General features: G+C 32.8%; 10 protein-coding genes and 1 pseudogene across 16 annotated transcripts; 5 read left to right on the top strand and 6 right to left on the bottom strand.

Annotated features, from left to right (window-relative positions):
* Positions 1-13,915: 13,915 nt before the first annotated feature.
* Positions 13,916-15,329, bottom strand: LOC125423688 (expansin-B15). The gene is made up of 4 exons (XM_048478546.2): positions 15,263-15,329; positions 15,066-15,178; positions 14,535-14,722; positions 13,916-14,252 (listed from the first exon to the last, which is right to left on the bottom strand). Exons 1-4 carry the CDS (start codon positions 15,327-15,329, stop codon positions 13,916-13,918), a joined length of 705 nt encoding a protein of 234 aa, XP_048334503.2.
* A 12,400-nt stretch (positions 15,330-27,729) lies between these two features.
* LOC125418246 (putative expansin-B2) lies at positions 27,730-29,418 on the bottom strand (annotated as a pseudogene).
* Positions 29,419-38,769: 9,351 nt separating this feature from the next.
* Positions 38,770-40,425, bottom strand: LOC125423879 (putative expansin-B2). The gene is made up of 4 exons (XM_048479619.2): positions 40,165-40,425; positions 39,905-40,017; positions 39,602-39,795; positions 38,770-39,235 (listed from the first exon to the last, which is right to left on the bottom strand). The coding sequence occupies exons 1-4, from the start codon at positions 40,349-40,351 to the stop codon at positions 38,902-38,904; spliced, it is 828 nt and encodes a 275-aa protein (XP_048335576.2). The 5' UTR covers positions 40,352-40,425; the 3' UTR covers positions 38,770-38,901.
* A 7,706-nt stretch (positions 40,426-48,131) lies between these two features.
* LOC107424218 (cyclin-U2-1) lies at positions 48,132-49,366 on the bottom strand. The gene is made up of 2 exons (XM_016033956.4): positions 48,727-49,366; positions 48,132-48,603 (listed from the first exon to the last, which is right to left on the bottom strand). The coding sequence occupies exons 1-2, from the start codon at positions 49,146-49,148 to the stop codon at positions 48,336-48,338; spliced, it is 690 nt and encodes a 229-aa protein (XP_015889442.3). The 5' UTR covers positions 49,149-49,366; the 3' UTR covers positions 48,132-48,335.
* A 14,478-nt stretch (positions 49,367-63,844) lies between these two features.
* On the bottom strand, positions 63,845-68,336 carry LOC107424194 (transcription factor UNE10). Its single transcript, XM_048480003.2, has 6 exons — positions 68,044-68,336; positions 67,155-67,893; positions 66,726-66,827; positions 66,148-66,213; positions 64,393-64,773; positions 63,845-64,221 (listed from the first exon to the last, which is right to left on the bottom strand). The coding sequence occupies exons 1-6, from the start codon at positions 68,151-68,153 to the stop codon at positions 64,135-64,137; spliced, it is 1,485 nt and encodes a 494-aa protein (XP_048335960.1). The 5' UTR covers positions 68,154-68,336; the 3' UTR covers positions 63,845-64,134.
* Positions 68,337-72,523: 4,187 nt separating this feature from the next.
* LOC107424206 (F-box protein At5g51370) lies at positions 72,524-76,059 on the top strand. The gene is made up of 2 exons (XM_016033942.4): positions 72,524-73,961; positions 75,280-76,059. The coding sequence occupies exons 1-2, from the start codon at positions 72,742-72,744 to the stop codon at positions 75,551-75,553; spliced, it is 1,494 nt and encodes a 497-aa protein (XP_015889428.2). The 5' UTR covers positions 72,524-72,741; the 3' UTR covers positions 75,554-76,059.
* A 2,551-nt stretch (positions 76,060-78,610) lies between these two features.
* Positions 78,611-80,590, top strand: LOC107424220 (protein transport protein Sec61 subunit beta). Its single transcript, XM_016033960.4, has 2 exons — positions 78,611-78,769; positions 80,039-80,590. Exon 2 carries the CDS (start codon positions 80,040-80,042, stop codon positions 80,286-80,288), a length of 249 nt encoding a protein of 82 aa, XP_015889446.1. The 5' UTR covers positions 78,611-78,769; position 80,039; the 3' UTR covers positions 80,289-80,590.
* A 15-nt stretch (positions 80,591-80,605) lies between these two features.
* On the top strand, positions 80,606-83,546 carry LOC107424195 (uncharacterized protein At3g61260). Of its 2 annotated transcripts, XM_025076638.3 has the most exons (7): positions 80,606-80,684; positions 80,773-80,800; positions 81,265-81,799; positions 82,110-82,221; positions 82,287-82,578; positions 82,655-82,736; positions 83,196-83,546. In XM_025076638.3, the coding sequence occupies exons 3-7, from the start codon at positions 81,449-81,451 to the stop codon at positions 83,391-83,393; spliced, it is 1,035 nt and encodes a 344-aa protein (XP_024932406.2). In that variant the 5' UTR covers positions 80,606-80,684; positions 80,773-80,800; positions 81,265-81,448; the 3' UTR covers positions 83,394-83,546. The 2 variants fall into 2 exon arrangements, with proteins under 2 accessions (XP_024932406.2, XP_048335363.1); XM_048479406.2 differs by lacking the exons at positions 80,606-80,684; positions 80,773-80,800; positions 81,265-81,799 and having other exon boundaries at positions 81,812-82,221.
* A 141-nt stretch (positions 83,547-83,687) lies between these two features.
* On the bottom strand, positions 83,688-100,753 carry LOC107424219 (uncharacterized). Of its 3 annotated transcripts, none has more exons than XM_016033959.4 (51): positions 100,444-100,747; positions 99,467-99,764; positions 99,147-99,375; positions 98,687-99,026; positions 98,459-98,572; positions 98,212-98,340; positions 97,935-98,126; positions 97,647-97,841; positions 97,363-97,500; positions 97,110-97,232; positions 96,783-97,033; positions 96,177-96,280; positions 95,882-95,976; positions 95,557-95,796; positions 94,652-94,843; positions 94,465-94,546; positions 94,324-94,391; positions 93,722-93,867; positions 93,442-93,550; positions 93,208-93,354; positions 93,059-93,106; positions 92,847-92,975; positions 92,496-92,735; positions 92,232-92,372; positions 92,037-92,122; positions 91,853-91,958; positions 91,584-91,679; positions 91,319-91,471; positions 90,837-91,019; positions 90,523-90,746; positions 90,237-90,372; positions 90,024-90,149; positions 89,412-89,453; positions 89,100-89,177; positions 88,800-88,916; positions 88,325-88,451; positions 88,137-88,237; positions 87,917-88,054; positions 87,660-87,743; positions 87,343-87,489; positions 87,134-87,265; positions 87,005-87,034; positions 86,771-86,917; positions 86,613-86,674; positions 85,890-86,043; positions 85,588-85,779; positions 85,399-85,503; positions 85,029-85,163; positions 84,270-84,503; positions 84,064-84,165; positions 83,688-83,980 (listed from the first exon to the last, which is right to left on the bottom strand). In XM_016033959.4, exons 1-51 carry the CDS (start codon positions 100,540-100,542, stop codon positions 83,831-83,833), a joined length of 7,236 nt encoding a protein of 2,411 aa, XP_015889445.2. In that variant the 5' UTR covers positions 100,543-100,747; the 3' UTR covers positions 83,688-83,830. The 3 variants fall into 3 exon arrangements, with proteins under 3 accessions (XP_015889445.2, XP_015889443.2, XP_060675025.1); XM_016033957.4 differs by having other exon boundaries at positions 88,800-88,919; XM_060819042.1 differs by lacking the exons at positions 83,688-83,980; positions 84,064-84,165; positions 84,270-84,503 and having other exon boundaries at positions 85,077-85,187; positions 88,800-88,919; positions 100,444-100,753.
* Positions 100,754-101,322: 569 nt separating this feature from the next.
* Positions 101,323-104,691, top strand: LOC107424212 (RGS1-HXK1-interacting protein 1). Of its 4 annotated transcripts, none has more exons than XR_007242662.2 (9): positions 101,325-101,744; positions 102,113-102,179; positions 102,285-102,362; positions 102,699-102,751; positions 103,442-103,525; positions 103,991-104,043; positions 104,107-104,184; positions 104,287-104,345; positions 104,468-104,548. XR_007242662.2 is itself a non-coding variant. In XM_016033948.4 (9 exons), the coding sequence occupies exons 1-9, from the start codon at positions 101,502-101,504 to the stop codon at positions 104,555-104,557; spliced, it is 792 nt and encodes a 263-aa protein (XP_015889434.2). In that variant the 5' UTR covers positions 101,327-101,501; the 3' UTR covers positions 104,558-104,691. The 4 variants fall into 4 exon arrangements, 2 of the variants coding, with proteins under 2 accessions (XP_048335733.1, XP_015889434.2); XM_016033948.4 differs by having other exon boundaries at positions 101,327-101,744; positions 104,120-104,184; positions 104,468-104,691; XM_048479776.2 differs by lacking the exon at positions 104,287-104,345 and having other exon boundaries at positions 101,323-101,744; positions 104,120-104,231; positions 104,468-104,691.
* A 7,541-nt stretch (positions 104,692-112,232) lies between these two features.
* Positions 112,233-112,957, top strand: LOC107424197 (uncharacterized). The gene is made up of 3 exons (XM_016033935.3): positions 112,233-112,420; positions 112,515-112,597; positions 112,800-112,957. The coding sequence occupies exons 1-3, from the start codon at positions 112,233-112,235 to the stop codon at positions 112,955-112,957; spliced, it is 429 nt and encodes a 142-aa protein (XP_015889421.3).
* Positions 112,958-114,368: the final 1,411 nt, after the last annotated feature.

Consider the following 114,368-nt stretch of genomic DNA (forward strand, 5'->3'; position numbering starts at 1 on the left):
CGGTATATCATTTGTAAATTTTGATTGTCGTTTGTGTTCGTTCTCCCGGGTACCCGTTTGTGAATTACCCGATTAAAATATTAATATATTTGATTTTATGTGACATTGATATTTTAGGTGCATGTGTGGGTAGTGGATTTAATCTTGTGGAGGATCTTGATTGATATGTGTGCGCGAGGTGAGTGACCCACCTTCAAAATTATTTTGGGTGATTAATTATATATTTTGTGTTAATTGATTATTTGGAAAATATGTTTAATGTGTTAGTGATTTAATAAAATTACTCTTTAATTTTGTATTGTTAATTTATGATAATTTTAATGTGTGTTTTGGTGCCAAAAATATATTTGTGAATTAAAGGAATTGTGGTTTTAATTCCTTTAATTTATTGTTATGTTTATTATTAGATTTATTGTGCATAATTGTATGATTTTAATACTTTATGAATTTATGTGATTTAATATTACTTTGGTATGGATTGATTGTATGGATTTGAAGGAAATTATTTATTTTAAATTTATTATATATTGAGGAATTGTGGAATTTAATTATTTATGAAGTTTATGTGGGTTTAAAGAATATGTTGATTTAAATTAATTTTTGAGAATTTGAGAAAGATATGGGTTTGAATTATTATGTTTAAAAATATTTATACATTGGAATATTAAAGATTTGACTTTATGCCATTAGGAAAATTCGTATATTTGAATTGATGGAATTGAGAGTTGATGGATTTGACATTTATGGAATTTATGCTATGGATTTATGATGATGATTTTAAAAAGAAATGTGAAAAATTTATGGGTTTAAATGGATAAAATAAATCAGGTGGTATTTTATACAAATATTGATTTTATAATTTACGAGTTTTTAGATACACCACACACGCACTGGTGTTCTGTATATGTGGATATGATTAGTGCGCACATGGATATGATTAGCGCACAGGTGGGTGTGAGTAGCGCGCAGGTGATTTATGGGTTGTCCTGTGGTTGCCATCGGACCAAGGTCGGCAAGTTGATATCGGCCATAGCCACCCTCCGCCATGGCCAGGACGCCTGTTTGCAGTGGCGTGGTGGAACGCCACTCGACCGTATGCCGGTTTCTCTCTTTAACCTCCTGTCTGGCGATGCTGGGGACGCTAGATACCGTTGGCGCCACTGGTATATAGTGTGTGTGTCAAGACCCGTCTAAAATTCCTCACCAGAATCCTAGACAAGCCCTGATCCCAGAAAAACCCTACCGGACCCTCCAATGGAAAATCCGGCAGAACCTCCCCTAAGGGTTGGACTTATTCCTCCCACCTTACTACAATATATTTCCACAGATTTGCAGCACTCCAAGTAAATGACAGGGAATCAATATATGTCCAATCAGTATACAGAGCATTATACAAATAATTATGAAATTAATACAATGACACAAATAATTATGAAATTAATACAATGACAGATGAAGCAATACAAGATGGAGAGGAAAAAAGGAGGAAATGCTTCTTGGACTTTCGGCAATGAACTGAGACATCGAGCTCGCCCCGGACGATCAACGTCTCCCAACCTAGGCCTAAGGGAACGAAATTTAAAAATACGATATGCTAATCATCTCAATGAGTGATCCTATCTACTATACAATTATAATATTAATAATATAATAATAAAAGAAATTTAATTAATCATGCCAAACAATTAAATAAATAATTATAATAAATATTTGAAATAATGTTTTCTCTCAAAAATCCTTACAGTTCACTCAGTTGGAAAAGTTCCCCTTTTAAAACATTTTCACAAAACCCAATAATTGTACTCCAAACATCAAGGAATAATTAATTAAATAAATAATTAAATAATCCAAATACGAATAAAATATAATGAAATATAATAAATTAATTTAGAATACTTGCATTAAAGAAATATAAAAGAGAAATTCAATATATAATTCGTAAAATTTGATTTAATAAAATAAAATAAACAGTTTCAAAAATATAATTTAAATAATTACAAACAATCATGTAAAATAAGTGGTAAAATATTATAATATTCATTTTAAAATATTCAACCAATCTATATAATATTTTTATGGCAAGATGCATTTTAAAAACATTAATTTAAAATAAGTGACATAAAATATGAATAAATACATTTTAGAAAATACTAATTGGAAATAGGTGATAAAAGAATTTAAATACATTTAATTTAAATGCGGCTTTAAAACTTTAGTATTTGAAATTTATATCAGAAAAATAATACTTGACGCATCACACTATATACCAATGATGTCCTACGATACCCAGTGTCCCGAGCACCGTCAGGTGGGAGGTTAAAAAGAGAAACTTGCATACGGTTGCTTCGGCGTCCCGACAGTGCTGCTGCTTAAACCGTCAACCCGACCATGGAGGGGGGCGGCTTATGGCCAATATCAAACTTGTTTGCCCTCGGTCCGATGGCAACTCACATGAGACATTATAACTTGCTCGCTCATCCACATACACAGTACAGAACACCAATACTGTTTGAGTGCGTCTAAAATAAATAACCATATTATTTTTAAAAATAACCATTTTTCCAAAACTCACCGTGGGAATCATACTATTTTTCAAATTCCCCATCCCACATTTTTTCTTTAGTCCTCATCATAAATCCATCACTTTAAAATCCATCAATTTCACCATAAATAAATCAATTCCATAATATTTAAATATATAAAAATATTTTTGAAGCATAATACTTTTAAAACAAATATTTTTCTTCAATCCTTAAAATCAAGCTGCACCAAAAATGATATTAAAAACTATATCAAATCCGAATGCAATTGAATTCATATAAATCACCATCATAACACCAACATTAAACTTAACAATAATTTAAATCAAACTTTACACCATAAATCTTAAGTCCCAAAATATATTTTTGCACCAAAACACATTAAAAAAAAATTATTATAAATTGGCAATGTAATTCTACATAGAAATTCTCTTAATATCAAATACATAAAACCTATTTCTCAAATATTTAATTATGAAATACTCCAACAATGAAATTTAATAATAATTAACAAAATCCCAAATGCATATAATCCTTAAAACCAAAATATTTTATAATGCACAAATATTCAATTCCAGTCAATTTTGGCACCAAAATTCCAAATATAAATTTACTAAATATTCAACACATAAAACATATTATTCAAATAACCAATTAACACAAAATATATATACTTTAACATCCCAAAATAATTTTGAAGGTGGGTCACTCACCTCGAGTATGCAATTAACCCAAGATCCTCCATGGGATTAATTCCACGACGCACACGTGCTCCTAGAACAAAAATATTACACAACTTAAATAAATTAATATTTTATTCAGGTAAATAACACCCGGTACCCGAGGGATTTAACATAAACGTTAACCAAAATTTATGAGTAATATACCGAAACGAAGCTTATGGAACGAGGATTACAAATCTGGTCTTACTTCTCGGAGATTGAACCCGAGGTGGCCGGAATCTCGCCGGAAAGCTTTCGGATTTCAAGTCCTCTATTCTCTCAATCCGTCGTGAATTGGAGGAAAATGGCCTTGGATTTGGGTTTAGGGAGGTCGAATTAGTGGGGAAGGATAGGTGGGGTGATCTGAAACTCACCGGGAATTGGGTTTTCCCAGTGAGCCGCCGTGGTCACCGGAATCCGCCACCGCCGGTGGCGCGTCCAGTGGCCACTGGTCGTGATTTTTGGTGGGAAGGTAGATCGGGGAATGGGTGACTCAAAAGAACTGGCGGTGAGGCAAACGGAGGTTGGAATGGAGAGAAATCTATTTTTGAAGTAATCAGCACGCCACCGAAAAAAGTCCCAATCCGGGCGCGTCGGCTTCGGTTGGCCCTGATTTTTGGCTGGCCGGTCTGCTTTCAGGTGGGCTTCAAGCTAGGGTGGCGCGTGTACTATTCTGGTGGCCAGAAATGGGTGAACAAAGGTTGGCCGGTTGGGTTTCTCTCTCTAGCTTTCTCTCTCTCTCTCTCTTTCTCTCTCTCTCTTCCTTCTCCTTCTCTCTCCTCCCTCCCCTTCTCAGCCAGTCAAAACGACCGTGGGTGCCACTGTGCACTCATGGGTGGGTCCACTTTTTTGACACATGGCACCACTGTTCACACACATACAGATCCATGAATAGTAAATGCTGTCTCGGAAAAACTTCACAGGTCCGCAACTTTCAAACCACATGTCCAAATCGGACGTGCCGCTTGTCTATAAACTCGTATCGATGAGTACTTCACAACCATGCATGAGTCAAAGCTCAATTTGCATGAACAAAAAGTCAACTCAAGCACCCCTTGGACAGTTTGGACCTCAACTTGTTTTGCTCATAACTTTCAAACCATAGCTCTGTTTTCAACGTGCTACTAGTCGCTAAACCCAACAATAAGTCGCTAAATGTAAAGAGACTTGCAACACTAAACATAGAGCAATCCGCGACTCTAACTCTCTACGTTGCTAATTTTTACATCTATGCTGCGTTGCTGTTTTATGTAAATTCATACGTCGCTAATATGTGTCGCTAAATTGTAGAATTTTTAGCGAGTTGTGTAGTTATACATTGTTGTTTACTTACAACTACATGTCACTAATTTCATATATGTTTAACCTTTAGCGACTCGTTGTTTTGCATTGCTATATATTTAAATAAAAGCGTCACTAAAAACAGGGATGCAAGTCTAGAGCATCGCTAAAGGTCGAAAATGGCGACCATGTTGTTATTATGCGTCGCTAAAGGTCGAAAATGGCGACCATGTTGTTATTATACATCGCTAAAGGTCAATAATGGCGACAATGTTGTTATTATGCGTCGCTACAGGTCTTTTTAGCGTCAATTTTCTTTTTGTACGTCACCATTGCTTTTTTTTAATTGTTAAATTTTATTAAAAAATAATAAATACAAAAAAAATTAAAATTAGCTTCATTCAAAATAATTAGAATACAAAAATTGAAAGTAAACATTTTCATAATAAAATAATTATCAAATAAATTAAATAGTATCTCATGAAATATTTTTACAATTCAGTAAACTATTGTATATGCAAAAGCAAAAGCAATATTAACTAAATCTCCATGAATTGCATATTCATTGAGATGGAAGTTGCCATCCCCTTGTTGACGATATTACACACCCTCATATTGCATATGAAAAAATTAATAAATTTATAAACACTTATGCAAAATAAATATATATTAATTATTAAAAGGTAATAATTTAGTAGATGAAAATTTAAAGAATATTATCGTTGTTCTTATGTAAGTGAGTAAAAAAAATAATTACATGGAGAATAATAAATGTCATAAATATTACTTAAAACATATAAATAAATCTATGTACCAATTTATTTAGAAGGTATTGTTATCCATATCCCCTCACAATCGTTACGAACATAGTCACTCTCACATTCATCTTCATTATCATTTTCATCAACACTTGGCAACTGCATGACAAATGGGTTGTAAGCCATTGTAGTATCATCGAGAATATCTTCTTCAAGGAAAGTACGATATTGTGGTGGAGTTAAAACAACAGACCATCTCGAAGATCTTCAACATAAAATACTTGTTGAACTTAACAAAACAATATCAAGCAATATCACAAACAAAATATCTACAAAAGCAAGATTAAGAACACCCAACAAACCTAACCTACGATTAAAATGAAGGAAAAAAAAAAAAAAAACCCAACCCACCACATGTCACCGCCAACTACAAAGAAAAAAGAAACTCACCTAAATGATGGAGACGAAGAAACAAGAAACCCAGCTAACCACGAGGGCGAAACAAAGAAACCCAGCTTCCCGACGGAAACGTAGGCAAATGAAAAATCAAATCCGTAATGTCCCTCTCTTCATGTCTCTCTTAGATTGCTTCCAAATATAACATCTATTAGGTAGTGTACTCGATGTAGTATTAGAAAAGAAAAGGGAATCAAAGGAACACATAAAAATTTTAAAACGCATCAAAAATTTTAAGAACAGGTGCGTAAAATTTTAAAACCCTTTTTAAGATTCTCTTTTTCTTTTTAAAATTAAGAGAACAGGTGATGCATTTACATCTTAAAGCGTCACTTGTTCCATCAATGTCATTATTTTTTTATGTTTTTTAATTAGTTTTTATTCTTCATCTAAAAATAAATACTGAAAATATTTCTTATATATGTGAAACAAAATTACCAAAGTGGTAGTTTAATTATTTTGTTTTCCAAGTACAGTTTATTTACTTTAAAATCCTGTTCTAAGTTTTATTTTTTGTTCCTTAATTTGATAGAACAGTCGATGCATAAAAAGCAAAAAGAGTCACCAGATACTTTTTATTTTATTCGTTTCTTAATAGTTATTAATTTGCTTTTAAAGTATAGTTTATTTACTTCTAAAAGTTGCAAGTAAAAAAATATTTTTTTTTGAATTAAGAGAACAAGCGACGCATTTACAATTAAAAGCGATACATTTTCTCTCAATTTCATTCTTTTTCTTTGGTTTTTTTTATTTTTCATCTACAAATAAACATTGAAAATAATTAAAGAATAAAAGTATTAAAAAAATAGTTAAAGAATAAAGGTCAGAAAAAAAATAAAACAGGCAATGCATTCATAAAACATTGCGTCTCCTGTTCTCTTTTTTAAATAACAAAAATAATATTTAAAATACTTGAAAATTTAATGAGAAAATAATCTGTACTTGAAAAACAAAAAAAAATTAAAAAAAATAATTAATATACTTAATTCATATTTTATTATATTTGATTCATATTTTTATTAACTCTCCATTAAAATTTTCAAAATAATTAAATTTATCACAATATTTTTATTTCCTATATATTAAATATGTATTAACTATTTATAAAATTATTAATTTTAAAATAATAAAATTATTATATGTGTTAATATTTCATTTATTTGATATATTAGATTCTGATACCAATAATTATTTAAATTTTATTGTCTATAAATTATTTTGTATGAATTTATCAATCAGATAATCCTAACTTGACAAAACTAAAAAGTAACTTTCAAATTGAAAAAAAACATGTCGCTAAAGGCTGAAATAGGCGACGCTTTTATGAGGTTAGAATTTACAGATTCGTCGTTAAATGTAGGAATAAGCGATGCATTTTGAAAAAAGAGTCACTAAACGCAACGCGTTGTTAAAAAAAGCTTCTAATTAGTTTTTAAACATAAAAAAAGTTTTTTAAATAATTTTTCATTACCTTTTAAACATAAAAAACTTTTTAAATAATTTTTGAAGTCTTGAATCACATAATTATTGAGAAGAAATCTCTTAAAAATAATTTTTATTTACAAGATTATTTTTATAAGCATAAATAATTGACATTTTATTAATTTATACAGTATTTTATAGAATTATAACAAGTAACTTATCACAGAAACACAAATAAATTAAAGGAATTGCTTAATAATTTTGCCTCATATTTCTATCTATTAAAATTTTCAAAATAATTATATTTATTGTATTTTTATTTCCTATATATTAAATATGTATTAACTATTTATGAAATTATTAATTTTAAAATAATAAAATTATGATATGAGTTAATATTTCATTTATTTGAATTTTATTGTCTATAAATTATTTTTTATGAATTTATCTATCAAATAATCCTAATTTGAAAAAACTAAAAATTAGCTTTCAAATTGAAAAAATAAAAAACGTCTCTAAAGGATGGAATACCTGACGCTTTTATGAGGTTATAATTTCCAGATTCGTCGCTAAATGTAAGAATAGGCGACGTATTTTGAAAGAGCCATTAAATGTGATAACAGGCGACGCATTGTTAAAAAAAGTCTCTTATTAGTTTTTAAACATAAAAAAAGTTTTTTAAATAATTTTTCATTACCTTTTTAACATAAAAAAGCTTTTTAAATAATTTTTGAAGTCTTGAATGACATAATTATTGAGAAGAAATCTCGTAAAAATAATTTTTATTTATAAAATTATTTTTATACGCATAAATAATTGATATATTATTAATTTATACATTATGTTATAGAAGAATAACAAGTAATTTATCATAGAAACACAAATAAATTAAAAAAATTGCCTAATAATTTTGCCTCATATTTCTATCTACTAAAATTTTCAAAATAATTAAATTTATTACATTTTTATTTGCTATCTATTAAATATGTATTAACTATTCATGAAATTATTAATTTTAAAATAATAAATTATTATATGAGTTAATATTTTATTTATTTGAAATATTAGACTCTTATGCCAATATTTATCTGAATTTTATTGTCTATATATTATTTTTTATGAATTTATCGATCAAATAATCCTAATTTGACAAAACTAAAAAGTAACTTTCAAATTGAAAAAAAAAATGTTGCTAGAGGATGGAATAGACGACGTTTTTCTAAGGTTATAGTTTCCAGATTCATCGCTAAATGTAGGAATACGCGACGCATTTTAAAAAAAGTCCCTAATGTGATAAAAGGCGACGCATGCATTGTTAAAAAAAGTTTCTTATTACTTGTTAAACATAAAAAAAGATTTTTAAATAATTTTTCATTACCTTTTTAACAAAAAAGCATTTTAAATAATTTTTTTAAGTCTTGAGTGACGTAATTATTAACAAGAAATCACTTAAAAATAATTTTTTTTATAAATTATTTTTATAAGCATAAATAATTGATATATTATTAATTTATACATTATGTTATAGAAGTATAACGAGTAACTTATCATAGAAACACAAATAAATTTAAAGAATTGCTTAATAATTTTGCCTCATATTTCTATCTATTAAAATTTTAAAAATAATTAAATTTATTCCATTAATTATTAATTTTAAAATAATAAATTATTATATGTTTTAATATTTCGTTTATTTGAAATATTAGATTCTTATGCCAATATTTATTTGAATTTTATCGTCTATAAATTATTTTGTATGAATTTATCGATCAAATAATGCTAATTTGATAAAACTAAAAAATAACTTTCAAATTGAAAAAAAAAATGTTGCTAGAAGCTTGAATAGCCGATGTTTTTCTGAGGTTATAATTTCCAGATTCATTCTAAAATATAGGAATAGGCGATGCATTTTGAAAAAAGAATCGCTAAATGCGATAAAAGAGGACGCATTGTTAAAAAAAGTTTCTTATTAGTTTTCAAACGTAAAAAAAGTTTTTTAATTAATTGTTCATTACCTTTTTAACAAAAAAAGCTTTTTAAATAATTTTTTGAAGTCTTGAATGACATAATTATTGAGAAGAAATCCCTTAAAAATAATTTTTATTTATAAAATTATTTTTATGAGCATAAATAATTGATATATTATGTTATGTAAGTATAACAAGTAACTTATCACATAAATACAAATAAATTAAAAGAATTGCTCAATAATTTTGTCTTATATTTCTATCTATTAAAATTTACAAAATAATTAAATTTATTGCGTTTTTATTTCCTATCTATTAAATATGTAGTAACTATTTAAGAAATTATTAATTTTAAAATAATAAAATTATTATATGTGTTAATATTTCATTTATTTGACATATTAGATTCTTATGCAAATATTTATTTGAATTTTATTGTCTATAAATTATTTTGTATAACTTTATCTATCAAATAAGCCTAATTTGATAAAACTAAAAAATAACTTTCAAACTGAAAAAAAAAAAAAAAAAAAAAAAAAAAAAAAAAAACATCGCTAAAGGTTGGAATTGGCAATGTTTTTTTGATATTATAATTTACAGATTCGTCGCTAAATGTACGAATAGACGATGCATTTTGAAAAGAGAATCGTTAAATGCAATAAAATGCGACACATTGTTAAAAAAAGTTTCTTATTAATTTTTAAACATAAAAAAAGTTTTTTAAATAATTTTTCATTACCTTTTTAACATAAAAAAGCTTTTAAAATAATTTTTGAAGTCTTGAATGACATAATTATTGAAAGGAAATCTCTTAAAAATATTTTTTATTTGTAAACTTATTTTTATGAGCATAAATAATTGATTTATTATTAATTTCTACATTTTGTTATATAAGTATAACAAGTAAATTATCATAAAAACACAAATAAATTAAAGAAATTGCTTAATAATTTTGCCTCATATTTCTATCTATTAAAATTTTCAAAATAATTAAATTTATTACATTTTTATTTCCTATCTATTAAATATGTATTAACTATTTATGAAATTATTAATTTTAAAATAATAAAATTATTATATGAGTTAAAATTTTATTTATTTGAAATATTAGATTCTTATGCCAATATTTATTTGAATTTTAATTTCTATAAATTATTTTGTATGAATTTATCTATCAAATAATCCTTATTTGACAAAACTAAAAAGTAACTTTCAAACTGAAGAAAAAAAAAAAAAAAAACATTGCTAAAGGCTGGAATAGGCGATGCTTTTCTGAGATTATAATTTCCATATTCATAACTAAATATAGGAATAGGCATGCATTTTGAAAAAAGAGTCACTAAATGCATTAAAAGGCGACACATTGTTAAAAAAAGTCTCTTATTAGTTTTTAAACATAAAAAAAGTTTTTTAAATAATTTTTCATTACCCTTTTAACATAAAAAAAGCTTTTTAAATAATTTTTGAAGTTTTGAATGACATAATTATTGAGAAGAAATCTCTTAAAATTAATATTTATTTATAAAATTATTTTTATAAGCATATATAATTGATATATTATTAATTTATACATTATGTCATAGAAGTATAACAACTAACTTATCATAGAAACACAAATAAATTAAAGGAATTGCTTAATAATTTTACCTCATATTTCTATCTATTAAAAATTTTAAAATAATTAAATTTATCACATTTTTATTTTCTATCTATTAAATATGTATTAACTATTTTTGAAATTATTAATTTTAAAATAATAAAATTATTATATGAGGAAATAGGAGACACAATCAAGGGGAATTGCGTCGCCTGTTCCAATTTTTTTTTAATTTGTTCCCCCTTTTTTTAAAAAAAAAAATACAATTTAAATAGAAAATAAACTGTACTTGAGAAAAACAAATTAGAAAACAACAATAAAAATAATCATATAAGGCAATAGGCGATGCAATCCGGCAGAATTGCATCGCCTGTTCCAAAAAAAAATTCTTAATTTGTTCCCCTTTTTTTATAAAAAAATAAAATTTAAAAAATTCAAATTTAAACAGAAAATAAAATGTACTTGAGAAACAAAATAATTAGAGAACAAAAATAAAAATAATCATGAAAGTTAATAGGGGATCCGATGAATGGGAATTACGTTGCCTATTCCAATTTTTTTTTAATTTGTTTCCTTTTAAAAAAAAAGTACAATTTAAAGACTTGCAAATTTACATAAAAAATAAACTTTACTGGGAAAACAATAAAATTAGAAAGCGACAATAAAAATAATTATAAAAGGGAACAGGCAATGCAATCAAGGGGAATTGCGCCACCTGTTCCATTTTTTTTTTTAGTTTGTTCCCCCTTTTTTTAAAAAAATAAAAATGCAATTTAAAGACTTGCAAATTTAAACAAAAAATAAACTGGACTTGAGAAACAAAATAATTAGAGAACAACAATAAAAATAATCATATCAGGCAACAGGCGACGCAATCAGGGGGAATTGCGTTGCCTGTTCCATTTTTTTTTAATTTGTTCCCTTTTTTTTAAAAAAAAAAAAAGAAAAATACAATTTAAAGACTTGCAAATTTAAATAGAAAATAAATTGTACTTGAGAAACAAAATAATTTAAAAAAAATAATAAAAATAATCATATCAGGCAACAGGCGAAGCAATCAAGGGGAATTGCGTCGCCTGTTCCATTTTTTTTTAATTTGTTCTTCTTTTTTTAAAAAAACAAAAATACAATTTAAATATTTGCAAATTTAAATAAAAAATAAAATATACTTGAGAAACAAAATAATTAGAGAGTAACAATAAAAATAATCATAAAATGCAATAGGCGACGCAATCAATGGAAATTGCGTTGCCTGTTCCAATTTTTTTTTAATTTGTTTCCTTTTTTTAAAAAAAACAAAAATACAATTTAAAGACTTGCAAATTTACACAGAAAATAAACTTTACTTGGGAAACAAAAAAATTAGAAAGCGACAATAAAAATAATTATAAAAGGGAACAGGCGAAGCAATCAGGGGTAATTGCGTCGCCTCGCCTGTTCCTTTTTTTTTATTTTTTCTCTTTTTTTTTTTAAAAAAATACAATTTAAAGACTTGCAAATTTAAAAAGAAAATAAATTGTACTTGAGAAACAAAATAATTAGAGAACAACAATAAAAATAATCATAGAAGTCAACCAGCGATGCAATCAAGGGGAATTGCATCGCCGATTCCCTTTTTTTTTTTAATTTGTTCCCCTTTCTTTGAAAAAACAAAAATACAATTTAAAGACTTGCAAATTATTTAAGAAAAAATAATATTCCTTCACATATTAAGAAATATTTTCAGTATTTATTTGTAGATAAATTAAATATATAAAATAATTAAAGGAGAAATGGAAATGATGTAACAAGCAACACTGTTTTGATTAAATGCGTCGTCGTTAACAATAAATGTTTATGAGATTGGCAATGTAAAGTAAGGATATGGCGACTCTTTTTCGGTAAATGCATCACCTAAAATATCTGGCGATTCTTAATGCTATTAATGTGTCATCTGTTCCCTCAAAATAAAGGTTAGGATTGCAACTTGCAATATCAAATAAACTATCATTGAAACATAATCAAACTAATAAAATAAAATAAAAACAAGGAATAAAACAACAAAAGCCGAAGCTGTTGAATCATATATTCAGCAACGCTGAAAATCATGGTCGTTTATTTTTGTTTTTAGTGACCTTAAATTCATTTTGTTTCTTAGCATCGCTAATTTTATGTCGCCAGATCTCAATTTTCTTCTATTTAGCGACATCGTGAAAAGTGCATCGCTTTTTGTCTTATTAAATGACGTTTTATCGCGCATTTTTTTATTATGTCGCAAACTTAATGTCGCTAAATCGCTATTTTCACGTAGTGAATATAATTAAAACAAAAATATAATTATTTGTTTTTTCATAATTTTTAATTTATTTTGGTTGATTACTTCCTAACAAAACCAAGAAATTTATATATATTTTTTAGAGTAATTTGAAATGAATTTTGGTGACTATCCTAATTAGCTACCCTATGATATATATATATATATATATATATATAAAGCATTTTTGTGTATTTTTATACATATAGCATACACAAGGATGCCGGCCTCACTGTGGATGCAATAATACAAACGATCAAATCCATGATCAAACGATCAAAAATAGTATGTCTTTGAGGTGAAGTGACATGTCCATAGGCTTGTTCTTTTATAATTTTCATCAACTGAACTACAAACACACACAATCTTCCTTTTTTAAAGGAAACTGAATTTTCATTGGTTAAAAATATAAAATGGATCCAATTAGGTTCATTTGAAGCCAAAAGCCAATATGCTTTCATAAACGATCATCGTTTTAATTGTCCGCTAATCGTGATACTTATTCGGTATAGAAATTGATTAAAATTAACATTATATGTGTCTTTTTGATGGATATCTGGATCACCCAACTCACTATTTGAACCCTAAACATATTCATAAAGCCCAAGCACTCATACATGTCCTATTGTAGGGAAAGAGCAATGACAGTGAATGACAAATTTGTATTGCTTTAATTAAGCCTTCAACTTCTACTTATAACATTATAGGGAAACTTGTGGCGATGAAATGTAAAAAAAGAGCGAGAAAAAATAAAAATAGAAATAGAAAAAAGAAAGAAAAAATGAAACACATTTTTCCAAATTTGGTCTCAAATAGCAACTTTATTTTTGTGCATTATTTTATTTATATGGCAGTAAATCACATGTAACATTAAATGAGTCAGGTTTTAAAATTAACCCAAGATCGGTAAGTTTGGCCGGGCTGGCAATTGAAGGGAATGACATTGTGAGCCACAAGAGTGTGATGCAATGTGAGTGTGGTTAAGCGGATGGAGAAGGGAGGCTGTAACTGTGAGCCTAAGTTGAGCATCCAAGTTGCACCCCAACTATGCTGCATGGGATGCCATAACTCCCGATCACCACCGCTCTGTTTGAGTTCAACAGCACCCAGATCACCGTCACCGTCCTCGTATTCGCTTACCATAGCAAAATAGAAGGGGTTGGATCCAGCATCAACATGGAACGCTATTGTCACACCAGGATATTTGCATTTAACTCTGCCATATGCATCATTACCTCTTCTATATTAGGCCACTTAATTTTAGATATATATTATTTCGTTTATTAAAAAAAAAAGTCAAAATTTGATCGCCTAAAAAAGGAAAGGAAATTAAGAAAATGCTCTTGATACTAAAATTAAATAAACTTTGCATTAAATGGAAGATATATGTATGTATTATATTTATATATATATATATATATATATATGTAAGGTTTGTCATGAAATTAGAAACAATTAATGTTGTGTGACTTAAGTAATTAAATGAAAGGAAAAGTACCTTCTAAACAGTAGTTGCAGGACTCCAGCATTGCGCAAATTATCAGCTTGACCAGGCTTAGCCAGGGCTCCAAAAGCAGTACCGCTTAGATCAAAATGAAATGGCTCGGCGACACACCCAGGGCATTCGTCTGTTATAGTTATAGTCACGGGTCTCCTGGAGCATGCTTGGTTATCTGTGCATTTCACCTGAAATAATTTGTTATTACTTTATAATATTATCAATTTAATTTTATCTAAGAACATATTGATATGGAATTAATTTTTGGACTTTCATGACCAAATAAAACTCTAATTTTTACTAAGGTTTTTAACAATATAAATAAAATAAGCAAGTAATCAATAAAAAGGACAATAAAAACGCATTAATCTCACATGAACCATATAAAAAAGAAGAAAATTGTAAGAATCACACAGAATATTATATGTAATTGGTGAAAATTATGGTACGATCTTATAACAACAATCGAAGAGATGTGGCTCAATGTTGATTTATCTGGTGCCGTGAGTTATATATATATATATCACATACCCGATAACAAGCTCCACAACCATTGCCGTTATTGTATAAAGAAGGGCCTCCTGCTGATACCATTTTGTAGAAAGGGGGATTCTCTACGGCATAATTAAACCCACAAGCTCCTCCTACACAACATTTATAAAATTAATAATATATACTTTCAGATTTATTAAAAAAAGAAAAAAGAAAGAAAAAAAATAGTTAATTACCATCACTCCCTCCACCACTTGGGCTTCCATACCACGTAGCTCCGCCCTGCAACCACTGCCTAAACATTTGATCAGCATTTGAGATATTAAGAAGCTTGGGATTGAAGCCTTTGCATGATCGAAAGAAAAAATAAATGTTGCAAAAATAATAAAAGAGAATGGAGATTGAAGAAGACGAGCCATATGCCGACCACAGTCCTCAAAATATCGATAATTAATTAATTACTTGTGGAATATATGTGTGCTAGTACTGTGTGATATTTATAGAGTGAGAGATATGGCAGTTTGTACTGCTGATTAATTGGTTTCAAGAATGGCATTTTTCATTAGATATTTTGAGATTGATTTTAATGAGGAAACCAACCTATATTTCTGGAATTTTCAATTCGATAATTAAAATTAACCCAAAATAATATGAGAGAAACATTCTCAATTATATATATATATATATATATAGAGAGAGAGAGAGAGAGAGAGAAGCTTTGACAAAATGCATCACATTTAAGACTTACAATGCATAGGTATAAAGGAAATGTATTCAATGCGAAGTTTAAAGAATTCAAAAGAAATTTTAGATCTTAGAATAATTTATGAATCTTTATAAAATTCCATAGGTTTTATATTGTATGTGTGAATATCTAATGAAATCTATTATATATTTCTAAGATTTTTTCAAAGAATATAAGAATTTTTTTTTTATTTTAACAAATATCTAAGATTTTTTTTCTTTTTAGCATGGTTACAATATATTTTAATTTAACAAGGACAATATCGTACCAAAATCTTGTAACGGTCCAATCCACCCGCATGAGATATTGTCTGTTTTGGGCCCAGTCCGTACAGTTTCAAAAGGCCTCTCAGTGGTTTAAGGGTCCCATCCCTTCACCTGCTAGTCCCACTGGTCCGGGCCTCCCAGGCTGCTTTCGAATCTAGGTGGTGAGTTTAATCCTACCCCTCGCAGTTTTACATTCCCCGTCAGGAATGCCTCTTTGGGCTCCTTTGGAGAAGGCCTCTCAAGGGAAAGGTATCCACACCCTCTTATAAGGCATACTTCGTTCCCCTTCCAAAGGATTTGGGATCTCACAATCCACCCCCTTGGGGTCCAGCGTCCTTGCTGGCACACCGATTCGGGTCTGGCTCTGATACCAACTGTAACAACTCAGTCTACCTGCATGAGATATTATCCGCTTTGGGCCCAGCCAGCATGGTTTTAAAAGGCCTCTCAGTAGTTTAGGGGTCCTACCACTTCACCTGCAAGTCCTACTGGCCCAGGCCTCCCAGGCCCAACCGAGATATTGTCTACTTTGAAAGCTAGGTAGTGAGCCCAATCCTACTCCTCACGATTTTACGGTCCCTGTCAGTAAGGCCTCTCTGGGCTCTTTTGGGGAAGGCCTCTCAAGGGAAAGGTATCCACACCCTCTCATAAGGCATGTGTAACATCCCATCCTGAAGTACATTGGAAATTTCTAAAATTTGACAAAGGTTGACCGGGTTTGACCATCATTGACCTAGAATTGGTCAAATGTTGACTTTTTATTCCTGATGGAATTTCACATTGACCAAGGTACCATTAAAACGTACACGTTGTCACGAGTTGATAGACTAGTAGCATGTCGAAAACGGAGCTATGGTTTGAAAGTTATGAGCAAAACAAGTTGAGGTCCAAACTATCCAAGGGGTGCTGGAGTTGACTTTTTGTTCATGCAAAGTTGAGCTTTAACTCATGCATGGTTGTGAAGTACTCATCGATACAAGTTCATAGACTAGCGGCACACTTAAATTGGACATCTGGTTAAAAAGTTATGGACATGCAAAGTTTTTCGAATACCGTAATATTTTAATATATTTTGACTTGAGTGAACAGTATTTGCCACGTGTCATATTTTCAGCCAATCCCATGAGTGAACAGTGTCACCCACGGGTGGCTTTAATTTTGGCCAAAACACATGAGCCAGCGAAAGAGAGAGAAAGAGGGGAGGAGAGAGTGAGAGAGAGCTAGAGAGAGAAACCCAACCGGCCAATCGCTGTTCACCCACTTCCGGCCACCAAAACAGTACACGCACTACCCTAGCTTGAATCCCACCTGAAAATCGGCCGGCCAGCCAAAAATCACGGCCAACCGACAGCCGATGCACCCAGATCGAGACTTTTTTCCACAGCGGCGCCGATTACTTCAAACCCAGATTTCTCTCCATTCCAACCTCTATTTGCCTCACCGCCGGTCCTGTTGAGTCACCAATTCCCTGATCTACCTTCCCACCAAAAATCACTGCCAGTAGCCACCGGACGCGCCACCAGAGGTGGCGGATTCCGGTGACCACCCAGCTTTTCGGGAAATCGACTTTTCGGCGAGTTTTCAGTTGCACCGCCCCTCCTTTCCCACTAATTCCGACCCTCTGAGAGCTTTCCGGCAAAATTCCGGCCACCTCGGGTCCGATCTCCGGGAAGTAAGACCAAATTCATAATCCTCGTTTCACAAGTTTCGATTCGGTATATTACTCATAAATTTTTGTTAACGTTTGTGTTAAAACCCCCCAGGTACTGGGTATTATTTTTCCGAATAAAATATTAATTTATTTGAGTTGTGCAATATTGTTGTTCTAGGAGCACGTGTGCGTCGTGGAATTTATCCCATGGAGGATCTTGGGTTAATTGTATGCTCGAGACGAGTAACCCACCTTCAAACTTAATTTCGGGTGTTAAATTATATTTATTTTATGATAATTAAATATTTGGATTTAATATTTATGTGTTAAATATTTAGCAAAATTATATTTGAAATTTTGATGGCACAATTTGAATAAATTGAAATGTATATGTGCATTAAATCATATATGATTTTTGACAAATTATGGAAATTTAGATTTTATGGAAATTTGATATTTAAAGGAATTGTGATTTTAATATTAATTGACTTATTGTGGAAATTATTTGTGAGTTTATTTTGATTAATAAAAATGCATTTACATGGATTTATGAATTTTCAAAATTTTATGGGATTTTAATGAAATTATGCCTATCTTGAATTTTAAGGATTTAAGAATATTATTTTAAAAATTATGCTTACGCATTTTAATATTGTGGATTGGGAAATTGATGGATTTGAAATTGATGGAAATTGTGTGATGGATTATGACGATGATTTATAAAGGAATTGTGGAAAATTTACAGGTTTAATTGGATGGATAAACCCAGTGACATTTATGAGATTTTGAAATTTGAAAATAAATATATTAATTTTATTATTTTTAGATGCACCATACACGTACTGGTGTTCTTTATATATGGATATGATTAGCGCGCAGGTGGATATGATGAGTGCGCAGGTAGGTGGGAATCGCGCACAGGTGATTATGGGGTTGTCCTGTGGTTGCCATCGGATGAGGGTAGGCCACCCCTCCATGGCCGGGATGCCTGTTTGCAGCGGCGCAGTGGGACGCTACGCGTGCAACACCCCTTCCCGAAGTACACCGGAAATTTCTCAAATTTGACCAAGGTTGACCAGATTTGACCGTCGTTGACCGATAAGGGGTCAAATGTTGGCTTTTTACTTCTGATGGAATTTCAGGTTAACCGAGGTACCATTACGAAGTACACGTTGTCATGAGTTCATAGACTAGTAGCACGTTGAAAACGGAGCTACAGTTTGAAGGTTATGAGCAAAACAAGTTGAGGTCCAAACTGTCCAAGGGGTACCGGAGTTGACTTTTTATTCATGCAAAGTTGAGCTTTGACTCATGCATGGTTGTGAAGTACTCGTTGATACGAGTCCGTAGACTAGTGGCACATCTGATTTGGATATGTGGTTTGAAAGTTACGGACCTGTAAAATTTTTTAAATACAGTATTATTTTAATATTATTTTTAAATATGTGAACAGTGTGCCATGTGTGACTTAATAAAGGATGCCATGTGTCACAATGGTGGGATGCCACATGTCAACTATGGTTAAATACCATATTATTTTATTATTATTTTATATCATAATATTATTTTATTATTATTTAATTATTTTCTTTTCTTTACTTTTTATTTCTTTTTCTCTTTTTTTCTTTTTTTTCTTTTTTTTCCTTTTCCCCACGTGGGAAAACACCGTTCTTTTCTTTTCCTTTCTTTCCCTTCTCCTTCCCTGAGCCCGTCAAGCACCAGCAAGGATTTTTTTTTCTCTCTCTCTCTCTCCTTTCACTCTCTCCCCCTCTCTCTTTGACCGATCGTTTTGGCTGGATTTCAGTGGTCGGAAGGCCACATGCGCCGATCACCGGTGAAGCCCAGTTCCCGGCGACCTCGACCTCCAAATTTCCCAGCCAGAGCCGCTGGACGCGCCCAGATCGGACCGGTGAATTCGGCGGCGACGGGTTAAGTTTTTCCGGCCAGCCCAATCCGAATTGCCACCCCTTTCCCCCTATTTTGCTCTGAGTTCAAATATGGTCTCCAATTTTTTAAATTCGAAGTGGTTCGTGAGTTATGAGAAGGTGAAGTTCGGCCGGCACTTTCTGGGCAAATTCCGGCCACCACCGACGGAATTGAGGTCAATGGAGGCCGGTAATGCGATCCTCGTTCCACAGGCTTCGATTCGGTATATTACTCGTCAATTTTGGTTAACGTTTGTGTTAAACTCCCCGGATACCGGGTATTATTTATCCGAATAAAATATTAATTTATTTGAAATGTGTAATATTGTTGTTCTAGAAGCATGTGTACGTCGTGGAATTGATCCCATAGAGGATCTTGGATTAATTGCGTGCTCGAAGTGAGTGACCCACCTTCAAAATTATTTTGGGATGTTAAAATATATATATTTTGTGTAAATTGGTTGTTTGAAAATTATGTTTGATGTGTTGAATATTTAATAAATTTATATTTGGAATTTTGGTGCCAAAATTGAATGGAATTAAATGTTTGTGCATTATAAAATATTTTGGTTTTAAGGAATTTGAGATTTTGGTAATTATTATCAAATTTCATTGTTGGAATATTTCATAATTAAATATTTGATAAATATGTTTTATGTATTTGATATTAAGAGAATTTCCATATAAATTCTATTGTTAAATTATAATGTTTTAATATATGTTTTGGTGCCAAAAGAATATATTTGGGAATTGAAAGAAATTGTGGTTTGATTTATTTTAATTATTGCTATGGTTATTATTCAATTATTGTGCACAATTATATGAATTAATTATATATGAAATTTATGTGGTTTTAAGGATTTGTTGATTTAAATGGATTTTGAGGATTGGAGAAATATATTTAATGTTGTTTTTATTATCTATTTCAAATGAAGGTTTTAATTTGATTAATTTTTCCTTTGCTTAATTATTCAATAAATTGATTTATTTTAATTATTTAATTATTTCATGAATTGTCTTAATGTAAGTTTCATTAATATTTTTGTATTATTTGTTTATGACATTTATTAATCATTTAGTAATTGTTACGAAATTATTTTTATTTCTATTTCTATTTTATTTTCATTATAAATTTTAGATGCTTGATTTATTATATTTTATTTGATATTTAGTTGATTAATTGTTTTCCTTGGTTTTCGGGGCATACAAATAGCAGGTTTTGGAAAATATTTTAAAAGGGGAACTTTTCCAACGGAGTGAATGGTGAGGATTTTGAGAGAAAATATTATTTTCAATTAATTATTATTTATTTACTTATTTATTCTTAATTAACCAAATGTACTATAATTACCGTTGCTTTATAAGTGTACAGTAGATAGGGTCACTCACTGAGATGATTAGCATCTCATATTTTTAAATTCCGTTCCCCTAGGTCCAGGTTGGAAGACGTTGATCGTCCGGGGCGAACTTGACGTCTCAGTTCATCGCCGAAAGTCCGAGAAGCATTTCTTTCCTTTTTCCTCTCCATCTTGTATTGCTTCCTTATCTGACATTGAATAAATTTCATATTTATTTGTATAATGCTCTGTATATTGTATTGGACACATTTTATTAAATACTGTATTAATTCCTGGTTATTATTTTGGAGTGCTATAAATTTGTGGAAACAAATTGTAGTAATGTGGGAGGAATAAGGGGATGTTTATAGAAGTGTGTTTTCAGTGCAGGAAAATTGTGGTAAGTCCAACCCTTAGGGGAGGTTCAGCCGGATTTTCCATTGGAGGATCCGGTGGAGTTTTCCTAGGATCAGGGCTTGTCTAGGGTTCCGGTGAGGAATTTTGGACGGGTCCTGACAATGCGACCGTACACCGGTTTCTCTCTTTAACCTCCTGTCTGGTGGTACCTTGGGACGCTGGGTATCGTTGGCGCCACTGGTATATAGTGGGTGCATCAAATGGTTTTCAGAACATGGATTTCAAAATAAATATTTTGAAATTGTATTTAAATTAAGAATATATTTAATGTTGTTTTTTATTAATTATTTAAAATGGAGATTTTAATTTGATTTAATTTTTCCTTTGCTTAATTGTTCAATAAATTAATTTATTTTAATTACTTAATTATTCCATGAATTATTTAATGTGAGTTTTATTAATATTTCGATATTAATTTTTATAACATGCATTAACTATTTAGTAATCGTTACAAGTTATTTTTATTTCTATTTGTTTCATTATAAATTTTCGATCCTTGAATTTTCGTGTTTTATTGGAAAATTATTGACTAATTGTTTTCCTTGGTTTTCGGAACATAAAATATTGGGTTTTGTAAAACGTTTTAAAAAGGAAACTTTTCCAACTAAATGAATGGTGAGGGTTTTGAGAAAAAATATTATTTCCAACTAATTATTAATTATTTATTTATTTATCCTTAATTAATCACGTATACTATAATTATTATTACTATTATAATTGTATATTAGATTGGGTTACTTATTGAAATGATTAGCATCTTATATTTTTAAATTGCGTTCCCTTAGGTCCAGGTTAGTCGACGTTAATTGTCTGGGGGCGAACTCGACGTCTCAATTCTTTGCCGAAAGTCCAAGAAGCATTTCCTCCATTTTTCCTCTCCATCTTATATTGCTTCATCTATCATTGTATTAATTTCACAATCATTTGTATAATGCTCTGTATACTGATTGGACACATATTTATTGAATTATATATGTATTTCCTGTTATTATTTTGGAGTGCTATAAATTTGTAGAATTAAATTGTAGTAATGTGAGAGAAATAAGGGGATGTATATAGAAGTGTGTTTTCAGTGCAGAACATTTGTGGTAAGTCCAACCCTTAGGAGACGTTCTGCCGGATTTTCCATTGGATGGTCCGGTAGGGTTTCCCTGGGATCAGGGCTTGTCTAGGGTTCCGGTGAGGAATTTTAGATGGGTCCTGACAGTTGGTATCAGAGCCAGTACCCGGATCGGTGTGCCAACGAGGACGCTGGACCCCAAGATTGGATAATTGTGAAGTCTCACATCGGTTGGAAAGGGGAACGAAACACTCCATATAAGTTGGTGTGGATACCTTTCCCTTGCGAAGCCTTTTAAAACCTGTCAGGACCCGTCCAGAATTCCTCCCCGGAACCCTAGACAAGCCCTGATCCCAGGGAAATACCACCGAACCTTCCAACGGAAAATCCGGCAGCACCTCCCCTAAGGGTAGGGCTTACCAAAAATTACCTGCACTGAAAATACACTTCTATATTCACCCCCTTATTCTTCCTGCAAAACTACAAGTTGTTCCACAATTTACAGCACTTCACAACAATAACAGCAGCTCAGTGCATAAATAAAACATAAGTGTCCAAATAGTATACAGAGCTTTATGAAGTGCTAATCAATAGAAATACAACAAAGATGAAAGAAATAATACAACTGAAATGAATGAGTACAAAGGTACTTCTCGAAACACGATAGCAGCGGAGAATTGGTTCGCTCTGGAAGAACGTCTACCATCCCTTGCACCTAAGGGAACGGAACTTATAAACGTGAGATGCTAATCATCTCAATGAGTGACCCTAACTACTGAACACTTTTAATAATAATAATAATAATAATATAACAAATAAGGGAATTGAATTAATACCAACAATTAATAAACAAATAATAACAGTTGGAAATGATAATTTTCCCTCAAAACTCTCACCAATCACTCCGTTGGAAATGTTCTCTTTTTAAAACGATTTCACAAAACCCGATATTCGTACTTCCCGAAAACCAAGGGATCAAACATTTGATAAACAATAAATAAATAAATACCCCAATATATAATTAAAATGTAATAAATTATAATAAATAATTTTTGAACACCTTTGGGGTTTGAAACTTTATCTGAAAATTACACTTGACGCACCACACCATATACCAGTGATGCCCTCCGATACCCAGCGTCCCGAGCACCGACTGGCGGGGAGATTAAAGAGAGAAACTTGCAAACGGCACTTCAGCGTCCCAACAGTACCGCTGCTGAAACCGTCATCCCGGCCAAGGGAGGGGCGGCTGTGGCCAATATCAAACTTGCCTGCCCACGGTCCAATGGCAACCACGGGAGACATAATACTTGCGTGCTAAACCACATAATACTTGCGCGCTAAACCACATGTACATACACCAGAACACCAATACTGTATGAGTGCGTCTAAAATAATTATTAAACCAACCGTACCGTTTTCCAAAATTACCGTGGGAAATATATTAAATTTTTCACACTTACCATCCCACATATTTTTATTTAACAACCGGTATGAAAACATCGATAACAAATAAACCATAATTTTCTCGTAATACGAGGTTCAACAGATAAAATACCGTGGGCATAATTATAAAATTAAACCACCAATTTGAACGAATATTTTCATAAAATATTTAAACCAATTATGCCCAAAATTAATACTTAAAATCACGTACGATTATTACCGAAATATACTTTGCTCATGCATAATAAATAAATTAAATCACAATAAAACCATAATTAAATTGTACCACATGAGCATAATTTGAATACCAATTAAACACCAATTAAACATAATTAATTGCCCAAAATATTTTTAAAAGTGGGTCACTCACTTGGAGCACGCAATTAAACCATGATCCACCATGGGATCAATTCCACGACTCACCCGTGCTCCTAGAACACAGTTCACACACAGTCAAATAAATTAATATTTTATTTGAGTAAATAATACCCGGTACCCGGGGGGTTAAACACAAACGTTAACCAAAATAGTCGAATAGTATACCAAATCGAAGCTCGTGGAACGAGGATCACGGATTCGGTCTTACTTTCCGGTGATTGGACCCGAGGCGGCCGGAATCTCGCCGGAAAGCTTTCGGAATTCAACTCTTCGATTCTCCCAAACCGTCGCAAATTGGCGGAAAAGGATGCCGGATTTGGATTCAGGAGGTCGGAAACAGGGCAAATGGCAGTGGAGGGAAAAATCGCCGCCGAACTTCGCCGCCTCGATCCGGGAGCGTCCGGCGACCAACGGCCGTGAAATTTTGGGGTTTGGCCGGAAATGGGGAGAGGCTTCCGTCTGGGCGGCACATGTAACGAGAATCGGCCGGAAAATTTGAAGATTCCGGCGGCCGGTCGGTTTCTCTCTCTCTCTCTCTCTCCTCTCTCTCTTTCTCTCTCTTCCCCGAGACTTTTGTCAAATAAAAGCCACCGTGGTGACACTGTTCATCCACGTAGACCAATCAGGTGACGACACGTGGCATTTCACTGTTCATCAACTCAAAAATATTAAAATATTACGGTATCTTGCAAACTTCACGCGTCCATAACTTTTTAACCGGATGTCCGTTTTAAGCGTACCGCTAGTCTGTGAACTCGTATCGACGAGCACTTCACAACCATGCATGAGTCGAAGCTCATTTCCCCATAAATAAAAAGTCAACTCCGGCACCCCTTGGACAGTTTGGACCTCAACTTGTTTTGCTCATAACTTTCAAACCGTAGCTCCGTTTTCAACGTGCTACTAGTCTACGAACTCGTACCAACGTGTACTTCGTAACGGTACCTCAATCAACCTAGAATTCCATCCGGATCAAAAAGTCAACTTTTGACCCCTTAGGTCAACGGTCAAAGTCAACAGTCAACCTCGGTCAACGTGCAAAAATTCCGACATGGTTCGGGACGGGGTGTTACAGCTGGGTTGTTAGAGGATTCTCCAGGTCCAAAGAGGATAATATTGCATGCAGGTGGTCTGGGCTGTTACACATGTTTCGTTTCCCTTTCCAAAGGATGTGGGATCTCACAATCTAATCCAACCAAAGATGTTGAGAATAGTTGGTGATGTATTATTGGTGGTTTTACAACTAAATCAAGCCAATGAATGCATCAAAGTATCTAAGATTTGATGAAAATAAATAAATTTTTATAACCTATCTTATTGTATACAAACATATTGTGCATAAAATCAATAATTATTCCTATATGTTATTTTTATATATGAATGGTTTCATAATCATGTATAGGTGTCCAATTATGCTGCAATGACGAAGCAAATATCAAACATAATAAATTATGATTTATTTGTTCACAATCAAAAATTTATATATTGATTTGTAAAAGTGATTCCACGCAATATTCCAACCGATTTTATTTGGAAATGCTATATTTGAACTATAAATGCTGATATCAACTGTAGTACGAAACTTTCAGTTTATATCAATATGTGAACCACAATTTCATCCTAGCTAGAGTTAGCAGTTAGCAGGAAATTCACAATTCCTATATATATAGTAAAAACATAGGTAGCAATGGATAAGCTTATAGACATGTTTAAAAACAATGCACAAATTTATTCAGTTAAAAAAGGAGCATGTAAAATTAATTAATAGACAGCTTCTATTAGAGAAAAGTAAAAGTCTCAACTCTCAAGTACTGAACAGAACTCTTTATATGTCCAATTCTCACCTGCAATAGAAAAATTATGCATATGTGCTTTTCTCCAGCTGGAGTATACAACTAGACTTCCACTTCACGTATGTCCCATATATATTTATTATCATCGTCCATTTTTAGTTAATATTAGTAATAAATTCAACTGGAATATTGCTTTGTATTAATTAATTAATGTAAGCACAACAGCATACTTATAATCCCATAGCCATATTCATAGTCATAATACATGCTCCTTTTTTTCTACTTTTTTGGCTGAGGAACATTGTATATAATTGCATACAATTAGACCTTGGTAAATACTTTGCTCATTCACGGCAAACGTACAATAGTAAGTTGATAGTGCCACGCAGAGTTTAACTTTGGCCACACTAGTAATTTTTGCCATTTTAAGTATTTTTTTTAATGGACAACCACATCACAGTCCTTCCTCAAACTCGGATCCATGTAACTCAAAGCTTTTTGCTGTGAAAAGGGCTTCTACTTTTGGCAGAGACGTGAGTTTCTATGAACGCCAATATATCAGCTTTTCATTTCATGAAGCTAATGCTTTAAGCTGGTTTTGGGTTTTGACATTTCAGGATAAATGCATCGATGAATAAGAAATGGATAGAGAAGAAAGTGAGGGCTAAGGGCAAAATTGAAATTGCAATGCTTAATAGCCGTGGCAAAATTGAAACTCTGCGTGGCAACAACGCTATTTACGGTATATTTTCATATTCGATCGGGGCCTACATGCTCAGTTCCATTGGGTCCATTTGCATAGCCGCATGTGTGTTATATGACTATATCCATTTGCGTGGACATCATATTCTCGAAATTAAAATAAGGTTTTGGAATGTTTAATTGGCGAGGTAAAATAAAAAATAAAAAAATTAATGAGCAAAATTGTCTAGAATTTTATTCTTTTTAATCTAATTAGGAATTTAGGAGTAGTGAGAGAGATTTTAAAATAAGTATTAAAACTTTATTAGATAAAGAATAATTTATTTATTTCTCAATTTCATTATTATGATATTATGTCATTTAATAATTGTAGTTAATTTGAATTTGTCTTCTAATATCTCATTTAGTCCATGTTACGTGTTTTAACAATTTTCCCAAATTAATAAATAATGATTAGATGATGTACGAAGGGAAGAAAAAAAGAGGCAGCTCACCAAAAACTCCACAAAGGAAAAAGCCCTACTTTTTATTTATGTTTAATATCATATTGCGTGAAGACAAATCCAAGTCATGCTAACAATTTGACTTTTTTAAAGTTAACCATGAAGAGCATACTGTAATTACCTACAAATATATATAGCAGAACGACGTAATTTATGTAGCAAAGTTGATAAATGTATTACATAATCCAGTGGGGGAATATCTAAGCAACGCTAATGCGTGATCCGCTGCAATTAGAACAGGCTACATTTTATTTAATTTTTTAATTTATTTATTTGTTGTTATTTACATTTGATGATTTATATATATATATATATATATATATGTGTGTGTGCTTTAACAAATATTTATGCTCTCTTTGAAGTAAATTTTTCCAACATAACCCTTAAGAGCATACTGTAATTACCTACAAATATGTGTGTGTGTGTGTGTGTGTGTGTGTGTATATATATATATATATATGTAAAATAGAGAGACATAATTTAGGTAGCAAAGGTGACATCAAATGTATTAGTTTCACCAGGCTTCCAACCATCGGGAATCACGTTGTTGGCCACAATGGTGTTGCCGGAGTCTAACCCCGTAAGGCGAATCGAGAAGGGGGCCTGTAAAGCGACACCAGCGTCAAGTTTCCAAACTGCACCCCATGACTGTTGCAAGGGAAGCCATGAGTCTGAGTCACCGGCTTGTTTCAGCTCCACTGAACACCATCTCCGTCTACATATTTTATTAAAGCAGCAAAGTAGTATGGGTTAGACCCTGCGTCCGCTTGAAAGGTTATCTTCTTATCGGGATCGCTGCATTTTGCACTGGACATATTTATATATATACGTGTATTGTTAGACACACCATAAATTTTAATTTTTAATTGGGCAAAATGAGATAGAAAATTCTGAAGATGTAAAAATCAAATGAATAACTCTTTGTTGGAGAATGAAACAGTGAAAAAATCAAAATTAAGCATAATAATAATAATAATAATATGCATGCATTCCAATAAAAAAAATGACAATTGGCATATTAAGGTTGAAATATTTGATAATAGGGTACAGTAATTACATGGGCTCGCTCTGATAAACGCCCCGTGTATGTGAAACATCTTCTTGTTAATAAGTGTTAATTAATCATTAAAAAAAAGTCATTTTTTCATCTCCCTATCTACAAACAAAAAAATACTTGCATATAATGGTGGCGTTATGTTATCCCTTACCATTTGTATTAATCACGTGCATACCAAATTAACTTAATTATCTATAATCATAAGTAAAATATAATAATAAAATGAAACAAATAAACTATATAATATATTTATTAAATATCCATTTATAAATAGTGTGTTATACCACATCATTTACATAATATGATAATTATATATAAATTTTTGCCCAATGTATAAATTACCTTTGGTACTGAATCTCCAGGACTCCAGCATTGCGTAGTTGATCAGCCTGGCCAGGAAGCGCCATGGCTCCAAAGGCAGTACCGCTTAAATCAAAATGAACAGACTCCGAAACGCAACCAGGACTCGTCTGTTATAACCACTGTCACCGGTTGCTCCGAGCATGCTGCGTTAACACTTTCTGTACATTTCACCTGAAATTCGGGCCCCACACCCATATATATATATATATATATAACACCAAGTTAATTACTCTTGCCTTTTCTCATTTGAAACTAACAGAGTTTATGTTACAAATTAATGAAGTATGGCACCTGATAACAAGCTCCACATTCTTTGCCAGATTTGAACAACGATGGACCTCCAGCCGTTGTGAATGAAGAGAATGGTGCTTGCTCTACAGCATCTCCATATCCACAAGCACCCTCTATTTACAAATAATTAATAATATATACAAATAATTAATAATTTAATTAATTAAAAAGTATAGTAGAACAAGTATATATAGGCATGTATATATATTTATATGAGCCTGGTTAACAGTTGAAGAATATGGATAAGTATATTTTGTGTCCATTATGGAATTACCGTTACTTCCAGCACCGTTGGCGCTTTCATACCAGGTTGCCCCGGCTGGGGACCAAGTGGATTGACACTCATTTAAGACATTATAAAAGAGCTTGCGTTTGAAGCAAGAACCAGGGTTTATAAGAAGAAAAGACAAAGCTAGTAGCGTAAGGATAGACCACGAATGTGAACGCGCAAGAGCCATAACAAGTCAATCACTAGTGCTAATTCGGAGACAACTGTAACTGGAGCCTGTGGCAATTGTCTTGCTGCAGGCTATTTTTGTTGATGAACTTGTGGATAAACAGGTCGGTATTTATAGAAGGGAGAACGTGAGACTTCATTACAATGCCTCCAATCATTTAAAGCCACGTGCCCTTTTCCACATCTCAAGCCAATCGATATTTAGGTCTTTTTTTGTATTATTATAATATTGAAAAGAGAATTTTAGTTTCAATTTCCAATTATAAGCATTCCCTTTAAAGGATTTTAATATCTTAGCTGAATCTATGGTAAATCTGCAGATATTCTTTCCTTATGTTCATTAAATTCCCTCACTAATCGTGCCTTATAGATTCACATTTTTAAAATCAATAAGGCTAGATTGATTAAACTGTGAACCAAATTTATTTAAACAAATAATATAGTAATATTTAATTTTTTATATGTTTTAATTAATTTATCTATTTAAAAGTTTATTTATTAATGCTTAAATTATATTAAAACGTGTCATTTAATAAATATTTTTGTTAAATATTATGATATTAGGAGCATTACTATCTCAACATTAGCTAAGGCCGAGGGTTAAATATGTGGACCTATAGTAAAATACATTCATTGACATTAGATAGGCAGTCCTAGATCTCTTTTTTATTTTTAAGGAAAAATCATATGTATAATATCATGCATATTACTTTTTTATCTTTTAAAATAAATTTGTGACCCCTTTTAGGTTGTAAATTCCTTATACAGTTTTCTCCATTTTTGACTTTATTTTATCATTTATATAGGTTGTGGTTTCCTTTTAGATTAAAAATTGTTGTAATTAAAAAAAAAAAAAAACTTAAGTGATTCTTATCCAATCCAATAGCCCAAATAATCTCTACTAAAAATGGCATAATTATTTTTATCATTGATTGGTAAACTTTCCTACTTTAATAGAACTTTATTTTTTGTTTAAATTTTCACTTCTATATTTGTATTTTGAATTAAAATTGTCGTTAATAAATAACAGTTAACTAAAATCTTAAATTTTAAAATGTTTTAGTTGAATAAGAAAAGAATTATTAATAGCTTTTACATGTCAGGACCCGTCCAAGATTCCTCCCCGAACCCTAAACAAGCCCTAATCCCAGGGAAATACCTCCGAACCTTCCAACGAAAAATCCGGCAGGACCTCCCCTAAGGGTAGGACTAACCAAAAATTACCTGCACTGAAAACACACTTCTATAATCATCCCCTTATTCCTCCCACAATACTACAAATTGATTCCACAAATTTCAGCACTTCAAAAGATAACAGCAACTCAGTGCAATAATAACAACTACACGTCCAATACAGTATACAGAGCATTATACAATAAATGTGGAATTAATACCATGACAGATAAAAAGCAATACAAGATAGAGAGGAAAAAGGGAAGAAATACTTCTTGAACTTTCGGCAACGAACTGAGACGTTGGGCTCGCCCCGGACAATCAACGTCTCCAACCTAGACCTAAGGGAACGAAATTTAAGAGCGTGAGATGCTAATCATCTCAGTGAGTGACCCTATCTACTGAACACCTTTAATATTTATAATATAACAAAGAAAGGACTTTAATTAATACCAACAATTAAATAAATAAATAATAAACAATTGAGGTAACAATTTCTCTCAAAACCCTCACTATTCACTCCGTTGGAAATGTTCCCATTTTTAAAACATTTTCACAAAACCCGATATTCGTACTTCCCGAAAACCAAGGGACCAAATAATTTAATAAACAACAAATAAATAAATACCCCAATATGTAATTAAAATGTAATAAATTATAATAAATAATTTTTGAACACCTTTGGGGTTTGAAACTTTATCTGAAAATTACACTTGACGCATCACACCATATACCAGTGATGCCCTCTGATACCCAGCGTCCCGAGCACCGACTGGCGGGGAGATTAAAGAGAGAAACTTGCAAACGGCACTTCGGCGTCCCGACAGTACCGCTGCTGAAACCATCATCCCCGCCAAGGGAGGGGCGGCTGTGGCCAATAACAAACTTGCCTACCCACGGTCCAATGGCAACCACGGGAGACATAATACTTGCGCGCTACCACGTGTCCATACACCAGAACACCAATACTGTATGAGTGCGTCTAAAACAATTATTATTAACCAACCGTACCGTTTTCCAAAATTACCATGGGAAATATATCAAAATTTCACACTTACCATCCCACATATTTTTATTTAACAAACCGGTACGAAAACATCGATAACAAATAAACCATAATTTTCTCGTAATACGAGGTTCAACAGATAAAATACCGTGGGCATAATTATAAAATTAAACCACCAATTTAACAAATATTTTCATAAAATATTTAAACCAATCATGCCCAAAATAATACTTAAAACCACGCACGACTATTACCGAAATATACTTTGCTCATGCATAATAAATAAATTAAATCACAATAAAACCATAACTAAATTGTACCACATGAGCATAATTTAAATACCAATTAAACATAATTAATTGCCCAAAAATGATATAAAATCCAGACACAATTAATTACTGAAAATACTTGCTCATGTGTAACAAATACCATTTAATCACAATAAAATAATAATCGGGAATTTCTTAATAACCCCCAAATTTCCGTTTAGCACCAATGGGTAAATATATATAAAATAATATTTTTCCAAATTATATTTAAAATACGTCACATGAGCACAAATTACAGATATCGATTCAACACCATATAAATATAATTAATTGCCCAAAAATAGTTTTCAAGGTGGGTCACTCACCTGGAGCACGCAATTAAACCATGATCCACCATGGGATCAATTCCATGACTCACCCGTGCTCCTAGAACAAAATTTACACACAGTCAAATAAATTAATATTTTAATCGGGTAAATAATACCCCGTACCCAGGGGGTCAAACACAAACATTATCCAAAATAGTCGAATAATATACCGAATTGAAGCTTGAGCGATGAGGATTACAAACCCGGTCTCCATCGACCCCAATTCCGCCGGAGGTGGCCGGAATTTGGCCGGAAAGCTTCGGCCAGTTTTCAATTCCTCGTATCTCGCAAACCGCTTTGAATTTTTGAGATTGGAGGCCATTTTTGAACTCAGAGGATTCAAAATAGGGGGAGAAGAGGTTTAATTTGGACTGAGCTGGCCGGAAAACACAAGAAAAGAGGAGAGAGAAATTTTTTCGATCGGCGGCTTCTCCGGCCCGATCGGGGCTTGTCGGGCAGCCGGTGACCGTGAAAATTGGCGGCCGAGCTCGCCTCCTCCCTCCGCTCATCACTGGCCGGCGCGTGTAGCTTATGGGTGGCCGGAATTTGAAAAATACGGTGAGGCCGAGAGGGAGAAAGGAAAGGAAAGGAAGAAGAAAAGAAAAAGAACGGGCTGGGTCCCCTTTTTTCCCACGTGGGGGAAAAGAAAAGAAAAAGAAAAAAATAAAATAAAATAAAATAATAAAAATAATTAAATAATTAAACAATAATATTATTATTTAAAATAATAATAAAATAATATGATATTACACATGGTTGACATATGGCTTCTCAACATGGTGACACATGGTCACCTTCATTAAGTCACACATGCCACATCGTTACACGTTAAAAAAATAATATTAAAATAATACAGTATTTAAAAAAAACTCTACAGGTCCATAACTTTCAAACCACATGTCTAAATCGGACGTGCCGCTAGTCTACGGACTCGTATCGATGAACACTTTACAACCATGCATGAGTCAAAGCTCAACTTTGCATGAATAAAAAGTCAACTCCGGCACCCTTTGGACAGTTTGGACCTCAACTTGTTTTACTCATAACTTTCAAACCGTAGTTCCGTTTTCATCGTGCTACTAGTCTACGAAATTTTTGTAAGGGGGGAAGGCTGTAACACCCCGTCCCGAATCGCACCGGAATCCGTGCACGTTGACCGAGGTTGACCGTTGACCGAAGGGGTCAAAGTTGACTTTTTGACTCGGTGGGAATTTCGAGTTGACCAGGATACCGTGGCGAAGTGCATGACGCCCTGAGTTCGTAGACTAGTAGCACGTCGAAAACGGAGCTACGGTTTGAAAGTTATGGGCAAAACAAGTTGAAGTGTAAACTGTCTAAAAGGTGCCGGGAGTTGACTTTTTCTTGTGATGTAATTGTGAGTTGACTCTTGTATGGTTGTAAAGTACTCGTCGATACGAGTTCATAGACTAGCGGCACGCTTAAATCGGACATCCGGTTAAAAAGTTATGGACGTTTGAAGTTTACCGGATACCGTATTATTTTAATGTTTTTGGGTCGTGAACAGTGAAATGCCACGTGTCAGCTTCTGAGTGGTCCACGTGGCATGAACAGTGTCACGCAGGGTTTTAATTTTGAAAAACTCTCGGGGAAGAGAGAGAAAGAGAGAGAAGAGAGAGAAAGAGAGAGAGGAGAGAGAAAGAGGACCCGCCGGCCGCCGGTCATTTTCACGTTTTTCCGGCCTAGTTACTGTACACGCGCCGGCCAGCCAGATTGCCCACCTCATTTCCGGCAAAACCTCCAAATTTCACGGCGAACGGCCGCCGGACGCGCCCGGATCGGACGTCCGAAGTTTGGCGGCGATTTTTCCCCTCCACCGCCGGCCACCGCGAATCGGCACTGTTCCGGCCATTTTCCGGCCACACGCGCCTGACAGCCTTGATCCTCTCCTCAAGTCCGGCCTACCCACCAAAAATCACGGCCATCGGACCACCGACGCGCCGGGATCGGAGCGTTTTCCGGCGAGGGGTCGAAAATCTTCAAACGGTGATTTCTCCGCCGTCCGACCTCCGTTTTGCTCACCGTCGGTCCCGTTGGATTGCTCTCCTCACGATCTACAAATCTGCAAAATTTCACAGCAAACGGCCACCGCCGGAAATTACTGTTCCGGTGAGTACCCCGAAAATTTCGGCCAGCTCCAGTCCGCAGTGTTCGACCTCCTGAACCCAAATCCGACTTCCGTTTCCACCAATTCGCGACGGTTTGGGAGAATTGCGGAGCCGAAACCCGAAAAGCTTCCCGATAAAATTCCGACCCCGTCGGGTACGATCATCGGAAATTAAGACCGGATCTGTGATTAGCATCACTCGAGCTTCGATTCGGTATATAATTCGTAAATTTTAGTTATCGTTTGGTGTTCGCTCCTCGGGTACCCATTTGGGGATTACCCGAATAAAATATTAATATTTGTGGTTTTGGTACTGTGGATGTTTTAGGTGCACGTGCAAGTAGCGAAGTCGATCCTGCGGAGGATCTTGATTGAGATACGTGCACAAGGTGAGTGACCCACCTTCAATTTAATTTTGGGAAATTTAATTGGTGAATATATTATGTGTGATTTAAATATTTGGAATTTAATTTTTATGTGCCAAATATTTATTTGATTTATGGTGGAATTATTTGTGAATTTATCGGATTTAAAAAAAAAAATGTGTATTTCACCAATTTATGCCATGTGAAATTAATTTATGGTTTTGAGGATTTTGAAATTGGTGTGGTTTTAATGTTAAATTGGGCACGATTTGAATTTCAAATATTTCAAGGAAAATATTTGGTTATGTTGGTGATTTCAATTTTTATGAAATATGCCCATAAAATATTATGGGATTTGATTATGATATTTCGAGAAATTATTTATGCTTGGAAAAAATGTGGATATTTGAATTGATGGATTTGGGAGTTGGTGGATTTGAAAATCATGGAATTTACGGTATGGATTATAAGGAAATTATGGAGAATTTCCCGGTTCAAGCGGATGGATTATGCCCGCTATGCTTATGAAAAATGTGAAATTTGTTTTATGATTTAAATTTATGGATTTTATAATTTTTAGATGCACCGTGCATGTACTGGTGTTCTGATTATGTGATATGGTATATGTGATATGGTTAGTGTGCACACGGTTGTGATTAGCGCGCAGGTGGGTGTGAGTAGCGCGCGGTTGATATTATGAGGGTGTCCTGTGGATGCCATCGGAGAGGGCGGCCACCCCCCTTTGGCCGGGACACCAGGTTAGCAGCGGCGCTGTGGGACGCCACGCGACCGTATGCCGGTTTCTTTCTATAACCTCATGTCTGGCGGTACCTTGGGACGCTGGGTACTGTTGGCGCCACTGGTATATAGTGGGTGCATCAAATGATTTTCAGAACTGTGTTTTAAAAATAAAATGTTTGGAAACTGAATTAGAATTAAAAATATAATTGTTACCGCTTCTGGTATTTAATTGATGTCTTGGTTTTCGGGAAATATGAATAAAGGGTTTTGTGAAAATGTTTTAAAAGGGGAACCTTTCCAACTGAGAGAATTGTAAGGGTTTTGAGAGAAATTATTATTTCCAAATAATTATTATTTATATACCTATTACCGTGGTATGATAGTGTAGAGTAGTAGGGTCGCTCACTGAGATGATTAGCATCTCACACTCTTAAATTCCGTTCCTCTAGGTACCAGGTTGTCGGTGTTCACTCGGAGCGGACTTGATCTTCCTCGCTGTATTTGTTCGCGCAGTACCTTGTTCTTCTTTTACTGCAGTTGTAATATTTCTTTCACTTTTGCTGTATTCTATATTTTGTAGTACTTCATAAAGCTCTGTATACTGTATGGGACACTTATGTATTTGTATTGCACTGGATTACTGTATTTTTATTTTGGAGTGCTGAAATTTGTGGAACCAGTTCGTCGTACTGTGGGAGGAATAAGGGAACAATTATAGAAGTGTGTTTTCAGTGCAGGAAATTTTGTGGTAAGTCCATCCCTTAGGGGAGGTTCTGCCGGATCTTCCACAGAAGGGTCCGGTAGGGTTTCCCTGGGATCAAGGCTTGTCTAGGGTTCCGGTGGGGAACTTTGGACGGGTCCTGACATTCCGACATGGTTCGGGACGGGGTGTTACATTACATGTCATGTAAGTAGTTAGAATTTGTGTCTATCATTTGTATGTAATGGTTCCCCTCTTGATATATTTTCTAGATCTATAATTAATTAGTACATATTATTTCCTTATGTTTAGGAAAATATTTTAGGAATGTAAATTAGGTTAGATTTAAATAATTTACAACAGACCATGTGAGTGTCCACAACATAAGGAAAGAATATGGACATAAGGAAAGAATATATACTGATTTATGCAAATGAATTAGTACATAAGGACACTCACATGGACATGTTCATTTAAGTCAAATGTGGTTTGTTGTATATGAACTAATCTAAATCTAACATGATCTATAACATGATCTATTATAGATTTAAGAACATGGACACGAGAAAAGAATATACTAACAAATCTATTATAGATTTAAGAATACAGACATGAGAAAAGAATATGTACTGATTTGTTATATTTAAATCAGTACATATGACAATAGAATAAACTGTCTAATAAATTCAAAAGCTGTGATAACTCTTTAGTTAAGTTATATTATGCACAGCCTATCAATGGAAATATGCTTGTTTTTTAGAAGATCTCTACTCTTAACACCGTTGACGTATTCTTCACCAAGGTGTAACAGACGAGTATAATTATGTGTGGTACAATAACATTTTTTTTTTCAAAAAGAAAAAGAAAGAAAAAATTAGTTCAATACTTAACCAAATTTCTGAAATGTTTTAAATTCATAAAACAGCTAAAGAAAGAAAAAATTAGTTCAATACTTAACCAAATTTCTGAAATGTTTTAAATTCATAAAACAGCTAAAGAAAGAAAAAATTAGTTCAATACTTAACCAAATTTCTGGAATGTTTTAAATAAAATAAAACAGCTTTTTAATATATACGGCGAAATTTAAAGAGCTCAAATTACAAAGGTTATTTTTCATATAAACTGAAATTGCACAAAATACTCGATGGTAGCGTGGCATGCTATGTATATATCAGGTTAGATATTGTAACAGCCTAGCCCAGACCATTCGCATGCAGATATTGTCCTCTTTGAGCCTGGAAAATCCTCTTACAACTCAGCCCTTAAGATTTTGTCAAAACGCATCTGCAAAGGAAAGGTATCCACACTCTTATAAGCCATGCTTCATTCCCCTTTCCAACCGATGTGGGACTTCACAATCCTCCCCCCTTGGGATCCAAAGTCCTCGCTGGCACAACGATCCGGATCCAGCTCTGATACCATCTGCAACAGCCCAACCCAGACCACTCGCATGTAGATATTGTCCTCTTTGGGCCTGAAAAATTCTCTTACAATCCAGCCCTCAAGGTTTTGTCAAAACGCATCTGCAAAGCAAAAGTATCCACACGCTTATAAGTCATGCTTCGTTCTCTTTTCTAACCGATGTGGGACTTCACAGATATTGTGAAAATTTTATAGAGATAAACTGCGAATGAAATTTTATAAAAATAAACTGTGAATGATTATTAATATTCTCTTTGATAGTTCCTCTTTATAAATTGTTATTATATTAAAAATGTACAATAGATGCATACATACATATATATATATATATATATATTATTTGGTCGCTTCCACAAACTATATGCTGTGTTAGTGTGTTAGGTTACATTTAGGGCAGATAGTTAACATTGGGTCCAATCGTAGGCCATATGTGTTAATACCCTTTTATTTAGTTATCATATTCTAGAAATTAAAAATAAGGTTTTAGAATGTTTCATTGGCAAAGTAAAAATCAATAAATGATAAAAAAAATTAAAAAAAAGTAAAAATTAATAAGCAAACTTACAATTTCTTTTTTTGTTGAAATAAGCTTACACTCTTATTGGTAATATATTTGTATTCTTTATTTTTCTTTTTTCTTTTTCTTTTTTCCTTACATACTTAATTCATGAACAAGAATTTTAATTTAAATAATGACTGATTTGTCATTCTTTAGCTTAATCTAATAGTAAAAATCATTAATAATACATTTTCAAATCCAAAACGTAAACTTTAAATTATAGAAAAATAATAATAAAATGGACATTGTCATTAAATTGATCCTGCAAAGATAATAGTGAGAGATTCAAATTAAAAATTATTTGATTGTAATACTTTATTACGTGAAGTGAAGAATTTATTTATTTAAAGGTTTCTTTTTTATCTTTTTTTGCTAAAATTATTTAAAGTTTTCATTATTATGATATTACCTCATTTAATATTTCGTGTTAATTTCAATTGGTCATACAATATCTCATTTGGTCCATGTTACACGTTACTAATGTTGCCAAAATAAATAAATATATATATATATATATATATATATATATATTTATATATGTATATATATATATTATGATTATATAATGTACGAACGGTAGAAAAAAAAAAAAAGGAAGAATAAAAGAGGCAATGCACACATATCTTTCCACAAAGGAGAGCCCTACTTTTTATTTATATGTAATTTTATATTGCATGAAGACAAACCGCAAGTCATGCTAATAAGTTGACTTTTGTAATTAAGAATAGCCTTCAAGAGCATAATTCCATATAGAGTTTAGGTAGCAAAATTGACAACAGATCTATAAGTTTGACCAGGCGTCCAACCAGCCGGGATCACATTGTTTGCTACGATGGTGTTGCTGGACTCTAACGCCGTCAGGCGAATCGAGAAGGGGGCATGTAAGGTAGAACCAGCGTCAAGTTTCCAGACCGCACCCCATGACTGCTGCATGGGAAGCCATGAGTCCGAGTCAACTGCTTGTTTCAGGTCCACTGAAGCAAGGTCACCATCTCCGTCTTCGTATTCGATTAGAGTTGCAAAGTAGTTCGGATTAGACCCTGCGTCCACCTTGAAGGTTATCGTCTTACCAGGGTAGTTGCATTTTGCTCTGCATATGTTTATACAAGACAAAATCAATATTAAACAAAAACTATTTTTAGTCTGATGGTAATTAATATATGCTAATTAATAATAAAATTATTATTAATTATAGCATGGTTAATAATAATTAATTATTATTAATTTTACCATGTGTCAAAATATCTGAAAATAGAGTAATAATTACATGTACTCCTTCTGATAAAACCACAGGCATGGGAACATAAATTATGAAAAAATCTCATGACTCTCTAGTTAATGGGTATTAATCATGCTTATTGAAATTTGAGGGGGAAAAAAAAGAAAAAAAAAAAAAAGCTTGACTTTTCTGTGCTCCTTTTTTTTTTTCACTTTCCGGATAGTGAAGATTAAGTACCTTTGATATTGAACCTGCAGGACTCCAGCATTGCGTAGTTTATCAGCTTGGCCAGGAAGCGCCATGGATCCGAAAGCGGTGCCGCTTAAATCAAAATGAACAGACTCCGAAACACAACCAGGGCACTCATCGGTTAAAATCACAGTCACCGGGTTCCCCGAGCACGCTGCGTTAGCACTCGCTGTGCATTTTACCTAAAATTCAGGCCCACATTTACAAATAACACCCACCAAGTTAATTGTTTGTGCGATTTACTCTTCTGAAACTAACAAAGTTTAATTTATGCTACATAATGAACTGCACCTGATAACAAGCTCCACATTCTTTGCCAGATTTGTACAACGACGGACCCCCAGCCGTGATCATTGAAGAGAATGGTGCTTGCTCTACAGCATTTCCATATCCACAAGCACCCCCTATATATATATACACAAACAACAATTTAATTAATTAAAAATCTTAATATAACAATAGTGTATACATATATATATATATATATATATGTTAGTGTGACATTTGAACAATATTGATAGATATATTTTCAGTGTCCATTATGGCATTACCGTCGCTTCCGGCGCCGCTGGGGCTTCCATACCAGGTTGCACCGGCTGGGGACCAATTAGAATCGGATTCATATTTTGAGACATTGTAAAAGAGCTTGGGTTTGAAACAAGAACCTGGGTTTATAAGAAGACAAGACAAAACTAGTAGAGTAAAGGTAGACCACGAATGTGGACGAACAAAAGCCATAACTAGTCACTAATGCTTAGAAGACAACCGCAACTGGAATCTGTGGCAGTTGCCTTTGCTGGAGGGCTATTTTGTGTTGTTGATGAATTTGTCGATAAAGCAGTCGTTATTTATAGAGGGAGAACGAGAGGGCTTGCATTCTAATGCGTCCAATTGTTTAAAGCCACGTGCCATTTTCCCTATCCCTTGCCAATCGATATTTATTTAGGTCTTTTTGCATTATTATAATATAGAAATATGAGAATTTTAGTTTGGGTTTCCAATTATAAGTACTTTCCTTGACGTAGTCTTCAGCAAGGTGCGATGGACGGGTACAATTTTATAATTTGGTTTTCAAACTTACGAGTTAAGAAGAAATGGGCTATTTCTTGTAATTATTGATCTCCATGACGTCATCAACACATATAATAGAAAATGGTAGTAGGCCCAACATATTGTTAATGTCATGTTAGATCTAATTCTAGTTTGATTACTTGAAGTTTACTCTGTATTATATATTGTCCGGAAATGAAAACGAATTATAGTTTGATTCCTCTTGTATTACAAGATTTTTTTTATATAAAAAAATAATACTAATTGAGAAAAAAATTAATCCAATCCTTAAACAATTTTCCGGTTTTTAAATTCGTAAAAGAATTTGTTAATGTGTATGACCAAATTAAGGAGCTCAAATTAGAAAATTCTACTTTTCATATAAAATTTGTTGTAGCGAGGAATTGGCGGAATGTGGAAATCTTTTAGAAGTTCCCCCCACCATCAGTGCATGTACAGAAAAATAGATTTGGGGATCATTCAATATATGTTTATAGGTTTGAAGATTAGCCGTAGTCTAGGCCTCCAAGGTCATCTCATTTTCCCTTTTCTTAATAATTAATATTATATTTTTTTTCAAAAGAGAAGGAAAAAAAAAAAAAAAAAAAAAAAAAAAGAAGAGTCTCGGATCACAGAGACGTGATAATTATGCTTTTACTGGAAAAGCAGACAATTTGCTGCTGATGCAATTGTCTCGTGAAGACTAAAATGTTGTGCAAATTCTTTGCCATATGTGGCGATGGAACTTAGAGATGGAGACCGTGACCGACGTAGAAAAAAATTTCAGGGGCACCACTATGAAATAGCATAAATTATGTTTTTAATTTTTGTTTTCGAGCAATATAAATATATAGTGAAACGAGATATTGTTTGTTATATCACAATTAAACTAATTATAAAATAATGTAAATTGTTTTCAATTTTTGTTTTGAGCAATACAAATATATAATAAAACGAAACATTGTTTATTATATCGTAATCAAACTAATTAGAATTTTGACTAAAGAAGTAGGCTAAAAAGTACTTTTTTTCTTTTTATGTCAAAAATAAAAAAATATATATATATATAATTCAAATGCTTTGGCAATCATAAATTGATTAAATTTTAATAAAAAAAATTAAACATTCTCCTCGAAGCAAAAGAAGGAGGAAAAAAATTATTAAAAATTAATTAACCAAAGTAATTTGAAACTTAGAAAAAAGAACAAAAACATAAATATATATAATAATCAGCTTTTTTTTTCAGTTACAAATAATTTAAGCTAAAAAAGTATTATATTAAAAAACACTAATAGATAAATATTTTAATTATATTAAGCAGTTAATATTGAAGAAAAGTAAGAGATAAAAAGTAGATAATTGAAACAAAATATTTTTAAAATATATATATATATATATATATAAACTAGCTAGGAAATAAAATGATGGGGGGATTTTAGAGAAAATTGAAAAATGACAAAGAAAACTAAAAAACATAAAAATTTAAAATTTAAAAATTTAAAAATTTAAAAATTTAAAAATTTAAAAATATAAAATAAAAAAAATAAAAAAAAATAAAAATAAAGAAAAATTGAAGGGGGTACCCTATGTGGGAAAAAATTCAATTGGTTCTTGAACCATCTAATTTTACATAATCTTTCAACAAATTGTTGACACATGGTTGATATGACTTAAAATTTTGATGTTTTTTATTATATTTTTGTTAAGCTTCAAAAAATTTGTTAAAAAACCATATAAAAATATTTACTCTATTTGGGTTGGTCCCTGAACAGAAAGAGAAAAATCGCTAACTTAATAATATGTTAAAATGAAGGAAGACGGATATCTATATAACATTTTTATAATGTTCTTTGATATACGTAACCTGACCTTATCAGTTGCTAAATTCGCCATTTTTTTTTTTTTTTATTTTAGTATTGGCCTGATCTTCATTTGTTTGAATTATTAATTTGAAAGGATCAGAAAGGCTTGGCGGCATAGATTCTTGTTCCATCCTTAACATGCTACCACTTGACCCCTTAATATGAAAGCAATTATTTTGCCGCGCCTTTATATATTATTATCATAAACTTTTTGGGTAATTAAGAAAGATTCAAATATAAAATCGATATTGGTCTTATTTTCCTGCTCTACATTTTGAATCAATTAAGTAAAGCTTCATTTGGTATATGCTTCTTTTGAATTATAGAAAATTAATAACAATTTTGAGCCAAGAAATGGTCACAAGTCTTTCTAAACTTCTCTTTTTTCTTAAATTCAATTATATCTATATATATTATACGTATTAAATAAACCATAGGGAACAATATTATTTTTTATACATATATATATATATATATATTAAAAAAAAATATTTCTTGGCTCTGGGTCAGACGAAGATTTTTGGTCCCACAAGAGAATTTAAGTATTTTGGCGTGTAAAGTAGTCATTGAGCTATAGACCCCCCATTTCAGGAGATACGTAATGAGCTCCCACACAAGATTTGCAGTTTTTTCAGTTGTTTTATTTCATTTATCAACGAAAGCGAAATACGATCGACAATGTTGCCGTTAATGGTGGTTGTTGACAGTTTGAATCAAACCTGATCCATAAGCCTAAGGTAGATCGAACGGTCGGAATGAAAACCCACGACCACGTGAGTGTCCACATCATTCAAGAACAACGGCACGTAATATTTGGCGAAAATTGAGTAATTATGATGATCCACACCTCATTTTTCACGGTGATGATGTTATGTGATTGTGAAACTTTTTGATCTGATGGGATTTTGTCTTCTTAGAGAAAATTAAAGAGTTTAAACATTGGTTTATTGGTTAATCCTCTGACTCTTATGGCTCAGTCGGCTCTTCACGTGGTTTTCACTATCACGCTAATAAAAAATAATAATAATAATAATAACATAGAAAGTTTTCTATAACTTTACAGAGTCCAGTGGAAGGAAAATAAAAACTCCCAAATTGGACAAATTGGATCAAAATTTAGTAGGTGAAATGAAACGGAGTAAATGAAGCTCCTAATTTGTACCTATAATCAAAGAGCTTATTGTTAGTATTTTTCATTATTGCTGTTATTTGTACACTTTGTATAATTATATGACAAGTAGAAATGTAAATACATTAAGTCCAAAACATATTTGTATAAAAAGTCAGCCAGAAATATACTGCTTTTATTTTAACATTAGTATCTTACAGAAATATCAAAAAATATATGCCAATTGTACAAAATAATTATTAATTGAAATCATACAAATTAAGAAAACGGAGTGGATCCAATTTTTGGCCTGTAATTTTTTGTTGGTGTCAATTTGCAAAGCATATTATTTCTTAATTTAAGAGAGGGTCAAAAAAATTGAAGGCCATGATTTAAAGGCGATAAGGCATCCATACGGCCCGTCCAAAGGAGAAAAAGAGTCTTTGTGGCCCATCTCATATCTTCACAACTTCTACCAAAGCCTAATGGTCATTGGGTTGTTAGATTTTAGACTGGGCCCTTTTGGACCTTTCATCATCTATTATTTGGATTTGTTGCAGAAATCCAAATTACAAACGCATCTAAATTCCAAGCTGCTCACATGACCTCAAAATAGATCATTTTTATTTAATTGATTTGTTAAAAAGATTTTTTTCTTTTTTTGACAAATTAGACTCCATAATTCATGTAGGGATTAAATAATTTAGTTCTGTAGTGAAGAAGCCATTTTAGAACAAGTGGTAAAATATTATCCATCCCCACAAATTGTTATTATTGCCATTATTATTTTCATTTTTGGTTGGAATTCAATATATATATATATATATATAAATATGAGAGGGACAGACTGGACAGTCATAAATCCTTTACCATATATATATATATATATATATAAATGTATTTATGTATGTTGAGAGAGAATAGCAATGACACTGAGTTGAAGTAATAGCTGAATATAATTTTGAATTTATCTTCTTCGAAGAAACATCCACAGCATTTTGGCACTCTGGTCGCCCATGATTTATCCAGTACCTCTAGGCTGTTAACATCTTAACCAGACAAAAATCAGCTCAATTTTCTTTGTTTCAGAAAATAAGTGGACCGACTAATTAAATTAATATAAGGTAAAAGGTAGGTATAATGGTCATGGACCTGGAAGCATATACTGGATCACATATGATCACATGTCTCTTTAACTAAATACAACTTGTCCAGTTAACATATAATAACCTTATTTATTTTGTCCGTAAATGTTGTTCCTTTAGTTTGAAGAATATGAACTTGCTAACCCCCTATCATTACGAAATTTCGTTTTTTCTATTTTTTAAATCGTAATATTAAAGAAGGGATACCCCTATCATTGCCTCTATATTGTACATTTTTTTATACTTTAAAAGGAAGGCGCTGAAAGCCTGTTGTAGAATTATATTATTAAATTTTCTCTACCGTTTTGTATTATATCGCATGCTCTTCGATAGCATGGAGAAATACAAAGAATATGTTCACTCAGCGCGCGAGAACAAAGAAATTCAGACCAAAACTATCACATTATCAAATTAGATATTGTTTGTATCCCAATAATTGAGCTCAAATATGACTCTCTCCTGGCAAAATCAAAAATTTCTACAATCAAGAATTAATCACAAATTATCATTCAAAACATACAATCAGAAATGCGCTATTTGGTAGATATGATGTTTGTTGCCTTTTGTTTGTGTTATTATTATTCTTTATTTTATTCCTCCTGGAAAATGTGTTATTAATTATGCGACAGAAGTTTGCTGAAATGGAAAAGTACAATTCAAGGAGGTAGCGAGGTAAATCCTGCTTCTTCAAGAAAAATATACCAAAAGCCTCCAAAGCATGTTTCAGATCAGATTCTCAGAACGTACCAATTGAAGCCTAAATCTTAGCATAAAACCATTTAATTCAGATTCCAAGCATAATGTGTCCCAATATTATCTGCATGGTAGCAATTGTACATATATAGTATGAGATTAATTGTTGGATTGGGAAGAGAATAATAACAGTTGTTTAATGGAATTAGGTTTCTTTATTGATCAGAAAGTGGTCATACCCAACTATAAAGATAATCATGTTATAGGCAAATGCTCCTTTCTTTTTCTTATGTCGCATTTTCCCATCCCTAGCTACTAAAATTCTTTCTTTTCTTTTAATTCTTTTTCTTCTGCTGGGATTATCATTTTGGCTTTAGTTAGTTTTCAGTCAGAAATATAAAATTATTATGGGTTTGGCTTTGTATGGACGGGAACCATATAAAATTCCATAAATAAATTGTAAAAAGATGAATTTTTTGGACTCCTATATATATGCAGTCATATATCATTTCACTGGTCAACCAAAAAAAAAGTCATATTATTCCACTAGCTAGCAAGAGATAAGCGATTGCGGCGGGGAAAAAAAATAATTATAATAATAATAATAAAGAAAAAAGAAAAAGAAAAAAAGAAGGTTCATAATTCATTGGGATTATAGGGCCCATTTTCATGACATTTTATTTAATTTTTATCCAGGCATACCCCTACAAACATCAACCTTACCAACAAATGTTAAATAATATTATTCCTTTTTACTTCTGCAGCATCTTTAATAACCATAAAATGTGGGCTTTATATTTTGGCCAAAATTTAATATACTATTTGTGAGTTCTTTACAGTCAGTTTTTAAAAATGTTAAATGTTAGTCTTCTTCTTACTTTCCTAGACCATGTAATTTTTTAGCAACATGGGCTAATTTTTTGGATTGTTTTGGTATCATCAGTTGCTTTTACTACTTCAGTTTAGGTGTGTTGCAAGAAGGGCCCCCAGTGGACCCCAAAGCCCTCTCATTTTTCAAAGCAAAAAAAAAAAAAAAAGAAAAAAAAATCTTTAAATAATATATATTTATATATATGCACACACATTAAAATATGACTTCCATGATATGCGTACGGAAGTTGGAGGAGTTTTGCAAACAGTACATCCATTTCTTTTGTAGAAGAAATAAATAAATAGGTACAAATGGTGCTACCAATGTGGCATAAGAGGAGTGGCGGAAAAGAGGTTGGAGTCAAATTAAACCCTTGTGGTGGTTATGAGTAGCTACTTGATCATCCATGCCAACAAACTCACAGCTCAATCTCTAATTATTACCAGAATTTATAAACAAAGATATATATATATATATATATATAAGAAAAAGAATAAACAAAGTATATGATGTTGGTCAGTCATCCTTTACCTAACAGTAATGTCCAATTAAGTCATGCATCACATATTATATCATCAATCACTTCCCTTAAATTAAGTTTTAGGTACCTCTCCAAAAGGACAGCATGTTGGTCTTCCACTTCTAAATTTTGATTATCAAAATCAACCACTTTAATTGTTTTTCCCAAAAATTAACTAGAAAATACCCTGTAGTTTCCTACCTCCTTTCTCTCTTTTCTCCTTTTGTGAATTTGTCGTTTGGTGATAATACAGGATATATGATGTACATTCTAACCAACTTTAGATGTGTTAATTATGACTATCAATGACATAAAATGTTCCCCACAGGAATCATCATCAAAAGAGAAGGTCAATTTTTGCTTTAATTATTAGATGCTTTGCAAGTGGCTCTCCTTAGTCCTTCTTAATCTTTTGAACATAAATTATGCTTGTTATTGTTAGTAATATATGTAATATTTAATATATGTAATATTCGTATTAAAATTCTGACGCAGGCTTTTACTTTGGCTTTATGGTAACCAATAAGTTATTCGATGAAATCAAAGGCTATGGACTATAGTTCACATTCATTCAGTACAAAGAAAATGAGTATCGGAAATATCCCCACCATTGCAAAGAAATGTGTCATTTTCTAATAAAACGGTCATCTTCAACCTGGTTATTCCATTAAGCCGGCAAAATATTAAGCTGATTTTATATCTTTGAGATAGAGACTAAAAACCAGACCTTCGACAGTTGAATTTCTTGAAACGAAACACGTATCCAGCAGGAAGAACATCTTATTTAGTTTTATTTAAAAGATTGGACTGGAGAAATGGCATACATTTTAAGTTTAAATGTATCTCAAGCAAAAAGAAGAAAGAGACATCAAACCGATTTGTAAAAGGTTATGAATCTTTGATATAATAAGCAGTAATTTCTGACCAAATATGTAAAAGTTTTTAGCCTGTCACATTCTCTTAGGCTTAATTCCCTTGCACGGGACTGATTTGCTTTTGACATTAGTCACAAGTGTATATTATTGAGATTTTGTAGCATACCTTTGTGGCCAAAAGTGCCAAAAATAAAGAAAAGGAAAAAGAAATAATAAAGGTTATATAGCAAATAAATCTAGACCATAACGTGTTTTCCTTCTCAAAGTGGTGCTATGTGAAAATTCCTTATATATGAGATTATATTAAAGGAGTTGAATCCAGAGAAGTAATCCTAATATTTTATGAAGCAATTCAATTTGACTGAGACAGTAGTATTTTTCATAAATCTTGAAATTTCGAGCAAAAAGTCATGGCATTCCATTTGATGTCATAAACAAAAAAAAGCCACAACATTTTCACATCACTCTGTTTTTGCCTTTTAAGCATACTATACATTGATTTGTACACAAGAATTGCCATACCACCCATTTCATGGCAAGCAATCATACTAAAAATTAAAAATTAAAAAAAAAATAGAAAAACAAAAACTCAAAAAGTCTACAACATAACACGAGCTATTTGCATATTATATCTTCTTTCTTCATTCCGCTTTGATTTGATTTCCTCTGCACATCTTAATGTCCTCTCTATATGGTAACCTCCTCCAATACTAACTTCTCTTTCTAAATGACAGCAATAGCTCTCAAACACACTTACATTCACGTGCAATTTGAATCCCATCAAGAACAAAAACTCGAGCTCCAAATTGTTCAAATCGTCCGTCGTTAATCCCCCAACTCTTGCAAAGTAAGAATTTCGATAATTCCTGCATAAACAACAAAAATCCAAATTAATTAAGCAAAATCAGACAAAATGTGTCTTTAAAAAGAACAGAATGTTAAAAAAAAAATTAAAAAAAATAAAAAATAAAAAAAATAAAGAAACTTACATGTCCTCGACATACTTGGAAGCGACCATGATAGTAGTAATGAGAAGCCTATGAACATTTCGAATATTTATCCGAAACGCAGGATTGGTTTGGCAAAACCGATCGATATAGACATAAGCAACCACATAAACCGAAGGCCCTGCTTTAGTGTATCTGAAAATTCTTTCCAAATAGCTCTGAATCGTCATGTCCGGGGTTTCATGGCAATCGAAAATCCGAGTCCTTAAGTCTCTGGACAAATACAATGAGCTACAATTCTTGGCGATCCTCTGGTTTCTGGCCATGCTTCTCTCAATAAGAGAAGCAAGGACATTAACCACTAATGGGGTGTTCGAATCTTCTTGACCGTAAGCATATGAGTACAAATCAGATCGAAGCTTTCTGGGTGAGATCGCTAGGGAAGTGGATGTGGAAGTTGTCATGTTTTCAGCACTGGCAAAGGATAAGAGAGTGAGAAGGAAAATGGGGAGTGAAAGGAAGTTAGGGCTGTAATTAAAGAGGTTAGATGAGGGAAAGGTTTATATAAGGGAGGGAAAGAAATAGTGGGGAGAGAAAGACATTGGTTTTGGGACATTTGGAAGGAGCGTGGAAGTGGGAAGTAAAAGAAATCAGAGTGTAGAGATATGTTTGCCTCCTGCTTGTAAAGACCAAGTACAGACAAACAGCTCATCGTTTTTATTGAATAATAATAAAATTAAATAAAAATAATCTTTATTTAGCTCTCTCTCTCTCTCTCGCCGACAGTGGGGAGAGGAAGGGCAATAAAGGGAATAGTGTGGAAGGAGATGGTGGTTGTTTAAACTTGGACCCATATAGATTGAAGAAACAAGACGACGGCATTTAAAGATTGACCCTTTGGGCCTCGAGATTTGTAAAACATGTACACAATATCCAAATTCCTAAGCGACACTTTGTACTAGTACTGGCTTCTTCTTCTTCATATACTCCTACCAGTAGAAGTAGTAGCTAGGTCTATTCACGTGCAAATGGGGCTTAATTTTGACTTATCACCATCATCATATCCTGGTTTTGCTATTTTCAACCACGTGCAGTCTTTCTTCTTCAGATTCAGTTGTACCACCTGCCTCTGCTACTTCTCCATCTTGCCTACTATTATTCTCTTTCTCTTCAAGTTTCAACTCCTTCGATCATTCCTACTTTCTTTGGTAATTAATATTTACACATCTTCGTTTAAAACCAGATTATGAGTCTAGATTCTGAGGGTTTTTTTTTTTTTTTTTTTTTTTGGGGGGGGGGGGGGGGGGGGGGGGGCAATATATAATCTGTAGCTGTATATATTTATCTACTAAGATTGAATCCCTTGCTTTATTGAGATGATATTTTGATCCCTAACATAATCATGCATATCATCTACACAAAAGATATTCTATAAAAAGAAATATGTACAATTAATCATTTCTTATAAAAATAAGATTATTAATTAAGGCAATGTTCCCGCTAACGAAATATCCACGTCATTTTGAGCCGCTACAAATATTGCTTACAATAATTGAGATTCTGATATTTTTTATTTTAGTTTTTTCTTCCTTTTGGGGGTGAGATATCAGATAGGATATTAGCAACCGACACTTTTAAATTGAGATTTGTGCGATTTTAGCATCGGGAAAAAAAAGCTTGAGAGGTAAAAGAATCCAGATCTACGTTTGACAGTCACACGTTCCTCGAATTGGGCTAATTGTGGGGAAACATCAGATTCACCTGGGGCATGTTCAAAATTGGGCCCAGAAAATACTTCTGGTCAACAAAATCAACATGCTCTTCCATGGATCTGACCCACTATTCTTCTTTCTTTCTTTCTTTCTTTCTTTCTTTCTTTTTTTTAATTAATATTGAAGAATAAAAAAAATACCACCCATCGAATAAAATTATAATCTTTCCATGAAACGCCTTTTTTCTTTTTTTTCTTTTTTTTCTCTGGTAGAAACATGAAATGCTTCCGTGTGTCAAACTTCGTCTCCTGTTTTTGTCCAGTGTCTTAAAATATTTCAATTTTTTTTATTTTTTGTGATTCTCAATTTATATAAATACGGTGTTAAATATATATATATATATATATATACGGCGGAAACAGAAACCAATTATATATATATATATATATGTATACTCGGCAGTTCACTTATACTTGTCATCATTGGAAAAATATATTTTAGCGTCATTACTATAATATTTTTTTAAACTGAAAACAAAAAAAAATATGTAATTTTTTTTTTATACAAATTATCTAATTTAAATCCCTATGATTCGAATTTGTGTTCTTAAGCACAAATAAAAATGTTCAACCATTATAGTTATTCGTTTCGTTCAAAAAAAAAAAAAAAAAGATAGATGTAACTTGAATACATATTTTTAAAAGTGTAGATATAAAAAGTTACAAGCAAAAAATACTGAATATCCATTTAACATAAATATTAAATAGATATTGCAGTTTTCATCCTTCAGAAGATTATTATGAGATTTGGGGAAGGTAGTTGTTAATGCATTTCATCTCGTCCTCTATCAATGTGTAGAAACGAGTTTATGTTAGAATATAATTTTATTTTTTTTCATTTTCTTGCTAACCCAAAAAAAAAAAAAAAGGAGGAGGAACGTGAGTTTTTAATATGGGCTTCAAGCTGGAAGTTTTGGGGCCAACTGAGACAACTATCTTTCAAATTGAGAAAATATCTTCGATATATCCATTTAGATAGCAGCAATGAACTTCTACAACAGCGTTCACCATTAATAAATATGTACACCTCTTCATGGCATATATGTTTACTCAATAAGTTTTTGATAAAAATAAAAGTTTTAGAGAAATGAAAAAAAAAAATCTGAAAATTTCACTTAAACAAAAAAGAAAGGGAAATTTTTTTTTTTTAATTTTTATATTTAGACTTTGTATAATTCCTGATAAAATTGCTAATTCATGTCATTTTCCTTTGCCCGTTGGACTCCACTGAGCTCATAAGCCAATTTATGTCAATTAACATTACCAATTCCACCCAGAAAGATTTGATGATATGAGGTACCAAAAGGAGAATGAGGAACTTTAAACGGATATGAAAACAAATTTATTGTCTTTCTTTTGTGAAAAAAAATTATTGTTTATATAATACGCCAAGGAAAATTAAAAACAATTTATACACCGTATTGGAATAAACATTGTTTTTTACACAATATTGGAATAAACAATATAACATTTTTTTATTCAAAAAATTAGCTCTTTGGTTTATGTACTCTATTTCAAAAAATTTGGAAATATAAAACTGAGATTAAAACAAATTTTGTTTTTTTTCTTTTATCATAGAAATCAGAACTTTTTGGAAGAAAAATCTTTAACAACCAAACCCGTGTGCCCTTATAAAAAACGAAAAGCCTCAAGGAATCTCCCTCATTTGCAACATGGGATACCTTTAAGCCCAAAATCGGCTTCCATACAATTCAATCTATTTGAGCCCACGAAAATGACCATCTTCTTATCCCTCAATAAATGGTCCTAAAAAAGGGTGTTTGGTACGCAGGATAGGTCTAGATTGGACGGATCGGACAGGATAGGTTTGGATCGGACAGGATCGAATAGTACAGTACTGTATTTGGCATAGTTCTAGACTGAATGGTGGACTAGTTGTCCCATGTTTGGTGCAGGATCGGACTGGATTGGACTATTTTGTAATTATAGTTTTTATTTTGTTAAATATGAAAAGATTTAAAATTATATTTATATTTACAAAAAAATTAAATATTATATTTAATTAAAGTTTTATTATTAATCATATTTAATATTTTTTGTATAGATATTTATAATACATTTGTATTTTTTTTTTAACACCCATAACCTACTTAAAATATTGTTTTCAAAACTAATTAAAATAAAATTACTAATCATGAATAACAATTAAATACAAATAAAAAAAAATTGACATAATATTTAATTAAGAACTTGTTGATAGCATAAAAATATCCATCTTCAATTCATACATATAGATATATAAATATATAAATAAATGTCACATGTAGTTGCACTTTTAACAAGTATGGCATCCATATATATATATTGGATTTTATAAGGATAATCTAATTATATAAGAAATAAGTAAATAAACTCATTGATAGTAAGCCAAATAAACAACCTAATACAAAACCATTACCTCACTCGTTGTGAAATTGAGCACGTGTATGTACGGTGGTGGTATTTTGTATTGGATTTGCTTCATTACGATTCCTCATTGTTTGTTCTACAAACTCAACATATGCAATTTCAGCTTCTTCAATTGTATTATAGACTTGATATAAATTATTCGTAAATCCTTGTACTTGTTGATGACATTCAGACCAAGAATTATATATCCCTGGTTGTTTACCTTTAAACACAACATAAACCCTTCTCTTTGCCATTCAATATTCATGCATATAATAATAAATGATAATATAATATAATAATATTATTAAACAAACCAAATCAATATAGTGCATGTTAATATTCTAAAACATAACACATAATAATAAAATTATCTGTACATGCATAATTAGAAACCAACATCCAATACGTTACAATATATGTCCATAAGTTTCAATTCCAATTGTTCATTGTTGTCATTCTCTCATACATATCCATAAATATATAATCCACAACAATACTAATTTAGTTATCCAAAAATCCACAAGCAAATTCAATCTTCTGCGCATCGGTTTTAATAATCTTGAAAACCTCAACGTTCGATAGATCCGATCTCATTGCCTTAGAGATTTTGAGATTGTCAGTAATAGGGAATCCTAACCTGTCAAGCTACATAGCTAAGTATTGTGGATAGTTGATATCAGACTTCTCCAACTTGTCTAACTGTGTAGCCAATTTATCAATAAACTTATCTGCTACATTGTTTAACCCGCTAACGATGTCAACATCTTTCGATTTAGCTTTCCTCTTACCTCTTAATTGGGATTGTGTGGGCAGTTGACTATTTGTTTGATTCATAGACATTGGAGAACACACATCATCAAATTGGTCATTGTCAGGCTCCATATTTATATCATTAACTAAATCAATTGAAGTTTGTGCTCCATGTCCTGTTGCTCGATCCTTCCCAAAATTATTAGCAAGCCTCTCATATCAACTTTTTGCACTTGGATTACTCTAAAATAAAAAAGCCATCATTTAGTAAAAACAATATAGATTTAAGATAAGAAGCACAAAATTCAATAAAAGTATTTTTCCTAACAAATTCAAAACCTGCACATATGCTTTCCAAGCATCGTCACTGTCAACCTCCACACATTTAAAAGTGTCATTCCATCCAAATCCACTTTTGTTCAGCATGTCGTCTATGATACCATAGTGCTTCTTCCACTTTTTCAGCTTCGATTCAATATGTGGAGTTGCTCGCAATCCCGAGTTAGGACACATTTCAGCCAGTTGCCGCTCATCATATTAAGTGTACCAGGTTTAAATGCTCCCGTGTCACAACGTTACCCACTAGCTACAGCTTCATCTAAAAGAACCAGCAAAGCTTCTTCCTCACCTCTACTCCATACGCCTAGATTCACCCCCCTATTATCGTTACTGCTACCTCCAGCTTCCATTGCTATTCAAGTAAACATTTCATGATTCTAACATTATCAAAACAAGATGCAAAAAAAAATAACAATAAATCTCAAATGTTGCACTTAATATAATATAAGTTTGTCTTAATACATATTATCCAAAAGATTTAACAAACATTATTAAATAAGCAATTAGAGCATAATTTTTTACATAACCATCAACTAGTAATCATGATGACCTCTCCACTCACCAAATATTAGCTTAGCTAACTCATCTCTCCAATTCGTCCATTGATCCGAGGAAGCAATTGATCCTATAATGTCCTCCTCTTCATTAATGTCCACATTTTCCATCCTATCATATTCAACTTCTCCAAGACCAAGTGTCATTTCTCTTCTAATCAGATTATGTATCAGACAACATGCAGTAATGGTTTTGATTTGTGTTGCAATTGGGTAGAAAGATGGACTTCTTAAAATTGCCCATCGCATTTTAAGAACCTCAAAGCATCTTTCTATGATATTCCTAGCTGATGCATGCTTCATGTTGAAATACTCTTGATGATTTATGGGTGCACAACCATCTCTCCATTCGAAAAGGTGATATCTTGTTCCCCTATATGATGCAAGAAATCCTTCACCGTTGGTGTAACCAGCATCCACTAAGTAATAACAACCTAACACAGAAAAATATCTCTTATTAGTTTATGCAATGTTAATCCACTTGATAAAATAATTAAGGATTGGTCTTATCGGTTGGTACTTTTAATTCATTTGGCCTATTTATTGCATCTCGAAGTACTTTGGAATCTGAAGCGGAGCCTTCCCAACCCGGTAATATAAATATGAATTCCATATTCGGGTTACATACACCTAAGGCATTTGTTGCTATCTCACCCTTTCGTGTTCGATATCTTAGCTTATCGATTTCAGGTACTTTCACCATAATATAAGTTCCATCTAATGCTCCCAAACAATTCTACGACATAAACAATTTTACTAACGTCAGATAATGCTACAAGTCATCTAACTACAAAATTAATAACCAAACTAGTCCACAAATGTACCTTAAATATTTTCCATCTATCATCCGAGCAATTATCCGACACAGGTTCAGGATACCTCAACAAAATGGAATGTAAGCGCAACACCCCATTCAATACTGAATTGAAATATCTACTAATTGTCTCTCCTGATCTATAGAATCGACTGATAATTGTATGGTTTTTTATATGATGAGCAATTATGTGCAAAAATATGCACACTTGCTCTTCCAATGTAACAGTACCATCTCTTTTTACATATCCATCCTGCCGTAATAACCGACATAAAATAACAAATGTTCTCCTATCCATCCTCAATTGACTAATATAAGTTACATCATTGTCCAACAAACTATTTATAAAAGATGTACGCAATTCGGTATTTCTAGTTATTCTATTCCTAACACCTCTCTCATTTCTCCTTTGCCATGCTACATACATGTACATAAAGAAGATAAACATAAAGCCCCAACAAAAAGATTGAATTACAACTAATTTTCTTCCATCCATCTCTACAAAAAGAAAAAAAAAACAAATAAAAAAAATTATAAGAAACACAATAAATTGAGCTGCTATTGCCAATACAATTGAATATACACAGCAAACAAAAATCTTCCATAAATAATAGATTTATATATTAGCATTCATAATAAACATTATATATATTTGGAAGGTCAAAGTTAAAGGTGGATTTAATTGTTTTTTTAAACTCTTCAAACTCAATATATATATATATATATATATATCATCAAAATTTTTTTATTATTATTAATGATGGAGCCGAATGAATAATTGTATCCTTAAAATATATTAGTTATGGATTTTTTGGTCATGGATTTAAAACCAGCACATATACTGTGATTAATTTTTTCATGAATATTTTTTGGTCTCATGTAAAGAATATTTTTATGTTACAAATGATTATATCATAAATCAATGTATTTGTGTTTCTCTCTTCTTTCCTTTCTCCGTCTTCAAAAACGTGCATTTACTTCAAAATGTGAAACGGTATTGTGAAACATTTATTACCCCAAAATATTTGCATCTGGTACCAGAATTACATAATAATCTACTTTAGGTAATGAAATGTTTAAAAAGCATAGTTCTTTTTTTGAGTCTTTTTAGTTCAAATCATCCCATAACATAAACAAAAATAAATCAATAAATTGTTAAGTAACATAATTTGTAGTTGATGCATTATTCACCCTCAACATTTGGTCTCTTCAAAATCTTATAGGACTCATCTCAAACATCAAAGGAAAGATGACAACATTTTCGTAATCATCATTAACTAAAAAAAAAAATATATATATATATATATATATATCAAAACTAAATAAAAAAAATCATTTTCTCGGATGTCAATAATCTTCTAATTGAACAAAGAAATCACATATATTATGGCTTTATAGATGGACAGCCACATTAACAGAATTATATAACTAGAATGTATATATATATATTATAATTATCCAACTAAAACATTATGATTTTATATAAAGTCAAAATATAATATGAAAAACTCAACATTAATGTTAACACTCAGACCATAATATGATAAAGCAAAAGATCAAACATTAATAATTAGAAGAATATATATATATATATATATATATTTTGGCAATAGTTTCTAGTTTAAATTCCCAAACTCTTAGTATGATTATAAATATTAGTAATTACTCTTTTAGTATGGCTTAATGACAAAACGCACTTGGATAGACCAAGTCCATGGGATAAGAAAAATGGTGTTTCCAATTTCTCATTACAGGGATAGTTATTATCATCCCTCACAACAAGCCTACAAAATTCTCAACTATCTGGTACCTGATAAAAATTCCACAATGACATCATAACAACAACCCCGAAATTAGTCTAGCCCTACCAAAATCAGAACTTCAACCCCCCCCCCCCCCCCCCCAAAAAAAAAAAAAAACCTGCAAGCCCATCTAAGCTGCAATTCATATATATGCATCTAAATAATGAAAGCATAAATAATCAAACTAAGGTGCAAGCATGACAACCAGAAGAAGCTAAAAAGTATAGATGGTATGGTGGCTCTGTAGCATATATTCCAAAACAGCTTATGATCAGTTATTTATTGTGTCATTTAGATCGAAGAATATCAAACTTTCTACATGGTCTGTACATATATTGTGGTGGTGAAGAATAGCTATGTTAAAGGGCAAAGAAAATTGAGTAAAAACTATGTTAAAGGGCAAATGCTTTTGATATTATGCTTTAAATTCCCAAACTGAAGGAAGATTATTATCCACCAATCACCATCTATATGCAAAACTTTTGAAAATTGTTGAGGAAATATTAATCATACGATGATACTGGGACAAAAAAAAAAATTGGTTTTTTAAAAGGGATGAAATAAGAGTACAAGTTCAATAAGACAAAGGATGAAAACTTTGATAAAAGAATAGCAGCTAAACAAAGTCTCTTCTGGGAAGCAAGATAAGGCAAGTGCCGTCCCATATGATATTAAAACGTGCTAAACATCTTTTCCATTTTCACCATTTTCTCTGCTTTTTTTTTTTTTTTTTTTTGTGGTCTGTTTCTTCATATAAGTGCTACTAAAAACAAAAAACCAGTATCTAGTTGCAATGTACCTAAGTTTTGGCATATTCTGATGATTGCAAGGGGAATCAAAACAACCGAGCAACATATTTCTATGTAGTTCAAACTAACAGTATATAAGCTTTTTTTTTATTTGAACAAAAACTAAACAACTCTCATAAATATGACTAATTTATTAAAGAAGAAGAGGCAACATATTACAACCGAGCAACATATTTCTATGTAGTTCAAACTAACAATATATAAGCTTTTTTTTATTTGAACAAAAACTAAACAAGTCTCATACATACGGGTAATTTTCCACATTCCATCATATACACAACAACCGCAAGAAACACCTAAAACAAAAACCACCAGAAATGCCTAATGGCAAAACTTGACAATCTTTACCGTTCAAATTCGTAGAAGAGCACTGTAGACGTAGGTAGATCCCAATTTTAAGCCTTTTTCTCACAAATCCAAGCCCTAATTTTGCAAATCTTTGGCCTAATTGGTGCAGAATGGAAGCCTTAAAATGTTGTGAACCAAATCCCTAAACAAATCAAACGGAGAAGAAGAAGCAGAGGAAAACGAAGAAGAAGCAGAGATTAAATCAACGAAGAAGAAGAAGAAGTAAACTAACCAGATCAAAGATGAAGAACACAAAAATGAACAGAGCAAAGAAGAAGACTCACCGAGGGTTTCAAACCGAAAAGAAGCGGCCAATGATCCGGCGAGATCTTGAACAGAGGCGGTGAACGGTCTGGCAGAAGCAACTTTGTGTGAGAGGACGAGAGGTTATTCACGAGAGGGCAGGACAAAAGTGACCCAGGTGTTTTGGTGGGTCAACTTTGTCCCCTTCGAAGTAGATAAATTGGTTAACGGGATAAGTGTGTCCCGTCCTCCATTTTGCTTCCCAAACACCAGATTGGGACTATAACCTATCCGGTCCTGGCCAGTTCCATGTAACAAACACCCCCAAAATGTATTTTCCATCACTACTCAATGTGGTCCCACCTTTACCCCATTTTATTTATATATTTATTATTATTATTTATTTTCCTTATTTACTTCCATTGTAATACTCTCATAGCTATAAGTAAGCCCAATATTTGAAATTATAAGAACATTATTGTCTTGCTACTATATATATTCTCATTGTAATTTGACAATTGACATAATTATTTTAATACAAAAGCTTATCACAAAATGAACAATCATATTATATATCGAAATTATATGGTAGTTCTGATGATTAGAAGCACCAACATTCCAATTTAAGAAAAACTAGATTCGAATATCATCAGCAAACAAAAAAAAAAAAAAAAGATCATATTATATATCAATCATCATGATGAGTGATAATAATTTTTTGTCCAACAGGGGGGAAATATTTTTTTTAAGTAATGTCAAATTATACTGCGGTTATTATTACCACATAAAAGCCAATGTCTAAAGTCAGGCGTGCGTGCAGTTGGATGAAATAGTTGCATCGGGGAAAAAAAAAAAGAAAAAGAAAAAAGAAAAAGGAAAAACCATTTTGAAGTCCCTGCCCCAAAAATTCTACCAAACATAACTAAATATAAAAAATTTTAAAAAAATTATATATATATATATATATATATATCTAAATAAATAAAATAAAAATAAAAATAAAAAAAAAGCCTGTGCCCAAAAAGGTTGTAATTAAATGACAACAACTAGTCAATCATGAAATGTCAATTGCTCTAAGATTTTGTTGATCACAATCATGATCGTGCTCTTATGCAGGTGCACAGATATTAACTTTCGTGATCATTGATAGATTTAAAAAAAAAAAAAAAGTATATTTTGTTTCTGTTCTCTTCTACGTTTAAAGTAATATAGTTATACATATGTATGTGTATATAAATATATATTTCCTGTGTTTGTTTGTCATGAAAGTGCTGTCAGCGATGAGATGAGTGTGACGAGTCGAATGGCTTTTCATAGATAAAGTCAATCATTGAGATCGACATGTTCACTATACATGTAGATTGGCTTTTAATAAGTGCCCAAAATTGATAAACACTGAAAACAATTAAACAATCCGATATATATTCCAAGCAATAATCAAATTTTGATACACTTTTTTTTTTTTTTTAAATTTTCAAAAGTATTACCGAATAAAACTATTGTGCTAGACAGTCCATTCACTCGGATTTTATCTTTAAAACAATTTTTTTCTTTTTCTTTTTTTCTTTTTTTTGTTTCCTTTAATTTGTCGAATATTTTCAACTTTCCACACAATTAGTACTATCAAAGTGAGTAGTGGTGGCACAATTGTGACGTAAACGTTTCTTTATTACACTACATTCTGATGTATAACATATAATACTTATCCTCACCACTCCCATGCTTGTTGCAAAAAAAAGTGCAGCTCTTTTCTCCTTTCTTTTTGCACTTGCTTCCAACTAAAAATTGAAAAAAGAAAAAGTAATGCCTCATCTCCTACTTTTCCCTTTTTTATTTTAGTTAGGTATCGCACCTGCCCTACATGACTTTAGTATATACAGATATGTAGTCTTCTTTACTTTTTACCATCCTTCTTTTGTCTGTATGTCAATGCAAACTATAGTAATTAAAGGTTTAATGAACTCTCCATTTAATTATTAGCAGCATTGGCTCGTTGATTAATTCATATTATATATATATATATATAACATACTCGACTGTAAAAGTGAAAATATACCTGGCAATTCGGGTTGGTGGGTCGTGTTCGTGTCAACCTGTTTAATAATCGTGTCAAAAATGCCTAACCCGAACACGACCCATTTATTAATCGTGTCAGGTACCTAAAACACTAACCTGACCTGTTTATAAACAGGTCAACACGACACGACCCGTTTAACACGATTATTTTAACGGATCATGTTGACCTATTAACCCGTTAACCTTAAATTGACCTATTAACCCGAAAACTAACCTATTAACCCGTTAACTCGAAAATTAACCTATTAATCCGAAAATTTTTTTATTTTTTTTTTATTTTTATGTTTTTGTTTTATTAAAGATGTATTTTTTGTTTTTAAAAAATTAGTAATAGAAAATTATTTTTAAAAATTTTTAATTTATAATATTTTTTAGTTATTAAATATTATATTATTGATAAAATATTAATTTAAAATTAAATTTAAATGGGTTGTAATAGGTATATAATCGTATCGGGTTGAAACTGACACGTTTAATAAATGGGTCATAACGGGTCAATTTCGAGTTAAACAGGTCAACCCGAAAATGACACGATTAATAATCGTGTTAAACGGGTTGATCCGATTATGATCCGAACCCATTTATAATAAACCCAAACCCATTTATTCCGTGTCGTTTTCGAATCGTGTCGCCGTGTCATGATCCAAATTGGCACGTCTAAGTGAAAAACACAAAAAAGTAGGTGTTGGCCATTTTGCAACAGTAGTGATTTCAATTGTCTAGTCGAGACCAAATTATTAAACAATAGGGCTATATAATTATTTATTTTTCCAAATGATGCCAAAGGACACGATTTCCCGGGAGCCAAAAAACCTAGATTTTCAACATATTTATTATTAGATAATGCGTGTGGTGATCTCATTGTCCAAGCGTATTCTTTTCTCTCCAATCATTTACGATTCTTATCTCCTATATTTTATTAATTTATATATCATAAATTAAAGAAAATGTATAGGGAAGGGAAAAAAAAAGAAAAAAGAAAAAAAGAAAGAAAATCACACAAGTGGCTCCCATCATATTCACATCAAATCCAAACTCAAAGTTGATTTATCCTTCAACTACTTGCGATGTTTGATGGAACTCAGGTCCCCTCGAATGCAAAATCTATCACATTCAATGAAGAAAAGTTGAAACTCAATTATTTATGTTAATAACCGTGCATCAGTAATATTACTAGTAGCAAATTAATATCAGGTCTCTCGTAGTTCTATAGCTTTAGAATATAAATATAGTGAGAGAGAGAGAGAGAGAGAGAGAGAGAGGGAGCCAAACCTAATTTATATAAAGTACATATCTCTTTTTAAGTGAATATATATAGATATGCTTTATCTTATTTCTTCTCACCTTTTAGGTAGATGGAACACAAGTCTGTGTATATGCAGAGTTAGGACAAGAACTAATTGATTTTTCATTTGTATTTTCTCTATCTTCTCTCTTTTTCTTTCATATGAAATTATATGTGCTTGCATTCCATCCCCCAGTGATTAATTGATATTTGATCTAAAAAGTTAACATATAAAAGTTAATGCAAATTGTAACAATAATGGTCCAATTTACAAACTCTATAGAAGATGTGATAATAAGCCAAATAACAAATTATCTAAAGATTTTTCCAATTTAGTTTGATTTCTTATAATTAAACAACTTAAGAAAATTTGGCTCGAACGAACATCGATCAATCTAGTTAGGTAAGACAGAGTATATGTATAATTACCAATTGCATTTATTAATGCATGCCTAAAATGGGATTAGAAATCAATCATCAAGGCATTTCTCGCCAAAGAACCCCGTGAAGAAGGAAGTGTTAGCCACTTCATTTATATATAGGAGTAATAATTCCTTGCATTCAGAGAAAAGGGGGGGGAAAAAACAGGGACTACTTTTGTAAAAGACAATTTCACCAAAAAAAAAAAAAGGTTAAAGAATAATGTGTCTAAGAGTTCGCATAAAGGTCAAAGTCATTCATGATACAGTATTTATTAGTGATAATTGAATATATTTATATGTAAATAGGAGTGGGAAGCTTTTGACAAATATATGTGGTCAGTGCTTAATTCAAGTTGACGGGTAAGCAACCAATCATATATATGTTCCCCTTTTTGTTGGCTCAGCATGTTGGATGTTACCCTTTTGTCACTCACTGTCATCACCCTTCATATACTTCTTGTAATTTACATTTTATATATCTTTTATTATTTTCTTATATAGCAGACCAAAACTACCATATTCACCCAAAAAAAAAAAAAAAAAAAAAAAAAAACTACCACATAAACTGTTACCTCAGTCTGCATATCTGATCTCTCTGTGTTAACAGAAGTATTTCCAAGAAATAAAACAAAAAAAAAAAAAAAAAGGGAAACGTGGTTATGCGTTGTTTTCTTTTAATGAAACAATTCACATATACGTATGTGTTTATACTTGATCGATCAAGGAAAATTGCTTCTCAAATCCTCAACCATATCGATACTTTTAGCTAGGTCTTTACTTTAATAAATCAAGCCAATATGCAACATATAAGACGCTGATCAAATTCATTATTCGAACCAATTAAATTTATAAAGACAACATGAATCCTTATTTTCCCCCAAATAAATCAAATTCATCAAATTAGGTACGTGTGACAGCTGACCCTGCTTATTTTATTTTTGAACAAAAATTTAAAATTAAAAAATTAAAAAGAAAAAAGAAAAAAAAGACTGTTGACTCTACAGAAGGTATTAACAATCTATATGTGGATTCGCTTATAGAATAAGGGTCAGGTGCAACTCTTTATACATATGGATATATATACATACATATATATATATATATATATAATAATAATCCACACCCATAAAAATATAATACATGAAAGAAAAAATTATGGGAATTCTTCCGAACTAATTATAATATATACATGTAACAAAACTAATTAACGTGCCATATGATAACATATTTGATTTTTCCCTTTTGTTTTAGTTTTTTTCTACTAAATTATGTATAGTTTGTTTATTTTGGTTATTTATTAATGATAGTTGGACATTAAAAGATGAAAAGAAATATAAACACCAAATGAAACACAATTTAAAATTGTGCTATATAGCTTTGACTTTTTTTCTTTTTTTTCATTCTTTTACATTTGTAGTTAATCAATATATCTAATATACTCCAAATTATTTTTAACACTAACAAACAATGAAAATAAACAAATTAAATATAATTTAATAAAAAAATACTAAAACAAAATACAAAAATCAAATACGTTAACAAACATAACCTAAATAATTAATTGGAAACTTAAAATTGTACACATGAATGTATCAACATCGACCTCATCCATAAAATAATTAACATTGGTTCGCTTCTTCGAGCTAAAAGCTCATTAATTATATTCCCCCACCAAAACTACCATTCACATCCACGTTCTCATGGATTTCACATCTCATGCTGCTATGTATTCTAGCTTCCTTACCACAATACATGCCCGAGAATAGGAATATCTATGACCAATCTTTAGCATTTTATATGCAAATGGACCTAGTTCAATACTCGATTAGCTCTTGGAACTTGAAGCTGGAGGGACTTGATGAAGCTGCTGATACATTGCAGCCATCCTACTATAAGCATCCATGGTCATGGGCTGCATATCAAATATTTACCATGCATCAAATAAAAATATATTTATTTTCTATAGCCATATATACTTAACATTAGAGAGTTTGAATCATAATTTTATAAATACATATGTATACAAGTTTTTGACGCGTTTTATACTAAAATTATATATATATATATATATATATAAAGCTACCTGTGATTGGCATGCAAGGAATGCAGACATGGGGTCAGGAGGAATTACTGGTGCCACAGTGCCTTGAAGCCGGTCACTGGGGCCATCCCATGAAGTAGTCATAGGCATGAATGCTGCAGCTGCAGGATGAAGAACCGGAGAGATGCCGGCGGGGATGTTTGTCCTGCCAATTGAGTTCATGTCCATGCCCATACCCATTCCCATGCCCATGCCCATCCCCATCCCCATCCCCATAGGATTCATCATGGACATCTGAAGTTGTTGTTGCACGGCCATTGGCATCATCACAGCCGGCATGTTAATTCTACTCATCATTTGTACTTGAGCTTGCAGTTGTTTAAGGTATTCGATTACTTCATCCAGCATTGAAGCTTTATCCGTCTGTAATATAATATTAATTCAAAGAAAAAAAAAATGCAGATGAGATATTACTTGGGTGCGTGAAAGAAAAGAAAAATGAAGCCTCAGCATTTATTTTTTTCTCTTTTATTTTCTATTGTTAACTCTTTTGCATATCAAAATCTTGCCAGCTTTGACCGGATACAGACAGTAGAATTTAATATGATACAGAATAAGTACGAACATACAGATTTTAGAAGAAAACACTATGGGTTTTTAGGCCCTACCATGTTGAAGGGATTTATGGGGAAGCAGGCGATTGTCTCCGCACCTAGCAAAACTCTCATTGTTCACCCAAAATATCAAAAAAAAAAAAAAAAAAAAACCTTTCTTGTCAAATTGACCCCTACAACCTAGCTATCAAATATGGATTTGTGTGGAGTATATCATTTGCTTCATTAATCCCAAATATGAACACCAAATATTTTGTTTCTTAAAATAAAAAATAAAAAAAATAAATAATAAAAAAAAGAAAAAGACACCGAATATTTTAGAAAAAGAAAAAGAAAAAAAAAAAAAAAAGGTTTGGACCACACATCCGACTGTTGTCTGCTAATGAGTTAAATCATTCAGACTTTCTTTGGAATCTTATAAGACGTCAAATCAGGGCTCCCTATGTATATAGGTGAATACCAAATGGTTTCCTCTCTCTATATATATGGATCAATAACAAATGGTTTTCAATCCACTTATTTATTTATGTTTGGTATCTAAAAACTACAACAAGCAAACAATTAAGCTAATTAATGATCATCAACCAGAACCAAATAGTGCGGCAATCGATATTCTTCCTGGCTTTCTATTTGTTATCAAATGTTACAAGGATAAGATTTCAAAAAGTTGAAGTGGGCTTTGAGAGCCAATCATTGATTAGTATTTCTACAGATACGGTCCATATTCAAGCAATCTGCAAGGGAAAGGTCGTAGGTGTAAACAAAAGTAACTAGTTTGCCGGTGTTCTTGTCTTTCTACACTATATATATATATATATATATATATATATGTGTTGTAAGGATATTGTCTTTCTATTTTTGTTTCTCTTTGAAATATATATATGTGGTAATTTTACAAGTATGGAAAGACTAATTATTGAGAATATGAAATAAAGTATTAAAGAACACATCTTCACTACTATGTGCTTCTTCTAAATGTACAAATTAGAGCCACCGATTTATCAAATATTAAAAGAGTAAAATTTAAATCGTAAGAGGGGGAAAAAAAAATAAAGAACTATATAGGAGGCTAGGATTTCTTGGGCCAAAATAAGAAAGAACATAAAAAGCACAAGTACAATATTTTTACAAATGAAAAAGGTAGTATATAAAAAGACTACAGAAGGAAAATTCCAATTCATACCTTGCTGGAATTTGGTACTAACTTCTGCAATGTTTTCATCCTTTGATTGATCTTGTCTCTCCTTTTCTATGAAAATAGAAAGAAAAAAATTATCAAAACACTAACAATAAAGATAATAATAAAAATAAATAAATAAAAACAGCATGAATTATTAACAGTTTCGCTGTTAATAATTATTTGCAGTATGATTAATTAATTTTCTCCCCCTTTGCAAAACTTTAGAAAGTCAAAAAGTTAATATCAAGAACCATAGTTTATTATTAAATATTTTATATTTTACTGTTTATAATATATTCTTTTACTATATTAATTAGTGTTTAGCCTTGAGAATATTATACTTCCAGTAAGTTTTTTTTTTTTTTTTTTTTTTTCCTGAAGGAAAAAGAATAACTTATCCGAACCAATCATTTGTTCATCATCTATCATTTTTTCCCCCTTTTTAATGTTCTCTCTTAATTATTTCACTCATTCAATACCATTCCCACGTATCATTTCTCAATTTTTATGTGGCTACTCCTCAGGGAATTATTAGACAGTATTCTTAAAAATAAATGAGAGGGGGAGAGAGAGAGTAGTACTCGTTCAGATTGATTATGTATCGCAGCAGCCCTACTCCTTTTAGTGGAAGCTGAGGATTTTCCAGTCCCTTTCTTTTTGTCCTCTTCATCACCTGCCTCCCTCTATACAATATTAACCAATAAATAAATAAATAACAACAAACCAAATAATTAAGCATCCGGCCAAAATAATATTATATAGTTAACGAATAAAATAATATATATATATATATTAAAAAGCGGTTCAAATAAATTAAATGACGACTTTGGATCTCCTCCTTGACAAGGAGATATTCATTAGATTAAAGATTGTTTGGTATAGTTTTACTTTTAGGAAGCGTTTTTGGCAAACAAAAATACAGTTAGTGAAGAATAACTTTTGAAAAAACAAAATAAAAGCAAAAGTTATGTCAAACGGTCTAAGCTAAAATATAAGAGAGCTTAATTTACCGGTGCTATGCTATGGCAAACGGAGTGGTGGTCATCAGCGGTGGTTGCCTTTGTACAAGGCACGCCGGAGCTGGTGTTTTCCGGCGATCCATGTGAAGTAGAAGTGAAATCCACACCCACATCTCTCTCACAGGTATCCACCGTATCCCTCCCAAAGGTACCGCTCACACTGATACTCACACTTGGATCAGTCCGGCTACTCCACTCGGGCGCCACGGCCACACGCGCCACCCTAGCGCGTTTCTCCGGAATGACTGCATTCTCATCCTGGGTGGCGGCGCCACCACGTGACCTAACACCAGTGGAGGACCCCACCACGCACGTGCCAAGTCCTCCCGGCCCGGTGTCGATAGTGGCGGCAGCAGCATGATCGACGCTGTTGTTTTTGTTGTTGTTGTTGTTATTGTTGTTGGTTCCTTTGGCGCAAGGGACCATAGCGTCGGCTGCAGCACCAGCAGCGGCAGCGGCACGATATTGGTCAAACCAAGGGACTAGTTCGTCAGTAGCGGCGCCGCCGCCAGTGTCGTGGAAAGGGGGCTTTGGGAGGGGCAATCTGGTGGCCTGATTGACTATGGCCTCGAGGGTGCCACCGGGGGGTGGCTTCTCCCAGCTGTACTTGGAAGCCGAAGAGTTGGTTGTCACCGTCGACAAATGTTTGACGGGCACTCGCGGTGGACCTAAGCCGTGCATAGCTATCTGCCCGTTTTCCCATGTTAGCTCTGCTACCTCGTAGTCCAACCTGCAATCAAATTAAATCCTCTTGCGACCTTAACAAACACTAGTTTTTGATTTATTTGATTATATATATATATATATATATTATATACAGAGAGAGAGAGAGAGAGAGAGAGAATATATTGGAAAAACTAGTGCGAGATAATTTAATTACATTGGAACATCTGGAGCTGTAGTGGAATTGGATTGGGAACGGAAAGAGAGCCTAGCTGCTGCTGAGGGACTATGATCATCCACATCCCAACTTGGAACGCACTGGCTCATTTTCAGAATGAAGCTCTTGAGTCTGACTTGGTATTGGTGTGGAATATGAAGAAAAAAATGGTGGAAGACGTACTATCTTCTTGTTCTACAATCACACTTTTATTTGTTTCTGCACGCTACACATATATGTAAAATTATTTGGAGAGAGAGAGAGAGAGAGAGAGAGTATATAAAAATATATATATATATATAAAAATATATAGATATGTGAAAGAGAAGAGAAGAAAATAAGATGGAGAGTGGGGTAGTAATCATTTTTTATGTCCTATTATATAGTCTATGTGTACAGAGGAAAAAATTGCGTCCCTCCTCCTACAGGACCTATAGACTTTATAGTTCAGATAAGAATGAAAATATTGGATATTTGAAAAGAGATTCTACACTACCATTAAGTGGCTATGACAAAGAATAAGTATCTATACAAGTTATAAAATAATGCTCAGTGAGCATCAATGCAGAGCATGTTAGTACAATATGAATATCTCTGGTTTTTGTACAATTAATATATCCAATCTTGATGATATTTGGTAATGTTATTCAAGATCAAGGACGCATATATATATATATATATATTTCCCCAAAAAAAATGTTGATATATATATATATATATGTATAACTCATTCTATAACTCACCATAAACGACCAAAAATGCAAGATATTAGGTCTCCTCCAGCCCAGACCAGACACTTACTATATATATATATATATATATAGATAGATAGATACTTCTATAAATTAATATAAAACAATAATTTTTATATATATGGATATGGTATATGAACTATGAAGCAGTATTTTTATTTTATTTTTTTGGAACGTAGACATTTAAAATATAAAATGGAAACGTGAAAGCCGAAATTTATGTGGCGGACAGAGAGAGAAGCTGGGACTCAAGAAGAGAAAGCAGTGAATGCATTTAATAATATCAGAGTAAGTTGTGGCGTGGGATCAACCATCATAAAGTTTTTTATTTTTTATTTTATTCATTAATTTTCGGTGATGAAAATTGAAAGCTTGAAAAAAAGAGTTAATAATTGGATATGGGACCCTTTCCCGAGAGATTGCTCGCTATAAGGGCTCGATTGAGTGCACTGCCTTAAGACTGCGTGTGGGGAACTTAAATACTGGACTCTGGTGGCTGACGTGGGCGCTATATGCGTGTAGTGTTATCATGTTAGATAGCAGGTATCCACACCACACGTCATTGCCACGCGCTCCCTTCACAGTTAGTCAAATATATGCTCTACTTTTGTTTGACTGCATTTCCTCCTTTGAAGTGAAATATTAATAAAAAATAAATTAAAAAAAAAAAAAAAACTTATGAGAGATATACAAACAAATTCTCTTGTAAAGTATTCATAACATTCCCAGGTTAGAGGCTTAACGCTGTTTAATCATGCACTATTTTTTTTTCTTCTTAATTTTAATATTAAAATATCATTCCACAACTGAATAACTATTTGTTTCTTTTTTTTCTTCTAAATAACAATAACAATAAACAATGATCCGTTGATAGTCAAACAGGCCATTAGCTTTTCAGTTATAAGTAATAATATGATAGTTGCACCAAAGTGTTTTTTTTTTTATTATTGTTAAATAGTTGAACCCATTGAAAAAAGATATCTTAGAAACTGCTTTTGACAACATAAAAAACACTATTGCTACTTTTTAAGTTGTACTTGGGCTCCAATTTCACCCAAAAAAAAAAAAAAAAAAAAAACACTATGCATGCAAGCTCCAAGACTAGTGAACTTTTGAATACAAGTTTGTTGAGATTACAAGTTAATAATATTGATATTTAAAAAGTATAAATGTCTAGTATAATGTTAATAAATTACAAATAAGTAATTAATTAATTATATGATTTATTATTTTATAAAAAATATATTGTTAATAAATAATTTGAATTTTGAAAAAATTCATAATGTCTAATGTAACATGAAACAAAAGCTAGTTGGTGTCCGGCTGACTCACCATCCAAATTAATATCTCCATGTTAAGTTTGAAAAGTACTAATCCATCATAAAAAGTTAGCAATGACGACGGTGGACGAGATGGGACTACTTTACTTTTACTAATTAAAATTGAAAGCTGACCAATTAAATTCTAAATTAAATTCGCAAATCTACAAAAAATTAACAATAATAAAAAGCAAACCAATAATTGTCTTAAAACAATTTTATATTAAGTTTAGAATTTGATAATTAGTGAAAATGGATAGTTTTTAACTTATCTTAAACTATCAAAAATGGAACAAAATAAATTAAAAACAAGCCAAAAAAAAGAAGAAGAAAAAAAAAGTTGGTGGAGAAGAAAAAACCTAAAATAAAATTTTCCAAGGCTGCTTTTTAGTAGCCAGAGTCAAATTCAAAAGCCTCTCCTATAAGGATCTCGCAAGTTGTGATGTCGTTGTGTAAAGGCAATCAAATGAGTTGAGTCACAGTAAAGCTGATTTATATATATATATATATATTTTGCTAAGAAGTGGTTTGGATATTGATGGAATCTCCTGTGAGAAAATAATATAAATATATACATCAACCAAAAAATAATTCCATTAATGACATTTTTGAAATGGCAATTTTGGCTGCATGCATTTATAAGAACAAGCCGTCTCCTGAATTAGTCTAAAGGGATTTAGAAATTGGACCGTTAAAATGTTATTCCTCGGCTATGGGAAGTGTCTCAAAAACGTTAATTTCATGAGAATATCATGTCAATATTGTATAAATTTTCATCTAAAAAAAAAAAAAAAAAAGTAGAGAGAGAGAAGAAATGACAACGAAGTAAAATTAGTTTAGTTTCCATTGATAGCTTAGCCCAAATTTATTTTAGAGAGCCCACTGCTTTCATACATGCTGCTAACAGGCTCCATTTGATGCCTGGGCCTCACTACAAAAGGCTCAAGTCTATGTTTAATGTTCAATCACAAAAATGATCCATATAGAAATGGCCCATCCTATGGGCAATTTAGCTCCTGGCCCACGTTGTTTCAAAACCTAATCGTTCAATCATAACGTCCATAAGAATATAGATGTGGATGATGAGGAGGAAGCGGCATAAGTTATATTTTATTATTGAAAAATAACATATAATATTATATGTATTAAAAAATTTGTGCTAAAATAATATCTATTTATTTATTCATATAATTTAAATATAAAAAATTAATTAATTAATTAAATGATGTCAAATTATTTAGTAAATAAATTTGATAAATATTTTAATAAGTAAAAATAAATATATTTTATTTATTGAGATATTAGTTATCGAGGAATAATAATAATGATAAGTATAAGCTATATTTTATTACTTTGCTAAAAAATAAATATATTTATTAACTTTTTGTTGCTCTACTGTTATCCAATTTCCTTTTAGCTTGCATATGTTCCCTTCTCTGGATGCTTAACGGTTAGGTCTTAGATGGAGATCCAATGAAGTAGGTAGAGTTAATTTATGAAGAAACTAACATGTTTCAACTACATTCTTATGATAGAATCAAATATTAATTCTGAATAATCAATGAAGTATCAATTTTAAAACAATTAAATGGGTTTAAAATATGCAATAAAATTCATGTTCAAAAAAAAAAAAATCCAATAAGATTCAGTAGTTAAAACAGCATGCAATTTTTGTTCTAAATTAGGATTTAAATTTTATTAAAAGAAGATAATTTATAATCTCTAAAATCAAATTGTAGTTAAAAGGCGAATCAAAGTAGCTTAAGCAAACAATAAATATAATGATTTCTAAGTAGTTCAAAGAAGATCTAGAGTCACAATATGAATATGGGCAACAATGATGAAAATTGAATAGAATATCACAAATCCAAAAAAATAAATATATATATATATATATATTATTTTTAATAACAACATGGATAAAAAGAGGGACAAGGAAAAAGAGTTAAAAACCTTATCCGCAAGGAAAAAACATAAAAGTTTTGGAGGTCCGCTCTCTTTTTGTGAATATCGAAGGGCGTTAAGCTGTACGTTCCAAAGGCAGCCAAAAATTTGTTACAGCCTTTCACGTGAGACAAATCTAGCATTTTCTTTAATCATTTTGCATTATTAACCAATCCAAAACTTTAAAATCTTTAGCATCAAAAAAATAAAAGGAAAAAAAAAAAAAAAAACAAACTTAAAAAAAAAACTCATCAAATCCACTTCTAGATTTCAGCCACATCATCAAAAGTAATCCGTTCCACCTACGTGGCTCGATTTAATTGAACTGTATCTCAACAGACGAGTTTGCTTCCGCACTGGATTACAAAATCACTTATCCCCCTTGTACAGCGTCCTCTGGTTAATCAACCCAGAAATTAATTTTCTCTGTTACCCAGAAATCTAGAGAGAGAGAGAAACAAAACTACAAAAAAAGTACAAAAAAGTCTCCGGAGAGAAACAAAAAAAGAAAAAAACAATATTTAATTGTTTTAGAAATTTGGTTTCCAGTGGAAAAATTTACGGTGGGAGGAGGAGGTAAAGTGAGAAAAACCTAACCCTAACCCAAATTCAACTTTGATTATCTATATTTAATAATAAAATATCAGAGTGAAAAAGAAAAAAAGAAAAAGAAAAAAAGAAAAATGTCACATTCACCAGGAAGAAGCTCAAACGCAAATACAACAACACAAGCGCAGCAATTGAAGAGGCCAAGGCCGCTGAGCCTGCCTGATATCTTGTACAAAGAGCAAGCGCTCAAGCATGCTATCTACAAGATGCAGGTTCAGTCCCTCTCTGCTACGCCCTCTACCACCTCTCCTTCCTCTGAGGCTGACCTCTCTTCCTTCCAATCTTTTCCCTCGACGCCCAAACCCGATCTCGTCTCTCTCCTCTCCGATGAACTTCTTCTTGTGATTCTATCTAAGCTTCCTCTCTCTCAGTATGTCCATAACTCCCTCGTCTGCAAGCGTTGGTTGTATCTCCATGGCCGTTTGGTGCGGTCGTTGAAGATTTTGGATTGGGGGTTTTTGGATTCGGGTCGGGTTTTCGACCGGTTTCCTAACCTTACCGAAGTTGATCTAGTCCATGCGTGTATACGGTCGCCGAGAAACTCGGGGATTTTGGTGACCCGGAAAATGCTGTCGATTCACATCGATTCCCTTTTCACCTCCAGGGGTTTCATTGAAGAAGGAGATGTGTTGAGGCCGAGTGTGGTTGATGATGGGCTTAAATTGCTCGCCGAGTGGTATCCGAATATGCGGAGAATCGTGGCAATTGGGGCGAGCGAGAATGGGTTGCTGAGTGTTGCTCGGGATTGTCAGACATTGCAGGAATTGGAGCTGCATTGTTGTGGAGACATGGTGTTGAAGGGGATTTCGGCTTGCAGGAATTTGCAGATTGTGAAATTGATTGGCTGCGTTGATGGGTTTTATAGTTCGGTGATTTCGGATATAGGATTGACGATATTAGCACAAGGGTGTGGGAGGTTAGTGAAGCTTGAGCTAAGTGGGTGTGAAGGAAGCTATGATGGGATGAAGGCAATTGGACAATGTTGCCAAATGCTTGAGGAATTGACTCTTTGTGATCATCGAATGGATGGTGGTTGGTTGGCAGCGCTGTCATACTGTGGGAATTTGAAGACTTTAAGGTTTCGGTCGTGCAAGAGCATTGATTCGAGCCCTGGTCCGGATGAGCATCTGGGATCTTGTCCTACTATTGAGGAGTTGCATTTGCAGCAGTGTCAAGTGCGGGATCAGCAGGGCATGAGAGCATTGTTTTTAGTGTGTGAGGCTGTTAGGGAGATAGTTCTACAGGATTGTTGGGGATTGGCTGATGATATATTTAGCATCGGCATTGTCTGTAGGTATGGTTTTTCGTTCTCACGTTTAGCTTTTTTACGTTACCTTGGCATATTAGGATAAAGGATTTTAATTTTCTACTACCGTTTTTGTTAGTGATGCATATGCAAGGCAATGCCTAAGACATTTATCATTAGGCATCTGACATTTATCATTAGGACGATGCCTATGAGCTGGGCTGCATATATGCAAGGCAATCTTTGGTAGACTTCTCATGTTAGGAGTTATTTTTTCACTTATCTTCGAGTTATAAACATGGTATTAAATTGGTATGAGCCTTGGTGGAAAAATCAAATTACAATAAATCCAATTTAGCAAAATTTATAACCACACAAAGAGTTCAAGTTAAACAAATGTTAATATAAGAAATTGGTTGCTATTACCTGTACTGATGTGGTCCATTTGTAAAGTTAATCAATAAGATACTTCAGCACATTCACACAAAATGTAATTCGGATCATCTCTATTGTCAAATGCACATTATAGAACTGTGTCAGTCTCTTTGAACTATTTTTCTTAGCTTATTTGTCTGGTTTTCTCCCCTTAAACTAATGATGTCGGGACTTAATATGCTTCTTCAATAAAAACATTGATGTTGTGGTAAATGTGACGTTGCAAAGATTTCGTGTCTATTTGTTTTGTTAGAAAAGGAGAAGGGAAAAGTAGTGGTTGAAAGTTGCTGTCAGCAAATTTGTTTTGCAGTTGAAAGTGATATAGGAAATCTTTAGGGATTTTAACTGTCATTCTCAAATTTACTAGAAACTTGTTTTGTATTCCTCTCTGCCAAGTATGTTCAAATTATAATTGTGTCGGTCCTTGTTTTATGATTTGCTTTTATATGTTTAATCTGCATAAATGGAGAAGTTACTTAGTTGTTGTTCCAGAGAAATTATATATCTTGTAGCAATTCTGGCATTTTTTTATGTTTCCCAATGTTACTTACGTTGGTTATTGATACAAAAATTGAAAATATTATTGTTTTTTTGTAGAAATAGGTCTAAATTGTCTTGTGAGCTAATCTAGAATATTGCATCTCCTATCAAACTTTGAAGATTTCTTAGTTTGGGGCCATAACTGAATCCCATGTGAGCTCATAAATAGTTGACATGCATTATTGCATCTTTTTGCTCTGGTTGCCAGTTTATGCTTCTTATGTTTAAGCTATGTGTATTTAGCAATGGCTTGTAGTTTTTACTTGACAGTTATATGATGTCTAGCATTTATAATGCATCTGAATTCTGTAAATAAGATATGTTAGTTGATTCTAAAAGTTTGAAATTTTTTTTTGTGTTTTAATCTTTTATACTTTTGTTTCATGTATAGGAGGGTGAAACTGATTTCTTTAGAAGGATGCTCGCTGCTGACAACAGGAGGGTTAGAGACAGTAGTCCTTTCCTGGAAAGAGCTTCAAAGGCTTAGAGTAGTATCTTGTAACAACATAAAAGACAGTGAAGTTAGTCCTGCACTCTCGACCTTGTTTTCAGTTCTTAAAGAGTTAAAATGGAGACCGGATTCCAGATCTCTGTTGACTTCAAATCTTGAGGGGACTGGTATCGGAAAGAAAGGTGGTAGGTTTTTCAAAAGATTAAAGCCTTGATATTGGATGCTGCTTCTGCTTCTTGATCTTGATGGAATCACAGTGTTACAGATAATTTACACGGTAGCTGCCAAATGTTTTGGTGATAACACACATATGACATAGATAGATTCACATTTCATTTCCTCTTTTTTGTTCCTCACTTTGTTGTATGTGGGGAGCCATTTTTCCATGTAATTTAATTCCTAGCATTGTCTAAAGGTAGATATGCTAATATATATGTTTATGAGGTAGCTGTACGGACTTGCTAGGAGTAAGAAAATAAAGCAAAAACATTAGTAATGGAAGGTGAACTTGTACTAAGAATTACTTTACCACTTTAGACAGATTATCAGCGAATGTTTATTTTGGGGGGGGTAAAAAAATTCCTGTATATGTTGATGCAGAGCCGGGTAAAGGGGGAGGCCACTTGAGGCATTTTTTCTAGCGCCCAATTATGGCATATTGCAAAATAATATGAGATTACTTGTTGGATTTGGAAGAAAATATTGGTAGTTTTTAATGAATGAAGTTTTTAGATTTCAAAACCCAAGCTGAAATTGCTTCTTTGGCGGCAAGGGCCGAGACTACTCTTTACGTTGCGGGTCATCTAGTTCTTTCTCGCACATCGGCTCTCAATATCCGATGCTCTTCTTTCTCGCAAACCAATTGTCAATATAAACATGGATGGAGCCCGCGTGAGGGCTATATGGTTTGTTGGTCCGATTCTGGTTTTCCAAATTCCTGTTGGATATGTAATATATATATATATTAGATTTGTTTTGTAAATATATCCACACTTTTCACTTTTGCGTTCTATAACTTTTCTTTTTTGCCCTTATTTTTAAATACTTGTCAATTTTCTTTTTTTAAGTTTCCAATACCTTTTTAATTTAAAAACTTTACAATTCTATGATTGGTTTCTTCTTTATCTAATCCATTCACTTTTCATTGTTTTCCCCATCTTTGACCCAAAAAAAAAAAAAAAGAAAATTCTTTGTTTGTAAAAATAAATATTTTTTTTTATATCATATTCATTTAACCCATTAAACATAAACATATAAGAATGTCTTAATGGTTTCATATCAATCAAAACTTTTTATCATTAGTTCTCAGATTACTTTAAAAACTGACATTTAGAAATATTTTTGTGGATTATATGAGATTTGTGAGTACTAATGGATTAGATTGCTTTATATCTAAGATTAGCAACCTTAAATTAGGTCTAATTTGATTCGATTTGATTTAAAATAGTTCAATCTCATCTAGTTTAGTTTAATACAAAAATGGTTTATAAGACAGCAAAGTTAACTATATTACTTATTTAAACCCCAAACATATTTTTAAAGCAATTAAGAGCTAATTCTCCATAGGAAAGTTCCTATATATTTATAAAGCTTTCTTGTTCCACCTAAAAATATTTGATGTTTTATATTGAATATTTATTTTATTTGTTCAAAATTAAAATTCAAAATTCAAAATTTTTATTATCAAAATAATATTTTGCAAAATTTCTCTCTATTATTATACACAATTTGTTTTCTTTAATGTAGCTTTTTTTTTTTTTTAAAGTACACTATTTTTTTTAACAAATTAAAACTATATAGCTAACTATCTTTTTTGTCAATTTATCATAGAGGTAAATTCCTGGAGAAAATTTTTGAAACTGGAACTGATTTGATTTTAGTATAAAAGGAATTGCAAAAAGCAACTAATAGATTAAACAAGCATGTAACGAGTTGGAACACTGCAAGGAAAGCAATTAAAGAGTATAATCTTATGGCTTCCAATTTGGCCTCATTATAGGCACATTTCAATTGATTGATTTGACAAAGCTTATGATAAAACTAGTCAAAGAAGAAGAAAAAAAAAAAGAAGGAGCTAAGTAGTTTTAGTATTGTAGGTGTTTAGAATTGTAATTGTGTAGTTAAAATAGGGGGCAAAGTGAATGCATTGTTTCATTCTCATCTTTCGCTTTTTAGTTTGCCGCAATATTGATTTGAAACCTTAACAAAACAAAGGATGAAAAATCTTCTTTTTTTTCCCCCTACTAATTTAGCTAGTGAAGTGTGTGTTAATTCTATTCACCAAAAACAAACCAAAAAAAAAAAAAAAAAAAGAAAAAGAAAAAGAAAAAGAATAAAGAAAGAAGTGTGTAATAACTCTCTATTGCTGCAAGCTATTAGTAACGAGATTTCTGTATGGGGATACGTATACAAGGCAAAATTTTGTAGACTTCTCACGTTAGGAGTTATCTCTTTCTAGCATCTTCAAGCTATAAACATAGTAATAACATGTTATGAACCGTACTAAAAATTGAAATCAAAGTAAATTCGACTTTTTTTTTTTTTTTTGGTAAAAAAAGTAAGTTCGACTTAGCAACATTGATAACCATACTAAAAGTTCAAATTAAAGAAATATTAATATGAGAAATTGGTTGCTATACCTGTACTCATGTGGTCTGTTTATGAAGTGACTCAATAAGCCTTGTGTATTTTGCAATGGCTAGTAGTTCAGTTTTTACTTTTAAGCAAAAAAAAAACAAAGAAAGAAAGTAGTTTAGCTTTTACTCAACGGTTATACAACAATGTTTAGTATTTGGAACGCAACAGAATTCTTAGAAGTTTGATAAATTTTTACAATCTCTTTGTTTTTATGTTAAAAATATAAATTAATATTTATTATTTTTTTAAAAAAAATAGTATACAATCAATAATGTTAAACTTATCAAAATATTTATCAAATAATAATATATAATTAATTCATTAATTTAAATTATATAAATATAACAATCAATAATAATTTAATATTAATTATTTAATATATAATTTTAATTAATATTTTAATGTGTATTGAATATACAATACCTTAAACAGGCAAGGGTAAATGTATGTTTTATCATCATTTTGTTTATTCTAAAGATATTTTATTTTTCTAGCCGTCACGCGCAAAAACGAGTTGAAATTTATCAGCCGATAAAAATATAAGTATTTTCTTATTTTTACTTTTTAAAGGAAAGAAAAATACAAAAGTATTCTAGGGGTAATCTGATGTGGCAGAAGGTTATTGGTTGAGAAGGCGTGGATGCATTATATGGTAAACACGGGTACAAAAGGCATCCACCATATATAACGAAACGGAGAATCGGCACGGAGGAAGCTATTTTTGCGCGTCAAAACTTGTTCTCGGATTTTTCAAAGGCGGGCGTTTCGTGATCTGAACTTTCAGTCGACACAGGCGAGTTCCGATTTCTTCTTTTTCTTTTTATGGATCCGTACGATTCTGGATCTGCTACATGAAATATTGAATTTTTAGAATTCGTTTTGATTTTTTTTTTATAACTTTTTATATTGCTCTGCAATTTGTACGTTTATTTGCTATTCAAATTTTGGATCTGATTCTGGATCTGCTTTTCTTTCTATGCTGTTTAGATTTTTTCTTTTTTTTGGTTCTTGACAATTGGTTAGATTTTCTTCGCTGCGATTTTAGGATTTAATCTAGGGGAGTGATTCATGTGTAGCACCAAATCTATCTCTTTTAAGATATTTCTTTTTATCTTTTTTTTTTTTTTGGGGCTAATTTGAATATTTGACGCACTTGAAGGGTTTCTGATAAGTTGAATCTCATTTCTTTTTTTTAATTTATTTAAAGGAACGATGTTCTTTAGCTGCTATACGAATTGTGGTGCATTTCTCATTATTCTGCATGGTGTTTGGAAGATTTTAGTTTATATCTGAGGATAGCATAATTTTCATTTATGAAAACGTAAGGAAAAAAGGTTGCCAATGATAAGGCATAGATGGACGCTCAATTTTTTGTCCTTTAAAGACCCAAAATATTAATTGGTTCTGTAAATTTGTGAGCTAGATGATCTTTTCAGTTATGATCATTACTTATATTATTATCTTTATTTCTTTGAAATGCTATTGGATTTTTAATTTTTTTTTTTTTTTTTAAGTCTCAGTTTCATGTATGATTGGAAAAGTTGATGAGTTTGGTATATAAGCTATCAAGATTTTACTGATGATTGCAAATTACCTTTCTTTTGTATTTTATTTATCGGCTACTAAAAATATGTATTTTTTCTCCTCTTTCAGAACCATGCTGTTACTGTAATTACATTTACAATTAACATTTTTGTTTTGGGAGGTCTCTAAGTTGATTGTATGAAATTCTTTTTTGACTGTTTGCAATAACTAATAATTGGTCAATCAATTTCCACTTTATAATTTTAGATATCCAATTTGAACTAGAAATTCTTTCATGTACTTTTTATCTTTTAGTCGTATGGATTTAGCTTTGCCACTACTTAGAAGGTTAGCTTGCCCTGCCAAAAGGTTGTGGTAAAATGTAAAGCTAACGGGAAAGAGTTCTATTTTGTTTTTGAATGAGTAAAGTGACATTCTTTCGTGGAAGAATTTTCTTATACCATAATTTGTTCACTAACCATTGATTAATTAAATGTCGAGCCAGAAATTCTAAATATTTGTTGTTTGGCTGTTACAGAATGGTTTTAAATGGAGCAGCTGCCCCAAGAGGAAGTGCCGCAGCTACTGCAAGCATGCGGAGGAGGAGGACCACAAGTGCTGGTGCTTCCGGCGGTGCAGCTGGGACTATGCTCCAGTTTTACACAGACGATGCTCCTGGTCTCAAGATCTCCCCAAACGTTGTTCTTATTATGAGCATTGGTTTTATTGCCTTTGTTGCAATTCTTCACGTTATGGGTAAGCTCTACTTTGTGCGCAGAGAAGCTTAGAAGGATTTGAGCTAACAAAAGATAACGGAGCTAAGCTCGAGGCATTGGAGTATCAAATTATGTTATGATTTTTTTTTTTTTTCTTTTAATCTTTCCCTAGTATCTTAATAGTTGTAACAATTGTAGTAGTTTGTATTTCAGTTTTCTATATTAGAGGTTGAACCAGGCAGTTGGAATTTTATGAATTATATTTGTTTGTTCCAACATTTGAGGAGAATACAGCTCTTAATTTAAATGTCTCATCTTAGACATGAGAAATATAGTCTCATTTGAAATAAAGTTTTGCTATCATATTAAATTCATATGGTTAAATTGCAGGTGCGTGTGAACGCATGTATTGAAATTGTCTTATCAGAGCATCTTCAACCATTATGTAACATTATAACAAATATATAGGTGACAATTCTTCTAATTACGGTTGTTGTTTCGATTCTGATAGGAAAAACAATTCTAATGTGCGGTTGTCTCTCTTATTCCTTTTCAGTGTCATCCCAAAAACCCATCATATTCCGGTACGAGTTACAGCTGGAACCATATATAATGCGCATTTCAATTTCGAGTTTTTTTCTTTTTAGTATGGTCACGATAAAAATGCATAGAAATCAAATTAAGAATCCAAAATTTGCCATCTTTTTGGAAACATAAGCTTAATATTCTTCCATGTTGCTTGAGAAGTAAGACGATCATGTTGTATGAACCTATAATATCAGTTCTTAGAGGATCCATGTTCAGCAAGCCACGTAACACTATACGTCTCTTTACCATTCACGCAATGTTTTCATTTCCAAGTTCTGCACGATCTAATTACTCTTTTTTATCTTAGAACTAGCTAATGACAGTTAAAATGGGAAATACAATCATCATTACGAACGAAAATCCCAAGAGTGATTTTAGGGTCATATCCAAACATTGCCTTGGAAAGAAATATATAAAAAGTAAATAAGGATTTATTAGCTTTCAACGTTCGGCCACGTAGGCAATTGAAGTTAAAAGTATGACCATTATCACCAAATCAAACGGGCGGCTGGGTTCCCTCCACTCCATTTTCGACTGTATCAACCAAATACGATTCACCGTTTCCAGCAATCAAATATATTTTCATCGATGAAGAACTCAAAAGCCGAAAGCTCACATTCAGAATACGTCGCCGAACGCCGAAAATGATGACCAGAAGCCCAACAAATTTCACCAGCATTTCCAAAACAGAAAAGACGGCCCTTATCGAACCCACCAAGAATTCAATGACAATGTCAGAATCCGGTGGCAATGGCTCTTCTTCATCGGCTAGAACCTTAAAAAATTCGAAGCCAAAGATAGGTAGACCGTGTAACTCCTCCTCCGGCTGCCGTCCAGCTTGGAGCATGAGTCCACTGATGGAAGTGTTGCCGGAATCTCCATCACCCATCTGCAGCAGTTGCTCCAGTCTTCTAAGCTCCGCATCATGCTCTCCTCAATCACAGAGATTCGTCTTCTCTCAACTACCCCCTGAGTTCTCCGCTTCAAGAAACCAGGTTTTTTTTTTTTTTTCTTTCTCCAAGAAAATTAATTCCTATCTATTGGTGTCTGAGTTTCTTGGATGGATGTGTATGTTAATGCTCGCAGTCACTATAGATAATCAGGAACGCAAAAACCAGTTCTTGCTTTGAATCTTGAAATTTGTGGGACATGGGAGAAAAGAAATTGAGAAAATAATGAAATCAACCCTCGGTTTCTCGGTTCTGCCAGCCTTTTTCTTTCTTATTCCTGTTGGAAAATGCTGATAATTTTATACGGAATTTTCCAAATCAAATGACGGTTTTATGTGAATCTTACTATTCTCAGAGCCTTTGCACTCTACCGAATCGTAGCAAGCAATCTACTCCCCACATTCAAGTAAATGATTGGATGGAGCATGCCCAACAACAACTTGGCCATTTGCAGAACTATCCTCAAGGTAGAGCTCTCTCTCTCTCTCTCTCCCCCTCACTCTCTCTCTCATTTCTAATGTTACTGCATCAGATTGCGGCTTCAAATGCTACCTGGGCTCGTCATCAACTTGTGAGAATGAATTTGTTGGCCTGCCAATACCTACAGAGAAAGAAGAGTGTGGTTCAGTTCGTGACTACAGCCATCAAGGTTGCGCTCAGAGTATGAATGAACCTTCAGAAGCAGGAAGTGCAGATGCTCAACAATCTAAACTGATGACTCGGCCCAAGCCTTACCATGCATTCCTGGATGAAGTTAAGAAGAAAGAGCTTGAGGCTGAGATAGATTCGTGGAGAAAAGCTAAACAAATGGAACTAATGGACAAGTAAGAAAATTCCCAATTCTCCTTGTTTTCTTTTCTTATAGTGCAGATGCAACTTCTTATATAGCTTTCTTGGCAGGTTAACAAGAAAAGAAGCTGCTATAAATGAATGGGAATTGAAGCAGGCCTCTAAGGTCATGGAGGAGATGAAGAAACTAGAGGTATAAAAATGTTTGAAGGCTGCGTTATTCTTGGATATGCTATATTAATATGAAATAGATTGCGGATTTTGACTGTTAGCTCATGTGCAATTAGCACGTAGATTTAAGAATACAAATACAAATTCAGTGCTTAGACTGTGTACTAGGACACCATGTTGATGGAGCAAGAGCACGTTCTATGGCGCTTTGACTTTGTACTAGGACATCATGTTGACGGAGCAAGAGCACGTTCTATGGCTGTTTGCTTAAGTTTATAGGTTTAAAACCATAAAGATAAATAGAGCAGAAAAAAATATTAGTCGAGTAAAATCTGCCCAAGAAAACAGAGAGACTTCACTTTACCCTTAACTTTCCAACCCTTGAGGGATAGGGATAGAATATCTGAAAAGCACAACCATCTATAGCTTTTTCTCATATGTTTATTTCCTACAATAATATTTTTTAACCTTTTTTTGGCAGATCAAACTAGAGAAGAGACGTGCCAAAATGTCGGAGAAGACGCAGAAAAAAATAAGCAAAGCCAAAGCAGAAGCAAATAAGAAGATAGCCAAAGCAAGACGAGCTACAAACGACAAGATATCAGAAGTTTCAAAAGTTTCTTCGAGGGCGCGAACCACAAGAAATTTAACATGGATCAAACTGCTACGCTTCTTCTAATCTCTGCGCATTGTACCAATGCGCCCCATCATATCGATTACGTTTCATTTTTTATTTTTAGGTCAACAAATTGAAAACGTTTCTGACCAATCAAAAGAAAGCGAACCTCTTTTACACATAACACCATTGCGTCTGATAGCTATCTTTATTAATTGGTCAAGGCTTCTCTTAAATGACATTGGTCAGCTTGGTGATAAATTTTTAACGTTGTTGGCTAACCTACTGAACTAATTTACTTATAATCGTTAACATCCGGAATATTTTTCAAAGAAATAAATTCACTGGGCCATGAGGTTGTTTCCAAAGATTTTTTGATTTAAGAATAAAATAGAATCTACCACATACAATAAATACAATTAAATATGGTCATGACCATTGCAAATGTAACTTATAGCTTGTTTCAAGTCACACTTGCGGTTGGATTTCCTCCGGAAGAGTTAATGTGAGTTGTCAGCTACCCAACCCGAGACCAGACTATCATCCACAGGTTTTGGGCCGCCACAAGATCTTGAGACCGATTCAAAGAGTTTCTCAATCTCTGGTGCACACCGTATGAAACCGCGGTTCCAAAAGTTATATCTTGGATTCTGGATTTATTAAAAAAAAAAAAAAATTAGAAAATCCACGTTGTGAAAAGGAAAGGTAGCACTTGTAAGGGGGAAAAGCTGACCTTAATAAGCTCGATAAAAGTAATCAGAAGACCCCATGGATGAGGCCGATTCACAATCAGGCGTTCCAACAACACTCTTGTAATCTGCTCCTGGATAATTTCCTGCCCATTCATATGTCACAAATAATTCAAGTGCTCTCACAATCATACATCCACAGCAATATATAGCAGAAAAAAACAGCAATCATACTAGTAATTTTTCTCACCTGGTTTGATTCAGCAAACAAGTAAAGGAGAATGAAGGAAAAGTAATGAGTATGAGTGTTCGGATAACGCAGTTGGTTAGCCACAGCATTTAGGAAAAGATAGCGGCCTTCAGTATCTAGATCCATGATTAGGGCCTGGAAAACGTCCAAAGCAGCACCGACCAAGTACACAGCCAATGGAGCAGTTTGGGTTGTCTGTGCATGAGCAGTTTTAGCCTGAAACTGCTGGATGGCCTGTAAAATTAACCACAGAGATAAAACATCGGACATTCCATTCCATTTTCGTAGCCATACCCCAATGCAAACATAGGAAAATTCAAGAAAATCTCTTTATCAACGATTCAAAATTACATTGGTGTTTTTAACTCCGGCAAAAACATACAAAGCATAGCAAACTGGACAAGAATTATACACTGAATTTTAGAATGTAACCTAACATCTCTTATTTGTAGTTTTGAGTTTTAACACACCCTAAATAATTCCTATGTACCATTTGTAGTTTAACATACTCCAAATAATTCCTATGTACTGATCAAATAACCAACTAACAGCATGTAAATTGTACGGAAACTAAATAGTCTCCAAGGGAACAGCAAGAGCGGCAAATGTGCCACTTCCCAGTAATGTAACCTGGTTTCAGATCACCCAAGTTTCGGTCTTAAAGAACGCTTACTAACCAAAAACTGGGAATAAAAGAAGCTGCAGCACCATGAGAATAATGTTAAGCACAAAGCATGAAATTGGCATAGAAACGAGTACCTGCATCCCTATATAGAGCACAAGGGAGTTGATCAAGGGTACATTGTAACGGGTACCAGCAGTGGCAGCTTCACTAGGTGGAAGGAGCAATTTCTGTTTCAGTTCAGACATAAACGAGGAACCCTGCTGCCTCATCTGGCAAAATTAAAAACAAGATTTCTGCTAAATTAAATTCGAGATGAATACGTAAAGCAAAATAAGGAGGAAAACCAGGGACAAGGAGAGAGAGTTAAAATTTCAAGATCAACATAGAGTTCATGGTAAAATGGAGAATTAAGGAGTAACAGGGACAGGAGAGGAATAAAGGGAGAGACTAAAAATCGATCATAAATAAAGTAAACAAGGAACCAAACAGGTAAAAGCAAAGTACCTTTAGATACTCATCAACATCGGCCTTCATCTGCTTTGCCTTTAAAGCTGCATCAACCTCAGAAAGAATACGTGGAGATTGGCTTATTTCCGCCAGCAAATCAATCTGCATGCATAAAGAAAACAAAATTTTGTGTCAGTTTTCTTCAGAAAAAGGAAAAATACAAGTATAAATATTGATCATTAGAACCTTCAAATTGGGAGTAGACGGATCTGGCAGCCTCATATTACGGGGAAATGCACTGAGGATAATATTCCGCATTTGAATGCAGCTTGGAGGAATAACATCGCAGAAAGTAAAATGATAATCACAAAGGAACTCTGGGAAATCATGAAGTAGCACTAGTAACACCCTAAGTGTTCCTTTATACAGAAAATGAACCTGCAAAGAATTTTTTTTCCAATAGAAAAGAAAAACAAAATTTCAGCCTAGAATCAAATTCAAGTTACTGTAACGAATACAATAACATCCAGGAATATAATGATGCAAACCGGCACTCCAAGTTCAGCATTCCTCAAAAATGGCTCCATATATTGGAATAAATCTACCAACAAGCGTTGGATATAGGGCCAACCCTTCAGACCGTTTCCAGTGAGCATTTTTGGCATGAAGCTCCTGTGGCTCACCAACTCGAGCCAAGCAAAGCTGATGAAGCATAAAACCAGATTATTAGTGCACAAAATGACAGGACAAAACACCCAATTACCCAGCTATTGAGTCAGGAAAGATACATATCCAACTTTAAAGAAATTTTTAAGAACATCAATGCATTTGTCAGTAAGTTTAGAAACTAAACCATCTTCTGTCTCACATTTAACAAACACCAAAGGGTATCTAATATCCAAAAGATAAAAACTCCAGATCTGTCTCAGGACTTAACAGCCATATTTGTCCATAATTTTGGTTCTATTAATTCAGACAATTATGGTTCAATCATGGTTCACTTCAATGTTGGATTCCCAACCATTAGAATTGAAACAGCATTGTCCTCAAATCCTTAAATCTATATTTTTTTATTTTTTTGGGGATAATTCTTTTGTATAAAACAAGATTATCTCAATAGCAACTTCCAATAAAAACAATATATATATATATATATAGTGATAATGTAAAAGTGTTATAGTTGAATACCATTCAATATCCTACAAACTAACAACTGTTTCATTCAATCTTCGTATCTCAGAAATAGGCAAGGAAAAGAAACGATTCTAAACCTGAATGCAGGAACTTTTAGGGGCTGCAATGCATGAAAAGCATTTGCAAAGGCAGTTAATATCTGCAGCATAGAAAACAAATATTACTTAAATCAATAATCCATAACGACAAATGAAATCAAAAAAATGCAGATGAAGGAAATGCATGTGATGCAGACCTGAAAGTTTGCACCATCAATAACAGGGTCTAGGGAGCCAAGATCAAGAAGCCAGTTGATAAACAGTCTGAAATATGGTCTTGGATTGAAAGATGTTTTCTTTTCTTCTGCATCCTTTTGAATGAATCTGACGGTCACTGCTAATATCTGCCAAATACCATTACAGCATAAACACCATTACTTTAAGAATAAGAAAGACACATAGCAAATTAAAATAATCAAATTCCCAATCACCTTAGATAACAGAAATGGTTTACTGGACCCCTGCTCCAAGAGTCAAAACACACAAGTCAGAAGAGATGGAAAAAGGTCCACGCAACATCGTCACCACATAATACAACTCTAGGAATTCTGAATACATACCTTCAATATTGAAAAGACAAGTTTAGCATAGATGTCAATGGCGAGAAAGGACAGACTCTGCACTTGTTGAGGTGCTTGCAATGTGCCAGAATTGATAACCTCAGAAGATAGGCAGTGGGAAACAGAAAGTTCCTGAAGTGAATTTAAAGGCTTCAGTTTGAGACACTTGGTCAAATTCAGAAACACATTTCCAAAAGAAAGAAACTTACTGTGAGGATACGGAAAAACCGATCTGTAATATCATCCCCCTTCAACAGTCCATTCTGATGCAACTGTAAGACATAATGGGTAAGAGCTGCATCATTTGCACCGGGAAGTTCACAGATCCTGTACCACTCTGCAAACAGCATAGAAACCTACAAATAGACATACAAAGAAAACATTTGAGACAAGACATGTTTACTTCAGTACCATAAATTCAGTTTTCATCATAGGTACACAATCTATTTAACCTGCATGGTATGTTTGACATTTAGCAAATAAAAGAAATAAAAGAAATATATCAAGTAGTTAAAGATCATGATACCTGCTCACGGAAACCAGCAGGATCTGGCTCGGCAGTCTCTACATTATTCAAATCTTCCCTGCTCGCTGGGGAGTGCCCAGGAGCCTGTTTCAGCAGAAATGTAAATATATCCCAAATGAGATGGACATTTAAATAGATTATGCAAGAGTACTTGATGCAGTCAAGCTATAAAATAATTATGATCTACTTGGATTTAAGTAACTTAGGATTGTACGAGACTTCATTAGGGTCTAGTTTGATAAGACATTTCCACTTGCCTTTTTATCTCTTGATTGTCTGGCCTTGTCATCCTTCCCGACATTAACACCAGCTGAAGTAGACATATTGGCAGCAGGATTCTTGATTGTCTCAACCAACTGCTGCAATGGCTCGGGACACCCAGGCTTCGCCGCAAGCTGAAAATCATGATAAGCAAAAAATTACTCGAGTATATCAGGATAAAATACATTTGTTCACAGAAGCAAAACAAGAACTTACCTTTGCTAATGCATCAACAAGATTATGAAGTTCTGAAATTACTTTAGGTTCTTCTATTACCAAAGTTTGAAGTAGGGAAATGGCAAAGTCCGTAGCAGCCTCTGCACATAACACAATTTGTAGTTTATATATGCAACAGCTACAATAAATTGAAAATTGACAAATGCCTTAAAATCCATTTTACATACTGTTCCTGCCTCCATCGATAAGTTTTGCCATATGAACATTGTACTCTGCAAGATTTAGCAATTCACTGCGAATAAGTCCAACAGTGATATCTTTATTAAACTTTCTGTCTTCATCCGAATAGATCACCTGTAGAAAGTTGCAAGCGAATATATTAATATAGGGAAATTTGAGATCCAAAAGCCTTCAACATGGATAAGATCCATTACTATCTACAGGACGTGGCATCACATGATAAGAAAACAAGGAAACAACAATATTATTGGCAATTTATAAATCTAGAAAACACAAAAAATATTAGAGACTTCTCTATAACAAATAAAAGCCACAACGTTATGAAAACAAGACACATTAATAAGTTGGTGGGAAAAACAATTAAGGCTCTGGGTATTTTAAAGTAAAATGGAAGTAAACTAATAAAAGCATTTTCTTCTTATATATTTAACTCGGAAATTAGTCAAGAACAAAAGAGCATACCCAACTAGTCAGCTCCTTAACAACTAGCTTGCAAACATCACGAATAGCTGTAAGGATTGCAAGATGAGCACCAACATGAATATGGCTTGACGCATTCTCATATAAACCCTTGAAAACCTGCTTAACAAGTGCAACAAACTCAAGTATCAAATCCATCGAACAAATCAAGGGTTTCCTGGCATCAATACTCATAGTACCAACTGGAGCATCAATACAAAGCCATTAATGATTCTCTTCAAATTTGAAACCTTCAAATGAACATTTATAAGTCAAAGTTTCCCTAGAAAAGGAAGCCCTAACCTTTTGAGCTACAGCCAATGCAGCCTCATCCCGACTAACACATCTAAGTATCATTTCAGGAACTTCAGTAACAACTCCCTGAAAAGCAAATATTCACATCTACGTCATTAAAAACTGATATGTATAAGGCAAAGAGAAAAGAGGAACCAAATGAAGCACAAGGTAAGGATGCCAACCAGTAGAATATATATTATGAGCCAATACCAGAAAACTCAGAAAATGATTCAGTAAATGTGATTTTAAAGACTTTTAATTTGGTAAGTTACATACAAATATTGGACATGGAAATAGAGGGAGGGAGAGAGAGCATACCTGAATGTCTTCTCTAGCATCATTGATTACCAACGTTTCCAGCTGAAACCATTAGGAGGAGTAAGTGGCACTCAAAATTACGAAAAAGTTAATCTAATATGCTCCAAAAAGAAAAGGGGGGTGGTGGGTAGGGGGGAAGAAAAAAGAAAAGGGCCTCAATAGGAAAATAGAATGCATGAAAAAAGCCACGTGAAAAGACAATGGTTTGAGATCATGCAAAACACCAGCATTAATATATAAATTTACTGCCACAACATTGAAGCACTGCCATTGAATGTAATGTGGATGGTATTTAAACTTCAAACGAGCACACCCCCCCTTTATCCCATGTGGAAGAAATAAAAGGTAAAACAAATTAGAAAAAGCAGAATTCAATAGCAAGTTTGTGACACATTTAAGGTATGAAATATAATTTTTCCTGTTTAAAACTTCATATAAATCCCAATGCATGATGTAATGGAGGTGAAGAGAAATGAAAAATGCTCAACATGCGCCCAGGGGGGGGAGAGAATCAAATCAAAGAGGAAAAAGAAACCATACAACAAACAACATAGATCAATCAACAACAAATAAATTACACAAATATCAAAGAAAGACACAATTAGTTGCAACCTTCTGTGCAATAATCTGGTATTTATCCAATGCATCCCTTGTGCTGAGTGAAGGTTCTGAAGTGCTACTTCCAAGACGCTCAGCAGCTGCAGGTGATGGCAATGCCTGTGAAGAAGCTCCAGAGTCCTAGCAAAAGATTGCGGCATCTTAATAACACTAAAATAAATGAAATTTGAAAATGAAATAGACAATGTTTTCAAAAGTTTATTCAACCTTGACAGCATCGACAGAGTCCACAGCCTGCAACTCAGGGGTAGAAGCTGCAGTAGTAAAAGAACCAACAGCAACATCATTTTCAGAACCATGCTGGGTAACACCATCAGCTGGCCCAACATGAACAGAGGAGGCACTGAAAGTTCCAACAATTCACCCATTAATACATTAGAGAACTTCTAAAATTGAAAAAGTACAAAACCAATCATCTATATATCCCATTGTCTTTGTTCTACACAATCTCCAGACTGTAATTTCAAGAACAGATAAAACAAAAATTAGTGACCTAAGTTGCAGAGCTGAATTAGATTCAAGCGCATCATCCAGCGGACGAGAGACTGCCTCGAATCCAGTGTTTCCAGGGCCAGATGAGTAGCCTGGATTGAGTTGTCCTGATGTCGAACCATACACACTAGCCAGACCAGCACTGGCAGAGGAAGTTGAAGCACCAGCAGGCACAGCATGAGAACTCTGACTAGATTGGTTTTGCCAAGGAAGCCGAACAAAGTCCTATACACAATGAACATGTCAGAAAGAAAAAAGGAACATTTCTTCTGAAAAATACTAACATTAAAAACAGAAATTCTAGCATATATCAACCTCATAAACTCGCTGCTGGGAAAGGGACAAGTGACCCGGTTTAGGACGAAGGGCCTCCGGCACCACACCCATAGAACTTTGTGTATAAATGTTAGCATCAAAAAATGTGGCACCAACTCCTTCTCTGTGTTTCCTTCTTAATGAAAGCTGCTGAGCAATTTCTCCATCAATGGTTTGTATTGCCTACAAAAACAGCAAAAGTTATGGAGACCCATGATTAGCAAAATTCATAGTGCCAATATAAGATTTGAACACAGATTCCACAACACTAGAAGCTCCTTGATGCAAACTACAACATTAAAAAGGACTTGAGATGGCTGTAATAATTTCAAAAAAATGCAATGTCCTTTCAAGCCACAATATTGAATTAATAGAACACCTCAAATAAAGAAGGATGAGAGAAATATTTGAAATATTGTAGCACCTAATATCAAACAGATTTATTATAGCACACATGACGTTATTTAAACCTCAAAACAAACCTTATCGGTAGCAGCCTGTTCAATGACTGCACAGCCAAGATCTAAATTATCATTAGTAACAAGTTGAACAGCTTGTTCCAGAAGTTCATTTGCCAGATTCAAACCCTGAAGTGAATTTCTTAGTTGGCTTGATATTGAAGTGCGCAATGGTTCCTGCTCATAAAAAGCAGAAATCATAATTTAAAATCAGGAAAAACAAGAAAGCAAAAATATATTGGGCAACCAAATAAAGATAGACAAGTCTCCAAAGAGCGAGAATGTAAACCTTGCATGTTACATGAGCTAGACTTCCTGCCAAACTAGCAACCATCAAGTGTGCTGCATTGAATATGCGTGTCTCATCTGATTCCATGGCATAATCCTGCCAATGCAATAATTAATTAAAGTAACATAAGGTAAAATATTGGATACAAAAAAGTTCTGTAAGGAAGGAGTTCATCAGAGGCATTGCAGAGTATTCACATAATAGGAACAAAAATTGGAACTAGGCTTCAAAAATAAGTCAACAAACCTTTAGAAAATAAGTCAACAAACCTTTAGAACAAGTTCCTTAGTAGTTTGAGTAGCTATAGAAACACTGCGCTGAACAATGCCAGACACTATTTCTTTGATAGCTCTATCCATCGCAATGGGAACAACTCTAAAACATACAACAGATAATTGTTAATACCAAACTTTGGAATAATCTATTTCCAAGCATGAAGGATTATCAAAGCACCTCTGGAAATGCAGATGCAACCCCAATGCACTGAGCTTCTGGTTGATAATTACATGAGTTCCAATATTAGGTATTGGTGTAGGAAGCTGCAAACATCAGAAGAACCAGCTAAACTAAGAGAGACGACAAAAGGTACTAAGTAATAAAAGATAATAACTATTCCTGGAGCAAAAGGACCAAAAACGCAAATCATACCTGACTAACAGAGAATGGTGACTGAGATGGAGTAGCTTGAAGCAGCCCCTGAGCAGAAGGAAGCTGATCAGACAAGCCTAAAGCTGCCAGCTTTTCATCCTCCATCAGTGTACCAGAGGAAAGATGAAGAGGAGCAGCATACTGAACAGAAAAGAAAAGTTAAAAATGTCAAGATACAAACTGAAGATTGAGCTGGAGACTGAAAAAAAAAAAATATATATATATATATATATATTTTCGCGGAAAGGGGAACCATTTGCAAACCTGAGATAGTAAATGTGTATGTCCCCCAGAATTAGATGAGGGGGCAACCTCAAGTGGAAGCTCAACTTGATTTAGTGGAGGAATTATCCCTGATTTAACTTCAGCGACCATCTGCGGTTGAGATGCTCCAATATCTTTATTAGAGAAATCAGGATTCCCTTCAATTTCTCTCTTGCGATCCTTCAGAAGAGAACTGGGTGTTATCTCCTTCAAATCCACACTGAGGTTCTTGAATAAAACCTGAGATGGAAAGACATAAATAACTTACTGGAAAAGATAAGAAAATCTAGCTTTTTGTTTAGTATTTAATAGAACCAGTCATTTGTCAAACAAACTCCAACTAATATATACCTCAATATCGAACTTCAGGTTCATTTTCAAGTTTGGCATTGAATAAATCTCAGCAAGTAATCCAAGAATACCCATGGTCCAGGGATTAGGTGGCTGATATGCTACACTGCTCTGGCATGGTTCTAGAATCTGCAATAAATAATAAAGCATAAAGTCTCACAACCCCCAAGTTCAGAAGGAAAATATACATAGAAATGTTAGAACAACTTTACCTTTGAGGTAAATGGTATTACTGCAATCATCAATCCCTTCTCATATGCCTGTGAAGAAAGACAGTGCATGTTAGTTAAAACAAATGACGGACAATCAAAACAGACCAGAGTAACCAAATTGTAAGCAATAAAAATGAAACAACTAAGACCTCTATAATCAAAGATTTGGGATCGATTTCACGAGCCCTTAAGACTTGATTCCTTCCTATTGTTAACTTCCCTAGCCAGCTACCTAAATTTTTTAGCAATGAACGCTCTTCTGAACTGGATTTTATAAGCTCAGATCCAAGAAGAACCTGAAACAATGAACAGAATTGTTAAAAGTACCATCGCATAAGTGTCCATTACAAAATGTATAAACAATTTCTAAGCAAAAGATAAACCTTGCAGTTCTCATAAGTAGCTTGGACAATCTCTTTGTTCAAAGCTTTCGAACTAACTTTGTCCAGAAACTTCAAGTACAAGTCATGAAAATTTGGCTCAATGCTAGCTCTGTCAAGGGGTCATGGGAGAACCTTAAATGTTTAGAACACTGCCATGATAATAAAATGTAATTTCTAGAAACAAAATGAGGAATGAATACCACATCAACATTGCAGTGTGTCCCCTACATGTATACAACACATACAAAGGCATACTTATATGCACTTAGCAAAGCCTAACCTTTTCATAACCATATACTGTGCAAACCAGGGATAATACTGCTCTTTCAATATTTCTGTGAGCTCTTTTGCTTTAGCTTCAACATTAGCAGCTGAAATATTGTTAATCATAAATGATATCTTGTCTTGAACCTCTGATGCTGGAGCCTGTAAATAGAAGATGACATATATATATATATTAGCAAAAAAAAAATTAAAGATGATATTCCATAAAAAATAGTACAGAACTACACAAAAACACTTTCTTATGGTATATTTTCACACTACTATAATAACATAGATATTACATGGTATGATATGTAGTTGCTTGCTTAACCAGATTGACAGCATTGTAAACAGTATTCCATTTTGTATAAAGTAAGACTAATTACGTTATGATTGAATAACCAGTTTAGTTGACACCTTACAAAAGATAATGTAACTTGACACATTGACATATCTATGCAAAAGTACATGCCACCATAATATAATTTACTATAGCTGTCTACATGAAAAATTAATTTTTTAACCAAAAACTTGCATTCATCATGCTCGCATGATGTGTCAACCAATTACTCATAATGTGTGTGTGTGTGTGTGTGTGTGTGTGTAGTAATTGAATACCTCAATGGGAGTTTCTCTTTTCTCAGCAGCAGCTACTAATGTTTCAATGTTCAAAGCAGAGCCAAATCCTGTGTGAAAGCATGTAAGTAAGATCCCAACAAAAGGTAAAACATGTGGCACGGTGAAGGAATAGAAAATTACTTGTAGAAGTAACTGCTCGTGAAGGACGAACAAAACCAGGCGAAGAAGACAGCATTGATGGAGCACTGACTGTATTTTGTGACTAATTGTTTTTAAAGGAAGAAGAAAAGAAAAAAGGTCAAACTCTGTTAGATGAAACATGGAGCTAAGTGCATCTAATAAAAACTTGAAGTAATCAAGGGCACACCTTTTGAATGCCAGAAGAATCACCAGGGGGACCACCTGAATTTTGCCCGCTGGAAGATAGAAGTGATTTCATGTCACTAGATGCAGTCACAGAGGCTTTATGACGATCATCAAAAGAACTTTCATGTCTTTGTTGAAGCTGCAGAGGAGAAGAAAGTTGTTGCCCTGGTTGTAGGACACTAGATCCATTCAACTGCAACAATAACCAAGCATATAGAAATAAAATGGCTACATTAGTTCAATTCTAACTAAATAGTTAAATACTTGGCTAGGTCCACATGAATTCCAATTTGTATGCTTAATGATAACACTAACATGTAACATGTTCTCCATCATAGATACAAAAATTGTTATCTATATAAAGACAAACCAAGCCATCCAAATTAGAATTCTCAGTAGGTATACAAGGATAAAATAGACTGGCATAAAAAAACTAGTATAATTTGCCCTTAATATTTAAAGAAGCTTGGATACCAGATGAAGCTACACTAAGATAGGGAGGGAAAAAAAGAAAGAAGAAAAGACCCACTACTAGCAGCAGTATGGTTGTGAGATGGCATTATTTGACTGCTACCAGCAGACATGTATATAACTGCTGACCAGAAGTGGCAAATCCTTTGGTTCAGTTATTTTTATCTTTTTCTACCAGAGCAGAGTTGGATGAAGTCCAGGAAATTAGGGTGCAAAGCACTAATCTCAATACTTAAACCACGAAGATGGTTATAAGCAATAGTTGAACATTTTAGAAAGAACAATCTAACATTAAAATGCCTTTGCCCCATACAAGTGAAAAAAACTTTCAAGTAGAAAATCGAACTCTAATACTTTTAATTAACTTTTTTGTACTTATTTGTTCATAAATTTGAATTGCATAGCAGAAGGCCAGGTACAGGTTTCATCACTTACATCTACATTTCCTGACGTAGCTTGATTGGGACCATGGTGATGAACTGAAGAAGCCTGGTTGCCTATTTCAGAATCTGAATGTCCTGATGATATCCTGGCAAGAGCCTGTTCGATGAAATTAACCAGCTCTAAATGAGTGCTGCGTAAATGGGAAATTTGTAAGATATGATTGCAATATTGTGGCCACTCAATCAGACGATCCACAAACTGCTCCAAAGCCTTGGTCCCAAAGACAAACATCTGCATGTAGAGAAAGTGAGAGACCATAAGTAACATTATACAACAAAACCCAAAAAAACGAAAAAGACTAAAAGAAAGTACAAACTTTCGAATCTGCAGGTTTTCGCAATGCATCAAGAACACACCGAAGTGCAATCCCAAGGGTAAGATGAGTGACAAGCTGGTGCTTGATAACAGAGCCTAAATTATTGTTACCAACATTCCAGTGAGATAAAAAGGATACGTCAATATGCTACGTAATAGCAACTACAGTCTACTTAATCACAAAAATAAATTTACAACAATTAAGAACAGACTTCATTATGCATTATATGTGGAACGAACAGAAAAAGATATATGCATATTAGAATTAGTAAAAGCAAATCTATAACAAAACTTACCAAAGAGAATGGCAGCAATTTTTAGCTGTCTTTCAGGATATTTGGGGAAGAATCTATACTCCTCGAATAGATTGGCTATCATACAATCAAAAATTGATTGTTCCCTGGAAATTCATGCAACAGTCTCTTTTTTTCATAATTCTCAAAACCAATAACAACATAAAGTGAGGGGAATCAACAGATTATGGTAAAAACCTCCCTCCATTAAAATCTAACCACTCGCCAAAGACTGACTCAGAAGTAACATGCAAATCAAAAGAAATCTCTCATATCTTTAACCATGGAAAAGTATCAGTTAAAGAATTAACTTCCATATCAAGATCACAAACATCTGGCAAACAAATAATAGCATGATAAAAATAGAAGACTAGAAGGCATGAAGATTGAAAAGCATCATTCATTTGTTCAACCAAAAGATGTGAAAACATAATTAATGCATATATGATCAAAGAGACATCATACCACATATATAATACATCTCAACTTATAGACTAGTTAAACAATTAGGATACCATTCGGTAGCACAAGATAGGTAGAGATAATAGTACTCCAAATGTCTTAAACAAGCAAAGAACGATTCTAAGACCTTTTTGACAGAGATCATACCTTTTCACAGAAGATTCTTTGAATCGCGCAAGCATTTGGACCATTGCCTCAATTGTCAAGTGACCAGAAAACATTTGATGGAAATAAGAGTTTGCTTCAGATTCAATATCATCCCCATATCCATCAGTTGGTGAATCTGTTGTCCCACCATTTTGCAGCCTTGGATTAGAATCCAAAATTGCTACATGCAACCTTTCCATTTCCTCAGAAAGTTGGCCAGAGGTAATCAAGCTAACATGAGCTTTAAGTACCTATATTCAAGCATACAAATGATTACATTCCACATAACTAATAAGAAAAAATAGTTTTCAGTTGTAGAAGTAGAACCTTTGAGATCGTAGCAGTTGTACCCGCATAAAGATTTGAAACAGCATCAGAACGTTGGAAAGGTTGGGTGGAAAAATCGTGGGATCCACCAAACTGAACCTCCTTTAAGAACTTCAGGCACTCCTGAGGGTATAACCATTTTGATTATATATATTGAAAACAATATGATCTTGTAAGTTGATCAAAAGCTTGAGACACTAATGTTATTGCTGATCTGCATATAACAACGGGGTGAAGGCCATCTGAAAATTACCTCAAAGAAAATATCTCTATAGGTATTCAAATTATTACTCAGCCACTTTTCAAGGTCAAGAAGCTCTTTTCTGGAAGCAAGGGCTGCCAACTTGATACTAAAAGCAGAAGGAATCATCTCTAAAACAGATGATAAAATCTGCAAATAAAAAGAAATCAGGAAATCAGCACGACAAAAAAGGAGAAGCAATAAAAACATAAACCAGACAATTCAGGGGGAAAATCAGACATAAATGCAACAAACATATTATTTAGCTTTTGGGAACCATTTCACTCCACACTTACCTTTAGCTCTTGGCAAATGTCCAATATTCTAGTCAAGTTGTCGGGATCGCTGAGCTGAGCATCAATAAATCCCCGCAATACCAGATTTGTGTTGACATGCCAGAGATGATGGATCATGCTATTGGCCATTGCACTGTTTACTATCTTGGGGAAAGCAGTAATTGACACTTCGTACTGCAGCAGGTTATATGCCGTCTGCAGTGGAAATGCCACAGTTATCAATCAAATGAGAATATTTGGAAAAATAGTGGTCTAACACCAAATGCAAGACTAGAATTAAAAAGGTACATTAATATGCGCCATGCCAAGAAGCAGCACTTCAGGACAGTGTTGAAGAGGAAACTCAAGCATTGATCGAACAATATGGGCATAACCTCTCTCAGCAAGTTGACACAGGACATCCAAAAGGTCAAGGCATAGCCATGCATGATTTGAATTTGCAAGCTGAAGCTTATGGCCGTGCACTGCATCAATATAGGCCTGCAAATATGGAAAATTATTATTAGCTACTAATATATATTTCATTCTCGGAAAATGGAAAATTTTGATGAATATACAAACTTACCAGCTGCCTTGCAGAATGGCCAAAGGTAAATACTTCTGGTGAAGCTGACACAGCATATTTCAGAAATGATAATTGACCCTCAGTGTTCTTCCAAACAGACCCACATATAGAATGGAGGGGGAATGGCTCCTGCACAGCTCAAGTCCAAAGATTCAAAACAAACATGGATTTAACCTTTTAAGTTCACATATTTCAGGTAATGTAACTCATCCAGTGGACATGAAATCTTAATGTTATCAAAATATACCTGGCACACCCGCTTATATATAGACATGAAATTCAAGAATGCCTCCTGATTAGGAATGTAGAATCCCTCATGATCCATATTTTCAATTACTCGTATCCAGTTAGTACCTGGAGCCTGTAGTCAGCAAAAAAACTTGAGAAATAAGCATGTTTTCTCTTCGCAAAATCATAATTGTCAAAGTGTCATGTTAGAAGTCACACCAAAATATGAATATTTAAGTAAACTCACAAGTTGGTTAATTGTATCAACAAGAACATCAACATTCCAAGTGTTCAATGCAGGCAGATCGGTCAGAGTGCTGCAACCAAGTGCCAAGCCAAATGTTGAAAGCGTGTTCTGGTTATCCTCAAGACCAGTATGAGTGCAGGCAATTGTGCCCAGTATTTTAGAGATGGTAATCTCAGTGAGTGGTAAGAAAAGAGATAAAATCTCTTTGCACTGCAACGGATCTACCGTGCATCCATAACCTAGTTCCTTCAAAATATCTCCCATGCTCATTTCCTTTTCCATTTCTGCTAGAATGGCATCGAAATCATTATCCACACATTCATGGAACATATCCATATTCCTGCATAAATAACAAATAATTTCCTACTAATTAGGGATACCTATTAACATGGAAAACAAATGAATACAAATTGAATATATTCTTCAGCAGAAAGAAAACTTTAAATAAAAAAAGCAGTACCTTAAAAAATTGGCCTCACGCATTTCATCTGAAAGCAATGGAGTCAAAACAAACGGAGAGGCATCTTTCAGATGCACCAATGATAGCATCTGCATAAAGGAATCTACATACTTGGAAAGGCCTTCAGACCGCTGGAGGAACATAATTATATTATGAATTTGCTCAGAGGAATGGATAGCAACGGGATTGGCACACAATTCTTCAATCTGGGCCATGCAAAAGTTCTTGCCTAGAAAACGGTAAGGATTAAATTCAAATAGGCAGCACCAGCACAACAAAATAGCAGTAGAAGAGAAACAATTTAACAACTGAAAACTTACCACATATCCTGTTGTCAAAGTTTTCAGAATCTGACAAAGCAAGACCAAGACCCATTTTTTCAGATACAGATAGATGTAATGCATCAGAGAAATTTTCTAGAATTCCTTCATTGATCTCCGAATTTCTTAGTGACTCGCAAAAGATAGTAGAAAAATTTGGTCTGTCAAGGAGATATTTGAAAATTGATGCAAGAACCCTTTCCAGTGACACGTTCGTCAACTCTGTCTTGTAACTGTTCAGATGATCCAGGCATGTTTGAAGTAGTAAAATGCTTCCCTCGACACCATATTCAGTAAACTGCCATGAGAAAATGGAGTGCATTAGTCAATATGAAAATCAACAAATGCATTATTGCGCAAATAAACTTTCAACATACGAGTTAAAATTTAGTTGCTCGACTTCAATTCATTTGAATAATTCACATTATTCAATTCCTAAACACAAAAATCATTCCAAAGTCGCAATTCCTAATACATTTTCCCAGAAACAATAATAAAATTATCGTCTTGGTTTATTATAGGACATTAAATACGATGCGCAGCCATTACATACTAACAGAGAAGGTCGATACTCAATTTGATCATAAATACATTCAGTTTCGGGCAAAACTAAATGCTCAGCACAAACAAGCCAGTAATTCTAGTTCTGTATGTATTTGGTTATAATTAAGAGGCACGCTAGAAACAAGCAAACACAGAATCATTAGAAAAATACTAATAACTAAGGGGGGGGGGGGGGGGGGGGAACCGATAACATGAAACGGAAAATTGAACTGATTTTCCTAAACTATAACAAACTAAAATCGTCTAACAACCACAAGATTAGAGAAAGAAAATTAGGTTTAGAGAGCGAGAGAGAGAGAGAGAGAGAATCGAGTGAGTGAAAAAGGCAAAGCATTACAAAAATAGATATGTTACACAAAGAGATAGACTGGAAGTGGGAAAAAAGAAAAAAAAAAAAAAAAAAAACCAAATACCTGATGGAGCCCTGAAAGGACAGAATCGGCGTTGGCTTCGTTGAGGCTCTGAAGGAGGAAGCGAATCTGATTCGCCGTGGTTGACGAAAATTTCAGCATGGTGACAACGGAATGACGAGCTAGGGTTTCGCAGTGAGGGAGAGAAAGAACGAGAGTCCGAGTGCGACGGCAAGACTGTGGATGGGTGGGGCTCTTAGATGGCAAAAGGAATTTGGATGAGAAAGCAAGTTTTGCAGATTTTGGAGAATCGTAGAGAAAAAGAAACGGCGAGACTATGCGTCTAATAAGAGTGTAGATTAAAGTATGTACGACTTTTGTTTTGTCCCTTCTTGCTCGCTCGGTGGAAGACGAGATTGAGTTACCCGTGGGTTTCCCGTTTTTCTATTTGTTTAGCTTTCAAGTTGCAACGTGGCATAGCGGATTTATATACATATAAAACACGTCAATTAATAATTACATAATTACATTTTAACAGATGTTACCAAAAAAAAAAAAATACATTTCAACGGAATTGATTAAAAAAATTATAAAATAAAATGGGAAAAAAATGAAACAAAATTGGATTTTTCTTAAAAAAAATTAACGATTAAAAAAGAGACAAATGGAAACAAATGTTCTTATCAATTTTTTCTATGGATGGTTTTTATCATATAATTTAGAAGAGTGGAAAATTTTATAAAACATTATTTGTAGAACATTCATTAAATTTTTTTTTGTCATTTTCAATAGTTTATGGAACAATATTTGTATGTTAGATGTTACAATTTTTTGCCTGTGATGTAAGATGCTAAATATTTAATCAAAAATTATATTTTGAAAAAATAATCAAAAGCAAAGAAATAAAGTTACCAAAGGTACAAAACACGCAAAAAGAGGCCCGGCATGGAGTCCCCGGCCCAAGGGGAACCGAATTTACGTCCCAAACGAAAGTATCCCATTTACCCATTTACATCCGATCCGATGCGATCCGATTAATCAGACGGACAGTAGGGGAAGTAGCATCTGTGCAAGCTAAAAATCAAAACGCCAAGAAGAGTGTATTGTGTATTGCGTAAGCAATGTCGACGGTCCCAGAATCATCGTCGGAAGGGAAACCAACGCTGCCTCTGGGCGAGTACTCTACACGCCACGATTCGCAGACTTTAGATCGAGCTGCGACGCCGTGGGTCGACTATGCTGTCGAGCAAGCTCGTACATACCAGAAGGCTGCCCAGGAGGCTGTCGAGTCCGCAATTGAAGCCTCCAGATCCCGCCTTTCTCAGATTCGGTCAACATCCTCGGCTCATTTCCAGCAAACCGTCGTAAAGTCCGATTCACTTAATCTACGTATTGCTCTTTTGTCATTTCCCAGAAAATGAAAAAGCAAAAATTATTATTGTCGATAATTATTAGTGAGAGATATCAAAAGCCTTTTAATTGTTTTGCGCACTTACTTATTTTTTCTCCTGAGGAAAACTTTGGTGAGCAAACTAAATGAAAACTGTATTGAACATGTTCCCAACGGTTAAAATCCAGTTCCAGGGAGTGAGATTTAGATGGGTTTTTTTTATCTTTTTATTTGGATTATAGTCTAGTTGTTAATGTCTTAATTTTCTGAGAAGGGAAAAGGACCATATTGTATATTTGTGTGGTTAATATCTGTCTATAATTTAGTTCACTTTGAATGTAGGACTCTTTACAAGATGTCAAATCTGAGTATGTTACTTATGAGGAGCTTTTGTTTGGAAAGCTTAAAGGTTTTTCCCCATTTATCGTTTTCTAAATTGAAACGGTGCCTTTCCTTTTTCTGTTTTTATTTAATTTTATTTGAAAGACTGAATACTATCGCTCTTTTGTTGCAGAGGGTATTCTTATTGCAGCTTCACATCCGATGCTGACAGGCGGAATTGCTGCTGGTTTGGGTTTTCTAGCACTGAAAAGTACGTTTTTAAGTTGTGTGTTTAAAATTTCATTTACCAAATAGCGTCGGGTTTAAATTCAAATTCTTTTAGCAAGTGAAAGCAGTTTTTATAAAGTTTTGCGATGCTGAATCTCATGGACACCCATATGTTGTATTCAAACTTCTGTCTGTTGCCCTGAGTGTATATAAGGTTGCAAATGCATATGAACATTTGAAGCAAGCTTATAGTTCCATTTCATTTTTAAATTAATGTACTAGCGTTGATTGATAGGCTAGAATTGAGCTCTAAAATGCTGTAACTTTACCCTAAATGTTTCTTCAAAGTCATTGCCCTTGAAACTTTTCTCACTTGCAGGACCACGACGCTTTTTGTACTACAACACCTTGCGCTTGTTCGTAAGTGAAGAGGTAAGCATTAATGTCAGTAACTATGGATATTGGTTCTGTTGTTGGCTCTACTAAATTCTATAAGAAGAAAGAGGGTGGAATAAAAACAGAAGGTTCATATATTAAACTCATGTATTCCTTCGTGTGAATTTGACAGAAATATTATTTTTTTTGAATGTAGAAGTTGACATGAAAATTGATGGTTCATATTGCTGGCTGAAAATGTTTAATGGTTGCTAATGATTTTTGGTCCTCATATGAGTGTATTTTGACTTGAATCTTTACTTTTGTTGCCAGTCGCTGTTAATTTGCTCAGTTTTGTCCAATTTGTTGCATGTTTTATGTAAAAATATATCATGAAGGGATAAGTTTCGGACTTTTGGCTGTTCCAAAAGCTTTATTTCTAGACCAATTTATCAATTTTGGATGATAATTTTCCCAGACCCAAAGGTTATTGGCAATGAAGTTGATGGAGTCTCTTGTCTAGTTTTCTTTTTCAATACCGTGATGATCATTATGAAACCATATTCTCCTCTTTCATAAATTATTTTTTTAACAATTTAGATGAGATGCGGTGGCATATCCATAATGTGTTTGCTTTCCTATTGGAATGGTAGATATCTATCTGTTATAAAATTTAATATATAGTAGCGAGAACATGATGGGGCTCTATATTATCATATATTGTTTTTTTTCGCAATTTGTATGCAGTCCATGCTTTCTAGAGCTGATGCGAAAGTAAAGGAGTTGCGGCAATCAATTGATCTTTTAAAGGCTGAGACTGAGAAGTTGGAGGTAATCCTTTTGGTCCCTTGTGTCCTGTTTGATAGTGGGTTTTCATTAAATCATGTGATGAAATATTTTGATACATTTAATTTTTGCTTTTAAGCAGTTTTTGACATCGCAAAATATATTTGATGAATCTACTGGCTAATATTGCTGTATTGATAAATCATGAATAATAGTGGATGAAAAAGAACTTGTTTTCCTCTAATAAACACATAAAGAGTGGAGCTCATATGGTCTATTAAGAATCAACAGTTTTCAACCAATAAAAACTAAAAAGAAAAGTTTCTGTCCTGATTTTTGGAGAAGAATATTTTATTGGATCAGCAAAATAATTTTCGTGTGTTTTATAACATATCAATTTGCAAAATCTGCATTCTGATTTTAAGATTTTTGTTTCCTTTTCGATGAATAAAACTCTGTGCAAATACTCACTAAGAACACATCTGATGGGAAATGTTTTAACTTTTACAGAAGAGTGCAATACAAGCAGAAGAAGAAATGATACGGGGAAAAACAAAGCTCAGGTCTGCATTCTTGTTGAAAAACATTTTATATTTCACTTCATTATTTTTGCACTAAATTTATAGTTTTCAATTGCAGACATGCTGGGAAGCAGATACGCGGTGTAATTCGCTCAGCTTACAAGATTGAAAAACATGCTGCTGGTATGCAAATGCCATGTGTTGCTTTGGGCAAATTGAAGTTGGTAATGGTATTTGAGTGAACATTTTCCTTATATTGCTTTGTTTGTGTTTGTTATAAATCAGGTTTGAAAGATATAATTGGTGACCTTCCTAGAAGAGAAGCATCTAGGTTTCGGTCACAAGTATGTCATTCAGTTAAAGATTTCCATTCAATTATTTATTCCTTTTATCCAAGTTAAGATATTAAAAAAATAAATAAAAAATAAAAACAAAAGGTGCTCAGCTTGGACTGTTTTGCTGGCAGATTTCAGGCCTTGCTTCTGAGGCAAAGCGAGAAAGGAATGCATTAACAAAGGAGGTCACGAAGATTAGCAATTATGGGATTTCAGTCTAAAGAAATCTATGACCAACATTCTCAGGTTCAAGGCCAGCGCAAGTTATTTGTGATCTTAAGCGCATTGAGGCCTTTACATTGAATATTCTTATATAAATATTTTAATTAATATATATTATTTTATTTTGCTTTTCTTTTCTTTAGTTCTAACGGGAATGTATCGCATGTGTAAGTTCGTTTTTGCGTATTTGACCAAAAATAAATTTTAAAAACATGTCTTTTTTCACTTTTATGCACCCTTTAAATGTACATTGATTATAATCATCTTTTATGAAGGATGTTAATTTTCACTTTTTTCTTCTTTATAATAATTTATATTTTCATGGCAATAAATGGAGAATGAGAACACTCTTTGAACTTTGAAGTAATCAATTATTTGAAATTTTGAATATGGATACTTATATCGATAGAAGGATTTAAAAAAAAAAAAAAAAAAACAAAACAAAACAAAACAAAAACAACAAAACGTTTTTAAAGTTTTGAAGAAGAGTAGTTGTTTTTGCAATGTTAAAATTACTCTATACAATTCCCTAAATATTTAAATTAACAAAATATCCATATTTAAGTTTTCCTTTTTCAGTTGTGAAACTTCTAATTTGAATTATATTTCAATTTGAAGTTTTGATATAATTAAATAAATTTGAAGGTACCATGTTTGAAGTCTCAGACTTCGCCCTGCTTTAATAGATTTGAAGATAATTAGACTGTTGGGATCAGCCAATGCTCATCAAGAGCCCAGAATAAAGCTTCTTCCACGAAAACGGTGGCGTTTTTTAAAATGGTCATGAAACCCGGATTAAACGCAGTCGTTTGTTTCTCCTTGGTATTTTTCATGTTTCACGGCCATTGTCATTTTGTCTTTGATCTTTTGTTTCCCAGAGGAGTTATTGACATCTGAGAATAATTTCTGTGATTCGCAAAAGCGTTGAACTGCTGTAACGGATACGACTGTGCGGTTTTAACTAAATGGGAAAATGTATTGTCTTGCCACCCATGACTGGTCCACATCGCCATGACTTTGGATTCAGAGTATCTGAGGGTTCCATAGACGCCGTACGCTATTTTGAAGCACGCTTCTAGCCCACAAAATGTATTCTATTTTGAAGCACGCTTCTAGCCCAAAAAATGTAATCTTCCACTTCAACGGTTTACATCCGCCTGCTGCAACCCCAATCGAGTCCCTGGGTTTTGCAGAAACTCGTCTGCTTAACTTTTTCTTCACCTCGTTTCAAGATCTATATCTATAGCGAAAAGACACAATCATTAAATCATTAATCTAACTTTATCTTCAACTCGTCAAGCCCTTGAGAACCCGTTGAATTACGCTAGAATCACCTGGGCGACATGCTTGACCCGTGTGCTGAGGGTTTTTGTTTTTTTTTTTTTTTTTAAGGAAGAGTGGGTCAAGATTGAATAAGTTACTTTTTATGAGAAAATCTTCAGTGCAACGGTGTTACCAGATCAGCTGATACCACTCCAAATAATATTATGACATGTGTAAACAATTTATTAGATCTCAACCTCACCTTTCTAATTTAATTTTTTATTTATTGAAAATGTATGTATTTTGAATCTTGTTTTTGGTTTTTGTGCTGCCCAGAGACCCTTCTTCTTCTTCTTCTTCATCTTCAACTTTTTTTTCTTCGTCTTCAACTGTGGCTTCTCCATTTCCAGAGAAATGAACAAAGCTTAAAGCCACCTCCCCAAAGCTTAAAAATGACAAAATAAATAATTCAATTTTTTATTTTTTATGTTTTATTTTGTGAAACTTTAAAATACCACGAGAGATTATAATTTCTTCTTTATATTTAGAGAATTATCATTACCCATTAATCATAAAATCAAGTTTCTTATGACCAAAAAATAAAAAAAAGAACTTTAAATTTTATAATTCATGAGAGAACTAATTTGCTAGAACCCCTATTATCTTTTGAAAATGCCATTTAAATAATTAACAATTTAGAAGGAGATGGAGGAGGAGATGGAGAAGAAGAAGTTATAACATCATTCTTCAAACAATTTTGGAGCGATCCAGTAGGTTACACCTCAAGCCAAACATAAAGAATCACAACAGAATATTTAGCTAAACAGTCAGCCACATTATTTGCAGTTATTGGAGTGAAATTGCAGCTAAAACCTCCATGGTTCTGAAATAATGGGAGGCAGCTTTAAGCTTTTGTTTACTTCTTCGAAGATGGAGAAGCCACAGCTGAAGATGAAGAAGAAGAAGAAGAAGGGTCTCGGGGCAGCACAAAAACCAAAAACAACGTCTTTTCAATAAATAAAAATTAAATTAGAAATATAAGTTTACAGTGATAGTGACCTGACAAATTATTTACACATGTCATAATATCACTTGGAGTGGTACCAGCTGATCTGGTACCACCGTTGCACTAAAGATTTTCTCACTTTTTATTTAATTTGAAGCTTTAATTATTCAAGACATTTTAAAAAATGAGAAAAATTATAGAGGTATTAAGGGATTTTAAAATTTATGGGATTTGCATAAAAATTTATTTTACAGTATAAGTAGCATTTCTAAAGCCTTCAAAATAGTTTAATAAGCTTAAGATAAGATTTTCGAAGCTTAGTAAATAGTTTCCAAGGCTTGGCTGCAAAAAAGCTAAAAAAATCTTAGGCAAAGGGAATATAAGAAAATATAATGGTATGTTTAAATAAATGTTAAATTGGTAGGAATTTAATTTTTTTTTTAGAAATAACTTTTTATTTAAGTATTTATTATACAGCGAAAAAATATAAATTTTTTTATTAATGTAGAAAAATATATAAATAAATTATTTCTATATATTAAATTTAATTATTTATAAAAAAATTAATTTTAATACTTCTTAAACAGAATTTAGAAAAAAACATTCAAAATCCTTACTTGCACAATTAAAATTGGATGGAAAGGAAAAGGAATAAGAATGAAGAGAAAATTAGTACTTTTATTTTAACAATCTGTTTTTCATCTAAAATTGAAACGTAAAACAAAGAAATGAAAAAAAAAAAAATTGATAATTTTTTTTATATTCTAAATTACACATATTACCATTATTATCTAATTAACTTATTAGAGATACATATTGAAAGTAATTTTGAGAACAACTCATTTTTATTTTACTTACTTCAATAATTTTGAAAACAACTCATTTTTATTTTATTTATTTTAATTTTCACTTATTAATTATTTAAACATTAATTATTAATAATACTATTATTTCATTTTATGTTTTTTTCATAAAACTTATCATTTATTTTTTTATCCTGCAATTTAAATACATGTCACAAAAAATACAAGATCCTATAAAAACCTTTCAAAAGTCCAGAAAATTGGAAAAGTCCTAATAAAATAAATTAAGATCTATACAAATTTTAAAAGTTCAAGATTTCTTTATAAACTCAAAAGCCTTAAAAAATTTCTAAAAGCTCTAAAATAATACAATACGTTCTAAATTTTTTTTTCTAAACTCATTAAATAATTTTTTAAGCCATAATTTGGAGGCTCCATAAAATTTAAGAAGCCTAAAAATAAAAATTTCCGGACAAGTTTCAAAAATATTTTCTAAACCACATAAATAATAATATTTTCAAAAGCGCATAAATATTACTAAGTGTCAAAAGAATTTTAATAAGGCACAGATATTTTTTATAGCGCCATATAAATTTGATTATGCCATTTAAAAATCTTTCTAACATTTTTTAAAATTTTTATGGATCGTATTTATTTATTTATTTTTTATCTAGGACCTCCAAAATTTTCTAAGGCTTATCAAATTGTTTGGAGCCTCTATTTTTTTCTTTTCTTTTTTTACATTTTGAAATTTTTTTATGGTGATTTAAAATACTTGTTTAAGGCATATTGAATTATTTTAGAACGCCCAGAATTGTTTAAGACTTCAAAACAATTAAGTAGAATTTCTCAAATTTTTATAGAGATTTGAAAAAAAATTTGAAGTCTCCTCAAAATTTTCTGGGGTTTTAAAAAATTTAGTAGGAATTTCCAATTTTTTTAGCGAATTGAAAATTTTAGTTTTACATTTTAATTATATTTTTTTTGGGCTACAACGTGTTTGGCACAGTTAAGAAGGCATTTGTAAAAAAAATAAAAAAGAGAAAAAAAAATAATAAAAAAAGGGAAATGATACTTAATGGTCAAGAACAAACAAAGTAAATTTTTTTTTTTAAATCCAGAGATATTTGTGTCATTTAAAAAGGTAGGGGCATTAATGTAAAAAAAAATTATTATTATTATTTTTTTTATCGAAAGAATTTGTTGTTTTTTCCATTTTTTTCTTTTACAATTTAGTCAAAGAAACCCATGCCCACTGTCAAACTTACTAATTTTACTTTACTAAATGCTTCAGTCTATTAAGCATAAAAATGAAATAAAATAAAATAATAGAAACAAATAAAAAAACACAACATTTCCTTTTTAAAAAAATAGAATAAAACACTCTGGGCTATTTTCTTTTTTAAAGAAAATTTTGTATGAATCGGTTTGTACCAGGTGGCCAGTATAAGAAAGGATCAAAATGCAGAATCGCAAGAATTTATGTATATTAATTCACTTATGCACTCACATATTTATACAGACAATACCACATAAGAAGGATGGCTAGAAAATCCTAGATAAGTGTATCTATAAGGAAAAGACCATTAACAGATAATATTTATCACAATGGTGCAGTCAATACATCAGTTATCATAACTAGTTATCATCTAGATTATCCTGGTTAACTATTTTAGTATTAACGATCGTGTCATATCCAATGCTAATTCTGGAGGAAAAAGACCTATCCATCTAATAGATACTTTGCAGTCCTTTTTTATTATCCTGCCAATATATTTTGCATATTCTCAAGTTTCCTAGACTTTTTTTGGCTTTTGAATTTACTGTCTCTCATGGTGACTAAATTATGACCACTAAATAATTAATAAAATTCATTTGGGTTTCCCATTTTCCTTTAGGCTGGCTCCAGAAGAGTCCTTGCCTCTTTTTTCTTTTTTTTCTTTTTTTTTTTGTGTGTGTCATTGCTATCTCTTTCATAGCCTTTATTCACTGCTAATTAAAAGAGCCAGTCCTTTTGTGCTGGCTTTTTTGGATATTATTTGTGTTGCTCTCTAAATTAAATACCTTTTGTGCTGGCTTGTTTTTATGGTATGGTATTGCTGACTGGAATCTATATTTGATGATTCATTATTATATTCATCTTCTTTTGAACAAATTGATGCTACTGTCGAAGTCTCGTATAACCTTCAGAGACTGTCACTCAACAGGCTGAATTTTATCATTTACATAAGAGAATCAAACTGGGAAACAAGGTCAATATGGACAGGTATGCGGGCCGTTAGAAACTGATGATAGCCTTTATGCAAAACACAGTAGATTTATTTATATTTGTGCGATACATGCTACTCTAGATTTAATACCTATGGAATGTTTATTACAATGTCATTTAGTTATATTGATTAACTTGCAGATTCACATGGGCTTGCCTTTGTGTTTGCCTTTTTTTTTTTTTTTTTTTTTTGGGGTGGCAAACAGGAGAAAAACTTGTGTACGATGGATGTAACAATCAAAAATCTGATTTGTTATTATGTTATTTTTAACTGATAATTGACATAAAATAAAAGAGTTACTGTCCTAGTTATGTCGTTTCCATCTTCTTCCCTCTTGCATTTTAAGGTTGCACATCGTAAAGACCTACAAGAAAAATACACATAAATGATATCATAAATACAACCATCCTCTTTTACTTGTCTTTCGTTATTACATTTCAAATTTCATGGATGTTTTTGTTGTCTGTAATTTTTTTCTTTATAACTGAAAGATGTATGCTAAAACCCTTGTGCTTATGATAACATTTAATTCGTTAAATTTTTTTTTATTCACTTATATATTTTAGGTTTTACATATCTATATTTAAATTATACTAATAGACCAACAAATAATATATTAATATGTGTCAATTTTCTTTTTCTTTTTTGATAAATAAAAAATTTAGTAACAAAATATTAACATATGTTATTTACTAAATGTTTTTAGTCAATATTTTTAGACCTATAGCATTTTTTTATTAAAAGAAGATTAAAAATTCATTTATGTTGGAATGTGCCTTTTTTTTTAATTAAATATTTTGGACAAATGTCCTTCGGACATCACATCAATTATGAATGAATTAGCGGGATTCAAAGCAAATGTATATGGGTTGCAATCATTTTATTAGGTAACTTTGACATCCAAATCAATATGTCTTTTAAAACAAAAATGTATATATATATATATATATAGATATAATATAAGGATATTTTACTGTGTGAACCGTATCAAAATTAATTTTTTTTTTTTAAAAAATATCGATTTTGCTATGTATGTATACACAATATACACAATAAAATCTCAAAAAGCATTGATTTTTAATGCGATTCGTATACGAACTGTATCGTAAAACTACTATATATATATATATATATATATGCATATGGCAATATTTTGTTAGATATTTTTTAATTTATAATATATTTATATACGTATATTAAATTATAAACTTTTTATTTATGTATTTTTTGGGTGAATTTTTAACATATTCTAAAATAAATAAATCCATTTATGTGTACGCACATATATATGTAACCATAATGTTTTCTGGCCGTATTTACCTAACTATCATATTAACTGATGAAGATTTTATTTATTAAAGAAAAGTGAGAAATATTCCAGAGAGAAGAAAAGTGAGAAATTTTAGGATTACAGAAAAAAGCTAGGCCCAGTCCAGTAGTCCGCACTACATAGAACCCGCCCAATGTATAAATAAATAACAGGGAACGATGCCCCGCCGTCATATTCAATACCTTTGGTTTTGTACGCTAGCAACAGTGTTGACGGGTATTTTCCTCCACAAACTCCATTAAATTTATATGTACGTGTTTAAGCTTTATGATTAAACGGGATTGTATATGTATTGTTTGTATGGATGTGTTAGTTTAGAAGTATATATTTTGATTTGTTAATTTGTTGGCATTGTGCATGATGCAGAACGCTCAATCTTAAGATGCAAAAGGGACATTTCCCCAGCTCACTACATGATGAAAATACAACCCTACTCCATGCTAGCAAAGTCGGGAGGAGACAAGTATGACTCTGATTTCTTTGAGGTTGGAGGACACAAATGGCAGGTGGGCTTAGTTGGAGGAGGATAAACCTTGAAGTTTTGGAGTCTTAACATTGATGTATATAAATTCTCTCAATGTAAACTAAAAGTATAAATAAAATTATAAAATTATTTTGAAAAGTTGTTCGTGTGTATGGCGGGAAATTGTCTTTTCATCCAAAGGAATTGGAGAAGAGTGATAAAAATGGTTACATCTCCCTCTACTTAGCAATAGTGGAGACAGACACTTATCTTCCAGGTTGGAATGCAAGGTTCTTGTCAATTTTAAATTATTCATTTATGATCAAATACATGACCAATACCTCAAAATTAATTCAAGGTATGTATATATATATATATATATATTCTCATACTTTATTTTTCGGTTGCTATTAGCATATACATGTAATGCAAATATGATGGATGACAGATGCTTATGGCATGGTGAACCGTTTTCGTGAGATGAAGAAGGATTGGGGTTTTCCACACTTAATATCTTGAAGCTTTCAATAAGTCGTCGAATGGGTATCTTGTTGATGATTGCTGTGTTTGGGGCAGAGGTTTGTGTCATAGACAAGACTCACAAATGTGAAACCCTTTCATTTGTGAAGGAACCTCCCAATGATGTTTTCACTTGGAAGCTTAAAGAGTTCTCTACAAAGAACTGCTGTTATGAGTCTCAAGTTTTTACGATTGGAGAGAGGAAGTGGTATGTAATATTTGTGGATTTTATTATATACAAGGTTTTGAAATCCACATATTGATAAACTATGTTTTTATATTTTTATTGATGTTGGTCATAGGACATTAAAGTTTTATCCAGAAGAGAATTCATTAGCATATGGTTTATCGTTATCACTTTTCTTATGTCAAGTTGATGGGTCAGGCATGCCACCAATTTTTGCATCGTACATGCTGCGAATACTAGACATAGCTCGGGATAGAAGAAGGGAAATTATGAATGACTTTTATAAGTTCATACATGGTTTCCATGTGCTTTCCATTTCTACTCTACATATGTGAATTTTCCTATTCGGTCTTCGGTAACAACAAAATTTACTATTTCAATCCAGTCATTTTACTTGCAGGTGAGGCTTGGTTCCGTTCCTCTCCTGGTGATAAATGGGGATACGAAAATTTTATGCCACTGAAGTATTTGAATGAGTTTGTTGTTAATGATACTGTAACAATTGAAGTTCAATTCCTTAATCTCTTTGTGATGAAGATTCTTCCCGAATGGAAATAATTAAAGCTTATTTTTATATGGTTTTTATTATTCTTTTTATTTTTTTTTCTTGTTTTCAACTCATAATGTTCTACCTATTATATATGGGGAAAAAAATTATAATGTGCTACTTTGTGGATTATGGATTACAAATATTGGATACTACGTGCCAAATATAATCCAAATCTTTTTTCGATGGAAATAAATCCATGCAGGTGGGAATTCATCATGCATTTATCGTAATCTTTTTATGGGGTAGAGAACTATTTATAACTGGAGGTTGCATATGGAGAGTGGTTAATGAACAGAGTACAAGGTTGCGTTAAGACAGATGGATTCCTTTGCCATACTATTTTAAGATTATTTAATTTTCAATAATTGATTTTGAATTTAAACTGAGTGAATTAATTAGAATATCTGCTTCTTTGTAATGCTGGTCTTGACAAAGATTATTTTTACCCTTGAATATTTATCCTTTCCTGAGGATGTATTTATCACACTCAAAATTGAACATTTTGTTCTGAACTTTCATCTTGGGTTTATACGAAAATTGGTGTACAAAATTCAGTGCAATTTTTTTTTTCTTTTTTTTGGTGAATACATCAAATGTGAATAATTCATGCAAGTTGATACTATTAAGTTACAGTAAATCGTTTAAATATGGAAATTTCACATGGCCATGGGTTAAGATCATTTTAGTTCTATTCTAGTATAAATTCGTTGAGATTTTTTCTTAAATCCTAAAGTGCTAAAATTTGTCCCCTTTTTTTTCATTGCTCATGGCGAAAGCCAGGTTCAACTAGAAGTCCGAGCAGAATTAGATGGTGATTGAACCATGAATGTTACATTATTGATATAACTCTTTCTTTTGATAGAAGATTGTTGGTACAACTTACAAGTTTGAAATTTTGAGTAAAATAAGACAAATTTTTGGAAAGAAAAAATTGTAACTTTTGTATTCGTTTTATCCAATCCCAGCCTTGCTGTTACTACCAAAATTGAGTTCTCCAATTACTTCTGTTCGGTTAATTATCTGCTCAACACAGTCATTTTATGCTAGAGACGGATATACCTACTGAGCAAACATCACATTGAGACCGTTTTGGATGGAAAAAAAACAAATATATATATATATATATATACATATTTCACAAATAAATCAAAGAGTAAATTATCAAAACATACAGAAATTAGTCATCATCTCATTTGGGTGGATACTTGCTGACATTTTCGTATGGCTCAAACCAAAGAAAATCTTGTGCTCCATTACATAATATCAGATCCCAAATAATGTATTCGCTCACTCACACAAATACTAACCCTTCCGTCCAAATTTCCACATCCATAAAGAATTATTGAGAAATTTTGGCGGCACCATACACCTCCTCTTATGTGGATCCCACATTGCACGGCCACCGTCAAACCATCAGAT

This window comes from Ziziphus jujuba, chromosome 7, assembly GCF_031755915.1.
Source record: "Ziziphus jujuba cultivar Dongzao chromosome 7, ASM3175591v1".
Classification (NCBI taxonomy): domain Eukaryota; kingdom Viridiplantae; phylum Streptophyta; class Magnoliopsida; order Rosales; family Rhamnaceae; genus Ziziphus; species Ziziphus jujuba.

Bases quoted from the DNA above. Each gene is read 5' to 3' on its own strand.
- LOC125423688 (XM_048478546.2), bottom strand. From the start codon at position 15,329: ATGTTTAGGCAGTGGTTGCAGGGCGGAGCTACGTGGTATGGAAGCCCA. The intron at 14,723-15,065 runs GTATGTGATATA...AAATTATTTCAG, and splicing joins GTTGTGGAGCTTGTTATCGG to GTGAAATGCACAGATAACCA. The intron at 14,253-14,534 runs GTACTTTTCCTT...TGCATATGGCAG, and splicing joins CTGCAACTACTGTTTAGAAG to AGTTAAATGCAAATATCCTG.
- LOC125423879 (XM_048479619.2), bottom strand. From the start codon at position 40,351: ATGGCTTTTGTTCGTCCACATTCGTGGTCTACCTTTACTCTACTAGTT. The intron at 39,796-39,904 runs GTGCAGTTCATT...CCTGAATTTTAG, and splicing joins AATGTGGAGCTTGTTATCAG to GTAAAATGCACAGCGAGTGC. The intron at 39,236-39,601 runs GTACTTAATCTT...AAACATATGCAG, and splicing joins CTGCAGGTTCAATATCAAAG to AGCAAAATGCAACTACCCTG.
- LOC107424218 (XM_016033956.4), bottom strand. From the start codon at position 49,148: ATGACAACTTCCACATCCACTTCCCTAGCGATCTCACCCAGAAAGCTT. The intron at 48,604-48,726 runs GTAAGTTTCTTT...TTGTTTATGCAG, and splicing joins TCCAAGTATGTCGAGGACAT to GAATTATCGAAATTCTTACT.
- LOC107424194 (XM_048480003.2), bottom strand. From the start codon at position 68,153: ATGAGCCAGTGCGTTCCAAGTTGGGATGTGGATGATCATAGTCCCTCA. The intron at 67,894-68,043 runs GTAATTAAATTA...ATTTGATTGCAG, and splicing joins ACAGCTCCAGATGTTCCAAT to GTTGGACTACGAGGTAGCAG. The intron at 64,774-66,147 runs GTATGAATTGGA...ATTATATTACAG, and splicing joins TAGTACCAAATTCCAGCAAG to ACGGATAAAGCTTCAATGCT.
- LOC107424206 (XM_016033942.4), top strand. From the start codon at position 72,742: ATGTCACATTCACCAGGAAGAAGCTCAAACGCAAATACAACAACACAA. The intron at 73,962-75,279 runs GTATGGTTTTTC...TTTCATGTATAG, and splicing joins AGCATCGGCATTGTCTGTAG to GAGGGTGAAACTGATTTCTT.
- LOC107424220 (XM_016033960.4), top strand. From the start codon at position 80,040: ATGGTTTTAAATGGAGCAGCTGCCCCAAGAGGAAGTGCCGCAGCTACT.
- LOC107424195 (XM_025076638.3), top strand. From the start codon at position 81,449: ATGATGACCAGAAGCCCAACAAATTTCACCAGCATTTCCAAAACAGAA. The intron at 81,800-82,109 runs GTTTTTTTTTTT...TACTATTCTCAG, and splicing joins TCTCCGCTTCAAGAAACCAG to AGCCTTTGCACTCTACCGAA. The intron at 82,737-83,195 runs GTATAAAAATGT...TTTTTTTGGCAG, and splicing joins AGGAGATGAAGAAACTAGAG to ATCAAACTAGAGAAGAGACG.
- LOC107424219 (XM_016033957.4), bottom strand. From the start codon at position 100,542: ATGCTGAAATTTTCGTCAACCACGGCGAATCAGATTCGCTTCCTCCTT. The intron at 93,868-94,323 runs GTATTCAATTAC...TTCTATTTACAG, and splicing joins AAAGAGAAACTCCCATTGAG to GCTCCAGCATCAGAGGTTCA. The intron at 87,035-87,133 runs GTATGTATTCAG...CTCTTGGAGCAG, and splicing joins TTGTCTTTTCAATATTGAAG to GGGTCCAGTAAACCATTTCT.
- LOC107424212 (XM_016033948.4), top strand. From the start codon at position 101,502: ATGTCGACGGTCCCAGAATCATCGTCGGAAGGGAAACCAACGCTGCCT. The intron at 101,745-102,112 runs GTAAAGTCCGAT...CTTTGAATGTAG, and splicing joins CTCATTTCCAGCAAACCGTC to GACTCTTTACAAGATGTCAA. The intron at 102,180-102,284 runs GTTTTTCCCCAT...CTTTTGTTGCAG, and splicing joins TTTGTTTGGAAAGCTTAAAG to AGGGTATTCTTATTGCAGCT.
- LOC107424197 (XM_016033935.3), top strand. From the start codon at position 112,233: ATGGGTATCTTGTTGATGATTGCTGTGTTTGGGGCAGAGGTTTGTGTC. The intron at 112,421-112,514 runs GTATGTAATATT...TGTTGGTCATAG, and splicing joins ACGATTGGAGAGAGGAAGTG to GACATTAAAGTTTTATCCAG. The intron at 112,598-112,799 runs GCATGCCACCAA...TTTTACTTGCAG, and splicing joins ATGTCAAGTTGATGGGTCAG to GTGAGGCTTGGTTCCGTTCC.